This window comes from Myxine glutinosa, chromosome 10 (assembly GCF_964187855.1).
Source record: "Myxine glutinosa chromosome 10, kmMyxGlut1.1, whole genome shotgun sequence".
In the NCBI taxonomy this organism is placed as follows: Eukaryota; Metazoa; Chordata; class Myxini; order Myxiniformes; family Myxinidae; genus Myxine; species Myxine glutinosa.
The window spans coordinates 57,064,110-57,208,288 of NC_136270.1; the positions used below are offsets into that span (position 1 = coordinate 57,064,110).

General features: G+C 45.6%; 1 protein-coding gene across 2 annotated transcripts; it reads left to right on the forward strand.

Moving 5' to 3' along the window:
* Window positions 1-39,871: 39,871 nt before the first annotated feature.
* On the forward strand, window positions 39,872-98,307 carry MYG1 (MYG1 exonuclease). Of its 2 annotated transcripts, none has more exons than XM_068127780.2 (7): window positions 39,872-40,043; window positions 45,253-45,365; window positions 45,748-45,907; window positions 56,723-56,872; window positions 73,255-73,392; window positions 92,954-93,135; window positions 97,593-98,307. In XM_068127780.2, exons 1-7 carry the CDS (start codon window positions 39,918-39,920, stop codon window positions 97,792-97,794), a joined length of 1,071 nt encoding a protein of 356 aa, XP_067983881.1. In that variant the 5' UTR covers window positions 39,872-39,917; the 3' UTR covers window positions 97,795-98,307. The 2 variants fall into 2 exon arrangements, with proteins under 2 accessions (XP_067983881.1, XP_067983882.1); XM_068127781.2 differs by having other exon boundaries at window positions 73,255-73,377.
* The last annotated feature ends 45,872 nt before the right edge of the window (window positions 98,308-144,179 follow it).

Here is a 144,179-nt window from a genome sequence, read left to right on the forward strand (position 1 = left end):
AAGTGGTTTTTCAACACTAACACAAGTGCGAAATGTGGTTTTTCAACACTAACACAAGTGCGAAAAGTGGTTTTTCAACACTAACACAAGTGCGAAAAATGTTTTTCCACACTAATACAAGTGCAAAAGTGGTTTCCTGCACCAACACAAGTGAGAAAAGTGGTTTTTCAACACTAACACAAGTGCGAAAAGTGGTTTTTCAACACTAACACAAGTGCGAAAAGTGTTTTTTCCACACTAATACAAGTGCAAAAGTGGTTTCCTGCACCAACACAAGTGCGAAAAGTGGTTTTTCAACACTAACACAAGTGCGAAAAGTGGTTTTTCAACACTATCACAAGTGCGAAAAGTGGTTTTTCAACACTAACACAAGTGCGAAAAGTGGTTTATCCACACTAATACAAGTGCAAAAGTGGTTTCCTGCACCAACACAAGTGCGAAAAGTGGTTTTTCAACACTAACACAAGTGCGAAATGTGGTTTTTCAACACGATCACAAGTGCAAAAAGTGTTTTTTCCACACTAATACAAGTGCAAAAGTGGTTTCCTGCACCAACACAAGTGCGAAAAGTGGTTTTTCAACACTAACACAAGTGCGAAAAGTGGTTTTTCAACACTAACACAAGTGCGAAAAGTGGTTTTTCAACACTAACACATGTGCGAAAAGTGGTTTTTCCACACTAATACAAGTGCAAAAGTGGTTTCCTGCACCAACACAATTGCGAAAAGTGGTTTTTCAACGCGAACACAAGTGCGAAAAGTGGTTTTTCAACACTAACACAAGTGCGAAAAGTGGTTTTTCAACACTAACACAAGTGCGAAAAGTGGTTTTTCAACACTAACACAAGTGCGAAAAGTGGTTTTTCAACACTAACACAAGTGCGAAAAGTGTTTTTCCCACACTAATACAAGTGCAAAAGTGGTTTCCTGCACCAAAACAAGTGCGAAATGTGGTTTTTCAACACAAACACAAGTGCGAAAAGTGGTTTTTCAACACTAACACAAGTGCGAAAAGTGTTTTTTCCACACTAATACAAGTGCAAAAGTGGTTTCCTGCCCCAACACAAGTGCGAAAAGTGGTTTTTCAACACTAACACAAGTGCGAAAAGTGGTTTTTCAACACTAACACAAGTGCGAAAAGTGGTTTTTCAAAACTAACACAAGTGCGAAAAGTGGTGTTTCCACACTAATACAAGTGCAAAAGTGGTTTCCTGCACCAACACAAGTGCGAAAAGTGGTTTTTCAACACTAACACAAGTGCGAAAAGTGGTTTTTCAACACTAACACAAGTGCGAAAAGTGGTTTTTCAACACTACACAAGTGCGAAAAGTGTTTTTTCCACACTAATACAAGTGCAAAAGTGGTTTCCTGCACCAACACAAGTGCGAAATGTGGTTTTTCAACACTAACACAAGTGCGAAAAGTGGTTTTTCAACACAAACACAAGTGCGAAAAGTGGTTTTTCAACACTAACACAAGTGCGAAAAGTGGTTTTTCCACACTAATACAAGTGCAAATGTGGTTTCCTGCACCAACACAAGTGCGAAAAGTGGTTTTTCAACACTAACACAAGTGCGAAAAGTGGTTTTTCAACACGATCACAAGTGCAAAAAGTGTTTTTCCACACTAATACAAGTGCAAAAGTGGTTTCCTGCACCAACACAAGTGCGAAAAGTGGTTTTTCAACACTAACACAAGTGCGAAAAGTGGTTTTTCAACACTAACACAAGTGCGAAAAGTGGTTTTTCAACACTATCACAAGGGCAAAAAGTGTTTTTTCCACACTAATACAAGTGCAAAAGTGGTTTCCTGCACCAACACAAGTGCGAAAAGTGGTTTTTCAACACTAACACAAGTGCGAAAAGTGGTTTTTCAACACAAACACAAGTGCGAAAAGTGGTTTTTCAACACTAACACAAGTGCGAAAAGTGGTTTTTCCACACTAATACAGGTGCAAAAGTGGTTTCCTGCACCAACACAAGTGCGAAAAGTGGTTTTTCAACACTAACACAAGTGCGAAAAGTGGTTTTTCAACACGATCACAAGTGCAAAAAGTGTTTTTTCCACACTAATACAAGTGCAAAAGTGGTTTCCTGCACCAACACAAGTGCGAAAAGTGGTTTTTCAACACTAACACAAGTGCGAAAAGTGGTTTTTCAACACTAACACAAGTGTGAAAAGTGGTTTTTCAACACTATCACAAGTGCAAAAAGTGTTTTTTCAACACGAACACAAGTGCGAAAAGTGGTTTTTCCACACTAATACAAGTGCAAAAGTGGTTTCCTGCACCAACACAAGTGCGAAAAGTGGTTTTTCAACACTAACACAAGTGCGAAAAGTGGTTTTTCAACACTAACACAAGTGCGAAAAGTGGTTTTTCCACACTAATACAAGTGCAAAAGTGATTTCCTGCACCAACACAAGTGCGAAAAGTGGTTTTTCAACACTAACACAAGTGCAAAAAGTGGTTTTTCAACACTAACACAAGTGCGAAAAGTGGTTTTTCAACACTAACACAAGTGCGAAAAGTGTTTTTTCCACACTAATACAAGTGCAAAAGTGGTTTCCTGCACCAACACAAGTGCGAAAAGTGGTTTTTCAACACTAACACAAGTGCAAAAAGAGGTTTTTCAACACTAACACAAGTGCAAAAAGTGGTTTTCAACACTAATACAAGTGCGAAAAGTGGTTTTTCCACACTAATACAAGTGCAAAAGTGGTTTCCTGCACCAACACAAGTGCGAAAAGTGGTTTTTCAACACTAACACAAGTGCGAAAAGTGGTTTTTCAACACTATCACAAGTGCAAAAAGTGTTTTTTCCACACTAATACAAGTGCAAAAGTGGTTTCCTGCACCAACACAAGTGCGAAAAGTGGTTTTTCAACACTAACACAAGTGTGAAAAGTGGTTTTTCAACATGAACACAAGTGCGAAAAGTGGTTTTTCAACACTAACACAAGTGCGAAAAGTGGTTTTTCCACACTAATACAAGTGCAAAAGTGGTTTCCTGCACCAACACAAGTGCGAAAAGTGGTTTTTCAACACTAACACAAGTGCGAAAAGTGGTTTTTCAACACTAACACAAGTGCGAAAAGTGGTTTTTCAACACTAACACATGTGCGAAAAGTGGTTTTTCAACACTAACACAAGTGCGAAAAGTGTTTTTTCCACACTAATACAAGTGAAAAAGTGGTTTCCTGCACCAACACAAGTGCGAAAAAGTGGTTTTCAACACTAACACAAGTGCGAAAAGTGGTTTTTCAACACTAACACAAGTGCGAAAAGTGGTTTTTCAACAATAACACAAGTGCGAAAAGTGGTTTTTCAACACTAACACAAGTGCGAAAAGTGGTTTTTCCACACTAATACAAGTGCAAAAGTGGTTTCCTGCACCAACACAAGTGCGAAAAGTGGTTTTTCAACACTAACACAAGTGCGAAAAGTGGTTTTTCAACACTAACACAAGTGCGAAAAGTGGTTTTTCAACACTAACACAAGTGCGAAAAGTGTTTTTTCCACACTAATACAAGTGCAAAAGTGGTTTCCTGCACCAACACAAGTGCGAAAAGTGGTTTTTCAACACTAACACAAGTGCGAAAAGTAGTTTTTCAACACTAACACAAGTTCGAAAAGTGTTTTTTCCACACTAATACAAGTGCAAAAGTGGTTTCCTGCACCAACACAAGTGCGAAAAGTGGTTTTTCAACACTAACACAAGTGCGAAATGTGGTTTTTCAACACTAACACAAGTGCGAAAAGTGGTTTTTCAACACTAACACAAGTGCGAAAAATGTTTTTCCACACTAATACAAGTGCAAAAGTGGTTTCCTGCACCAACACAAGTGAGAAAAGTGGTTTTTCAACACTAACACAAGTGCGAAAAGTGGTTTTTCAACACTAACACAAGTGCGAAAAGTGTTTTTTCCACACTAATACAAGTGCAAAAGTGGTTTCCTGCACCAACACAAGTGCGAAAAGTGGTTTTTCAACACTAACACAAGTGCGAAAAGTGGTTTTTCAACACTATCACAAGTGCGAAAAGTGGTTTTTCAACACTAACACAAGTGCGAAAAGTGGTTTATCCACACTAATACAAGTGCAAAAGTGGTTTCCTGCACCAACACAAGTGCGAAAAGTGGTTTTTCAACACTAACACAAGTGCGAAAAGTGGTTTTTCAACACGATCACAAGTGCAAAAAGTGTTTTTTCCACACTAATACAAGTGCAAAAGTGGTTTCCTGCACCAACACAAGTGCGAAAAGTGGTTTTTCAACACTAACACAAGTGCGAAAAGTGGTTTTTCAACACTAACACAAGTGCGAAAAGTGGTTTTTCAACACTAACACATGTGCGAAAAGTGGTTTTTCCACACTAATACAAGTGCAAAAGTGGTTTCCTGCACCAACACAAGTGCGAAAAGTGGTTTTTCAACACGAACACAAGTGCGAAAAGTGGTTTTTCAACACTAACACAAGTGCGAAAAGTGGTTTTTCAACACTAACACAAGTGCGAAAAGTGGTTTTTCAACACTAACACAAGTGCGAAAAGTGGTTTTTCAACACTAACACAAGTGCGAAAAGTGTTTTTCCCACACTAATACAAGTGCAAAAGTGGTTTCCTGCACCAAAACAAGTGCGAAATGTGGTTTTTCAACACAAACACAAGTGCGAAAAGTGGTTTTTCAACACTAACACAAGTGCGAAAAGTGTTTTTTCCACACTAATACAAGTGCAAAAGTGGTTTCCTGCCCCAACACAAGTGCGAAAAGTGGTTTTTCAACACTAACACAAGTGCGAAAAGTGGTTTTTCAACACTAACACAAGTGCGAAAAGTGGTTTTTCAAAACTAACACAAGTGCGAAAAGTGGTGTTTCCACACTAATACAAGTGCAAAAGTGGTTTCCTGCACCAACACAAGTGCGAAAAGTGGTTTTTCAACACTAACACAAGTGCGAAAAGTGGTTTTTCAACACAAACACAAGTGCGAAAAGTGGTTTTTCAACACTACACAAGTGCGAAAAGTGTTTTTTCCACACTAATACAAGTGCAAAAGTGGTTTCCTGCACCAACACAAGTGCGAAATGTGGTTTTTCAACACTAACACAAGTGCAAAAAGAGGTTTTTCAACACTAACACAAGTGCAAAAAGTGGTTTTCAACACTAACACAAGTGCGAAAAGTGGTTTTTCCACACTAATACAAGTGCAAAAGTGGTTTCCTGCACCAACACAAGTGCGAAAAGTGGTTTTTCAACACTAACACAAGTGCGAAAAGTGGTTTTTCAACACTATCACAAGTGCAAAAAGTGTTTTTTCCACACTAATACAAGTGCAAAAGTGGTTTCCTGCACCAACACAAGTGCGAAAAGTGGTTTTTCAACACTAACACAAGTGTGAAAAGTGGTTTTTCAACATGAACACAAGTGCGAAAAGTGGTTTTTCAACACTAACACAAGTGCGAAAAGTGGTTTTTCCACACTAATACAAGTGCAAAAGTGGTTTCCTGCACCAACACAAGTGCGAAAAGTGGTTTTTCAACACTAACACAAGTGCGAAAAGTGGTTTTTCAACACGATCACAAGTGCAAAAAGTGTTTTTCCACACTAATACAAGTGCAAAAGTGGTTTGCTGCACCAACACAAGTGCGAAAAGTGGTTTTTCAACACTAACACAAGTGCGAAAAGTGGTTTTTCAACACTAACACAAGTGCGAAAAGTGGTTTTTCAACACTATCACAAGGGCAAAAAGTGTTTTTTCCACACTAATACAAGTGCAAAAGTGGTTTCCTGCACCAACACAAGTGCGAAAAGTGGTTTTTCAACACTAACACAAGTGCGAAAAGTGGTTTTTCAACACAAACACAAGTGCGAAAAGTGGTTTTTCAACACTAACACAAGTGCGAAAAGTGGTTTTTCCACACTAATACAGGTGCAAAAGTGGTTTCCTGCACCAACACAAGTGCGAAAAGTGGTTTTTCAACACTAACACAAGTGCGAAAAGTGGTTTTTCAACACGATCACAAGTGCAAAAAGTGTTTTTTCCACACTAATACAAGTGCAAAAGTGGTTTCCTGCACCAACACAAGTGCGAAAAGTGGTTTTTCAACACTAACACAAGTGCGAAAAGTGGTTTTTCAACACTAACACAAGTGCGAAAAGTGGTTTTTCAACACTATCACAAGTGCAAAAAGTGTTTTTTCCACACTAATACAAGTGCAAAAGTGGTTTCCTGCACCAACACAAGTGCGAAAAGTGGTTTTTCAACACGAACACAAGTGCGAAAAGTGGTTTTTCAACACTAACACAAGTGCGAAAAGTGGTTTTTCCACACTAATACAAGTGCAAAAGTGGTTTCCTGCACCAACACAAGTGCGAAAAGTGGTTTTTCAACACTAACACAAGTGCGAAAAGTGGTTTTTCAACACTAACACAAGTGCGAAAAGTGGTTTTTCAACACTAACACAAGTGCGAAAAGTGGTTTTTTCACACTAATACAAGTGCAAAAGTGGTTTCCTGCACCAACACAAGTGCGAAAAGTGGTTTTTCAACACTAACACAAGTGCGAAAAGTGGTTTTTCAACACTAACACAAGTGCGAAAAGTGGTTTTTCAACAATAACACAAGTGCGAAAAGTGTTTTTTCCACACTAATACAAGTGCAAAAGTGGTTTCCTGCACCAACACAAGTGCGAAAAGTGGTTTTTCAACACTAACACAAGTGCGAAAAGTGGTTTTTCAACACTTACACAAGTGCGAAAAGTGGTTTTTCCACACTAATACAAGTGCAAAAGTGGTTTCCTGCACCAACACAAGTGCGAAAAGTGGTTTTTCAACACTAACACAAGTGCAAAAAGTGGTTTTTCAACACTAACACAAGTGCGAAAAGTGGTTTTTCAACACTAACACAAGTGCGAAAAGTGTTTTTTCCACACTAATACAATTGCAAAAGTGGTTTCCTGCACCAACACAAGTGTGAAAAGTAGTTTTTCAACACTAACACAAGTGCGAAAAGTGTTTTTTCAACACTAACACAAGTGCGAAAAGTGTTTTTTCCACACTAATACAAGTGCAAAAGTGGTTTCCTGCACCAACACAAGTGTGAAAAGTGGTTTTTCAACACTAACACAAGTGCGAAAAGTGGTTTTTCAACACTAACACAAGTGCGAAAAGTGGTTTTTCAACACTAACACAAGTGCGAAAAGTGGTTTTTCAACACTAACACAAGTGCGAAAAGTGGTTTCCTGCACCAACACAAGTGCGAAAAGTGGTTTTTCAACACTAACACAAGTGCGAAAAGTGGTTTTTCAACACTTACACAAGTGCGAAAAGTGTTTTTTCCACACTAATACAAGTGCAAAAGTGGTTTCCTGCACCAACACAAGTGCGAAAAGTGGTTTTTCAACACTAACACAAGTGCAAAAAGTGGTTTTTCAACACTAACACAAGTGCGAAAAGTGGTTTTTCAACACTAACACAAGTGCGAAAAGTGTTTTTTCCACACTAATACAATTGCAAAAGTGGTTTCCTGCACCAACACAAGTGCGAAAAGTAGTTTTTCAACACTAACACAAGTGCGAAAAGTGTTTTTTCAACACTAACACAAGTGCAAAAAGTGTTTTTTCCACACTAATACAAGTGCAAAAGTGGTTTCCTGCACCAACACAAGTGTGAAAAGTGGTTTTTCAACACTAACACAAGTGCGAAAAGTGGTTTTTCAACACTAACACAAGTGCGAAAAGTGGTTTTTCAACACTAACACAAGTGCGAAAAGTGGTTTTTCAACACTAACACAAGTGCGAAAAGTGGTTTTTCAACACTAACACAAGTGCGAAAAGTGTTTTTTCCACACTAATACAAGTGCAAAAGTGGTTTCCTGCACCAACACAAGTGCGAAAAGTGGTTTTTCAACACTAACACAAGTGCGGAAAGTGGTTTTTCAACACTAACACAAGTGCGAAAAGTGGTTTTTCAACACTAACACAAGTGCGAAAAGTGTTTTTTCCACACTAGTACAAGTGCAAAAGTGGTTTCCTGCACCAACACAAGTACGAAAAGTGGTTTTTCAACACTAACACAAGTGCGAAAAGTGGTTTTTCAACACGAACACAAGTGCGAAAAGTGGTTTTTCAACACTAACACAAGTGCGAAAAGTGGTTTTTCCACACTAATACAAGTGCAAAAGTGGGTTCCTGCACCAACACAAGTGCGAAAAGTGGTTTTTCAACACTAACACAAGTGCGAAAAGTGGTTTTTCAACACTAACACAAGTGCGAAAAGTGGTTTTTCAACATTAACACAAGTGCGAAAAGTGTTTTTTCCACACTAATACAAGTGCAAAAGTGGTTTCCTGCACCAACACAAGTGCAAAAAGTGGTTTTTCAACACTAACACAAGTGCGAAAAGTGGTTTTTCAACACTAACACAAGTGCGAAAAGTGGTTTTTCCACACTAATACAAGTGCAAAAGTGATTTCCTGCACCAACACAAGTGCGAAAAGTGGTTTTTCAACACTAACACAAGTGCGAAAAGTGGTTTTTCAACACTAACACAAGTGCGAAAAGTGGTTTTTCAACACTAACACAAGTGCGAAAAGTGTTTTTTCCACACTAATACAAGTGCAAAAGTGGTTTCCTGCACCAACACAAGTGCAAAAAGTGGTTTTTCAACACTAACACAAGTGCAAAAAGAGGTTTTTCAACACTAACACAAGTGCAAAAAGTGGTTTTTCAACACTAACACAAGTGCGGAAAAGTGGTTTTTCCACACTAATACAAGTGCAAAAGTGGTTTCCTGCACCAACACAAGTGCGAAAAGTGGTTTTTCAACACTAACACAAGTGCGAAAAGTGGTTTTTCAACACTATCACAAGTGCAAAAAGTGTTTTTTCCACACTAATACAAGTGCAAAAGTGGTTTCCTGCACCAACACAAGTGCGAAAAGTGGTTTTTCAACACTAACACAAGTGTGAAAAGTGGTTTTTCAACATGAACACAAGTGCGAAAAGTGGTTTTTCAACACTAACACAAGTGCGAAAAGTGGTTTTTCCACACTAATACAAGTGCAAAAGTGGTTTCCTGCACCAACACAAGTGCGAAAAGTGGTTTTTCAACACTAACACAAGTGCGAAAAGTGGTTTTTCAACACTAACACAAGTGCGAAAAGTGGTTTTTCAACACTAACACATGTGCGAAAAGTGGTTTTTCAACACTAACACAAGTGCGAAAAGTGTTTTTTCCATACTAATACAAGTGCAAAAGTGGTTTCCTGCACCAACTCAAGTGTGAAAAGTGGTTTTCAACACTAACACAAGTGCGAAAAGTGGTTTTTCAACACTAACACAAGTGCGAAAAGTGGTTTTTCAACACTAACACAAGTGCGAAAAGTGGTTTTTCCACACTAATACAAGTGCAAAAGTGGTTGCCTGCACCAACACAAGTGCGAAAAGTGGTTTTTCAACACTATCACAAGTGCGAAAAGTGGTTTTCAACACTAACACAAGTGCGAAAAGTGGTTTTTCAACACTAACAAAAGTGCGAAAAGTGTTTTTTCCACACTAATACAAGTGCAAAAGTGGTTTCCTGCACCAACACAAGTGCGAAAAGTGGTTTTTCAACACTAACACAAGTGCGAAAAGTAGTTTTTCAACACTAACACAAGTGCGAAAAGTGTTTTTTCCACACTAATACAAGTGCAAAAGTGGTTTCCTGCACCAACACAAGTGCGAAAAGTGGTTTTTCAACACTAACACAAGTGCGAAAAGTGGTTTTTCAACACTAACACAAGTGCGAAAAGTGGTTTTTCAACACTAACACATGTGCGAAAAGTGGTTTTTCCACACTAATACAAGTGCAAAAGTGGTTTCCTGCACCAACACAAGTGCGAAAAGTGGTTTTTCAACACGAACACAAGTGCGAAAAGTGGTTTTTCAACACTAACACAAGTGCGAAAAGTGGTTTTTCAACACTAACACAAGTGCGAAAAGTGGTTTTTCAACACTAACACAAGTGCGAAAAGTGGTTTTTCAACACTAACACAAGTGCGAAAAGTGTTTTTCCCACACTAATACAAGTGCAAAAGTGGTTTCCTGCACCAAAACAAGTGCGAAATGTGGTTTTTCAACACAAACACAAGTGCGAAAAGTGGTTTTTCAACACTAACACAAGTGCGAAAAGTGTTTTTTCCACACTAATACAAGTGCAAAAGTGGTTTCCTGCCCCAACACAAGTGCGAAAAGTGGTTTTTCAACACTAACACAAGTGCGAAAAGTGGTTTTTCAACACTAACACAAGTGCGAAAAGTGGTTTTTCAACACTATCACAAGTGCAAAAAGTGTTTTTTCCACACTAATACAAATGCAAAAGTGGTTTCCTGCACCAACATAAGTGCGAAAAGTGGTCTTTCAACACTAACACAAGTGCGAAAAGTGGTTTTTCAACACTATCACAATTGCAAAAAGTGTTTTTTCCACACTAATACAAGTGCAAAAGTGGTTTCCTGCACCAACACAAGTGCGAAAAATGGTTTTTCAACACTAACACAAGTGCGAAACGTCGTTTTTCAACACTAACACAAGTGCGAAAAGTGGTTTTTCAACACTATCACAAGTGCAAAAAGTGTTTTTTCTACACTAATACAAGTGCAAAAGTGGTTTCCTGCACAAACACAAGTGCGAAATGTGGTTTTTCAACACTAACACAAGTGCGAAAAGTGGTTTTTCAACACTAACACAAGTGCGAAAAGTGGTTTTTCCACACTAATACAAGTGCGAAAAGTGGTTTTTCCACACTAATACAAGTGCGAAAAGTGGTTTTTCAACACTAATACAAGTGCGAAAAGTGGTTTTTCAACACTAACACAAGTGCGAAAAGTGGTTTTTCAACACTAACACAAGTGCGAAAAGTGGTTTTTCAACACTATCACAAGTGCAAAAAGTGTTTTTTCCACACTAATACAAGTGCAAAAGTGGTTTCCTGCACCAACACAGGTGCGAAAAGTGCTTTTTCGACACTAACACAAGTGCGAAAAGTGGTTTTTCAACACTATCACAAGTGCAAAAAGTGTTTTTCCACACTAATACAAGTGCAAACGTGGTCTTATATTATACCCCAGGACAAACACACAGACTTACACGAAAGGGGAATAGCAGGCAGGAATGACTGGAAATGGAGAAGGTCCAGGTGGGACAGCAGGGCTGGAAGGTTCGGGCAGAGGCACAGACAGCATTGAGGTCCGCTCCAGGTCCACACTCCGGGCTGGAAGCGAACAGCCAGCGGCAGCTTCTGGTCTCGTATCTTGCACGGTCGGACAATGTGAATCAAGCGCGGGATTGTCGCCGTCAAACGGACCCACTCTCCTCCTTTCAATGCTCTGTATCCTCGTCGGGTACCTCACTCATCTGCCAGATCACGTCTTCTTCCTCAACTGCTCATGAACCTTCTCACTCCACTCGCTCACTCCTCTCACTCAACTCCCTCAACCATCTGTTCAAGCAGTCTCTTGCAGCCGCTTTTATTGTTCGTGTTGGAATCAAGCCACCGGCTCCGATGACACGCCTAACGGCTGGCTCACCTCGGCGCTGGTTGGTCGGTAAGGGCTTGCTGACTCCACCTCTGATGATGCATCGACGTGCCACACCTTGTTCTTGCGGCCCCGCCCCTTCTTCCTCGGCTTGACCGCATGGCTTATGGCGGCGTGGTGCCAGTAAAACAGCCCAATGCAACAGCGGCGAACGCTGCTGGCAAATGAAGTACTGGGGCCTATCTTATTTGATTAATGCAACGCAGATTCAACTATTGGGAACAGATCCTTAACTGAAACACATAATAATGAAATAACTACGGAGAGGTCCTATGGTTTGCTACATGTTGTACATGGACTAACTAGGGTGCGATCTTTAACAAAGCCAATTGATGGGGATATTTACAGGGGATCATTCATAAGGGAAACATTTACTAAAATTTACTCGTGAAGGTTCTAAAAACCATAACACAGCACCCGTCTTTTCCTCCAGGGCCATCCCGGCCCGAAATAACTTTACTTAATGTGACACTCAGGTGTAGTAGCCCTCCACTATTAACCTTACGTACCCTTTTAAAACGTGCGACAGTTTTAAAACAACTACGTATGTCCCGCCTGCTACGTTGCATCCTACCTAGCAGACTCACACACACAGAATAACCGAATTGCGGAATGGTTCTCAAACTAGACATAAAGCCGGTGGGGAGCATTATTTACAAAACACTAATTTGTATTTACACTGCAAACCCAGGATCTGCCATTTTGGGAGACAAAAAGGAAAGATCTTTTGCAAGAGGAAGGAGCATGCACTGCACTGCACCGATACACCATACTTAAATGCCCGGGGATGCACAATTGATATTGCAGAGCACCCCCGAGCACAAAAGCATTACAAAGCACCAAAGCACCAATCAGCACCAAAGCACCATCCAGTGCTCATTTCACACACTTCAATAAAAAACACAAACTGTTGACCTGGTTGTCAGCTCCTGCTTCCCCTGCTCTGCTGGTCCGATGTTTCTTGCTGTTATTCTTGGTCTTGTGGCTTGCTGCTTTTTTGATGATAATAAAAAGGCGCACAATGCGTCCATTTTTATTTAGGGCCAACAGGGTCCAACTAAGGGTGGTCCACCTGTATGGCAAAAGGGGCCACCTCACCGTGGTCCGCAAGCAAGGACTCTCTCTGGCCATCATGGCCGGTCCCAGCAGAGGGGCCAGGACCCAACACGTGGGGTCCATCAGTGTGTGGTGCTTGGCCAGAGAAACGTGTGGTCCATAAAGTGGTGCTCGGCCGCAAGTCGTGCGGTCCATAAGGTGGTGTACCGGTCCAGGCAGGCTGTGCAGCGGCGGCTCGGGCACACAAGTGCGGCTATCTGCGCACTCCCCCCCCCCGGACCCAAAATAAACAAGCCGTGAGTGGGGAAGGAAAGGACAAAGCAAGCATCGGGGCAAGGTCGCAAGAGTACACATCAAAACAAGGTAATGCAGAGGTGAGTTGCGCATGGGAGCGAGCGGAGAAAGCTCGTCCCTACCGTACGTCACCCCCCCCTGTCACCTACCCTACCCTTGCCCTTACCCCGTATTTACAAAACTCTACACATTTACAAATTCCGTCTCTATTGTCCTGTCTTCCCCATATCTCCCCTAATCCCAAATTCGTCCATAATCCCAATTTCTCAATTTGCCATCAATTCCAATTCCTCATCAATCCCTCTATTCCGAATTTACCATCAATCCCTCAAAAGGAGGAAGAGATGGAACAACAAGCACAATGTCACCCCCACGTCATGATGCGTCTCACATACTCAAAACATTTGCAACAAAAAAACAAAACAACCATGGTGTGGAGTCATATCATCACCTCAGGTGAATGGCTGCATATGCTGTGAAGGGACTTACAATCCTAACTATACTTCTAAATGACTTTAACACTTTTACTCTTCCCGGGGTCTTTCCCTGCAAAACCATTGGCCACTTTACTCTATGCAGTTCTAAAAACCAATTCCCATTGACCAAACTGTGGTGCTCACCAAATTGGGGTCTCACTCCCCCAATTCAATTCCCTGTGCCCTTGCACAATTTCAGGGCTGGGTCGTGTGCCTCACCAGCAGGTCTACTCACCTGCACACCTCCGCCACTGCAGTTGCCTCCCGAGCTGCGTAGCTCCTCTCCCTAACCTATCTACCTGGGGAAGGCCCTCTGGCACTCTCACCCCACTACCGCCCCCTCTGGCGTCGGGCTACCCGGGTCCTTCCCTGGATCCTCGGGCCCCATTGAACACTCTACTGGCTCCCAGAGCCTACCTGCGGCCTCACCTGGCCGACAGACTAACAGTGGCGGAGTGCCCATTTAACCATACACACACTAACAGGCTACATGCCCAGCCATTTCACTCCACTAATGCACCCATCCAAACACCATTCTACCACACGCACCACAGATGCCAATATCCACCACAATTTACCTATACCCCCTACCTACTCTTAAACTACCCTCCCTGGGTATTCGTGAAAGGGGTCCATCTTCCCCATCCACTGCTTTCGCACCAACCACTCCACTCCACATATTCCACACTACTCACTCCACACCATCCATTCCATACTCCATTCATTCCATGCTCCATTCACCCGTGCTTCCCTGCACACCTGTGCCCACACACCTGGTGTCACCTGTACACCTGGTGGCACATGCACCCGTCTTTCCTCCCAGGCTCATTCATTCAATGCAATACACAATCACAATTACTCAATCATACACTGCATCATCTAAGCTGACTAACCCTTCTTAAACTCGCGCCCCCCGTCTTCCCTTATACTAAGCGCCCCCACGTCATTATAATCCACTAATCTGCTACGTCCCCTCTACAGGTACATGTCGCTACTTAACTCTACAGTTACCTATTGTCATTTCTCTAGATCCCTAATCATTTATACAAACCCTCCCTGCCTTGGTTTTCACCGCCATAACCCCATAAACTACTGCTCATGTGCCCGGGGGATGGGAGGGATGGCAGAGTTGCCATCCCTCCACATTGGGCATCTCTCACTATCACCCCCAGTCCTCTGGCACTATGAGCCCCCTTCACAAGAGGTACTGGGTCCTGCCTCGGCATCTAAAGCCGAGGCAATCCACGAGGGCACCTGCTCGCCGGTATTAGGTCTTATACAGTCGGCATGGACGATTCGAGGGAGGGCTCATGGCCCCATTTTGATCTTTACCACCACGTCACAGACTTGCGACAGGACGACCCCCGGCCCTTGCCAGGGAGAGGTGAGTTTTGGGCACCTACCCTTCCGCCTCCGGGGATTATAGAACCAAATCTTCATCCACGGAGCGTACTGGCAGCCCTGGCTCCGGTGGTCATACCTGCGCTTCATCTTGGCCCCCGCCAGATGGAGCTGGCGGCGGGCGAAGGCATGGACCCTCTCCATGCCTTCCTCCAGGTGACGTGCGTAACCCTCCCTGGGCGGTGTATCAGTGGTGTCTGGCACGGGACCGCATAGCAAGTCGGCGGGAGCCCGCAACTCCCGCCAATACATTAGCAACACTGCACTGCATGCGGTGGCCCCGTGCTGGCTAGTTTGGTAGGCCATCAACAAGTATGGGAGATGTTCGTCCCAGTCATCCTGACAGGTAGTGGTGAACAAAGCCAGTTGTTGGATCAGTGTTCGATTGAACCGTTCCACCATCCCGTCAGATTGTGGCCGCAAGGGCGTTGTCCGTGTTTTCCGAATTGACAGGAGTCTGCACACATCTTTTAGCAATTGGCTTTCAAAATTTCGTCCCTGATCGGTGTGCAGCTCTTGTGAAATCCCATGCCGACATACAAATCCTTCCACGAAGGCCTGCGCTACCACCGCGGCTTCTTGGTTGGGGTGGGCGTAGGCCTCCGGCCACTTGGTTAAGTAGTCCATTACAACGAGGATGTACTTATTACCTTGGTGGGTACGGGGTAGTGGTCCTAGAATATCCATAGCCACCTGCTCAAGGGAGGCCCCCACCTGGTGTAATTGAAGGGGGGCCCTCATCCTCCGTGCTGATCCCTTTTTAGCAGTACAGGCGTCGCATCTCTGACACCAGTCCTGTATATCGCGCCCCATATTAACCCAATAGAACCTCCGGCGGACCCGAGATGTTGTCTTTGTCCTGCCCAAATGGCCGCCGGAGCGGGTACTATGCACCTTTTTTTTTTTTTTTTTTTTTGTATACAAGATCGAGGCTCGTGAAAGAGCGAACATTAATCACACAGAAAGACAAACCGACACATAAAACATATAACATCGGGAGCGGTAGACAAGATGGGGAGAGAGGGGGAAGGACACAAACACAACATTTGAGAGCAGGGACCGAGAGACATGGAGACATCGAGAGATCTGAGAGAGGGCGAGGGCTTTGGGGGGGGGGCATGGGAAGGGGGCGGTGGGATAACATATGGACACTGCCAGGTATAAAACATATGGACACTGCCAGGACTTCCAGGAAAGAAGTTGGAATTTCAAACAAGATGGATCTGGGGTGAATTAGCGGGGGTAGAAAAGATCAAGGTTTTGGATGGGGGAAGATAAGAGATGGTGGTGAACAGCTGTTTTAAAGACCTGGAGGGAGGAGTGGGATTGAAGGGAGTGAGGGAGTTTGTTCCAGAGGCGGGAGAAAAGAGGAATGAAAGAGTGAAGGTGAGCAGAGAGCCGAGATTTCGGCAGTTTAACCATCAGAGGGTTGCTGGCAGATCTTGTGCGACCTGTAGGAATATTTGGGGGACAGAGCACAGAGAGAGCTGGGGGTGCAAGGCCGGAGAGGAGTCGGTAGAAGACAGAAAGACCACCTACCTGCCTGCGGTGAGTGAGTGAAAGGCCCTCAGAGATAGCTTCATCGCGGGAGATTCCAATAATTCTGAAAGCTTTGGTTTCAACAGCGTGAAGCCGAGCTAGGTGTGAGGCAGGAGCACCGGCCCATAGGGGAGAACAGTATTCCATTGAGCTGCGGATGAAAGCCTTGTATGTGGTGAGGAGCTCAGGTGTGCCGAGGAAGGACTTCGCACGACGGAGGATGCCCAGTCGGCGACTGGCTTTGGAGGCCAGCTTGGAAATGTGGTTTTCCCAAGAAAGATCATGGCAGATAGTGAGACCCAAAATCTTGAGCGACAGAACTTCTTGGAGAGGATTGTTGAGAAAGTAGATGGGAGGGTTGTCCAGTCGATCTTTTCGGAGAGACATAGTAAGAGTGTGAGATTTGTCAGGATTGAAAGACATGTTCCACTTGTTTGACCAGTCTGTGATTTTGTCCAGGTCTTCAGAGAGTGAGGAGGCAGCAGACTGCCGATCTGAGGGAAGAGGAATTGGAGCGGCAGAGAGTGGAGTCATCAGCAAAGAGATAGAGAGGATTTTCGAGAGAGTCAGAGAGATCATTGATGAAGACCAGAAAAAGCACGGGGCCCAGAACACTGCCTTGGGGAACTCCAGCCTGAACAGGAAGAGGAGATGAGAGAAACCCATTCAGGGCCACTCGTTGACGACGACTAGAGAGGAAGTCCGCCAGCCATGCGTGGAGATTTCCATGGATACCAAAGGAGGAGAGTTTGGTGAGCAGAGCGGGGTGCCAGACCGTGTCGAAGGCACGTGATATGTCGAGGGAGACAGCTCTAATTTCCTGTTTGGCATTGAGGACCTCCATCCATTGTTGAGACAGCAGAAGCAGCATGTCCAGAGTAGAGTGACCTGGTCTGAAACCAAATTGATGATCAGAGATCAAGCCATTGGAGAAGAGGAAAGATTTCATATCCGAAGCAATGATGGATTCCATGACTTTGCTGATAATTGGGAGAAGGCTGATTGGTCTGTAGTTGCTAGGATCTGTTTTTGCACCTTTTTTGTGAAAAGCGGTGATGTTGGCTGATTTCCAAGCAGATGGCAGTTGACCTTGAGCAAAAGAGAGGGTGAAGAGAACAGAGAGAGGGTGAGATAGAGCAGCAGAGCAGGATTTTAGGACCCGTGGGCTGATGCCGTCGGGTCCAGTTGCAGAATCAGAGTCGAGGGTTGACAGAAACTTTTCCACCTTGTCAGGAGGAAAGGACACGGAGTCCAGGAGCAGCAGGGTACGACTGGGTATGGTGGGTGCAGAGAGGGATGGGTTTGGGACACAAGATTTAGAGGCAAACACAGAGTTGAGGCATTCAGCTTTTTCACGTGCGGAGTCAGCTGTGTAGCCGTTTGAGGTAAGGGAGGGGATGGAGGGGGAACAAACACCAGAAACGGATTTGACCAGACGCCACCAGGATTTGGAAGAGGGAGACAGATAAGAGAGTTCGGTCTTGAGAACGGAGAGATATTGTTTCCTGGCTCTCCTGAGGGTGGACACACACTTGTTTCGGGCTTTGTGAAAGGAAATGAGATTTCCTTCCGTTGGATTTGCTTTCCAGGAGACGAAGGCAAGTTGTTTCTGGGCAACAGCCTCACCACAAGATTCCGTGTACCATGGACGGGAGGAAGGGTATGACAACTGAAGACGAGATGGGATAAATCTGTGCATGAGAGAGAGCAATTTACTTTGGAAGAATTCCCAGGATGAGTTGATGTCAGAGGTGGTAGAGATGGGAGACCAGTCCAGATGATTGATGGCTGCTTGAAGACCGTGCCAGTTGGCCTGAGTGAAAAGCCAGACTCGTCGACGCTGAGCAGGCTCCCTGAGGATGGTCAGAGAGATGTCCACTTTAACAAGGACATGATCAGATAATCCGATCGGAGCAGAAGAAGAGCAGCAGACATTTTCAGGGAAGTTAGTCATAACCAAGTCGAGAAGAGAAGATGTTCCGTTGACTGAGATCCGGGTCGGGAAATTGACAGATTGTGTCAGTCCAAGTGAGTCGCAGAAGTCCTTTGCTGAGGAGCCATGGCTGGTGAGAGAGGTACCCACACCCAGCCAACTGGCATGATGACAGTTGAAATCACCACATATGAGGAAGAGAGAGTTGGGATGAGTAGATAGAAGTTGGTCCATATCATCAGACAGCGAGATGTAGATGGAGTCATCACTGTTTGGTGGACGGTACAACACACATATGAACAAGAGGTGGGAGCGAAGGGGAAGCCGTAGCCAGAGGTATTCCTGGGGGTGAGGTGGAGAGAGTGCAGTGCAGGGCGAGTGAGGAAGAGAGTTTTTGATAAAGATAGCAACCCCGCCTCCAGGACGAGGCTCAGGTCTATCATACCGGAGGAGGGAGTAGCCCGGGAGAGATACTATGGAATCAGAGACATCATAAAGGAGGAAAGTTTCTGTTAAGCAGATCACGTCTGGTTTGACAGAAGCAACCTGTATGGAGAGATCAGTTAAGTTTGAACGAAGGCCCCGGATGTTTGAGGTCCATACCGTTAATGAAGAGGAAGGGGGAGCATCAGATACAGAACAGGGGGGAGGAGGGGTAGGGTAAGATGTGGAAGAGGTGGAAGAGATAGGGAGAGCTGTTGAAGGTGTGTCAGAGATTTCAGAATAGCTCGGAGAAAGGGAAGGATGGGGCGGACAAAAGGTTTGATGGTGATTGGGTGAGCCACAATGAGGTGTTATTTGAGGAGGGGGAAGAGCGAGGCAGAAGGTTGGGGGAGATGGAGGTGAGAGTTTGAAGGGGGAAGAAGCGGGGAGGACGCTTTGAGGAGGGGGAGTGAGAGGGGGGAAATTGAGAAGCAATGAGGGTGGGGAGATTTGAAGGGGAGGGGTGAGGGGGGAGTTTGGGAGGGAAGGGACAAGGGGAGGGATTTGAAAGGGATGGGATATGGGGGAGATTTGGAGGGGAGGGGCGAGGGGGCGTCTTGGCGGGGAGGGGTGAGGGGGTAGTTTAGGAGGGAGGGGGCAAGGGGGGAGATTTGAAAGGGATGGGTGATGGGGAAGATTTGGAGGGGAGGGGTGATGGGGAGGATTTGGAGGGGAGGGGTTATGGGGAAGATTTGGAGGGGAGGGGTGAGATTGGATTTTTGAAAGTGTACGATTTATGGGAAACGAACATTTATTGCAAAATGAGTTTCTTGTGACCTTCGAGTTAAAAATATGTTTAAGGACGCTGGATGGAGGATGGAGTGCAGGAGAGTTTAGGGAATGTAGAAAAAAGGCACTATAGGAGATGGATATTTTTTTTGGGATGAATTGATTTGGTGAGCAAGTCGAAAGCAGCCTTTTAAAGAAGAAGAAGAAAAAGGTGTTATAAAATATGACGGAATACATAACTTGAGGGGAAAGTGTAAACATTGAAGGTTAATGAGTGAAAACTATCTGGGGAAATGGGGGAGAAACACGTGGTCGAAGAACGAACGAACGAATAAGAATGAATAAACGAATGAGAACAGAGAAGGAAATGTTGTTTTTTTTGTTTGTTTTTTTTTTTAGTTGAGATTTACACAAGGAAGTAGGCTATGGGTGAAAAGCCTGGGAATACAGAGAACGAAAGTTATTGGATCACAAACGACGGACCGCTGAGAGAAAAACAAAGCCTCAAGGTTGTACAGTGCACACTGTACAAGGCCTCAAGACACGACACGGCAAACAGACGATCAATTTATGAAAGATAAACACCGAGAAACAACCAAAGTTGCACACAATAACTTCACACACCGAAAGATAAATACAGTTTCGACAAAATACAATTGTGAACAGACTTAACTTCGAAAAACGTGGAGACCGTGTGGAGCTTCGAAAAAGACCGTGTGCAATATGACATTCTTAAATTTGTCAGGGACTATCAACAGCCAGGAAGTTCTCTCAGAGGGAACCTCCACCCACTTGCGATACAAGATGTTATCCTTCAATTCCAGGGTCTGCCACTGAGCCCAATATGCCTTTGTTTGTGCCCTGAGGGGGGTGACCTCTTCCCCATTAGGTCTTTGCCCCAATCTGACCCATTTGTACACCGGTCCCAGGACGGGATCCTCCTGCTGGGCCGTGCTCCACGCCAAAGTTCCAAATTCGTCTGCAGTTAGTGGCAAAATTGGCCCTCTCACCCGGGTTGCACGGACGACGAGGATCGGGGCAGAATCGCCCAATTGCTCCCCCTCCTCGTGTCTCGCCCAAAATTTACAGTTTTCCCCCAGACAAGGACGCCGAGAGAGTGCGTCAGCATTCCCATGGGCCTTCTCGGCCCTATGGGTCACATTAAAATCGTACTGCTGCAACTTTTCCAACCACCTTGCAATTTGGCCCTCCGGTTCCTTGAACCGAAGGAGCCATTGCAAGGAGGAATGGTCAGTTCGAACCAAAAATTTCCGCCCATACAAGTACGGGTGGAAATGGTTCATGGCAGCCAGCATAGCCAATAGTTCCTTGCGGGTGATGCAATAATTTCGATCGGGCCTACTCAAGGCCCGACTATAATAAGCAATCACTCTCTCCACGCCCTCCTGTGTCTGCAACAAAACTGCGCCCAATCCTTCCTGGTTTGCATCCGTGTCCAGGGTAAAGGTCCCGTCACTAGTGGGGTAAGCTAGAATGGGTGCGGATGTCAAACACCCCTTCAATTTTATGAAGGCCTCTTGGCCCTCCCCTGTCCAATTAAATTGCTTCCCCTTCTCCGTAAGCCGGTGAAGGGGCCGGGCCAACTCCGCATATTTCGCCACAAAGCGCCGGTAGTAGGAGCAGAGTCCCAAAAATCCCCGCCCCTCCTTGATGGAACGTGGTGCGGGCCACTCCTCTACCGCTGTAATTTTGCCTGGGTCTGTTTTTACCCCCTCGCGACCGATAACGTGACCTAGATAGGCCACCTCTCTTGCAAACTAAGTGCACTTACTCGGACTCAGCTTCAACCCTGCCTGTCTGAGGCACCGAAACACCTGGTCCAAATTAGCTATAGCCTGGGGGAATGTTTTGGCATGTACTAGGACGTCATCCAGGTATACCAGGCAGGACTGCCATGGCATGCCGCCCAGTACATGTTCCATTAATCTCTCAAAGGTGGCGGGGCATTACACAAACCAAACGGCATCACAGTGAAATGATACAGCCCCTTACTTGTGGGAAATGCAGTTTTCTCCTTCCCTGCCCTATCCATCTCCACCTGTCAATACCCACTCTTGAGGTCCAAAGTTGAGAACCAATTTGAGCCCGCAACGGCATCGAGGGTATCGTCAATTCTTGGCAGGGGATTTGAGTCCTTGAGTGTCTCGTTGTTTAGCTGGCGATAGTCCACGCAGAAACGCGTGGTCCCATCCTTCTTTTTGACCAGCACAACGGGTGACATCCAGGGACTTCCCGAGGGCTCGATGACACCTGCATCGAGCATTTTTTCTACCTGCTCGTCAGCTTCCTCCCTCTTGCTCCAAGGGAGCCGTCGGGCGGGCTGACGAATAGGCCGGGCCTCACCGGTGTGGATCTGATGTTTCACCAGGCCCGTACGTCCAATATCCTCGGGGGACAAGGAGAAGATATCCAAATGGGATCCAATTAATTTGTGTAAGGCCTCCCTCTGGGTACCTTCCAACTCTACGCTACATCGATTTACCATCTCGCAAATGGGATCGGGCCAATTCCTACTAGTTATTGAAGGCTCCCCATGGGGCCAGCTCGGCTGGACGTTCTCGCCCCTCACTGACGCGACTTCCTTAACTGGGGTGCAGCCAGCTACCTTCGTGCCCCTCACTATAGTGCGTGGTTCTGTGCTGATGTTAATTACCCGGGACTGCCACCACCGGCCCGTCTGTTTTGACAAGGGTGTGGCCGACGATTAAACCAGGTATGGATCGCGCTGCCACCGGTTCGACCAGGCCGCAGGACTCCTGCCATGTTTGGCGAGCTGACCACCGGGCCGGCACTATGGCCTCGGCCCTCGGAGGGATGGTCACGGCCTCAGAAGCCTCCAGCTCCGTCCTCTCGGCCGTGCTCACCCCCTCCAATGGTAGCTCCTCTACTCCCATTTGCAGGGTCTCCCGGCACAAATCGATTTTACAACCGCTGGCAGTCAACAAATCCAACCCTATTAAGCATGGGTCGCACACCTCCGCCACACACCCTCTATCTCCCTCTTTACCGACCCCAACTTGAGGGTCACAAAACCATGCCCTATGATCGGAGCCGTTGCCCCGGTAGCCAGCTGCAAACTATGATTTTCCAGATGCTGGATTTTATCCCAGCCATCTGCACTCGAATTAAGGATCACAGGGCTGATGATCGTGGCGCTAGCTCCTGTGTCCACTACGGCGTCTACTCCCACGCCGGCAATTTTGCTTCGAATTGTCAAACTACCAGTACCAATTTGGCCACAATGAATGACCTGTCGCGTCAATGAGGGCTCTTCTCCATCCCCTATTGCCGAACACCACCCTGCATGCTCGGCACCTTCTAGTTTCCCGGGCTCTGGCGGGGGGGGGGGGGAGGGGGTGTCTGAGGTTGGCTAGGCCGATCTATACGGGGCGGAGTTGAGGGCATCGGCTGTCGGGGAGCGTCCTGGCGCGGAGCTCGACACTCCCACACACGGTGACCCAGCCAAGCACAATTATAGCACCTCACCTGGTAAGGTGCTTGCGCCCGGTATTCCAAATTTCCCCCCATAAATGTCCGAATTGGTGTACTTTGTCGTGGCCCACCAGGTGCCACCGCCGAGGACACCTGCCAGGGTCCAGGTCCCGCCAGACAGACTAGGATCAGCGGCTTTTTCAGGGGACGCCTGGCAGGATAGCCTGCTTGAACCAGTCGTTGGTTGACTAGCCTTCTGGATACAGGCACATTTGTCAGTTGCTGCCACCCAGCCCTCAGCCGATTAGCTGACTTGGTACGGCCATTGCGGACTAACCGGTGCAGCTGGCGATCATCCCTCCTTGTGGTTCTGCGGGGACGTCCTGGAACACCCTTGCTCACCAATACCTCTCGCCCTCACCATGGTCGGACATCCTTGCACGCATCCTCTTCCCACACACTCTGCACCAGTCGCACACCTCACCAGCGGCCTCTCACGAACACCCGGGTCTAGACCAACACCCAAGCTCGCTGAATCTCCCCTCACACCATATACATTTCCGAGCATATCGCCACTCACCTCGGCGCCTCTTCTCCTTCGCTCCTCCTCCGCCACCTCCAAACTCTTTATATGGTCAGTAAGCACATCATCATGCTGGGAGCACAGACCTTGCACGAATTCCATCACCTCCTCCTTGATCTCTTTCTTAGTCTCCCTCGGTCTCTTCTTAATTTCACTTACCCCCTCTTCCAACTCCTCTAACTTCTGTTTCACCTCCTTTATTTCCTGGTGTGCCCCTTCAATTTCTTCCTCTAAGGCCACCTTGTTCGTTTCTATGTGCGTCCTGACTTCCCGTTCTTTCGTCTCCATTGCCTCTACCACCTCCTCTAACCTCTTCGTCAGTCCCTCATGTACCATCTGACATTCCTTCTTTGTCGCTGTTAGTTCTTTCTTTATCTCTTTTTGTGTCGCTTTCAACCCCCCTATTACCGCCGTGTTCTTTTCCACCTGCTCCCCTAACTCCTTTTGTCCCACTGTCAGCTGCTCTACTCTCTGCGTCAGGTCTTGTATGCCCCCCTGTAACCTAGCCTGCTGTTCCTCACCTCTTTCTCCATGTGCTCCTCACCCCGCTTTACCTCCTCGCATACCCCCGCGACCTCTTCGCTCACTCCGCGCCTTATATCCTCCCCCATCTCTCCTATTTCCTTCGTAGATGCCGCCCTCATCTGTTCCAAATCCCCCTTGTGGGTGTCCAATTTGGTTTCTAGCCCGATTTTTACCTCCTCTATCTGCTCCCCCATCTGTTTAATTTCCGGGCGGATTGCTCCCCCATCTCCCTCAATTTGCCTCCCATCTTGTCTTCTAGCCCCGTTAACCCATTCTTCACCCCTTCCGTCTGGTTCTCCTGGGCGGCCATTCTATTTTCCAACCCTGTTAACCCTTCGTTCATTTGGCTACTCACGTCCTCCAATTGGGCCCCTAATCCTCCCAATTTACCTTCTAGCCCCCCAAATTTACTGTCTAACCCCTCAAATTTATTGTCTAACCCCTCAAATTTATTGTCTAACCCTCCAAATTATTGTCTAACCCCTCAAATTTATTGTCTAACCCCTTAAATTTGTTGTCTAACCCCTCTATTTTGCTTTCTAGGCCCCCAATTTGGTTTTCTAATCCTCCAATTTGGTTTCCCAATTGCTCACTGGTACCCCTTGCTTCGTCCCTCATTTCCTGACTGATTCGCTCACTCCGAGCGTTCATCCTTTGTTCTGACTCCATCATACAAGCCCTGAATTGTGCCATAAGGACTTGCAGATCCACAACCCCTACTTGCGCAGCGGGCGCGGCCCATGTCGACATGTGCGAGGCACCGCCATCTTGTGCACCTGCGACCACGTGCGAGGCGCCGCCATCTTGTGCGCCTGCAACCCCCGCTACCGCACCCTCATTGCTCTCCTCCTCCATTATTCCCACTGCCTCCATGGGGTCCTGGGTTGTCTCTACCTCCTCATTCTCCCCTACTGGCACCCGATCGCCTTGACTATCCATGGCACGATTTAAATTTTGGATCTTAATACTAGATTTTGGCCGCTCCAAATTTTTGACCAAATATTTAGATGTTTTAAAAATTTGGTTCGGGTCCAAATCCCAACTCCTCGACACCAATTGTTACGGATCCGGGGGACGGCACTCCCGTTAGCAAGGGGGGGTTAATCCCCTTGTTCTGTTAAGCTGGCCGTCCGACCGGTCCTGGAACTATCTCGCTCCTTTGTGGGATGAGATTGGCCAGGGTGATTGGTCAAGGGATTTCCGAAATACCTTCACCAATCTCTCCGCAAAGCAGGGAAATGAGTCCCCGCTCGAACCGCGGATGTGATGGTAGATTGCCGAGCGGTTTAGCAACCCGCAGCTCGAGCCGTTATCAAAGGACTAAACCCGACTATAGCGGTTGGCCAAATCGCGCCACAGGTACTCAATTGAAAGAAAGGATGGATGCGATCGGATTAGGGAAAACCAAGAAAGAACAAGGTAATTTATTTACAAACCAAAAAGAAGAGGAAAGGAAAGCATGTACAGGACGAAGAAGAAGAAGCAGGACACAGGGCAGCCTTAAGCAGTCTTATATTATACCCCAGGACAAAACAAACAGACTCACACGACAGGGAATGGCAGGAAGGAATGGCTGGAGGGAGGAGAATGGTCCAGGCAGATGGTAGGCATCGAAGGTCCGGGCCGGTGCGCAGCATCGAGGTTGGCTCCAGTCCACGCTCCGGGCTCGAGGCGAAACACGGCGGCAGCTGCACATATTCGTTTCACGCGGGCTGGCAACGTGAATGGATCGCGTAATGTCAGCGGACCCACTCTTCTGCCTCCCGATCCTTCGCACTCAGCTCGCCTCTCTTTGATCTCTTGATGCACTCATCCCTCTCACTCATCTCTACCTTCTCACTCGTCTCTTGAAGCAGTCCCTCACAGCCGCTTTTATTGTCTGTGTAGGAATCAAGCCGCCGGCTCCAATGACATGCCTACTGGTTGGCTCACCTCGGCGCTGGTTGGCCAATAAGGGCTCGCTGACTCCACCTCTGACAACCAGTCGACGTGCCACACCTTGTTCTTGTGGCTCCGCCCCCTTCTTCCTCGGCTTGAGACCGCGTGTGTAATGGCGGCTTGGTGCCAGCAAAACAGCCCAAGGCAACGGCAGCGAACGCTATCCTACTGTTACTGCAGAGAAGATTGGGGAAATTGAAAGGGGCCTATCTTATTTGATTAATGTAACGCAGATTCAACTATTGGGAACAGATCCTTAACTGAAACACATAATAATGAAATAACTACAGAGCGGTCCTATGGTTCGCTACGTGTTGTACATGGACTAACTAGGGTGTGATCTTCAAAGGAGAACGGACACGACCAAAACAACTTTGCAGATTGCGAAACATAAACATATCTTAAACACTTCTATTGAGTTCATTTCACAAATATCTTCGCGGTTTTATTAGAATTTGTCAAAATATCGCCGAACAAGCAAAATCAGTTTTGTCAAAACCGCAAACCGGAAATGACGTTTGCGAAGTAACCCGGTTTTTCGTTCTTAAAGCCTTGTTGGCTTCGTGATGATCAGAACATCGCTTTGTTTTCGTTACGATCAGTTGGAATCATGTCCAGTCATTGTGTGGCTGCTGGTTGTTTTAATTGTCCAAGTGAAACTGTCTCCGTTTTCAAATTCCCGAAAGATGTTAAGCTGAGAGATATTTGGACGAAACAAGTTCAGAGAACACGGGCGAAGTGGATGCCAACTTCATCGCCGGTGTTGTGCAGCGAACATTTTGAGCGCCACTGTTTCAATAAAATCCCACATCTTAAAGCAAGTTTGGGATTTGCTGTACAACATAAACGGGTGCTCATTCCCTCAGCTGTACCGTCTATTTTCGTTCATTCGGCAGACAAACCAGATAAAAAGACGCGCAAATCGAAAGCTGCAGAAAAACTAGCAACGAAAAGGGTGAGTTGTGTGGCTTCTGTTTGTTTACATTTGACATTTGGTGACCTATATTCGAAATTTATATCACTACATGCAGGTGAAATTGTGGTTTGTGATACATATTATTTATTTATTCACAGGAAGTTTCATCACTTCTCAAAGTAGCACAACCTGCTGCTACAACTTCTACATGTGATCAGAGCCAGGCACCTGCTTTCCATGATGGTCAATGTTGGCGTAGTTAGCTGTTCGCAGCACATATGTGTCCAAACAGCATGGTGCGAAACCAGGGTGGTTGATAATGCATGAAAGTACTCCAGCGTTTTCCATTTCCTCTCTAACTTTAGGTATCTCCCTGCAGCACTTGCACTCATTCACCTGTGGCATGGCCTCACAATTACCACAACTGCACCTGTCCAGAAACAATAAGTATTTGCATATGTATGTCTGTTCTTACTAAAGCCTGTACATGAACACTACAACTGATACACCTGCAGTGCTGCACTAAGTCAATAAAGTCGTATTTCGTTTCTGTGTTTCTATCCATTTCTTGCCTCACGGCACCGAACATTAATTAAATATTAGTTATGTATTCCATTGACCAGAAAAAGAAACTTTTTCAATTAAAAAAGAGACATAAAAATGAATACCATTCAGTATTGGACATGATTCCAACTGATCGTAACGAGGCGCCCGAGATCAAAATCAATCGCCATTGTGTCTGTGTCCGACGATTTCTCTTCTTCACTCTCTGGACGGTATGGTTCGAATCTGTATGGGAGAATCGAGTGTGATTCCCCAAGATTATTAACTTTCTCTTCATTTTCCGCATCAGATTGGTCAGAAATATCGCTGATATCCAGACTTACGCAACTATCGGAGTCGGTGTCTGCCATTGTTTACTATTGCGCAGTCACATCAGCTTCCTCCGATGACGTCACATCGTGGAGGGCAGATTATCGTGAGATGCTGGCCTGCGCGAGAGAAATCGTCTGCTATTGGCATTTTAAAACTCGGATATCTCACGATTCACGCATGCTAGAGCAACAATTTTTGCACCAAACTTAATCTTTTTTGTTGCTACAATTAATTAATCTTAAACATTTGATGTCTATACTCATGCCCGTTCCCCTTTAACAAAGCCAATTGATGGGGATATTTACAGAGGATCATTTATAAGGGAAACATTTACTAAAATTTACTAGTGAATGTTCTAAAAACCGTCACAATATTTTACCTAAAACATCTATAGGTATAAAAAAAACATGAAAGAAACATTTCTTAAACTGTTTAGATAGAAAAGAAAAGATTGTGGCAGGCACAGGGTCAATAATTCCGCGCACCAGTGGGTGGCGCGAGCGTCCAGGCGGGGAACTGAAATGCATGCCCCGCCTTTCGGCCGATCGGCCACGCCTGGGGGAAAGGCGTGGCCTCGGGACATATATGCGGGCTCTAAGCTCGAGCCCGCCCAGTGCTGATATGCGAGCTTGTAATAAAGACTCTTGTTTGTATCCACGTGTTGTGGCCTACCTCTCTGGCAATCGAGTCGTGTGTGCACAGCACCACACTGGTGACCCCGATTGGTTCAGCTGTTGCTGACCCCCGAACGCGCCATGGCTACCAACGCCGTCGCAATCAAACTCCCGGAGTTTTGGGAAGCGCAAGCCGACGTTTGGTTTGTGCAAGCCGAAGCTCAATTCCAACTCCGAGGCATCACGGTGGACGAGACCCAGTACTACCACGTGGTCGCCGCCCTCGGGCCCGGCACTGCCGCCCACGTCGTGTCCATCCTTCGGCACCCGCCAGGCGACCACAAGTACGAGGCACTCAAATGTCTCCTCCTCGCCACGTTCGGGCTCACGGAGGTCGAACGTGCCGACCGCCTCCTGGACCTTCCCGCCCTCGGCGACACACGACCATCCGTCCGGATGGATTTCATGCTGTCCCTGCTTGGAGACCGGCGCCCGGATTTCTTATTCCGAGCACTTTTCCTACGCCAGCTACCTGCACAGCTGCGCCTCACGCTGGCCGGTTCCAAAATAACGGAACCCGGCACCCTGGCTGGAGAGGCCGACAAGTATTTCGCGGCCTGCGACACGCGGTCGGTGTACGGTGCTGCAGTAGTGGATCCTGGCGCGGAGGGCTACAGCGCCCCCTGCTTCCCTCGTGGCCGCTGCTACGCCCCGCCCACTACCGCCACCGCCACCACCACCGCCACAAACCTGGTGCTACTACCATGCCAGGTTCGGCCGCAAGGCTAAAACATGCCGCCCGCCGTGTTCTTTTGACGGGTCGGGCCGGCGCTCACTTGCGGCCATGAGCGTCGGTCATTCCGGCAGCCTCCTGTTCATCACGGCCACCTTGTCCGGGCGCCGTTTTCTCTGCGACACGGGAGCGCAGGTAAGCGTCCGCCCTGCCTCCGCGTCCGACAAGCAAGCCGCGGGCCGGGGCCCCGCTTTGCTTGCCGCCAACGGTACACCCATCTGCACATTCGGAAAGCGTTGCCTCTCACTGTGGTTTGGAGGGCAGCGCTTTCAATGGTCGTTCGTCACCGCCAGCATGCCATTGGCCCTGCTCGGCGCAGACTTCCTATGTGCGCATGGGCTGTTGGTCGACGTTAAGCACAGACGTCTCGTCCAGGCCGAAACCTTCAGCTCGCTCGCTTGTTTGCTGAGCGGCTCATTGAGCAGCTCGCTGAGCGGCTCACCGAGTGGCTTGCCAAGCGGCTTGCTGAAAGGTTCCATCCCGGCAAGGTTAGTCTGTACGCTTCCGGCAGCGGACGAGTTTACCCGCCTCCTCGCCAGTTTCCCGGCCCTCACGCAGCCCACATTCTCAGCGGTGGCCGTCAGACATGGGGTGGAGCACCATATCCCCACGGTCGGGCCGCCGGTCTACGCCCGGGCACACCGCCTCGACCCCACAAAGCTCGCCGTGGCGAAAGCGGAGTTCGCCACGCTGGAACGGCTGGGTATCGTACGGCGCTCCAACAGCGCTTGGGCCTCACCTCTGCACATTGGGCCGAAGCCCGGCGGCGGATGGTGGCCGTGCGGTGACTACCGCTGGCTCAATGATGCCACCACCCCCGACCGCTACCCGGTCCCGTATATCCAAGACTTTTCCGCCCGGTTGGCAAACATGACCGTGTTCTCCAAGGTGTACCTCATCCGGGGCTACCACCAGGTCCCCGTACGACTGGACGATGTCCCAAAGACAGCCGTCCTCACCCCTTTCGGCCTCTTTGAGTTCCTGCGGATGCCTTTTGGGTTGAAGAATGCGGCCCAGGCATTCCAGCGGCTCATGGACACCGTCTTGCGTGACTTACCTTTCATCTATGTCTACCTGGACGACATCCGAGTCGCGAGCGCGTCCCGGGAGGAGCACCTGCACCACCTCCGCACGCTTTTTGAATGCCTGGGCCAGCATGGCCTGATCATCAACCCCGCAAAGTGCCGTTTCGGCATCGCCGCCATTGACTTCTTGGGGCACCGCATCACCAGGCACGGGGCCGTCCATTTACCGGCCAAGGTAGAGGCCGTCAAGAGTTTTCTGCACCCCCGCACGATCAAGGGGCTCCAGGAATTCCTGGGCATGGTCAATTTTTACCACCGCTTCGTGCCCCGCGTCGCCCAGCTCCTCCGCCCCCTGCACGAGGCCCTCCGGGGAAAGTCGGGCACAGGTGACATCGCCTGGTCGGAGCCGATGGCCGCAGCGTTTGCAGGCGCAAAGCTGGCCTAGGCCAACGCCACAATGCTGGCGCACCCGGCGCCCGATGCACCGATCGCCCTCACCACCGACGCGTCGGACTACGCGGTGGGCACGGTGCACGAGCAGTGGGTGCGTGGTGCTTGGCAGCCCCTGGCGTTTTTTAGCCGGCAGCTTCGCCCACATGAACGCCGCTACAGCACCTTCGACCGCGAGCTGCTCGGGCTCCACCTGGCGGTCTGACACTTCCGCCATCTGCTTGAGGGCCGCCCGTTCATGGCTTTCGTTGATCACAAGCCCCTTGGCCCGGCAGCAACGTCACCTCTCTGCCGTGTCCGAGTACACGGTGGACATCGGTCACGTTGCGGGTAAAGACAACCCGGTGGCGGATTGCCTTTCCCGGTCCGTCGCGTATGCGGTCCACCTCGGGATCGACTATGCCCGGATGGCGGAGGACCAGACCACCGAACCCGGCGTCCAGGCCTTGCGGACCGCCGTCACGGGCCTCCGCATCACCGAGGTTTGACGTCGCGGGCGCGGCCCTCCTGTGCGACGTCTCCCTCGGCCGGCCTCGCCCCATCGTGCCCGCTGGCTGGCAGCGCCCGGTTTTCGACGCCATCCATGGCCTGTCCTGCCCGGGCATGAAGGCCTCCCAGAGGCTCGTCGCGGCGAAGTTCGTCTGGCATGGCCTCAGGAAGGATGTCCGCGACTGGGCCAGGACGTGCCTTGCGTGCCAGCGCGCAAAGGTCCACCGCCACACCCGGGCCCCTGTTGGCCCCATTTACGGTGCCCGAGCGTCGGTTTGACCACGTCCACGTCGACTTGGTGGGACCTCTGCCCCCCTCGCGAGGGTTCATCCACCTCCTCACCATGGTGGACCGCACCACCCGGTGGCCGGAGGCTATGCCCTTGCCGGCGACGACTGCGGCTGACATCGCACACGCTTTCATCGCCACGTGGGTTGCCCGGTTTGGTGCCCCCTCGGACATCTCCGCCGATCGCGGCCCCCAGTTCACCTTGGAGCTCTGGGGCGTGGTGGCACAAGGGCTCGGCGTCAAACTGCACCGCACCACGGCGTACCACCCCCAGGCCAATGGCCTGTGCGAGCGTTTTCATCGCTCCATGAAGGCCGCACTCCGGGCCAGCCTCCATGACGGCAGCTGGGCCGACAGGCTCCCCTGGGTCCTGCTGGGCCTCAGGACGGCGCCCAAGGACGACCTGCGCGCGTCCTCGGCAGAGCTGGTCTTCGGACAACTGCTGCGGGTGCCAGGCGAGTTTATCCCCGACTCCACGGCTCCTTGGTCTGCGGCGCAACAACGCTCCACCCTGCAGGAGGCCGCCAGGAGGTTCGCCCCGGTGCCCACGGCACACCACTGTTGCCCGCCCTCGAACGTCGCCCTGGAGCTTCGCATGGCGGAGTACATTTTCATCCGACATGACGCCCACCGGGCACCGCTGCGGCCCCATACGACGGGCCTTTCCGCGTGCTGGAGACCGGGGACAAACATTTCACTGTGGACATCGGCGGTGCTCCGGAGTGTATCTCCGTGGACCGCCTCAAGCCGGCCCACCTCGATCTGGACCACCCCCCGCAAGCAGCTCTGCCTCTGCGTCGAGGCCGCCCCCCGGTGGTCAGACCCCCCGGCACCCCCCAGCCCCGCCGTCCCGCTACCCCCCAGCCCTGCACGCATCTCCAGGGGGCGTTTCGGCCGGGTCATCCGGCTTCCCCGCAAGCTCACCCTTCAGGTGCGCGGGAATTCTGGGGGGGCGCGTGTGGCGGGCACAAGGGTCAATAATTCCGTGCACCAGTGGGTGGCGCGAGCGTCCGGGCGGGGAACTGAAATGCATGCCCCGCCTTTCGGCCGATCGGCCATGCCCGGGGGCAAGGCGTGGCCTCGGGACATATATGCGGGCTCTAAGCTCGAGCCCACCCAGTGCTGATATGCGAGCTTATAATAAAGGCTCTTGTTTGTATCCACGCGTTGTGGCCTACCTCTCTGGCAATCGAGTCGTGTGTGCACAGCACCACAAGATAATGATTAAAAGTTAACACTTACTCTCATTCCAATTGATGTCTTGCAAACCTTGAAAGACCATACCTTGATATATCTCTCCGAGATGATGGGCCTGGTGTTGGAGAGGATGGACCTGGTGCTGGAGAGGATGGACCTGGTGCTGGAGAGGATGGACCTGGTGCTGGTCAATTTTCTTAAAGTAAACATCAGGGGTGGCTTGAACAGAGCTTTTCTCATATTTCTCGTCTACCGCTCCCCTTATTATATACGTTGTGTGTCTGTTTGATTTTTTTCTCTGTGTGATAAATGTTAGCTCTTTCACGAGCCTCGATTCTGTATACAACAACATTTTAAAAATCTTTCTTTTTTTTTACTAATTTTAAAATAATAGGCTTTACGGAAGTCGGTACGTAAGTACGGGCGTTCGTAAGTCGGGCGTTCGTAAGTCGGGCGTTGGTAACCTGGGGACTGCCTGTATACCAATTTTTATGCTTCCTGCCAGAGGTGAACATCTTTTTCACATATCCGCCCAACTACCCTGTTTAAAGTGTTTTATGTAATGTGTTTTCTTTTCGCAACGTATTCTCTCGCTTCATACCTCTGTTGATGTCTTAAATCTTGGCAAAAGTTTAAAGTTAGAGCAGAGTGAGGTAGCATGTGAGCGAAGTGACATGACAAGGCTGGTATGCCCTGAAGATCTAACTCACTTGTTTCTGGAATGCCGCCGATTTGATGGAGCCAGGTTGCTCCGATTTAAAATCATTGGAGAGGCGGGAGTTGATTGGTGTGTCTTGTCATGTATGCAGTGCAAATGTTCACAGTTGTATCCCTAAACCGGGACCGGGTTGTATCCCTACGCCAGAGCTCGGATGGCGCTGCTGTGAATCGGGCCTTGAATGGCAGAGTGAATAAACGCGTACGACAATTGATCGTAGTTTGTCGAGATACTTTACATGGCGACGAGGATAAACATCTAGACCATGACATCTTTCGGCCATATCGATGAATTCGACCCTCATGAGGGGGATTTTGACACGTATTCTGAGCGGTTGTCTTTCTACTTCGAGGTGAACGGCATCGTGACCGAAGGCCGGATGAAGGCCGTCTTCCTGTCCGTTTGCGGAGGTGAGACGTTCACACTCGTTAAAAACCTGATTCGGCCTCGGACAATCCAGGAGCTCACGTATGCAGAGCTCAAGGCCGCTTTGAAGGAGCATTGCAATCCATCTCCTTCAGTCATCCTGTGTCGGTTTAATTTTTACATGTGCAGACAGCAGCAAGGTCAGTCGATCGCAGACTTCATTGCACAACTCAAAAAACTGTCACATCTGTGTGAGTTTGGGGACACGATCGATGACATGCTTCGTGATTTGCTGGTGGTTGGCATGTCCGATGACCGCACTCGTAGACGCCTGCTTGCTGAGAGAAGACTGACGTTCCAAAATGCCAGAGACACCGCCATTTCCATGGAAAGTGCTGAACGCAATGCTACAAGCATCGGTGCCACTCGCTCATCTGGGACCAGCCCTGCTGTGAATCGTTTGGATCATGTTCAGCCAAAACGTTGGAACAAGGCTCCTCGTCAGAAGCCAGTGCAGTCTCAAACCCACAACAACTGTTTTCGGTGCAACGGAAAGCACCCTCCGGAGACGTGTCGTTTCAAAGATGCCACCTGCCATTTCTGTTCGAAAACTGGCCATATTGCTCCAGCTTGCATCACTCGCAAATCGGGAAAAGGAAAAGCTGCTGACAAGATTCATCAGTTTATCGGTTCAGAGGAACCCGAGCTTGACCAGGTGAGCTCTGTTTCCGACAACTCAGAATCGTATGACCTGCTTCATATTGATTCTCACCATAGGCGGGACCCTCTTCTTGCCAATGTTGTCGTCAACAATCGACCATTGCAAATGGAGGTCGACACTGGTGCAGCCGTCTCGCTCATCAGCCATGCTGTTTTCACAAACCTGTGGAGTGATGCTGACCGACCCCATCTGAAACCTACTACCTATGGACTCTCCACCTATACAGGTGAGAAGATTGTTCCCTGCGGTACATGTGACTTCACGGTGGGCTACGGTAACCGTGAGTTTCACCTACCCCTGATCGTCATTCCTGGAAAGGGCCCTTCCTTACTCGGCAGGAACTGGTTGAGCATAATTCGACTGAAGTGGGAAAGCATTCATCAACTCCGGGCAGCCAACGTTTCTCCTACCGCAGCATACACACTCAAAAATGTGCTGGATACGTACCCGGATGTCTTCAAGGATGAGCTTGGAACCTTGAAAGGACATACGGCTAAACTCAGGGTTGACCGGGATGCCAATCCTATATTTTGCAGGGCTCGCCCAGTCCCTTTCGCCCTGCGTGAGCGGATTGACAAGGAACTGGATCATCTTGAAAATCTGGGGATCATCGAGCAAATCCAGTATGCCGAATGGGCAGCGCCCATCGTTCCAGTCATAAAATCGGACCAGTCGATCCACATATGTGGAGATTATAAAATGACCGTGAACAGGTGTTCTTCATTGGATAAATATCCAATCCCGAGGATCGAAGACCTCTATGCTCGTCTCACGGGAGGCAAGACTTTTACGAAACTCGATCTCAAATCCGCCTATCTACAGCTCTGCTTGGACGAGATTTCTAAACAGTATCTTACCATCAACACGCATCGTGGGTTGTACAGGTACCACCGACTTAGTTTTGGAGTGAAATCTGCACCTGGAATTTATCAGCGTGTCATGGACAGTTTGTTTGCCGCCGAACGCAACGTCGTTTGTTACCTGGATGATATTCTGGTTACTGGTCGTACGGACGCGGTACATCTACAGAACCTGGAGAGAGTTCTGAAGAAGATTTCAGACTCCGGCCTACGTTTACGTCGAGACAAGTGCAAGTTTATGGTGCCATCAGTCACGTACCTTTTTTTTTTTTTTTTTTTTTTTTTTTGTATACAAGATCGAGGCTCGTGAAAGAGCGAACATTAATCACACAGAAAGACAAACAGACACATAAAACAAATAACATCGGGAGCGGTAGACAAGATGGGGAGAGAGGGGGAAGGACACAAACACAACATTTGAGAGCAGGGACCGAGAGACATGGAGACATCGAGAGATCTGTGGGAGGGAGAGGGCTTTGGGGGAGAGGCATGTGGAGGGGGGGAGGCATGTGAAGGGGGGGAGGCATGTGAAGGGGGGGGGGGGGAGAGGTATAAACATATGGACACTGCCAGGATTTCCAGGAAATAAGTTGGAATTTCAAACAAGGTGGATCTGGGGTGAATTAGTGGGGGTAGAAAAGATCAAGGTTATGGATGGGGGAAGATAAGAGATGGTGGTGAACAGCTGTTTTAAAGACCTGGAGGGAGGAGAGGGATTGAAGGGAGTGTGGGAGTTTGTTCCACAGGCGGGAGAAAAGAGGAATGAAAGAGTGAAGGTGAGCAGAGAGCCGAGATTTCGGCAGTTTAACCATCAGAGGGTTGCTGGCAGATCTTGTGCGACCTGTAGGAATATTTGGGGGACAGAGCACAGAGAGAGCTGGGGGAGCAAGGCCGGAGAGGAGTCGGTAGAAGACAGAAAGACCACCTACCTGCCTGCGGTGAGTGAGTGAAAGGCCCTCAGAGATAGCTTCATCGCGGGAGATTCCAATGATTTTGAAAGCTTTGGATTCAACAGCGTGAAGCCGAGCCAGGTGTGAGGCAGGAGCACCAGCCCATAGGGGAGAACAGTATTCCATTGAGCTGCGGATGAAAGCCTTGTAAGTGGTGAGGAGCTCAAGTGTGCCGAGGAAGGACTTCGCACGACGGAGGATGCCCAGTCGGCGACTGGCTTTGGAGGCCAGCTTGGAAATGTGGTTTTCCCAAGAAAGATCATGGCAGATAGTGAGACCCAAAAGCTTGAGTGACAGAACTTCTTGGAGAGGATTGTTGAGAAAGTAGATGGGAGGGTTGTCCAGTCGATCTTTTCGGAGAGACATAGTAAGAGAGTGAGATTTGGCAGGATTGAAAGACATGTTCCACTTGTTTGACCAGTCTGTGATTTTGTCCAGGTCTTCAGAGAGTGAGGAGGCTGCAGACTGCCGATCTGAGGGAAGAGGAATGGAGCGGCAGAGAGTGGAGTCATCAGCAAAGAGATAGAGAGGATTTTCCAGAGAGTCAGAGAGATCATTGATAAAGACCAGAAAAAGCACAGGGCCCAGCACACTTCCTTGGGGAACTCCAGCCTGAACAGGAAGGGGAGATGAGAGAAATCCATTCAGGGCCACACGTTGACTACAACCACACCTGGGTCATAAGATTGATGCCGAGGGTCTACACCCGACAGATGAGAAAGTCTGAGCTATCAAGGATGCTCCTTCTCCACGAGATGTGACTGAATTGAAGTCATACCTCGGTTTGCTTCAGTTCTATGGTCGTTACATCCAGAATGTGACCGACGTTTTGGGCCCCCTTTATCGGCCTTTGAGGAAAGGAGTCTCCTGGAGCTGGGGGTCTACTGAACAATCAGCATTCCAGACCTCTAAGGATCTGCTCAAATCGTCCAATGTTCTCGTTCATTTTGATCCAGAGAAGGATCTTGTGCTGACATGCGATGCCTGTCGGTATGGAGTGGGGAGTGTATTATCACACATGATGCCTGATGGTATGGAAAGACCGGTTGCATTTGCATCCAGAACGTTGTCCCCGGCAGAGAAAAACTATTCCCAACTTGACAAGGAAGGATTGGGAATCGTTTTCGGCGTCGGCATATTTCGCCAGTACCTTCTTGGACATCATTTCACAATTCGCACTGATCACAAGCCGCTGATCAGTCTGTTTGGTCCAACTAAGGCGACATCTGACACACTACCGCCCAGGATCATCCGCTGGTCCCTGTTTCTCGCTGCTTATGACTACACCATATGTTATAAGCCCGGTTCGTCTATCACAAATGCAGATGCCATGAGTCGGTTACCCCTTCCAGAATCCGTTGATGATTCGCCTACACCAGGATTCATTATTGCACTGATGGATCATCTGGAAGATTGTGCTGTCGATTCCGGCCAGATCCGCACTCATACTCGACGAGACCCCGTTCTGTCCAGAACTGTCCAGGCTGTACAGCTTGGATGGCATTTGCTACCTGAGGGTGACCCAGATTTTGCGGCTTTTAAAGCACGTAAAAACGAACTCAGCGTGGAAAATGGTTGCCTACTCTGGGGATGTCGTGTCGTGATCCCGAAAAATCTGCGTTCCATGGTCATGGATGAAATCCATGACTGTCACCCCGGGATTGTGAAGATGAAGTCACTCGCCAGAAACTATGTGTGGTGGCCGAATCTTGATGCTGATATCGAACATCATGTTCGACATTGTTACCCCTGCCAGAGCACCCGGAATACACCTGCGAAAGCGCCACTGCATCCCTGGGAATGGCCCAGCGAACCGTGGCATCGCCGACATCTCGATTATGCCGGGCCTATTAACGGCAGCATGATTCTAATAATTACGGACGCGCACACAAAATGGATTGATGCCTATGTGACGCGTGGTACTACGTCAGCCATTGTCATCGAAAGACTCAGACGCTGTTTCGCCACTCATGGTCTGCCCAGGATGATCGTGAGTGATAACGGTTCGTGTTTTTCCAGTACCGAGTTTGCCGAGTTCACACGTCGGAACGGCATCAAACATAAGTTTGTCAGCCCACATCACCAGGCTTCAAATGGCTTGGCCGAACGATCCGTGGGAATCATCAAATCCGGATTGCAGAAACTTCAGGAGAGAACCCTGGAAACAAAGCTGTCTCGTCTCCTGTTCAAATACCGCATCACGCCACAATCAACAACCAGTGCAGCTCCGTCTGAGTTATTGATGAAACGACACTTGAGATCGACACTTGACAATCTCAAACCGGACATATCATCAAATGTTTATCAGAGCCAGCTTAATCAAAAGTTGGTGCACGATAAGACGTCCAACAGTCGATGTATCAACATTGGAGATCCAGTGTTTGCCCGAAATTTTGGTGCAGGCGCGACGTGGCTACCGGGGGACATCATCGAGAAGTCAGGTCCACTGTCCTGCGTGATTGGCCTGCAGGACGGCCGTGAAATTCGTCGACATCAGGACCACATAACCTACCGTCACTGTGAGTCGATGGAGCCTGTAGCATCGTCACAGTCAGGACAACAGTTCGACCCGCCACTGCCGGAGATCGTCGTGGCCGCTCCAGCCGGCTCGGATGCCCCAAAAACCTCTGCGAACGCTACACCCTTCGTGGAGACCAAAGGAATCACCTCGGACTCTGTATCCACTGGTACACCGCGACCCAAAGGAATCACCTCGGACTCTGTATCCACTGGTACACCGCGACGCTCAATGCGTGAGAGAAAAGCACCCGACCGGTTGAATCTTTGAAGATGTTTTTTTTTCACGGTGACACATGTTCTATTTTCACGTATTTTCATTATTCTCATAACCATTTGCACACATATTTTCACATGTTTTGGAAATGTTGCTTTTGAAATGTCAATTCTGGAAATCTAGCACGTATTGCTCTTGGTAATTTTGGACTTAAAGGGGAGGATGTCATGTATGCAGTGCAAATATTCACCGTTGTATCCCTACACCGGGACCGGGTTGTATCCCTACGCCAGAGCTCGGATGGCGCTGCTGTGAATCGGGCCTTGAACGGCAGAGTGAATAAACGCGTACGACAATTGATCGTAGTTTGTCGAGATACTTTACATGTCTGATCTGCAGCATTACATCGGGTAATTTTTCGTCATTTAAACCAGAAGCATCCTCGACTGTGCAAGGCGGTCCTAATTGTTTTAAAAGCGAGCGGGAGATCCATGTAGTTTTATGGATCTCACATCGGCTCCTTTTTTATTTTATGGTTTCTTTTCACTACAGTGGTGTGTGGATACAGCCTTGCGGCTCTAAAAACGCCATAAAACGTAGAAATATAAGAAGAAGAAGAAAAGTGGAAGAGGCAGAAGAAGAGCAAGAAGAAGGCCATAAAACCTAAAAAGAAGAAAAATTAGGCCAAATAACTTAAAAAGAAGAAGAATTCGCCCAAACAACTTAAAAGACGAAGAAGAAGAAGTATAAGGCCAAATAACTTAAGAGACGAAGAAGAAGTATAAGTCCATAAAACTTAAAAATAATAAGTATAAGTCCATAAAACTTAAAAATAATAAGTATAAGGCCATAAAACATAAAAAGAAGTATAAGGCGTAAGCCGTAAGGCCATAAAACGTAAAAGATTGAGAAGGAGCAGAAGGCTGGTTTCCGGTTGAATGCGCGCACGTGTTTCCCGGCACGTAATGGCCATGGCTCGTGCTCGCATTGGGACGCACAACGGTACTTTCCACTGTGATGAAGTGCTTGCGTGCTCATTACTGCGACACCTGCCGCGCTATAAGGTGAGCACGACGGCACGCAGTTTGCATGTACAAGATTAGTCCAACGCAACACTTAGAGAACCTTTGACCCCGGTGATGATAAATATTAATTATATTTTCATTGTTTTCCTACTCGGTTAATAATAATAATTGTACTAAGCCGCAAAGAGCATCCTGTGCTCGTGTTAATGCTTCTTCATTTGTCGTTATCCATTTCATTTTGTTCGAGCTCTGATTTAGAAATGGCGGCGTTTTCATCGTATCCACACCCAGTGTGTGTTCATGACCAAGCAGCTTGCCAAGCCAGCCGTTCCTTATGAACCGTTTGATTGGAATGCTTGCTTGAGTGCTCAAACCGCTTAGCGAGCGAGCGTTCTCCAAGCTCACAGGTAATGGATCACAGCCCAGGTACGGATCGTAGTTATCCCGATCTGCTCATCGAGGTGGAGTGAGACGTCACTTTTAAACTTGTTCTGCATATTCATCAAAGACTCGACTGCTGTTGCTCAGGAACCTTTGGCTCCACCAATGGCGAATCGATCTCATTTTTGAACGCTCACATTCTTAGCCTTGTACACTTTCCTGTGTAATCCTGTGTTCCAATCATTAACATCCTTCTGGATGAAAGCTTTATGTATATTTACCATGAAATGATACCCCAATGGGCCCCATGAAATGATACCCCAATGGGCCCCATGAAATGATACCCCAATGGGCCCCATGAAATGATATCCCAATGGGCCCCATGAAATGATACCCCAATGGGCCCCATGAAATGATACCCCAATGGGCCCCATGAAATGATATCCCAATGGGCCCCATGAAATGATATCCCAATGGGCCCCATGAAATGATATCCCAATGGGCCCCATGAAATGATATCCCAATGGGCCCCATGAAATGGTACCCCAATGGGCCCCATGAAATGGTACCCCAATGGGCCCCATGAAATGATACCCCAATGGGCCCCATGAAATGATATCCCAATGGGCCTCATGAAATGATACCCCAATGGGCCCCATGAAATGATACCCCAATGGGCCCCATGAAATGATACCCCAATGGGCCCCATGAAATGATACCCCAATGGGCCCCATGAAATGATATCCCAATGGGCCCCATGAAATGATACCCCAATGGGCCCCATGAAATGATACCCCAATGGGCCCCATGAAATGATACCCCAATGGGCCCCATGAAATGATACCCCAATGGGCCCCATGAAATGATATCCCAATGGGCCCCATGAAATGATATCCCAATGGGCCCCATGAAATGATACCCCAATGGGCCCCATGAAATGATATCCCAATGGGCCCCATGAAATGATATCCCAATGGGCCCCATGAAATGGTATCCCAATGGGCCCCATGAAATGATACCCCAATGGGCCCCATGAAATGATACCCCAATGGGCCCCATGAAATGATATCCCAATGGGCCCCATGAAATGATACCCCAATGGGCCACATGAAATGATACCCCAATGGGCCCCATGAAATGATACCCCAATGGGCCCCATGAAATGATATCCCAATGGGCCCCATGAAATGATATCCCAATGGGCCCCATGAAATGATACCCCAATGGGCCCCATGAAATGATATCCCAATGGGCCCCATGAAATGATATCCCAATGGGCCCCATAAAATGATATCCCAATGGGCCCCTATGAAGCGCGCGCACATTTTTCCCAGGAGGTTGAACCAACGCTTATATTTCTGCATACAGTATGGAATTCGCTATTTGATGCAAGACTGAAACCCACACAAGAAATGTGCTAAAGGCCATCTTTTACAGTCTAAATGTAATTTTAATGGTAAGAATTACAACATACATTAGCCTCTTCAATTAAAATAAATTAACATTATGATCTATAGAATGATATAACAAACAAAACTAGAACGGGCACTCGGTAGAGCGCATACCTTCGCCGCAGCTACTGTTCTGTACTTGGCATGGGAGTGTAGGGAACAGAACAGTGAACAGTTTGGTGCTGATTTCATGCAAATCGGATAAGAATTGACCGAGTTATGACAAAAAACGCACATTTTGCAAGGTCGTGACCCCCCTGACCTTTGACCCCCAACCGCTAACAAGGGTAATGTCTTCACTGGGTCATGTCGTATATCACAAGATCGGGCATTGAATTCTGAACATTTTGGCATTAGTTGCATGCCAATTGGATAAAAATTGACCGCGCTATGGTAAAAATACGATTTTGACCTTTTCGTGACCTTGACCTTTGACCCGATTGCTCCCAAAATCTAATCAAATGTGTCCCGTATAATAACCAATCATCCCACCAAATTTCATGCAATTCGGTTGAATACTTTTTGAGTTATGCGAATAACATACACACACACACACACACAGACATACAAATAAATACACAGCGATCAAAACATAACCTGCCGCTTTTGCGAAGGTAATAATACAATCAGCAGCAGAGTATAGATACAAGTATACATACCAAGTGTGGTGATCCAATATCCATCGCCACGCCATTTAGTTATCACTGGTCCTTGCTCAGCCTCGCACACCAAGAGCCCAGCGCCGAGCCTTGTTGCCAGCAAAGTCACTGATCAAGGCTTCGAAGTCCAGCTTTCTAGCCGACTGACTTTCAATGGACAGCAGGGCAAGACTGCAAAGCCTGGTTAATAATTTAATATTGAGAATTTTTACCTAATGTTCTAATAATTTTTCGGGCCCGTGTCAGTGCAGCGCCCTTGGAATCATCCTAACTTTCCCCCCCCCCTTACAACGCCCCTGGGTAGAGGTATAATATGTGTAACTAGAACGGGCACTCGGGAGAGCGCATACCTTCGCCGCAGCTACTGTTCTGTACTTGACCTTGACCTTTGACCCGATTGCTCCCAAAATCTAATCAAATGTGTCCCGTATAATAACCAATCATCCCACCAAATTTCATGCAATTCGGTTGAATACTTTTTGAGTTATGCGAATAACATACACACACACACACACACACACACACACACAGACATACAAATCATAACTTTGAGTGAAATACGATCGAGTTAAAAATAGTCAGAATTTGAGCAAATCTGTTTCATTCGTTTGTTAATATGCCTCATCTATTGTCAAATCTGCAATTATAATTTTTTTTGAGGTTGAAATGATCGCGGGAGATTGCGTTATAGTGATGACGTCCTGGATGGACATCTTCTTCTTCAGTCGCTCATAACTTTGAGTGAAATACGATCGAGTTAAAAATAGTCAGAATTTGAGCAAATCTGTTTCCCAAAATCTAATCAAATGTGTCCCGTATAATAACCAATCATCCCACCAAATTTCATGCAATTCGGTTGAATACTTTTTGAGTTATGCGATTAACATACACACACACAGACATACAAATAAATACACAGCGATCAAAACATAACCTTCCGCTTTTGCGAAGGTAAATATAACAGATAAATATAACAAGTGAATCCACTTGGATTCCGCCCAGGTTGGCACATGGAAATTATGATGTAGCATAATTATCATCTCGGGTCAAGATTTGAAATTATGCCATGGTTTTTGTAAAATTGCTACTAGTATTCACATTATGTACTTTTCTTTTGATTTAAACATCCATAAATACAAAACAAATAGTTTTGTAATCTTAAAAATTTATTAAATGTACAAAATTCCTATCCTATAACATATATATCCTATAACCTATCCTATATATATCCTATATCATATAACATATATCCTATATATCCTATAACATAACATATAACAAATATATCCTATATTATGTACTAGCGAGCGGCCGCGTACCAGCCAAAGGAGTAGCCCATGGTTAGCCTAAATATAGATTTGATGACGTCATGTTTACACATCTGAGCGACAGAAACTGTCTACACATCTGAGCGACAGAAACGTCTACACTGTTGGAGCTTCACTTTTGGAGAGACAGAAATTCTGGGTCATTTGGGTCCTCTGGGTCATTTGGGTCCTCTGGGTCATTTGGGTCCTCTGGGTCATTTGGGTCCCCTGGGTCATTTGGGTCCTCTGGGTCATTTGGGTCCTCTGGGTCATTTGGGTCCTCTGGGTCATTTGGGTCCTCTGGGTCCTCTGGGTCATTTGGGTCATTTGGGTCCTCTGGGTCATTTGGGTCCTCTGGGTCATTTGGGTCCTCTGGGTCATTTGGGTCATTTGGGTCCTCTGGGTCATTTGGGTCCTCTGGGTCATTTGGGTCCTCTGGGTCATTTGGGTCCTCTGGGTCATTTGGGTCCTCTGGGTCATTTGGGTCCTCTGGGTCATTTGGGTCCTCTGGGTCATTTGGGTCCTATATTCCTATCCTATAACATATATATCCTATAACCTATCCTATATATATCCTATATCATATAACATATATCCTATATATCCTATAACATAACATATAACAAATATATCCTATATTATGTACTAGCGAGCGGCCGCGTACCAGCCAAAGGGGTAGCCCATGGTTAGCCTAAATAAAGATTTGATGACGTCATGTTTACACATCTGAGCGACAGAAACTGTCTACACATCTGAGCGACAGAAACGTCTACACTGTTGGAGCTTCACTTTTGGAGAGACAGAAATTCCCAGGCAAACGCTATAACGCACCAGGTTTACAACCTGTGCGTTAATAAACCCACAAATACAATCCTCTACTGGGGTAGAGCATGAGTGAGAGTGCGCCACACACATGAGGCTGACATCGCCAGGAATGTCGACGGTGGGGTTCCTTAGGATTTTCCAGAGCAGAATGTCTCACAAGATCAATGTTCTCTTGGTAACACTTGGTGGGTGGTCACTGCTGCCTGTATTTTGATTTTTCAAACTTCCATGTGCTTGGAAGTGCTCCACAGACCGCTGAATGCTCCCATTGGAAGGTCTATTACAGGTGTGAACATTGTAATATTGACGGTATTTTCAGCACACCTGCACATAGGATTTTGTCTCTTAAATTTTTTTTGTTTCACTGTGAACACAATAGTTGATGTAGGGGCCTACTGACTACTAGTTAGAAATGGCATACCACCACCACCTTAACCTGTAAGATAGAAGGGTATATCATTAGAAATGATCAGGCTGTTCAAATAGTCAACTTCTTTTGAAGCACCCTGTATGTGAACACCGAGCGTTTATCATGCATGGAATGGGCATGTAAAGGGCAAAAGGGATTATATTGTAATGGAAGAAAATATTCGAACTTCCTTTCGCACATTCTTGCCATTGTCAGGATGCAGCGATAGTGAGGACACGAGATCCTGAGCTGCTGGCTGCCTGTGATGTGGTTGTGGATGTGGGTGCCGAATACGATCCTTCAAGGCACCGCTACGATCACCACCAGAGGTGTTTTATGGCTTTAGGAAATCTGGTACTTTGAATGAAACAATATCCAAGCTGTGAAAAAGTAAAGCTAATTGCAAATGGATGACTAAAGGTGTTGGGGGTAATTTAGAGATGTAAAAAGCTTGATCAGTTTGTGTGTCTGTTTGTAAATGTATATTTTCTGAGAAAAGATCGACTTCGTTTTGCTTGAAGCTACAGGTTACAACTTGTTTAGCAATACTTATCCATGAATTTGGTTGGTTTCATTTCTCTACTCTCATTGTTGCTCAGGGTCTTTTACCACATACCTGTGATAATTACTATGTTATTGCATGGTATCTGCTTGAAAACAAGTATGCAACAATGTGTACATGATTGTTACTTGATCTTTGTGGTGTGGCAGGGACTTTTCAGAGTGTATGAACAGTTTGTGGCCAAGCAAGCCATGGAAGACCAAACTTAGCAGTGCAGGTTTAATATTTCTACACTTTGGTGAGCAAGTGCTGGCCAGCATCCTTGAGGTATCTCCGAAAGACCTTCGCCTTCCTACTTTGTACAACAAGGTAACATGCATCACATTAGTACTATAAAGGATTCGGTTTTACTCTCTCGCGATTGCAACACTGAGCATTTGAGATGAGGTTTATTTGAATGAGGTGCTTTCATGAAATGATTGACCTGCAGGACAAAAGTACCATTTTTTCATGAAATATCGTACGGGATCATATTTTCTAAAAATCCTTGACTCCCAAAAAAGTGTTCAAATTGTAGGTCATAATGACTTGATGAATCATTACCTGTGCACGTGAAGCGAAAAGTGGCGTTAAACAATTGGGTCAGTCCTTCCGTCCGTCCATCTGTCTTATCAGTTTATCATCGTCATCCCGGTTTATCATCCCGGTGTGTACCCCGGTTTAGAATAGGTACACCGTATCCCTGCGCATCATAAGAGGCGACCAAGGGTTGGCGCCGGGAAGGGCATCCGGCCAAAAAACATTGCCTCAAACAGGGAACCATGATTGTCATGGGGCCCGCAAGGCTAACCCCTGCTCTGGCGGGGAAAATGGCCTTAAAACGATCATTCATATTCATTCATTCATTCGTCGTCAGTTTATGATGGAGGAATAGTTTATTTAAATGAAATGTTATGCAGGTATCCCACACTTAACGAATGTTCAAACACCAAAAGTTCACTACAACAAATGGTTTCATTTAGGGCTAACCCTAAACCTCACTTCCGTTTCCGGTCTTGCTGGCGAGGGTTCGTTTATTCTCAGCTCTCCATGCTCTCCATGCTATCCATCGAAATCGAAGTTAAGTAATTGTTCCCTTTTGTATTTTCGTTATAACTATTTATTTTATGGTGTATATATTGTCTCCCGACGAAGATTTTCGGTGCAAATCTTTCATACCTGTATTGAAAATCGTGTTAATTCGGGTCGTGTTTTGAGGCCTTGTAGTTGTACAGTGAACACTGTACAACCTTGAGGCTTTGTTTTTCTCTCAGCGGTCCGTGTTTTTGTGATCCAATAACTTTCGTTCTCTGTTTTCCCAATCTTTTCACCCCATAGCCCTCTTCCTTGTGTAAATCACAACTCAAAAAAATCCAAAAAAAAAACATTTCCTTCTCTGTTCTCATTCGTTTATTCATTCTTATTCGTTCGGTCGTTCGTTCTTCGACCACGTGTTTCTCCCCCATTTCCCCAGATAGATTGTCAAATTTCAACTCGTTATTTTATCGTCCATGCATTATTGTTTTGATTATAGTTACTTTTGGTTTGAATTTCCTGTAACTTGTAATTATTTAATCGTGTTCTGCTCCTCGTGTGCGGCCTTGTAGTTGTACCCCCGTCGGTGTTTGTTATCTTAATCGTGTTTTGCTTGGCTCTTAGTTTTTTTCCCTTCTACCCCGAACATAATACTCTAACGTTCTAAATCCCCACCTCCCCCCCCCCCCCACCTCCAAAAACCAAACAAATAAAAAAAAAACCAAAAACATTTATTTTCCTTTCTCCACGTGTACTGTTGACTCATCCTGTATTTTCTGTCCAGGTGTGCTGTGCGCCCCGCCCCCATTAACTCCTTGCCATCCACCGTTTGCCCTTCACGTGACTCGTGGTGGTCCCTCTCGGCTCTCCCCCCGTTGGTATTTTTGTGCACATAAGATTGTTCACGGTTCTGTTTAAATATTATTTAAATATGTATAACCTTTCCCCTTCAGTGTTTTACTCAGTGATATTTTACAACACGCTGTTTTTCTTCCTATTTAAAAGGCTTTTCTCAATTTCCTCTCCAACTCATTCCACCTCAAAAAAAAGAAATTCAATATCTTATACGTCTCCCTCACTACATGGTCTAAATTCACATTCATTCCATCCCTCCTCCATCATTCTGAACCGGATTGCTAACTTGAAAATCACAACAAACCCAATTTGTTTTCAATGTTCGTCTTTCATGAATCATCCACTTTCTAAACTCCCCTCTTGCCCCTCCCATCCAAATCCCTCCCCTTGCACCTACACTTCTAAACTCCCCCCTTGCCCCGCCACTCTTAAACTCCCCTCCACTCCTGAACTCCCCCCTTGCCCTTCCACTCCTGAACTCCCCCCTTGCCCTTCCCCTCCTAAACTCCCCCCTCACTCCTCCCCTTCAAAACTCCCCCCCAACCCCTCCCATTCAAATCTCCCCCCATACCATTCCTCTCCAATTCTCCCTCCTCCCCCCTCCTCCTCAAAGCTGCCTCCTCCCCACTTCGTCTCCCTTCTATCTCATACCTCCACCCCCCCCAACCTTCTTCTTTCCTCTGCCCCTCCTCAAACAACCCCTCTCTGTGCCTCATCCCTTCACCTTCAAACCTTTCATCCTCCTCATCCTTCCCTTTCTTGGAACTCTTCTGCAATCGCTGACACACTAACAACTGCTCTCCCTACCTCCCCCTCTCATCCTTCATCTTACCCTACTCCTCCCCTCCCCTGTCCTGTACCCGATGCTCCCCCTCTCTCTTCATTAACGGTATGGACCTCAAACATCCGGGGCCTTCGCTCAAACCTGACTGATCTCTCCATACAGGTTGCTTCTGACAATCCAGACTTGATCTGCTTAACAGAGACTTTCCTCCTTCAAGATGTCTCTGATTCCTTAATATCTCTTCCTGGTTACTCCCTCCTCCGGTATGATAGACCTGAGCCTCGGCCTGGTGGTGGGGTGGCTATCTTTATCAAAAACTCTCTTCCTCACTCTCCTTGCACTGCCCTCTCTCCTCACCCCCAGGAGTACCTCTGGCTACGGCTTCCTCTCCGCTCCCACCTTTTGTTCATATGTGTTCTGTACCGTCCCCCAAACAGTGATGACTCCATCTACATTTCACTGTCTGACAACATGGACCAACTTCTATCCACTCATCCCAACTCTCTCTTCCTCATATGTGGTGACTTCAATTGTCATCATGCCACCTGGTTGGGTGTGGGTTCCTCTCTGACCAGTCATGGCACCTCAGCAAAGGACTTCTGTGACTCACTGGGATTGACACAATCTGTCAATTTCCCGACCCGGATCTCAGCCAATGGAGTATCTTCTCTTCTAGACTTGGTTATGACTAACTTCCCTGCTAATGTCTGCTGCTCTTCTTCTGCTCCAATCGGTTCTACTGATCATGTGCTTGTCAAAGTGGACATCTCTCTGGCCATTCTCAGAGAGCCTCCTCAGCGGCGACGAGTCTGGCATTTCACTCAGGCCGACTGGGACGGTCTTCAAGCAGCCATCAATCGTCTGGATTGGTCTCCCATCTCCACTGCCTCTGACATCAATTCTTCCTGGGAATTCTTCCAAAGCAAACTGCTCTCTCTCATGCACAGATTTATCCCATCTCGCCTTCAGTTGTCTTACCCTTCCTCCCGTCCATGGTACACTGAATCTTGTGGTGAGGCAGTTGCCCTGAAACAACTTGCCTTTGCCTCTTGGAAGGCTAATCCAACTGAAGGAAATCTCAGTTCCTTCCACCAAGCTCGGAACAAGTGTGTGTCTACCCTCAGGAGTGCCAGGAAGCACTATCTCTCCTCACTCAAGAATGAACTCTCAAACCTGTCTCCTTCCTCCAAATCCTGGTGGCGTCTGGTCAAATCCGTTTCTGGTGTTTGTTCCCCCTCCATCCCCTCCCTTACCTCAAATGGCCACACAGTTGACATCGCACGTGACAAAGCCGAATGCCTCAACTCTGTGTTTGCCTCAAAATCCTTAGTCCCAAACCCATCTCTCTCTGTTCCCACCTTTCCCAGTCGAACCAAACTGCTCCTGGACTCTGTGACCTTCTCTCCTGACAAGGTGGAGGAGTTTTTGTCAAACCTCGACTGATTCTGCAACTGGACCAGATGGCATCAGCCCACGGGTCCTAAAATCCTGCTCTGCCGCTCTATCTCACCCTCTCTCTGTTCTTTTCACCCTATCTTTTGCTCAAGGTCATCTGCCAGCATCCTGGAAATCAGCAAACATTACCGCTTTACACAAAAAAGGTGCAAAAACAGATCCTTGCAACTACAGACCAAGCAGCCTGCTCCCAATTATCAGCAAAGTCATGGAATCCATCATTGCTTCGGATATGAAATCTTTCCTCTTCTCCAATGGCTTGATCTCTGATCATCAATTTGGTTTCAGACCTGGTCACTCTACTCTGGACATGCTGCTTCTGCTGTCTCAACAATGGATGGAGGTCCTCAATGCCAAACAGGAAATCAGAGCTGTCTCCCTTGACATATCACGTGCCTTCGATACGGTCTGGCACCCAGCTCTGCTCACCAAACTCTCCTCCTATGGTATCCATGGAAATCTCCATGCATGGCTTGTGGACTTCCTCTCTGGTCGTAGTCAACGTGTGGCCCTGAATGGATTTCTCTCATCTCCCCTTCCCGTTCAGGCTGGAGTTCCCCAAGGCAGTGTGCTGGGCCCTGTGCTTTTTCTGGTCTTTATCAATGATCTCTCCGACTCTCTGGAAAATCCTCTGTATCTCTTTGCTGATGACTCCACTCTCTGCCGCTCCATTCCTCTTCCCTCAGATCGGCAGTCTGCAGCCTCCTCACTCTCTGAAGACCTGGATAAAATCACAGACTGGTCAAACATGTGGAACATGTCTTTCAATCCTGACAAATCTCACACTCTTACTATGTCTCTCCGAAAAGATCGACTGGACAACCCTCCCATCTACTTTCTCAACAATCCTCTCCAATAAGTTCTGTCGCTCAAGCTTTTGGGTCTCACCATCTGCCATGATATTTCTTGGGAAAACCACATTTCCAAGCTGGCCTCCAAAGCCAGTCGCCGACTGGGCATCCTCCGTCGTGCGAAGTCCTTCCTAGGCACACCTGAGCTCCTCACCACATACAAGGCTTTCATCCGCAGCTCAATGGAATACTGTTCTCCCCTATGGGCTGGTGCTCCTGCCTCACACCTGGCTCGGCTTCACGCTGTTGAATCCAAAGCTTTCAGAATCATTGGAATCTCCCGCGATGAAGCTATCTCTGAGGGCCTTTCACTCACTCACCGCAGGCAGGTAGGTGGTCTTTCTGTCTTCTACCGACTCCTCTCCGGCCTTGCTCCCCCAGCTCTCTCTGTGCTCTGTCCCCCAAATATTCCTACAGGCCGCACAAGATCTGCCAGCCACCCTCTGATGGTTAAACTGCCGAAATCTCGGCTCTCTGCTCACCTTCACTCTTTCATTCCTCTTTTCTCCCGCCTCTGGAACAAACTCCCACACTCACTTCAATCCCACTCCTCCCTCCAGGTCTTCAAAACAGCTGTTCACCACCATCTCTTATCTTCCCCCATCCAAAACCTTGATCTTTTCTACCCCCACTAATTCACCCCAGATCCACCTTGTTTGAAATTCCAACTTCTTTCCTGGAAGTCTTGGCAGTGTCCATATGTTTTATACCTCTCCCACCCCCCCCCCCCCTTCCCATGCCTCCCCCCCAAAGCCCTCTCCCTCCCACAGTTCTCTCGATGTCTCCATGTCTCTAGGTCCCTGCGCTCAAATGTTGTGTTTGTGTCCTTCCGCCTCTCTCCCCATCTTGTCTACCGCTCCCGATGTTATTTGTTTTGTGTGTCTGTTTGTCTTTCTGTGTGATTAATGTTCGCTCTTTCACGAGCCTCGATCTTGTATACAAAAACAAAACAAAAAATAAAAATAAAAAAAATAAAAAAACCCCCCCCACGTAACGAAGCTCTTCATTCGCAACAACTAAGGAGCCGAACCCACAACACAGTGTCTGGTGATTGCGCAATGTCTGTCACTGATACGTTTTTCCTGCCAATTAACTATTCAATGGGGTGATTCACTTTTCAGAATGAAGTGGTTAACGATAACAATCCTCCACTGCCTCCCACCATGATGCCTTCTCATAATTTGGACTCAAGATTGTTACACTGTGCACGCAATTGGATCAATGGATCATGTCCGTCCGTCTGTCTCTTCAGTTTATGATAGTCTGTTTCTGATTGAGGATAAGCTTCTTGAAATTAAATGTATTTTGAAACGTGAATAGAAAGACCATTTTCTCGTTTTACCGTACTTTGGCTCTGAATTTGTTCTGATTGCACGTGCGTAGAGAGGAGCAAGGTAATGTTTTTACTCTCTGCCTGCTTGGCAATCAAACAAAATTGAAAATCATTCCATACAGGAAACTTCCTGTTTTTTAAGGACGTCATAATGGACACGTACAACATGAATTACATGAATTACACGTACAACAGGCATGAATAACTAATGTACCGTACTAGATAGGGTGATGTAGTCAATGCTCCGTGATAAAACCCATCATGGTTTTATTGATATTCCTTCAAACCATCATTTAAATTTTATTTGAACACTTAAAATACTTCCAAGAACCTCCAGTTTTGCAGGGGTTTGTTCAGTTACCAAGTTTCTTGAAGAGCACTGGCCAAGTGGCTTCAGCACTCAAGCTAGCATTCTGTTTGAAACCGTTGATAAGGAACGGCTGGCTTGGCAAGAGCAAAGTTTACAGATTGGACCACTTCACGACAAGCAGTCAAAGTCAAGACCTAGCCAATGGTAGAGTCGTGATATCATGTCGAACATCACTACTTCCTGAAAGCACAGACGCGTTGCTCTCCTCCACACGAAGGTAACGCCGTCACAGTGAGCACACGATCTAATCTATGAATGTCTGTTTTAGTTGTCTGCCACTGTCCACAGCTTTCAATAACTATTTTCTTGTCAGACCTTGTTGATTACCTCTCAGGCATTCCACCTAAAACAATTCCAACTGTTGTCATTGGAGACTTCAATGATTTATCTGCTATCAGCCACTATCCAATAAAGATTGCTCAGGTTCAGGTCTTCAAAAGGATTCTCACAGCTTGTTCACATCTACTACAACAGCTCGAACACCAATACGTTTGTTGATGCTGTGGATGTCTTCTACTCAGATCATTGTGCTAACATTGTATCCTTCCTGTATTAAGCTGCCTTGTCTCTGATGCAGTCACTTGTTTATCTTCCATTTAGTCTCACCCCAAATGGTGTGTGTGTGTGTGTGTGTGTGTGTGTGTGTGTGTGTGTGTGTGTGTGTGTGTGTGTGTGTGTGTGTGTGTGTGTGTGTCATGTATGTGTCATGTATGTGTCATGTATGTGTCATGTATGTGTCATGTATCATATCATATCTCTCTACTCTCAAGCCTGAACTCTCAAACTTGTCTCCCTCCTCCAAATACTGGTGGCGTCTGGTCAAATTTGTTTCTGGTGTTTTTTTAACCCCCTCCATCCCCTCCCTTACCTGAAACGGCTACACAGCTGACTCCGCACGTGAAAAATCCGAACACCTCAACTCTATGTTTGCCTCAAAATCTTGTGTCCAAAACCAATCTCTCTCTACCCACCTTTCCCAGTCGAACCCAACTGCTCCTGGACTCTGTGTCCTTCTCTCCTGACAAGGTGGAGGAGTTTATGTCAAACCTCAACTCTGATTCGGAAACTGGACCAGGCGGCATCAGCCCACCGGTCCTAAAATCCTGCTCTGCCGCTCTATCTCACCCTCTCTCTGTTCTCTTCACCCTCTCTTATGCTCAAGATCATCTGCCATCAGCTTGGAAATCAGCCAACATCACCGCTTTGCACAAAAAGGTGCAAAAACAGATCCTTGCAACTACAGACCAATCATTGCTCCCAATAATCAGCAAGGTCATGGAATCAATCATCACTTCTGACATCAAATCCTTCCTCTTCTCCAATGGCTTGATCTCTGATCATCAATGTGGTTTCAGACCAGGTCACTCGACTCTGGACATGTTGCTTCTGCTGTCTCAACAATGGATGGAGGTCGTCAATTCCAAACAGGAAATTAGAGCTGTCTCCCTTGACATATCACTTGCCTTTGATATGGTCTGACACCCCGCTCTGCGCTCCAAACTCTCCTCCTATGGTATCCATGAAAATCTGAGATGCATGGAATGCTTCAAAGAACTTGAAGACTTCCTCTCTGGTCGTAGTCAATGTGTGGCCCTGAATGGATTTCTCTCATCGCCCCTTCCTGTTCTGACTGGAGTTCCCCAAGGTAGTGTTCTTGGCCCTGTGCTTTTTCTGATCTTCATTAATGATCTCTCCGACTCTGGAAAATCCTCTCTGTCTCTTTGCTGATGACTCCACTATCTGCCTCTCCATTCCTCATCCCTCAGATCGGCAGTCGGCAGCCTCCTCACTCTCTGCAGACCTGGACAAAATCACAGACTGGTCAAACAAGTGGAACATGTCTTTCAAACCTGACAAATGTCACTATGTCTCTCCAAAAAGATCGTCTGGAAAACCCTCCGATCCACTTTCTGAATAATCCTCTCCAAGAAGTTCTGTCACTCAAGCTTTTGGGTCTCACTATCTGCCATGATCTTTCCTGGGAAAACCACATTTCCAAGCTGGCTCCAAATCCAGTCGCCGATAATCTTGCGCCTTCTAGTTCCAAAAGTGATAGTGGACGGTTGTGCTTTGCTCTCTGCACGGGGAGGCTTCATCGCGAGCAGCCATGTTCCGGCATCAGGCTGGTGGTTGTGAGGCGGAAGAGCCGTGGACGGATAGCTGCGGTTTTCCCCAAGCAAGAACGACGAGCTGCGCGACAACTCCTGACAACTCCAATTTTGAGTGCGAGGCCCGGAGTGAAGGGACTCACAGTGATGCCTTTTTCCCACCAAGACCAGAGCCGCGTCCGGATTGCACGCTTGGGTGGGTGGGGGGGGGGCAGGGGGCCTGGATGATTCTTGACGAGACACCCCGGCCAAGTTGAGCTAAGTGTCCACTAAATAATCATACATATTTATTTTTAGTTCTGTTATCCTTCGTCTGTTTTCGAGTCTGTTTGTGGGAGGCTCCAAATGAGGAATTTAGTTATGGTGCATTTCTTTGTTACCAGCATTTCTTTTAATAAAGCCTGCATTTATTTTTGTACAGCAAATCCTGAGTCGGCTGGCATTAATTATTACAGGGTGGGATCCGGTTTCTACCCCCCACTTGCCCCCCACCACCTCCACACGCGTATTCTCTGCTATATTTTGAACTGAACCCCTCTCAGTAACAGCTTGTTCGGCAATCTGTTTTCTTGGAAAGATTTTAATCGCAAGGAACACGACAATATGTTTGGGTTGTCTGTCCAGCCCATCTGTGTGTAGCAGTTTTGTTACCGTGGTTAATTGTGAACTGCTGAAGGGATTCTTTTTACCAAACTTGGTATAGACCGATCCGACGGAGGGTTCAATGGGCGGGCGCCCTCTATAGATGCCGCCATAGCTGGGGGGCGTCCGCTTCATTCGGCTTGCTCTCCAGCGTTCAGATTACATGCAGTTACCGGTCTCAGTTCACTTTGCCAAAAGAATATCGATACAAAATATATTTGTTTGTTAGATTCATCGGAGAAGATGGAATCGTGGACGATACGACCGGTCCACCGAGCTATACGCGGAGGTGGACTCAGAGGGAAGAATCCATGCGGTGCGGCAGTGATACATCCACCGTGACCTGGCCATATGGAAGAGTCGATGAAGCAATAAGGAGCCGGTGAGGCGGCCCGCGCGAAGGGACGGAGGCCCAGTGGGGTCTGCCAGACGAGTCGGGCCCCTTGTGATCAAGGAACTTGGGGCTCGGCAGCGGTCACTCGGGGCCTTGCCAGAGGTGGCCGACCCGGGCGGAGGTGGACTCTGAGGGAAGAATCCATGCGGGGCGGCTGTGGTACGGCCGCCAAGACCTGGCCGTATGGAGGAGTCGATGAAGGGACGGGTACCTAGTCGGGTCGGTCAGAGGAGTCGTTATCGTAGTTGTCAAGAAACTCGGGGCTAAGGCAGAAGGGGGCTAGGCATGGCATAGCATAGGGTACGCGGTTGCTAACAAAATAGGTTTGGTGCAGGTGGAAGTGGAAACCGGGTATTCCCAGGTGCCAGGTGTCCTCAGGGAGAAATTGCCGGGCGCCTAAGGCGCCCGGCGATATCGCCGAAAACGGGGTTTGTATCGCGCGCCTTCAGGTGCCAGGTGTCCACGACCTCTCCACACGTATAGAGAAACACCTGAGAACGATTATCATGGACACTTTTCATGTACGATCGCGAGGATAGTTGTGCTGGTGCAGCCAGCTGGAGTTAAGTTTGTATCTGGATGCCTCCCAGTTATGGCGGATGCAAGAGCGCCGCCTATCGGCGAGGTGGCCCGATCCTCCTTATCGGATCAGTCTATAGGTATGGACTGTGATTAAAAAAACAAAAAATGATTACATTTTGGCTCCTTCAGATCATGTGGCAATTGAAAATAATTTTGCAGATCACAACTCAAGTTAGAAAACATCTGATGTTTTCTGTTTGTCTGTCTCTGTCTGGCTCTGTATTTGAGATGAAACGTAATAGTGGGTGGACATCTAATGTGGGCATAGGCATATCTTTTGATGCATTTGCATCAAATTCTATATTTTCTGATTACCTCAGCCACTGATGGTGGATTATTTAGTTTTCACTCTTTTAAGCAGACAGATTTATTTAAACATTTATAGTTCTAAATCCCACTCAAGATTTCTGAAACCCCACTTGCCACGCTGGCATTTCACCCCCATAGCATTTATTTAATTCAATTTTTACCCACAATAAGCAATAACATTCAAGTTATTTATTGTAGTTTGCCTTACTTTCACATAATATTGCTGGTACCCTTCCATTCTGATACATATTTGGCTACCCCTACTAAGGCAATGGTAAAACCCAGTGTGATTTTGGTTCTATACATCAAGTGTAAAATTAAATATCAATCAGAAATTTACATTGAGAAAATATACATCCTGAGTTTGCTGCATCCAAGATCTACAATGTAGATTTGTTTTCATTTTCTTCCCAATACCTTTTCCTAGATGTATGAGGGTTTTGTGCAAGAGATCGATGCAATAGACAATGGCATTTCACAGCACGATTCTGAGCCTCGCTACATCATCACAACACATCTGAGTGCACGTGTATCTCGACTCAACACACCCTGGAATGACTCCCATGCTGATACAAAGGTGTGTGTGTGTGTGTGTGTGTGTGTGTGTGTGTGTGTGTGTGTGTGTGTGTGTGTGTGTGTGTGTGTGTGTGTGTGTGTGTGTGTGTGTATTTGTGTGTGTGTATTTGTGTGTGTGTATTTGTGTGTGTGTATTTGTGTGTGTGTATTTGTGTGTGTGTATTTGTGTGTGTGTATTTGTGTGTGTGTATTTGTGTGTGTGTATTTGTGTGTGTGTCTTAAGAAATTCTGTTTCATTGATAATTTCAAACCTGCAATTGACAGTATCCACAACATTGATAACAATGGTAAGGCTAAATGTTTATCATCATTTGATTTTTCCACATGATAAGCTTGTAAGTGCATTGGACAGAGTGGTTGATAAAGCTTTTGCAAGAGTTAATAAAGTATACATTAAAGTCTACTAAAAAAGAGCACACTGGTCTGTAAAAGAAAGTCAATATTAATGGAGGTTTTCAAAAGGTAAAAAAAAATTTGCATACGAAGTTGAGGCTCGTATTAGAGCTAACACATGGGACATATAATAATGGGAGCGGGTGACAAGAAGGAGGAGCACAAAAACAGTAGGGAACAGGGACATCAGAATATCTGTGGAAGAGAGGGGGCTGGGGCAGGGTACACTGGATGAACAAGATAGATACTACAAGGGGCTTTCGGGAAAGAAGTCAGAGTTTGAAAAAGGTGGTTTTGAGATGTACCAATGGGGGTAGAAAAGATCAAGGTTTTGGATGAATGAATGATCGTTTTTTAAGGCCATTTTCCCCGCTAGAGCAGGGGTTAGCCTTGCGGGCCCCATGACAATCATGGTTCCCTGTTTTGAGGCAATGTTTTTATGGCCGGATGCCATTCCTGGCGCCAACCCTTAGTCGCCTCCTGCGATGCGCAGGGACACGGTGTACCTATTCTAAACCGGGGTACACACCGTGAATGGTGTTGGTGTCCTGTTTTCTGAGGAGTTTGTAGACGGTGTGGTGAGTGTGACTAGAGTGAGCGATAGGTTGATGATGGCGAAAATGATGATTGGAAAGCTCTTCGTGAACGTCATCTCGGGATATGCTCCGCAGGTTGGTCGGAGCGATGAGAAGGACAAGTTCTGGTGTGCGATAGAGAAGCTGATGGAAAACGTGAAAGATGAGGAAGTTGTTGTGGTAGGAGGAGACCTAAATGGACATGTGGGAAGGAGTATGGATGGTTTTGAGGGAGTTCATGGGGGTTACGGATACGGTGTGAGAAATGGAGAAGGTGAAAGGATTTTGGAGTTTGCTGATGGAGCTGATTTGTTGATTTGTAATACTCAGTTCCAGAAAGAGGATAATAAGCTTGTTACATACACGTCAGGTGGGACGACGACAACCGTTGACTACCTGATGGTGCGTAGGCGAGATAGGGGGCACCTCCGGGACACAAAGGTGATCCCGGGGGAGGAGGCTGTTTCACAGCACCACTTGGTTGTCTGTGACATAAAGGTGAAAGGTGAGAGGAGAGCTCGGCGGGTGAAGTACCAACCGAGAATGAAGGTGTGGAGGCTGAAAGAGGTGACAGTGAGGGAGGCATTAAAAGAGAGGCTGAGTAGGGTAGAGGATGATATGGTTGAGCTTGAAAGTGGTTGGATGTCAATGAAAGCTAGTCTGTTGGGAGCCGTTGGTGAGGTATGTGGATGGACAAAAGGACCACCGAGGCACTCGGAAACATGGTGGTGGGATGATGAAGTTGGAAAGAGGATTGACGAGAAGAGGAAGAAGGTCAAGGAGTGGCAGAAGTTGAAGGGTACGGGAGCAGAAACAGCAGAGTATGAAAGTTATAAGGCAGCCAGGAAGGCTGCAAAGAAAGAGGTAGCAAAGGCGCAGGAGGCATGTAGGAAAATGTTCGGAGAAAGCTTGGATTCGGAAGAGGGTCAGAGAGCGGTATTCAGGATTGCAAAGCAGATAGCAAAAGAGAGGTGTGATGTGATGGGGGTGAGTTGCTTGAAGGATGAAGTGGGACAAATCGTTGTGGACCCAGATGGAATTAAAGGAAGATGGAAAAGATATATGGAAATGCTGTTGAATACAGAGAAAGAATGGGATGGCAACATAGAGAGTAACCCAGTTTTAGGACCGGCAGAGAAGATAACTGAGAAGGAAGTTGAGGAAGCGATAAAAGCAATGAAGAGTAAAAAAGCGGGAGGGCCGACGGGAGTTGTGGGAGATATGTTGAAGGCAGCAGGAAGTTGGGGTGTGAAGAGAATGACAGAGATCTGCAATCTGGCGGTGAAAGAAGGCCGCATTCCAGTGGATTGGGAACTGAATACCCTCGTCCCTCTATACAAGTGGAAAGGTGACCCTCTAGAGTGTGGCTCGTACCGAGCGATAAAGTTATTGGAGCATGGAATGAAGGTATTGGAAAGGGTGTTGGAGAGGAGGATAAGGAAGAAAGTGAAGATCGATGAAATGCAGTTTGGATTTATGCCAGGAAGAGGAACGACAGACGCGCTTTTTATTGTGAGGCAGTTGCAGGAGAAGTACATGGAGAAGAGGAAGAAGTTGTTTCTTGGGTTTGTTGATCTGGAGAAAGCATTCGATAGGGTTCCACGCAAAGTATTGACATGGGCAATGAGGAAGTTAGGAGTGGAGGAATGGTTGATCAGAGTAGTGATGGCAATGTACAAAAGAGCGCGCACAGCTGTAAGGATGAAGGACGGGAGCAGTGTTGATTTTGAGGTGAAGGTGGGAGTGCATCAGGGGTCGGTACTAAGTCCACTACTATTTGTAGTTGTGATGGAGGTGCTGGCTCAGAACGTAAAGGAGGGTTTACCGTGGGAGTTGTTGTATGCAGATGATCTGGTGTTGATTGCGGAAAGTATGGATGGACTGAAGGAAAAGATGAACAAGTGGAAGGAATGTATGGAGACAAAAGGTCTGAAGGTGAATATCGGAAAGACGAAGGTGATGGCAAGTGGTAAAGCATGTGGTGAGGTGGAAGGAACTGGGAAGTGGCCCTGTGCTGTGTGCAGGAAGGGTATCGGAGTGAACTCCATTCAATGTACAATGTGCGCTGAGTGGGTTCATCAAAAATGTAGTGGTCTGAGAGGGTCATTAACCAGTGTGGCAGCTACATTCAAATGTAAGGTGTGCACAGAGGGAGCTGCAGATGGAGGAAATGTTGAGTTGGATCTTGGAGACGGCGTGAAGCTGGAAGGTGTGAAAACATTTTGCTACCTCGGAGACATGCTGAATGGAGAAGGTGGATCAGACTCGGCAACGGTTGCTCGAGTGAGATGTGCATGGAAGAAGTTTCGGGAACTGAGTGGCGTGCTGATGAGGAGGGGAGTGTCGTTGAAGCTGAAGGTAAAGGTGTATGCTGCATGTGTGAGAAGTGTTTTGATTTATGGGAGCGAGACATGGGTAATGAACGTAGAGCAGCAACGAAGGTTGGAAAGGGTGGAAATGCGAATGGTTCAATGGATGTGCGGAGTATCGTTGAGAGAGAGGAAGACAAATGATGAATTGCGAAAAATGATGGGAATAGAGCCTGTGATTGATGCTGTGAAGAGGAACAGGTTGAGATGGTTTGGTCATGTGTTGAGGAAGGATGAAAGTGACTGGTTGAGAAGAGTGATGGAAATGAATGTAGAAGGAAGTAGAGGACGGGGAAGACCGAGAAAGACTTGGCTAAAGATGGTGGAAGAAGAAATGCGGGCAAGGGGGTTAACAAGGAGAGATGCAGAAAATAGGGCAAGATGGAGAAGATTGTCATGGGGACCGCAAGGCTAATCCCCGCTCTAGCAGGGAAAATGGCCTTAAAATGCATGTTGTTGTGTTGTGTTGTACACACCGGGATCATGGATGGATGGATGGGGGAAGATAAGAGATGGAGTGAACAGCTGTTTTGAAGACCTGTCCGAGGGAGGAGTGGGATTGAAGAGAGTGAGGGAGTTTGTTCCAGAGGTGGGGAAAAAAGAGGAGTGAAGGTTAGCAGAGAGCCTAGATTTTGGCAGTTTCAGCAGAAGAGGGTTCCTGGCAGATCTTGTGCATCCTGAAGGAATATTTGGGGGACAGAGCACAGACAGAACAGGGGGATTTAGGCCGGAGAGGAGTCGGTAGAAGACAGACCATCAACCTGCCTGCGGTGAGCGAGTGAAAGGCCCTTAGAATCTGCTTAATCACTGGAGATACCAATGATTCGAAAAGCCTTGGTTTCTACAGCGTGAAGCCGAGCTAAGTGTGAGGCAGGAGCACCATTCCAGAGGAGAGCGAGCAGAACTCCAGGCTGTGGATGAAAGCTTTGTATGTGGTGAGAGGCTCAGTTTTTCTCAGGAAGGACTGCACGATGAAGGATGCCCATACGGAGACTGGCTTTGGAATCCAGATTGGAAATGTAATTTTCCCAGGAAAGATCATAGCAGATAGTGAGATCCAAAAGCTTGAGTGACAGAACTTCTTCAAGAGGAATGTTGAGAAAGTAGATGGGAGGATTTTCCAGACGGTATTTTCAGAGAGACAGAGAGCTGCGGTTGTCTGCTGCGATGATGCAAGATAGGCCAGTGATGAGAGATTCATTAGGATTGAAATACATGTTCCACTTGTTTGACCAGTTTGCGATTTTATCCAGGTCTGCAGAGAGTGAAGAGGCTGCTTCCTGCTGATCTGAGGGTTGAGATATGGAGCGGCAGAGAGTGGAGTCATCAGCCAAGAGACAGAGAGGATATTCAAGAGAGTCAGAGAGATCATCAATGAAGATTGATGCACAGGGCCCAGAACACTGCCTTGGGGAACTTCAGCCTGAGCAGGAAGGGGAGACGAGAGAATTCTTCCATTCAGGGCCACATGTTGACTACGACCGAAGAAGTCCATGAGCGATGCTTGGAGATTTCCATGGATACCAACAGAAGAGAGTTTGGTGAGCAGGGCAGGTGCCAAACTGTATGGAAGGCATGAGATATGTCAAGGGAGACCTCTCTGATTTCCTGTTTGGCATTGAGGACCTCCATCCATTGTTGAGACAGCAGAAGCAGCATGTCTGTGTCCGAGTAGAGTGACCTGGTCTGAATCCAAATTTATGATCAGAGATCAAGCCATTGGAGGAGAGGAAGGATTTAATATCAGAAGCGATGATGGATTCCATGACCTTGCTGATTGTTGAGAGCAGTCTTATTGGACTGTAGCTGCAAGGATCTGGTTTTTGCACCTTTTTGTGTAAAGTGGTAATGTGGGCTGATTTCCAAGTGGATGGTAGATGACCTTGAGCAAAAGAGAAGGTGAAAGAACAGAGAGAGGGTGTGATAGAGCGGCAGACCAGGAGTTTAGGACCCGTTGGCTGATGCAGTCTGGTCCAGTTGCTGAATCAGAGTCGAGCTTTGACAGAAACTTATCCAGCTTCTCAGGAGAGAAGGACACAGAGTCTTGGAGCAGCATGGTCCGACTGGGTAAGGTGGGTACAGAGAGCGATGGGTTTGGGACACAAGATCTTGAGGCAAACGCAGAGTTGAGGCATTCAGCTTTTTCATGTGGGGTGTCAACTGTGTAGCCAGTTGAGGTAAGGTGTGGGGTTTTGAAGGGGAGTTGCAAGGAAGGTTGGAGGGGAACAAACACCAGAAACAGATTTGACCATACGCCACCAGGTTTTGGAGGAGGGGACAGGTTTGAGAGTTCATTATTGAGAGTAGAGAGTTATTGTTTCTTGTTCTGAGATTTGTGAAAGGAACTGAGATTACCATCAGTTGGATTAGCCTTCCATGAGGTGAAGGCAAATTGTTTCAGGGCAACTGCCTCACCACAAGATTCAGTGTACCATGGAAGGGAGGAAGGGTACGACAACTGACGACGAGATGGGAATAATCTGTGCATGAGAGAGAGAGAGCCGTTTACTTTGGAATAATTCCCAGGAAGAATTGATGTCAGAGGCAGTGGAGATGGGAGACCAGTCCAGATGATTGATGGATCCTAGAAGACCTTGCTAGTCAGCCTGAGTGAAATGCCAGACTCGTCGGCGCTGAGGAGGCTCTCTGAGAATGGCCAGAGAGATGTCCACTTTAACAAGCACATGGTCAGATGAACCGATTGGAGCAGAAGAAGAGCAGCAGACATTTGTAGGGAAGTTAGTCATAACCAATTCAAGAAGAGAAGATGCTCCGTTGACTGAGATCCGGGTCGGGAAATTGACAGATTGTGTCAGTCCCCATGAGTCGCAGAAGTCCTTTACCGAGGTGCCACGGCAGGTGCGAGAGGAACCCACATCCAGCCAGCGGGCATGATGACGGTTGAAGTCGCTACATATGAGGAAGAGAGTTGGGATGAGTGGGTAGAAGTTTGTCCATGTTGTCAGACAGCGAGATGTAAATTGAGTCATCGCTGTTTGGAGGACGGTACAACACACATCTGAACAAAAGGTGGGAGCGGAGAGGAAGCCGTAGCCAGAGGTACTACTGGGGGTGGGTTGGAGAGAGGGCAGAGCAAGGAGAGTGAGGAGGAGAGTTTTTGATAACAATAGCAACCCCACCACCAGGATGAGGCTCAGGTCTATCATACCAGAGGAGGGAGTAACCAGGGAGAGATATTAAGGAATCATAGACATCTTGAAGGAGGAACGTTTCTGTTAAGCACATTAAGTCTGGTTTGTCAGAAGCAACCTGTATGGGGGAGATCAGTCAGGTTTGACCGAAGGCCCCGGATGTTTGAGGTCCATATCTTTAAGGAAGAGGGAGGGGGAGCATTGGACACAGAGCGGGGGAGGAGAGGGGCAGAGTAAGATGAAGGGGAAGAGAGGGGAGGTAGGGAGAGCTGTTGATCGTGTGTCCGAGGGGGAGGTTTGAAGTGGAGTGGCGAGGGGGAGGTTTGAAGTGGAGGGGCGAGGAGGAGGTTTGAAGTGGAGGGGCGAGGAGGAGGTTTGAAGTGGAGGGGGGAGGTTTGAAGTGGAGGGGCAAGAGGGAGGTTTGAAGTGGAGGCTTGAAGTGGAGGGCGAGGGGGAGGCTTGAAGTGGAGGGGCGAGGGGAGGCTTAAAGTGGAGGGGGGAGGGGTGAGGGGAGGCTTAAAGTGGAGGGGCGAGGGGAGGCTTAAAGTGGATGGGCGAGGGGAGGCTTAAAGTGAAGGGGCGAGGGGGAGGCTTAAAGTGGATGGGCGAGGGGAGGCTTAAAGTGGATGGGCGAGGGGGAGGCTTAAACTGGAGGGGCGATGGGAGGCTTAAAGTGGAGGGACGAGGGGGAGGCTTAAAGTGGAGGGGCGAGGGGGAGGCTTAAAGTGGAGGGGCGAGGGGAGGCTTAAAGTGGAGGGGCGAGGAGGAGGCTTAAAGTGGAGGGGCGAGGGGAGGCTTAAAGTGGAGGGGCGAGGGGGAGGTTTAAAGTGGCGGGGCGAGAGGAGGCTTAAAGTGGAGGGGCGAGGGGAGGTTTAAAGTGGCGGGGCGAGAGGAGGCTTAAAGTGGAGGGGCGAGTGGGAGGATTGAAGTGGAGGGGCGAGGGGGAGGCTTGAAGTGGAGGGGTGAGGGGGAGGCTTGAAGTGGAGGGGCGAGGGGGAGGCTTGAAGTGGAGGGGCGAGGGGGAGGTTTAAAGTGGCGGGGCGAGAGGAGGCTTAAAGTGGAGGGGCGAGAGGAGGCTTAAAGTGGAGGGGCGAGGGGGAGGTTTAAAGTGGCGGGGCGAGAGGGAGGATTGAAGTGGAGGGGCGAGGGGGAGGCTTGAAGTGGAGGGGCGAGGGGGAGGTTTAAAGTGGCGGGGCGAGAGGAGGCTTAAAGTGGAGGGGCGAGTGGGAGGATTGAAGTGGAGGGGCGAGGGGGAGGCTTGAAGTGGAGGGGCGAGGGGGAGGCTTGAAGTGGAGGGGCGAGGGGGAGGCTTAAAGTGAAGGGGCGAGGGGGAGGCTTAAAGTGGATGGGCGAGGGGAGGCTTAAAGTGGATGGGCGAGGGGGAGGCTTAAAGTGGAGGGGTGATGGGAGGCTTAAAGTGGAGGGACGAGGGGGAGGCTTAAAGTGGAGGGGCGAGGAGGAGGCTTAAAGTGGAGGGGCGAGGGGAGGCTTAAAGTGGAGGGGCGAGGAGGAGGCTTAAAGTGGAGGGGAGAGGGGAGGCTTAAAGTGGAGGGGCGAGGGGGAGGTTTAAAGTGGAGGGGCGAGTGGGAGGATTGAAGTGGAGGGGCGAGGGGGAGGCTTGAAGTGGAGGGGTGAGGGGGAGGCTTGAAGTGGAGGGGCGAGGGGGAGGCTTGAAGTGGAGGGGCGAGGGGGAGGTTTAAAGTGGCGGGGCGAGAGGAGGCTTAAAGTGGAGGGGCGAGGGGGAGGTTTAAAGTGGCGGGGCGAGAGGAGGCTTAAAGTGGAGGGGCGAGTGGGAGGATTGAAGTGGAGGGGCGAGGGGGAGGCTTGAAGTGGAGGGGCGAGGGGGAGGCTTGAAGTGGAGGGGCGAGGGGGAGGCTTAAAGTGAAGGGGCGAGGGGGAGGCTTAAAGTGGATGGGCGAGGGGAGGCTTAAAGTGGATGGGCGAGGGGGAGGCTTAAAGTGGAGGGGTGATGGGAGGCTTAAAGTGGAGGGACGAGGGGGAGGCTTAAAGTGGAGGGGCGAGGAGGAGGCTTAAAGTGGAGGGGCGAGGGGAGGCTTAAAGTGGAGGGGCGAGGAGGAGGCTTAAAGTGGAGGGGAGAGGGGAGGCTTAAAGTGGAGGGGCGAGGGGGAGGTTTAAAGTGGCGGGGCGAGAGGAGGCTTAAAGTGGAGGGGCGAGGGGGAGGTTTAAAGTGGCGGGGCGAGAGGAGGCTTAAAGTGGAGGGGCGAGTGGGAGGATTGAAGTGGAGGGGCGAGGGGGAGGCTTGAAGTGGAGGGGCGAGGGGGAGGCTTGAAGTGGAGGGGCGAGGGGGAGGCTTGAAGTGGAGGGGCGAGGGGAGGCTTGAAGTGGAGGGGCGAGGGGGAGGCTTGAAGTGGAGGGGCGAGGGGGAGGCTTGAAGTGGAGGGGCGAGGGGGAGGCTTGAAGTGGAGGGGCGAGGGGGAGGCTTGAAGTGGAGGGGCGAGGGGGAGGCTTGAAGTGGAGGGGCGAGGGGGAGGCTTGAAGTGGAGGGGCGAGGGGGAGGCTTGAAGTGGAGGGGCGAGGGGGAGGCTTGAAGTGGAGGGGCGAGGGGGAGGCTTGAAGTGGAGGGGCGAGGGGAGGCTTGAGGGGGAGGCTTGAAGTGGAGGAGCGAGGGGGAGGCTTGAAGTGGAGGGGCGAGGGGGAGGCTTGAAGTGGAGGGGCGAGGGGGAGGCTTGAAGTGGAGGGGCGAGGGGGAGGCTTGAAGTGGAGGGGCGAGGGGGAGGCTTGAAGTGGAGGGGCGAGGGGGAGGCTTGAAGTGGAGGGGCGAGGGGGAGGCTTGAAGTGGAGGGGCGAGGGGGAGGCTTGAAGTGGAGGGGCGAGGGGGAGGCTTGAAGTGGAGGGGCGAGGGGGAGGCTTGAAGTGGAGGGGCAAGGGGAGGCTTGAAGTGGAGGGGCGAGGGGGAGGCTTAAAGTGAAGGGGCGAGGGGAGGCTTAAAGTGGAGGGGCGAGGGGGAGGTTTAAAGTGGCGGGGCGAGAGGAGGCTTAAAGTGGAGGGGCGAGTGGGAGGATTGAAGTGGAGGGGCGAGGGGGAGGCTTGAAGTGGAGGGGTGAGGGGGAGGCTTGAAGTGGAGGGGCGAGGGGAGGTTTAAAGTGGAGGGGCGAGGGGAGGTTTAAAGTGGCGGGGCGAGAGGAGGCTTAAAGTGGAGGGGCGAGGGGGAGGTTTAAAGTGGCGGGGCGAGAGGAGGCTTAAAGTGGAGGGGCGAGTGGGAGGATTGAAGTGGAGGGGCGAGGGGAGGCTTGAAGTGGAGGGGCGAGGGGAGGCTTGAAGTGGAGGGGCGAGGGGGAGGCTTGAAGTGGAGGGGCGAGGGGAGGTTTAAAGTGGCGGGGCGAGAGGAGGCTTAAAGTGGAGGGGCGAGGGGGAGGTTTAAAGTGGCGGGGCGAGAGGAGGCTTAAAGTGGAGGGGCGAGTGGGAGGATTGAAGTGGAGGGGCGAGGGGGAGGCTTGAAGTGGAGGGGCGAGGGGGAGGCTTGAAGTGGAGGGGCGAGGGGGAGGCTTAAAGTGGAGGGGCGAGGGGGAGGCTTAAAGTGAAGGGGCGAGGGGGAGGCTTAAAGTGGATGGGCGAGGGGAGGCTTAAAGTGGATGGGCGAGGGGGAGGCTTAAAGTGGAGGGGCGATGGGAGGCTTAAAGTGGAGGGACGAGGGGGAGGCTTAAAGTGGAGGGGCGAGGGGGAGGCTTAAAGTGGAGGGGCGAGGGGAGGCTTAAAGTGGAGGGGCGAGGAGGAGGCTTAAAGTGGAGGGGCGAGGGGAGGCTTAAAGTGGAGGGGCGAGGGGGAGGTTTAAAGTGGCGGGGCGAGAGGAGGCTTAAAGTGGAGGGGCGAGGGGGAGGTTTAAAGTGGCGGGGCGAGAGGAGGCTTAAAGTGGAGGGGCGAGTGGGAGGATTGAAGTGGAGGGGCGAGTGGGAGGATTGAAGTGGAGGGGCGAGCGGGAGGCTTGAAGTGGAGGGGCGAGGGGGAGGCTTGAAGTGGAGGGGCGAGGGGGAGGCTTGAAGTGGAGGGGCGAGGGGGAGGCTTGAAGTGGAGGGGCGAGGGGGAGGCTTGAAGTGGAGGGGCGAGGGGAGGCTTGAAGTGGAGGGGCGAGGGGGAGGCTTGAAGTGGAGGGGCGAGGGGGAGGCTTGAAGTGGAGGGGCGAGGGGGAGGCTTGAAGTGGAGGGGGAGGCTTGAAGTGGAGGGGCGAGGGGGAGGCTTGAAGTGGAGGGGCGAGGGGGAGGCTTGAGGGGGAGGCTTGAAGTGGAGGCTTGAGGGGGAGGCTTGAAGTGGAGGGGCGAGGGGGAGGCTTGAAGTGGAGGGGCGAGGGGGAGGCTTGAGGGGGAGGCTTGAAGTGGAGGGGCGAGGGGGAGGCTTGAAGTGGAGGGGCGAGGGGGAGGCTTGAAGTGGAGGGGCGAGGGGGAGGCTTGAAGTGGAGGGGCGAGGGGGAGGCTTGAAGTGGAGGGGCGAGGGGGAGGCTTGAAGTGGAGGGGCGAGGGGGAGGCTTGAAGTGGAGGGGCGAGGGGGAGGCTTGAAGTGGAGGGGCGAGGGGGAGGCTTGAAGTGGAGGGGCGAGGGGGAGGCTTGAAGTGGAGGGGCGAGGGGAGGCTTGAAGTGGAGGGGCGAGGGGGAGGCGTTTGGGGGGAGGCGTTGAAGTGGAGGGGCGAGGGGGAGGCGTTGAAGGGGAGGTGTTTGGGGGGGAGGCATTGAAGGGGAGGTGTTTGGGGGGGAGGTGTTTGGGGGGGAGGTGTTTGTGGGGGAGGTGTTGAAGTGGAGGGGCGAGGGGGAGGCGTTGAAGGGGAGGTGTTTGGGGGGGAGGTGTTTGGGGGGGAGGTGTTTGGGGGGGAGGTGTTTGGGGGGGAGGTGTTTGTGGGGAGGTGTTGAAGGGGAGGTGTTGAAGGGGACGTGTTGAAGGGGAGGTGTTTGGGGGGGAGGTTTGAAGGGGAGGTGTTGGGGTGGGGGGAGGTTTGAAGGGGAGGTGTTGGGGTGGGGGGAGGTTTGAAGTGGAGGTGTTGGGGGGGGGGAGGTTTGAAGGGGAGGTGTTGGGGTGGGGAGAGGGTTGAAGGGGAGGTGTTGGGGTGGGGGGAGGTTTGAAGGGGTGGTGTTGGGGGTGGGGGGGGATGTTTGAAGGGGAGGGGTTGGGGGAAGGTGGTGACGGAATTGGTGGAGGGAGGGACATGGAGTGGGACCCTGGTGTGATGTACAAAATGAACGATTCATTTAAAACAAACATCCATTTAAAGCTGGGGCTCTTTAAATTTTGAAGCCGGATAAACGTTTGAAAATGTTACGTGAGGGGTGATGTAAAGGCGACTTTAGAGAATGTAGAAAGGAAGATCTGTATCCATGTGTTGGTATGGTTGAAGGATATATATTTGAAAATTGAGTTTTGAAGAGGAAAACGAAGAGTGAATTATAATAGAATAGAGAATTCAATACGGGAGACAAAGGAAATTGAAACATTTAAACTGGCACCGTGAAGACCATCAGTGTAAGACGTGGAGGTGTATATAAGCATTTGGTCGGTACAGTGGGAGCAGTTGCCTTTTTACTTGCGAAAATCGAAGATTTTTCAAGTATATTGGTTGGTGTTGTTAGTTTTGTTTGTCTGTCTGTTTGTCTGTATGTGTCTGTGTATGTCTGTTTGTATGTGTGTGTGTCTGTTTGTATGTGTGTTTCTGTATGTCTGTGTATGTTTGTAATTGTCTGTATGTTACTTGACAAAAAAATATTTTTTGGACAAGTAATATTTTGACATTTTGGTAAGTGTTTGACGATTTTGACAAGTTTGATCACTGCAGTTTGTGTTTGTTACTTGGCAAAAAAAAAAAAAAAAGGTTTTTTGCAAGTATGTTGATCACTCCGGTTTGTGTGTTTGTCTGTCCGCTCACTTATACTTGCCTGCAGGTCACAATTTTAAACCGATCTTCACGAAACTTGACCAAATGTTAGATTTCGTAGTCCAACAAAGTCCTTTATATTTTTGAGGTCAAAAGGTCAACATAGGCCAAAGGTCAACCACTTTTTTCAAATTTCTAAAATCCTCATTTTTTATCCGATTGACTTGAAATTTGAATAGGATTTTCATTTCAGCAAACTATAGAAAAGAAGGGACATTCCGTAGCTTGTATAAAATGCCAAACAATGGGAAATAAGGGAGATTCAAAAAAATATTGTGTGCATGCTGGTCTACCCTTGTGTTCTTTGGAGGAACCAAGTAATGTTCTAGAAAAGTTCATATAAAGGGGTGTCAATTTGATTCATACACCTGCATGAAGAAGTAAATGTATTTTATTTGCCAGATGTAGGGTGCCCTGAGAATGTCTTTCATTTTCTATGGCCACTACAAGTGGTCATCACAACGATGGATGAAAAAATATATGGAGACAACATGCATCATTTAAATTACACTAATTAATAACCAACCTTTTTCCTGCGGTCTGTATGGGGGTCCTGCCTGATACTGTAAACCATCTCTCCCATAGCTCGTCATGAAATGCAGTATCAATCCAATCCTGGACAAAGAAAAACTTTTGCCGCCATTCTTTTTGTGCCTTTTCATCCTCTCGGTGCGCAACTTCATTCCATATTGATTATTACAAGTCAAAGGTTTTCCATGTCCAACTTTTTGGGGTTTGCCCCTATGTGCCAAACAAATACCTATTTTTGGGGGGAGGGGGGAGAGGTCAAACTCCCCCTTCCCCGTAGGCCCCCTCAATGAGCACATATTTTGATGTGGTCAATACACCTTCGTTAGGCATCAGATATGAAGCTTGTGGCCGTTTTCTCAAAATCGTGTGTGTAGTTTTGGAGAAGAGAGCAAATACCGATTTTGCATGGGGTCAAACTCCCCACAAACCACCTTAGACCTTGATTCCCCCCTGTAAACTCCCCAAAAATACAGATTTTGAATTTGTTTTAAAAGCCATTAACCAGACCTATTGATCGATGTATAGTCCAAGTTTAAGCTAGTTTAAATGTATCGCCTTTGAGATATGAGCGTCCCCACATTTTGGGCAGACGGGCGGATGGACAAACCCCAACGTGAATTCAGGGGTGTTCTTAATAAAACTCAAGAATGCGGAAACAGACGTTGCGGAAATTTGGAACATATTACCTCGATGTGCAAAGTATTTACTTCTGAAATTTGGAACATATTACCTCGACGTACAAAGCATTTACTTCTGAAATTTGGAACATAATACCTCGACGTGTAAAGTATTTACTTCTGAGATTTGGAACTGAGAGATCTGAGATTCTTCTGAGATCTTCTGAGATTTATCCCTGGTGTTGGGCTAGCGGCTAGGGTGCCGGCTTAGGATCCAAGGATCCTGGGTTCGAATCCCGGTCGATCGCTGAATTAACGCCAGGGGGGTTGACTCAGCCTGTCATCCTTCCGAGGTCGGCTAATTGAGTACCAGTTCACTGGTAATTCCCTGTTTGTCGTTAAAGGCGGCAAAAAGGGTTGGCGTCAGGAAGGGCATCCGGCCGTAAAACATTGTTTCAAATAGGGGACCGAAAAACAACAACAACCATGGTTCCCGAAAAAGGCCAACCCCCGCTTTGCGGGGAAAAATGGCCTCTAAAGGTGGTTATATTTTTATTTAGAACATAATACCTCGACGTGGAAAGTATTTACTTCTGAAATTTGGAACATATTACCTCGACGTGTAAAGTATTTACTTCTGAAATTTGGAACATATTACCTCGACGTGTAAAGTATTTACTTCTGAAATTTGGAACATATTACCTCGACGTGTAAAGTATTTACTTCTGAAATTTGGAACATATTACCTCGACGTGTAAAGTATTTACTTCTGAAATTTGGAACATATTACCTCGACGTGTGAAGTATTTACTTCTGAAATTTGGAACATATTACCTCGACGTGTGAAGTATTTACTTCTGAAATTTGGAACATATTACCTCGACGTGTGAAGTATTTACTTCTGAAATTTGGAACATAATACCTCGACGTGTGAAGTATTTACTTCTGAAATTTGGAACATAATACCTCGACGTGTGAAGTATTTACTTCTGAAATTTGGAACATATTACCTCGACGTGTAAAGTATTTACTTCTGAAATTTGGAACATATTACCTCGACGTACAAAGCATTTACTTCTGAAATTTGGAACATATTACCTCGACGTGTAAAGTATTTACTTCTGAAATTTGGAACATATTACCTCGACGTGTAAAGTATTTACTTCTGAAATTTGGAACATATTACCTCGACGTGTAAAGTATTTACTTCTGAAATTTGGAACATATTACCTCGACGTACAAAGCATTTACTTCTGAAATTTGGAACATATTACCTCGACGTGTAAAGTATTTACTTCTGAAATTTGGAACATATTACCTCGACGTACAAAGCATTTACTTCTGAAATTTGGAACATATTACCTCGACGTGTAAAGTATTTACTTCTGAAATTTGGAACATATTACCTCGACGTGTGAAGTATTTACTTCTGAAATTTGGAACATATTACCTCGACGTGTGAAGTATTTACTTCTGAAATTTGGAACATAATACCTCGACGTGTGAAGTATTTACTTCTGAAATTTGGAACATAATACCTCGACGTGTGAAGTATTTACTTCTGAAATTTGGAACATATTACCTCGACGTGTAAAGTATTTACTTCTGAAATTTGGAACATATTACCTCGACGTACAAAGCATTTACTTCTGAAATTTGGAACATATTACCTCGACGTGTAAAGTATTTACTTCTGAAATTTGGAACATATTACCTCGACGTGTAAAGTATTTACTTCTGAAATTTGGAACATATTACCTCGACGTGTAAAGTATTTACTTCTGAAATTTGGAACATATTACCTCGACGTACAAAGCATTTACTTCTGAAATTTGGAACATATTACCTCGACGTGTAAAGTATTTACTTCTGAAATTTGGAACATATTACCTCAACATACAAAGTATTTACTTCTGAAATTTGGAACATATTACCTCGACGTACAAAGCATTTACTTCTGAAATTTGGAACATATTACCTCGACGTACAAAGCATTTACTTCTGAAATTTGCATCCGATTTCGTCCAGTAGAAGCCAAGAAACAAATTTTCAGTCCCCACGTTAAAGCTGCATCCAGAGAAACTATCTTTGTGTAAAGGGAGCGGCACCTTTGCGCTTCCTTTGATAGGATGTATTTTGGTTGTGTTTATCAGAGTGACAGTGCAAACCACCTACGGGTACTTTTGCTGGTGAATTAACATTGTACGTAACTTATCACTGTACGTAGCACGGAGAACTGAACTGCGTACGTAATACCTCGTCGTCCACCTCACTGCTCACTCAGCACCACCACATTGTAAAAAGACGTGTGTGAACATCGTGGTGGAGGGGTGGAGTGGGGTGGGGGGGGGGGGGAGGGTTGTTTGTGGATTATTTTGGATTGCCCATCTACTTGCCCATCCATCGGGAAGGATGGGCAAGTGAGGAGGGGAGGGTTATTGGGAGAATAGGGTATTCTCAACTTGTGTTTGGTAGAGGGACTTGAGTGGGAAAGGGTGGGATAGGGGTGATCTGAACTTTTTATTTCACATCTGACAGACATCAGCAGCTATCACCTATTTCACACTAATTACAGGGATCTTGGTCGACTTAGGACAAAACCTTTTGCATATGTGATATGAACTTGGGTTTCCTCCAACAATAGGTGGAGGTTCAGTTGGGAACACTCATATTTCAAGTGAGTTTCCTTGTCCACTTCATTGTCCTTGTGACCGATTCTGTGCTCAAACTCTGAGATGTGTAATTGAACTTGACTTCTACTTCTTTATAAGTCTTCATAGTCATGGTTCTGTTGAATAATTGACATACTGAACTTTGCACTCTGTGAGAACTGTGTCCATTTTGTACCGACCCTTAAACCTCCCACCTTAGGCACGCTTTGAGCAGGCCTTGCGGATTGTTGGGGAAGAATTTCATGAGCGTTTGATGCACTATTGGAGCGTATGGCTGCCTGCACGCAGTCTTGTCTCACAAGCATTGCAAGAGCGAATGGAGGTCCTATTGCTCATGGTCATGAGTCACCAGTTTTCTTGTTTATTTATTTATACAAAGTCGAGGCTTGTGGAAGAGTTATACCATAGAATGGATGAGGCCTTAACAGAAATAAAGGAACAGTAGAAAGAGGGGAGAGTTGGGGGAGATGAGGGGGGGGGGGGGGGGAATACACCAATACTGGAGCATGGTTGACTGGTTGAGGGACAAAACAGAGGGAGATGTGGACAAAGGAGGAATGAGGGTAGGGGAGGACGCATGGGGTGGACAAGATGGAGCTTTCTGACCTGGAATATGATGCACGCAAATGATCGTTATGATCTGCTGAGTTAATTAGGCTAATTAACTGCAGATAATCCAGAAGAATTCCCATGTTCCTAAACACGTTCCATGTTGAGGTGTACAGTGTAGTTTCGTAAGTCCTTCATGGCATGTCATTCTAATTACAAAGTAAACTAGATGGTATTCATAGAATACTTGCCCTGCACAGTCAACTTGGTGCGAGCCAACTCTTCTGTTTTCGAACATTTTTTTTCTTCTTTGATCCAATATGGCTGCCAGACCACGTGAGCGATGACATCTAACATTTATATTCTCTAATATAATTGTTGCATAGATCATGCTCTCAATACATTTCAAACTGATCAGACTAAGCGTTGTCTCTGTCAAATTATGACGTCATAATTATGGCACCAATGCCGTCATTGTTAACAACACCTATTCCCCATATGGAGATATTTACAATGAGCCATCTTTCAATTTTTTCCATGCAGCGGTTTTCGGGATATAGAGGTGCAACATTTTTCGATTTTTCCAAAATGGCACCTGTACCACATGACCTATGACGTCATGGTTATCATTAAAATATTCTAAAGGAGGAGGTGCTGCTCTGGTGAAAATTTAGTGTCCATCAGACCAACAGTTGCTGAATTTTTTTTTAATAATGATCGGATGGTTAAGTGTTTTATTTGTTGAATTATGACGTCATAACGAAGGTACCGATGACATCATCATTAACATATCTTATTCCCCATGGGGAGTAGTTGACAATGAGCCAGGTCTCAATTTTTTCCATGAAGCGGTTTGGGAGATATAGAGGCCCAAGACGGATCGGGCAGATAGATTGGATTTTGCGCGTATGCGCCAAACGAGGGATGACACCATTCTGGACGAGACCCCATCATCCAATTGAGCTAAGTGCCCATTAAATCACACATCTTTATTTTCAAGTTCTTTTCATATTTCCCTTTGTCTGTGTACTGAGTCGGTGGTCCCTCAACTCAGGCATTTTAGTGTCGTGCCTTTTATTTTGTATCATTGGCATTTTGGAATAAAGCCGGAATTTTTTTTTGTACATTATAAACCCGTTTTCGTTCGAGTTATTTTTCGCGGGTTCGGTAACTGCCGGCGATCTCGACAGGTAAGACCCTTCATCGCTTCCTTTCCCTTTCTTCCCCCACATCTATAAAATCCGCTGTTTGATCATCGCCTCGGAGTTAAAGCTCGCATTGGCTATCCGTTCCTTGGAGAGATTTTTATCGCCAGAAACACAACAATACATACTGTTGCGGATCTCCCGAAGCCCGTTCCCGTTACAAAGGGGGGAGTAAACCCCTTTTTCCCCCCTGGGTCTTCGGGTCCGCGAGACCGAGTCGCCACTTTCGGGCAAACGTGAAAAAGGGTATCGGGACAAATTCGCACGTACCTTTGGGACCCACGCTGCCACGAAAGTGGGGATCGAGGCCACGCTTAATCGAGTACGCCCGAGCAGTATGCGTATCATGTGACTCGTGCTGTTACTTTTATTGGAACCCGATTCGAGTGGTTTTATTCGTACCATGCGAAGCCAATGGATGGAAGGGACAGGACGGTCAAATCAAAGGAAGAACACTATTTATTTACACTATTATGTACAATGATTCAGGATAAAGGAGGAAAGGGGACACAGTGCAGAAGCTTAACCAGTTTAACTTATCCCCAGACAAATGGGCCCACTCACACACACGGGGAGATGGAGGAAGAGAAGTTCGCGCACCAGGCGCGCTTCGCCGTCAGTCACCCCGGGGCAGCTTGCCCGGCGTGGCTCTCAGATGTTCACGGCACGTATCCAGGCGAAGGCAGGCAGGAGGAAATCGCGCGTCTGTGGCCCGGCGCGGTCGTCCTCTCGAGTGCGCGATTAATACAGCGCAGGGCACGGGGAAAGTTCGTGTACAATCAGCAATTCCATTCGTTCGTCCTACAGCTCCACACGCGTTCTCAAGCTCAATCCAACTCACTCTCACGGGGAACTGTAAATTGTCTCACAGGGAACTGTAACTTGCACACGACTCTGACCGACCTCAACGGGAACATCTCACTCAACCGAGCTCATGGGCTGCGCGACTCATCTGACCCGAACCTGCTTCTCGACTCGGAACTCATCTGGGGGGCTCGGAGCCGGGTTATATGGCCCTGCCCTGGCCCGACTCGAATGTTCCAAACCCCGCCTCTGGTCGTCGTGGTTAGCCACTCCCCTCGAGCCCTGATTGGCGGCTCTTTGCTTAGCGGCCACTCCCCCTGCAGCTCGTCCCTTCGGCCTCGGTAGACTTGCCCAGGCCTGCCGCGTGGCATCCCAGCGCCAAACCAAAAGCACCAAAGAACACCGAAGCTCACTGGCCTACTCAACGCAAAACTAAACATAGGAAAGGACTACGCTTACATTCACTAAGAAATAACTGAACTATCGCGAGGCTTCATGTTGTGGTGCAACTAACTAAGAGGGGGAATTGACCTTTATTCCAAAACCGCAACACTACACCCCTCTCTCGTCAGACTCGTCCCGAGTCGAAACCACCAATGGAACGACCGGTAGAGCCGGACATGCAAAATTAACCTTACTTTTAAATGTGACACATAGGTGTCGTTCCCCCTACCATTTACTTTGACCCGTGTGTGAGACAGTTTTAACACTAAATATGTCCCTCCAATTGCGTTGAGCAGCTACCTAACTGTTTCACGCCCACAACTACCCGAGTATTTCCGGAATTTTCAAACTAAACACATAGTTTAGTTTGCCCGGTGGGCAGCATTCTTATATTTACAAGCACAAAACTTAACTTTATTTACAATGCTATGACCCAGGACCTGTTCTTTTTGGAACAGAAGATTGGAGGGGAGAGAAAACACAGCAAACACACACTCATAAATGGCACTTGCTGCTTGCTTCTTGCTTCTTCCGTGTGCGTCTATCAAACCGGCTGGCTCCCTGACGGCATGCAGGCCATTTGAAGCATTGGGGCCAACTACACTTACAGAACTTCGTTATCCCTAGCACACATAATAAACAAAAATGCTTTTATTTGGCCAGCAGGGCCGTTCTCATGTGGTCCAACTGCGTGGCATCAGCGCCACTCAAACAAGTGGTCCGAAGGTGCAAGATGATTTTGCAGCAGCATGCTGCACAGCAGAGGTGCAAGGCCACAAGGTTTGTGGTCCATTAGTGTGATGAGGTGCAGCAAAAGGTTTGGCAGCAAAGTGCTGCACAGGTGCAACAAATATGCAGCAAAAAAAGGACATGGCAGCAAGGTGCAGCACAGTTCGGCTGCACAGGTAGACAATGACATGGCAGCAAGGTGCAGAGGGGATGCTGCACAGGTCGATGGTGCTGCACAGTTCGGCCTCCAAAATGGTCCTGGGGCGGGGGAAGAGACAAGGCAAAACAAGCAAGCGGAAAGCACACAGTGGCACAAATAAAACAAGGGGGTGCGGCGCGAGGGACGCGGAAGAGTGAGCAGAGCAGGTCCGTCCCTAGCCGTCCGTACCTCCGACCTCCGACCGTCGGCTACACTACCCGAGCCCCCCTTGTATTTACTATATGTCACTAGGTCTTGTCTCCCATAATCCCCTTCGAATTCCAAATTCGTCTCCCAATCCCTCCCAAGAAGGAAGGAATTATTTTTTTATTTTTTTTGTATACCGAATCGAGGCTCGTGAAAGAGCTAACATTTATTTCACAAACAAATCAAACAGACAATCAAAATATATAAAAAGAGGGAGCGGTAGACAAGATGGGGAGGGAAGGGGAAGCACACAAACACAACATTTGAGAGCAGGGACATCGGGAGATGTGTGGGAGGGAGAGGGCTTGGGGGGAGGAGGCGTGGGAAGGGGGGGGGGGGGTGGGAGAAGTATAAAACACAAGGACACCAAGGACTTCCAGGACAGAAGTTGGTATTTCAAAAAAGTGGATTTGGGGTGAAATTAGCGGGGGTAGAAAAGATCAAGGTTTTTGATGGGGGAGGATAAGAGATGGTGGTGAACAGCTGTTTTAAAGACCTGGAGGGTGGAGTGGGATTGAAGAGAGTGAGGGAGTTTGTTCCAGAGGCGGGAGAAAAGAGGAGTGAAGGGGAGCAGAAAGTCTTGATTTTGGCAGTTTAACCATAAGAGGGTTGCAGGCAGATCTTGTGCGACCTGTAGGAATATTTGGGGGACAGAGCCCAGAGAGAGCTGGGGGGGCAAGGCCAGAGAGGAGTCGGTAGAAGACGGAAAGACCACCAACCTGCCTGCGGTGAGTGAGTGAAAGGCCCTTGGAGTTAGCTTCATCGCGGGAGATTCCAATGATTCTGAATGCTTTGGTTTCAACAGCGTGAAGACGAGCTAGGTGTGAGGCAGGGGCACCAGACCAGAGGGGAGAGCAGTATTCCAGAGAGCTGCGGATGAAAGCCTTGTATGTGGTGAGGAGCTCAGGTGTGCCAAGGAAGGACTTCGCCCGACGGAGGATGCCCGGTCGGCGACTGGCTTTGGAGGCCAGATTTGAAATGTGGTTTTCCCAGGAAAGATCATGGCAAATAGTGAGACCCAAAAGCTTGAGTGACAGAACTTCATGGAGAGGATTATTCAGAAAGTGGATGGGAGGGTTGTCCAGTCGGTCCTTTCGGAGAGACATCGTAAGAGTGTGAGATTTATCAGGATTGAAAGACATGTTCCATTTGTTTGCCCAGTCTGTGATTTTGTCCAGGTCTGCAGAGAGTGAGGAGGCTGCAGACTGCCGATCTGAGGGATGAGGAATGGAGCGACAGAGAGTAGAGTCGTCAGCAAAGAGATAGAGAGGATTTTCAAGAGAGTCAGAGAGATCATTGATGAAGACCAGAAAAAGCACAGGGCCCAGAACACTACCTTGGGGAACTCCAGCCTGAACAGGAAGAGGAGATGAGAGAAACCCATTCAGGGCCACACGTTGACTACGACCAGAGAGGAAGTCCGCTAGCCATGCGTGGAGATTTCCATGGATACCAAAGGAGGAGAGTTTGGTGAGCAGAGCAGGGTGCCAGACCGTATCGAAGGCACGTGAAATGTCAAGGGAGACAGCTCTAATTTCCTGTTTGGCGTTGAGGACCTCCATCCATTGTTGAGAAAGCAGAAGCAGCATGTCCAGAGTTGAGTGACCAGGTCTGAAACCAAATTGATGATCAGAGATCAAGCCATTGGAGAAGAGGAAAGATTTCATATCTGAAGCAATGATGGATTCCATGACTTTGCTGATAATTGGGAGAAGGCTGATTGGTCTGTAGTTGCTAGGATCTGTTTTTGCACCTTTTTTGTGCAAAGCGGTGATGTTGGCTGATTTCCAAGCAGATGGCAGATGACCTTGAGCAAAAGAGAGGGTTCACCCAGAGAACAGAAAGAGGGAGTGAAAGAGCGGAAGAACATGATTTTAGGACCCGTGGGCTGATGCCGTCAGGACCAGTTGCAGAATCAGAGTCGAGGGTTGACAGAAACTTTTCCACCTTGTCAGGAGGAAAGGACACAGAGTCCAGGAGCAGCTGGGTACGACTGGGTACGGTGGGTACAGAGAGGGATGGGTTTGGGACACAAGATTTAGAGGCAAACACAGAGTTGAGGCATTCAGCTTTTTCACGTGCGGAGTCAGCCGTTAAGCCATTTGAGGTGAGGGAGGGGATGGAGGGGGAACAAACACCAGAAACAGATTTGACCAGACGCCACCAGGATTTGGAAGAGGGAGACAGATAAGAGAGTTCGGTCTTGAACGGTGAGATATTGTTTCCTGGCTCTCCTGAGGGTGGACACACACTTGTTTCGGGCTTTGTGAAAGGAAATGAGATTTCCTTCCGTTGGATTTGCTTTCCAGGAGACGAAAGCAAGTTGTTTCAGGGCAACAGCCTCACCACAAGATTCCGTGTACCATGGACGGGAGGAAGGGTATGACAACTGAAGACGAGATGGGATAAATCTGTGCATGAGAGAGAGCAATTTACTTTGGAAGAATTCCCAGGATGAGTTGATGTCAGAGGCGGTAGAGATGGGAGACCAGTCCAGATGATTGATGGCTGCTTGAAGACCGTGCCAGTTGGCCTGAGTGAAATGCCAGACTCGTCGACGCTGAGGAGGCTCTCTGAGAATGGTCAGAGAGATGTCCACTTTGACAAGCACATGATCAGATGAGCCGATTGGAGCAGAAGAAGAGCAGCAGACATTTTCAGGGAAGTTAGTCATAACCAAGTCCAGAAGAGAAGATGCTCCATTGACTGAGATCCGGGTCGGGAAATTGACAGATTGTGTCAGTCCCAGTGAGTCGCAGAAGTCCTTTGCTGAAGAGCCATGGCTGGTGAGAGAGGTACCCACACCCAGCCAACTGGCACGGTGACAATTGAAATCACCACATATGAGGAAGAGAGAGTTGGGATGGGTAGATAGAAGTTGGTCCATATTATCAGACAGCGAGATGTAGAAGGAGTCATCACTGTTTGGTGGACGGTACAACACACATATGAACAAAAGGTGGGAGCGAAGGGGAAGCCGTAGCCAAAGGTATTCCTGGGGGTGAGGTGGAGAGAGGGCAGTGGAGGGCGAGTGAGGAAGAGAGTTTTTTATAAAGATAGCAACCCCACCTCCAGGACGAGGCTCAGGTCTATCATACCGGAGGAGGGAGTAACCTGGGAGAGATACCAAGGCATCAGAGACATCATGAAGGAGGAAAGTTTCTGTTAAGCAGATCACATCTGGTTTGTCAGAAGCAACCTGTATGGAGAGATCAGTCAAGTTTGAGCAAAGGCCCCGGATGTTTGAGGTCCATACCGTTAATAAAGAGGAAGGGGGAGCATCGGATACAGAACAGGGGGGGGGAGGGGTAGGGTAAGATGTGGAAGAGGAGGAAGAGGTAGGGCGAGCTGTTGAAGGTGTGTCAGAGATTTCAGAATAGCTTGGAGAAAGGGAAGAATGGGGCGGACAAAAGGTTTGATGGAGATTGGGTGAGGCACAGTGAGGTGTTATTTGAGGAGGGGGAAGAGCGAGGCAGAAGGTTGGGGGAGATGAAGGTGAAAGTTGGAAGGGGGAAGAAGCAGGGAGGATGCTTTGAGGAGGAGGAGCGAGGGAGAGTCTCGGAGGGGAGGGGTGTGGGGGGAGTTTAGGAGGGAGGGGAGGGAAGGGTCAAGGGGGGAGATTTGAAAGGGATGGGTGATGGGGAGGATTTGGAGGGGAGGGGTGATGGGGAAGTTTTGGAGGGGAGGGGGGATGGGGAAGTTTTGGAGGGAAGGGGGGATGGGAAAGATTTGGAGGGGAGGGGTGAGATTGGATTTTGAAAAGTGTACGATTCATGGGAAACGAACATTTTTTGCAAAATGAGTTTGAGACCTTCGAGTCAAAAATACGTTTGAGGACACTGAAGGAGGGGTGGAGTTCTGGAGAGTTTAGGGAATGAAGAAAAAGAGGAACTGTAATAGCTGGTTTTTTTTTTTTTTTTTGGAATGAATAGATTTGGTGAGCAAGACGAAAGCATCCTTTTGTAGGAGAAGAAGAAAAAGGTGTTATAATATATGAGAGAAAATAGTTATTCAATGGAGAGATTATACATTTCTAACCACGTGATCGTCGCGTGATCGCGAACAACGTGAACGAAGAACGAATGAACAAATAAGAACAACAATTAAACGAATAAGACCTGAGAAGGAAATATTTTTTGGGTTTTTTTTTTTTTTTTGAGTAGAGATATTAAACAAGGAGGTATGGGGTGAACGACTGGGACGAAACAGAGAACGAAAATAATTGCAGCGCATTCGACGAACCGCTGAGAGAAAAACAAAACCACAAGGTCGGAGACGGTACGGTAGCCTAAGCCTACGAGTACTAGGCCTCAGAATACTCGATATGCATTAACCGACGATTGTGTATACATGTACGAAAAATTAGCACCGAAAACTTTCCTAAGGACATGCTATAGGTACACACACCGAAAGATAGATACTGTCTCGACAAAAACACAATTGTGAAAGATTACTTTGCTTCGAAAGCGTGAGCGCATGGAACAGCTTCGAAAAGACGTGACCTCGCCGTGATCTCGCGAGATCTCCAAGATCTTTTGTTTCCTCTTCCTGTACATTTGTTAATAAACCCATCTTTGTTCTTCCTACCTTCTGGTTTCCTCTCCATCCGATCGCATCCGTCCTTTCCATCATTGGGTAAATGTGGAACGATTGAAACCGCTTAGAATCGGGTCTAGTCATTTGTTAATAGCTCGGATCGCGGATTGCTATCCGCTCGGCATTTTTCCATCATATCCGTGGTTCGAGCGGGTGTTATTTCCTCGTTTCCGGCCAGCGTTGGTACTTAGGTATTTGTGAACCCCTAAGTGAACCCCGATGCCTAACAAACCCTACCTACCTAACGCCGCGCCGGGAAGGACATTATAACCCCCAGGACTTGGGTCGGCCAGATAACAAGACAAGGAGATTAACCCCCCCCTTGATAAGGGGAGCGCCGACGTCTGAGATCCATAACAATATATTTCAAACCTCTATAACTCTAAAAAAGTACAAGAGATATGCATACACTTACTGTTACTGACATATAGGAAGTCACGTACGACATTTCATTTGGCACCATGACCTTTGACCTTGAGTGACCTTGAAAGGTCAAACAAGGTCAAAAATTATTTTTTTTACTAATAACTCTGTCAAACATTATCGGATTCCCTTCTAACCAACACCCCTGAAACAAAAAGTACATTCCGGCAAGTCCTCGGTCTCTGTCCGATTTCTAGTTTGTTTGTCTGTTTGTCCGCACAGAATAAATATGATTTTCTCTGCAACCGTTGGTGCGATTGACAGGAAATTTTCACCATAGGTGCAACTCCACCTGTAGAATTTTTAAATTCTAATTATGACGTCATAGGACACAAGGTTCGGCCGCCATCTTGGAAAAACTTTGCACCTCTATCTACGAAAGCGTTGCATAGAAAAAATTGTGACATGGCTCATTGTAAAGAACTCTCCATGTGGAATAAAATATGTTGATGATTGTCATATGTGCCTCTATTATGACATCATAATTCAACAAGTACAAAACTTCATCCGATCAAGATGAAATTTATTGAGCATCTTCTGGGGAATAAGTTGGTGGAGAAAAAAAAATGTCATTGGTCATGTGGTTTGGCCGCCATCCTGAAAAACCGAAAATTTTTGCACCTTTATCTGAAAGCGCTGCATAGAAAAAATTGACATGGCTCATTGTAAAGAGCTCTCCTTGTGGAATAACGTGTCAATGATGATGTCATAGGTGCCTCCATTATGACGTCATAATTCAACAAGTACAAAACTTCGTCCGATCAAGATGAAATTCCCAGAGCATCATCTAGGGATAAATTGCTGGAGAAAAAAAAATAACGATGATGTCATTGGTCACGTGGTTCGGCCGCCATATTTGTTTTATCACAAAAGCCTTAAAAACCACTGTAAGCACGTCCTGGGGAGGGTCTGCCATCTCTGATTGCTCTTGTTATATATTACGATGCAAAGATAAAGTAATTCAATTTTGGGGTCAAGAGGTCAAAGATCAGAGGTCATGTAAAGTTGTAATTATTTCGTTACTGCAATAACAAGAACGGCTGAAGGGATGTTAGTCAAACTTGCTGCAGGTATGTATAATGAGGTAAAGAACTGATGAGATTTTGGGGTAATGAGGTCCAAGGTCAGAAGTCATGTTAAGTAAAAATTACGTTGCTGTGCCAACTCATAAACTGAATGAATGAATGATCGTTTTAAGGCCATTTTCCCCGCTAGAGCAGGGGTTAGCCTTGCGGGCCCCATGACAATCATGGTTCCCTGTTTGAGGCAATGTTTTTACGGCCGGATGCCCTTCCTGACGCCAACCCTTAGTCGCCTCTTACGATGCGCAGGGATACGGTGTACCTATTCTAAACCGGGATACACACCGGGGTCATTCATCCCAGCAAGCTGGTACTCAATTTGCCGACCTCGGAAGGATGACAGGCTGAGTCAACCTCCCTGGCGTTAATTCAGCAATCGACCGGGATTCGAACCCAGGATCCTAGGATCCCAAGCCGGCACGCTAACCGCTAAGCCAACACCAGGCCTAAACTAGTGATGGGATTTTGAACAAACTTGGTATATAATTATATGTGATGCAAAGATGAACTGATTGGATTATGCTATCAAGAGGTCAAAGATCAGAGGTCATGTCAGGTAAAAATGTGATAACTTGAGAACAGCTGAAGGGATTTAAATCAAACTTGGTACCAGTATGTATAATGATGTAAACCTGAACTGATTACATTTTTGGGTGAAGAAGTCAAAGGTCATGTTCAGTGAAAATCCTTTTACCGTGATAATTTGTGAACTGGTGATGTGATTTTGCCCAAACTTGGTATAAATGTATATTGTCATGCAAATATGAACCTGATTATATTTTGGCATAAAATGTGTGGAGTGAGGTGATTTTGGTGAGGTCAGAGGTCATGTCAGGTAAAAATGTGATACTTGGGAACAGCTGAATAGATTTAATTCAAACTTGGTTCAAGTCTTATTGCAATAGAGCAAACATATATGGTTATGTTTGTTTGTATTATTATGTTTGGGGGTAGTGATATGTAGAGTCAGGTAGATTTGTATAGGTAGGTGCTCCAATGATCGTGATAACCATCACCATGTAATTTTTGTTTAGCCGAATGTCGGATAAGTGTATGTTTGTCCCCGTCACGAGGGGGCGAGGCATGTTATTTAGCTCGGGGATTAGGTTAAGTAATTCCCTGTTGGTCGTTACCCTATGTGATTTAGCCTTTGTCCCTTATGGCACCGCACCATAGACAGTAGTGCAGGAAATGCCCGTTAATTAAACCACACTAAATAATAAAATTAACCGGAACCCAGGTGATGCACTTGGGCCGATTACCTCGACTAGAAAGGACGCATCGGATGAAAGATCCGTGAAGATGCGCCCCGAAGAGCCGTGATTGGCCAGGGCTTCTGTTTGGCAGAGAGAATGGTGAGCAAGAAGCGGCGCGCTGATTGGTGGAGAGCTGGACGAGGTGGTGGTGGCCTGCGGGCATTGGTGGAGAAGCGCCGATGAAGTCACGACCCGACGTTATAAGAACTCTCGGACGGACATTTTATCTCTCTCTCCCCTCGCTTTCGCCTTCATCTTGGTCCTGATGGTCATGCTCGCCCTGTTCCGGCCTATCGCGCTCTTCTCCTTCCCGCCTCTCGCTCACCTCTGGCCCTCGACTCTTGCTGACGGTGGTCCTTTGACGAACGATGAGCTGGCTTTTACCGACTCGGCTGAGAGGCAAGCTGCATGCCTGCCATTTGAGACGGACCGTGAGGCCTGCTTCGCGCCGGCACGCGCGGCCTGGTGAACCAAGCGGACTGCGGCCTTCCTTCCCGCCAAGCACAGAGCTGCGTCCTGATGGCGTGGTTGGAGCCGACACCATTCCTCACGAGATACACCAGCCAATCTAAGCTAAGTGCACTAAATAATCACACCATTATTTTCCAACGTTATTTTATCCCTCGTCTGTGTGTAAGTCTGGTGTGCTGGACGTCCCGTTTTGGACTTTAGTTTTACCGTCGTGTTTTTCTTTGTCCCGGCATTCCATTTTAATAAACCTGTTATTTTTGTGCATTTTTAATCCGTGTTTGTTTGAGTTTATTTTCTTTGCAGGCTTTGGGACTGCTGGTGGACAACAGGTAAGCACTTCATCTTCGGACGAGATGTCTGAGGGGACGCCGAACCGGGCGACCCAGGTGGCGATGAAAGCCTGCGCGACGTCCGCCGCCGCGTCGACGCCAAGGGCACGGCCTCCGGCCACCGGGTGGTGCGGTCCACCATGGTGAGGAAGTGGGTGAAACCCCGCGAGGGGGGCAGAGGTCCCACCAGGTCCACGTCCACGTGGACGTGGTCAAACTGGCGTTCCGGCACCGTAAACGGGGCCAACGGGGCCTGGGTGTGCCGGTGCACCTTGGCGCGCTGGCACGCGAGGCATGTCCTGGCCCAGCCGCGGACGGCCTTCCGGAGGCCATGCCAGACGAATTTGTCAGCGATCAACCTTTGGGAGGCCCTCGCGCCCGGGTGGGACAGGCCGTGGGCACGATGGGGCGAGGGAGACGTCGCACAAGAGGGCCGCGCCCGCGCCGTCGAACGGCACCTCGGTGACGCGGAGGCCCGTGACGGCGGTCCGCAAGGCCTGGACGTCGGGGTCAGCGGCCTGGTCCGCTGCCATCCGGGCATAGTCGATGCCGAGGTGGACTGCGTGGGCGACGGCCTGGGAAAGGCAATCCGCCACCGGGTTGTCCTTCCCCGCGACGTGCCGGATGTCCGTCGTGTACTCGGACACGGCCGAGAGGTGACGCTGCTGCCCGGCCGACCACGGCTCGGTGACCTTGCCCATCGCGAAGATCAGCGGCTTGTGGTCGACGAAGGCCGTGAGCGCACGGCCCTCAAGCAGATGGCGGAAGTGCCTGACCGCCAAGTGAAGCCCGAGCAACTCGCGGTCGAAGGTACTGTAACGGCGTTCGGGCAGGCGAAGCTGCCGGCTTAAGAACGCCAGCGGTTGCCAAGCTCCACGCACCCATTGCTCGTGCACCGCGCCCACCGCGTAGTCCGAGGCGTCGGTGGTGAGGGCGATCGGTGCATCGGGCGCCGGGTGCGCGAGCATGGTGGCGTTAGCCAAGGCGAGCTTCGCGCCCGTGAACGCCGCGTCCATCTGCTCGGTCCAGGTAACGTCGCCTTTGCCCGGCTTACCTCGGAGAGCTTCGTGCAGGGGGCGCAGGAGCTGGGCGATACGGGGCAGGAACCGATGTTAAAAGTTCACCATGCCCAGGAACTCCTGCAGCCCCCTGATCGTGCGGGGGCGCGGAAACCCCTTCACCGCCTCCACCTTGGCCGGCAGGGGGACGGCTCCGTGCCTGGTGACGCGGTGCCCCAGAAAATCGAGTTCGGCGATGCCGAACCGGCACTTTGCGGGGTTCACAATCAGGCCATGCTGGCCCAGGCGTTCGAAGAGCGTGCGGAGGTGGTGTAGGTACTCTTCGCGGGACGCGCTGGCGACGAGGATATCGTCCAGGTAGACGTATACAAAATCCAAGTCTCGCAGGACGCTGTCCATCAGCCGCTGGAACGCCTGAGCCGCATTCTTCAGACCGAAAGGCATCCGCAGGAATTCGAACGGCGTGATGACCGCCATCTTCGGGACGTCCTCCGGCCTGACGGGGACCTGATGGTAGCCGCGTATGAGGTCCACCTTCGAGAAGGAGGACATGCCCGCCAAACGGGCGGAAAAGTCCTGAATGTGGGGGACGGGGTAGCGGTCGGGAGTGGTGGCGTCATTGAGACGGCGATAGTCCCCGCACGGTCGCCATCCCCCCGCCGAGCTTCGGCACGATGTGCAGCGGCGACGCCCAAGCACTCTCCGAGCGCCGAACGATGCCGAGTCGCTCCAGGGTAGCGAACTCCGCTTTTGCTACCGCCAGCTTCGTCGGCTCGAGGCGGCGTGCCCGGGCGTAGACCGGTGGCCCGACGGTGGGGATGTGATGGGCCACCCCGTGCTTGACGGCCCCCGCCGAGAAGGTGGGCCGCGTGATGGCCGGGAAGCCGGCGAGGAGGCGGGTGAATTCGTCCGCTGCCGGAAGCGTACAGATCAACGTGGCCGGAACCGAACCGTTCGGCAAGCTGCTTGGCAAGCCGCTCGGTGAGCCGCTCAGTGAGCTGCTCGACGGGCTGGGCAGCGCACAAGCGAGCGAGCTGAACGTCTCGGCCTGGACAAGACGTCTGTGCTTTACGTCGACCAGGAGCCCATTGGCGCACAGGAAGTCCGCGCCAAGCAATGCCATGGGCACGTCGGCGGTGACGAACGACCATCGGAAAACCTGCCCTCCGAACCGCACAACGTCCTCGTGATGCGCCCAAAGGAGAAGTTCGTATTTTCGATGGGGCTGCCTTAGTCCATCATTTGGAGCCTAAGAAGTGCAACAGTGTGATCAGGACATTTGGTGACTATGCACAGAAACAGGTCCTTCCGTACATTGCCCGAAAGTTAAATGAGGGGACTGTGATGCGTGTTGATGTGGTGTGGGACACCTACAGAACGGACAGTCTCAAAGAAGGCACCAGGCTTGGTCGTGGCACTGGCATACCACTCCATGTGACTGAACAGACATCCGTGCCACGAAACTGGAGCAGCTTCCTTCGTGTAGATTCCAACAAAAAGACATTATTCAGTTTCCTTGCTGATTCCCTGCAAACGATGCCTATTCCAGAGGGAAAAACACTTCTTACAACCTTAGAAGAAGAGATTAAATCAAAGCCCCCTTCTGATGTTTCTCAAATTCAACCATGTACGCATGAAGAGGCTGATTCACGAATGATGCTACATGCTTGGCATGCATATCAGCAGGGGTACAGAAGTATCGTCATTCATGCAACAGACACGGATGTGGTTGTGTTGGCTATCGCAATGGCAAGCATTATGGACGGTTGTGCAATGTGGTTGGCATTTGGACATGGAAACTATTTCAGGCACATTGCTGCTCACACTATTGCGACTCACATTGGCCCTGAACGCTCATGGGGGCTTCTATTCCTGCATACTGTTTCCGGATGCGATACTGTTTCTGCCATATGTGGGATTGGCAAAAAGACTGTGTGGAGCATATGGAATTCCATGCCAAACTTGGGGGAGGTCTTCAATCATCTCTCACATGCACCAGCGGAAGTAACAGATGATGACATGGACAACATAGAGAGGTTCTTCGTTGTTCTGTACAGAAGAACTTCCTCTCTGAAGAAAGTGAACGAAGCACGCAAGCAGCTGTTTGCTCAGGGAAATCGGCAATCGGAAAATATTCCACCGACAAAAGAGGCACTGCGTCAACATGTGAAGAGGGCAGTCTTTCAGGCCGGTCACATCTGGGGACAGTCCCAAATTGCTAATCCAGAGCTGCCTTCACCTGCAGATTGGGGATGGGCTAAAAATGCAGATGATGTCTGGCATCCATTTTGGACAGTAATGCCAGAGGCGTCAAAAGGGTGCCGAGAGCTGATCAAGTGCAAGTGTAAAAAACGGTGTTCTGTAAATTGCAAATGTTCTGCTGCTAATCTACCATGCACAGAACTATGTTTCTGCTCTGGACAATGCTTCTGAGATGAGCAGTAGGAGAAGTAAAACGGATGGAAAAAAGCTTGCAGCATGTTACGGCTGCCAACTGGTACGAAATATACTTTGAAATGAGCTCTTTGACTTGTTATATGATTTGTCAACTAGGGATCCATTGAATTGGTATTGCTTTTGCAAAGAACCCGGGATTTTCAACATTTCGTCTTGGCGGCCATATTGGAATTTAAAATGGCGGCCATACCGTTTGTCAGACATTTCAAATTATTGCATTATTGAACTCAGCATGTCAACATACCCTTGTGTACCAAATTTCAGCGCCACAGGTCATTTAGAACCCAAGATAGGGAATTTCAACATTTCGTCTTGGCGGCCATATTGGAATTCAAGATGGCGGCCGGTCCATTGGTTAGATCTCTTGGATCCGCCAATTTTTGAAATCAGCGCCCCAAAATACCCCTGTATGCGAAATTTCACACTTTCTGCCGGAAATGAACATCTTTTTCACATATCTGCCCCACTATATGGTCCATTCGGACCGACGGGCGCGTGTCGCCGAGCTCGGGGAGATCCAGGAGGCGGTCGGCCCGTACATCCTCCGTGAGGCCGAACGTGGCTAGGAGCAGCCGCTTGAGTGCCTCGTACTTGTGGCCGTCCGGTGGGTGGCGAAGGACGGACACAACTCGAGCGGCCGTGCCGGGCCCGAGGGAGGCGACGACGTGGCAGTAGCGCGTGTCGTCGCCGGAAGAGGCGCCGAAGCTGAAACTGGGCTTCGGCTTGGACGAACCAAACTTCGGCCTGGGCCTCCCAAAATTCGGGAAGTTTAACCGACATCGCGTTGTTGGCCATGGCAATGGCGTCGTGTTTAGAAGGATCGCTACGGCAGATCCAACGTCGAGGTCACCAGTGAAGCACGGTGTTACGCGTGCTGCTTGTAAGCAAGGAGGAAGCGGACAACGCGGTAATTTGTAAGAGTCTTTATTCAAGAGCTCACTGTAACACTGAGCTGCTCAGGGCTGCGCGCCCCGTGTATATCGTGAGGCCACGCCTCTCTCCCGGGCGTGGCCCACCCCCACTTGGTGTGCGGGATGATGTCACCACGTCAGTGCTTTCGTGTCCGCCACACCCTCCCCTTTCTTCCCCCGCATTGATAAAGTCTGCAATTTGGGCATCACCTCCGAGTAACGCTCAATTTACCTTCCGTGACTCTCCCGGTGTGAGCTGAGGGAGTCACACGACAGTATGTTTGTATATTGTGACTAAAACGTATTCTTCTTCTTCAAATAAAAATAACACCAAAAACACAGTCCGTGAACTCTTAATTGCATACTGTTGGAATATACCTTTTGACACTTTAGAATGCTGAGACCCCTCAGAACATTGATGACCCTTAAAGTCCCCCAAGACCATTAAGTCCCCCAAGACTAAAGACCCAAAACACCCTGAATACCAAAAATACCCTGAAGATCCAAAAGACCCTAAAAGGGGGTCTACAAGGTCTTAAGGATATTTGGGGGTTTTCAAGGTCCTTGGAGGTCTTCTGGACATCTTGGATTATCGGGGTCTTTTGGGTCCTCTGGGTCTTTTGGGTTTTTGGGGCCTCGGGATGTTTTGGGTCCTCGAGGGGTTTTTGGGTATTGTGAAGCCTCTGGTTTTTGGGGTCCTCTGGGCCATTTGGATATTTTGGGTCGTCGGGGGGGGGGGGGGGGGGATGGTTTGGGTCCCTTGGGTGAAGTATTTCCAGTTACTATTGTGAGTGGCATTAGGTCACCTGTCCAACCAATGGGTGAGCAAACACTTGCTCCATCATATATAGATTATTAACGCACAGGTTGTAAACCTGGTGCGTTATAGCGTTTGCCTGGGAATTTCTGTCTCTCCAAAAGTGAAGCTCCGTTTCTGTCGCTCAGATGTGTAGCCAGTTTCTGTCGCTCAGATGTGTAAACATGACGTCATCAAATCTATATTTAGGCTAACCATGGGCTACCCCTTTGGCTGGTACGCGGCCGCTCGCTAGTACATAATATAGGATATATTTGTTATATGTTATGTTATAGGATATATAGGATATATGTTATATGATATAGGATATATATAGGATAGGTTATAGGATATATATGTTATAGGATAGGAATATAGGACCCAAATGACCCAGAGGACCCAAATGACCCAGAGGACCCAAATGACCCAGAGGACCCAAATGACCCAGAGGACCCAAATGAACCAGAGGACCCAAATGACCCAGAGGACCCAAATGACCCAGAGGACCCAAATGACCCAGAGGACCCAAATGACCCAGAGGACCCAAATGACCCAGAGGACCCAAATGACCCAGAGGACCCAAATGACCCAGAGGACCCAAATGACCCAGAGGACCCAAATGACCCAGAGGACCCAAATGACCCAGAGGACCCAAATGACCCAGAGGACCCAAATGACCCAGAGGACCCAAATGACCCAGAGGACCCAAATGACCCAGAGGACCCAAATGACCCAGTTGTAAACCTGGTGCGTTATAGCGTTTGCCTGGGAATTTCTGTCTCTCCAAAAGTGAAGCTCCGTTTCTGTCGCTCAGATGTGTAGCCAGTTTCTGTTGCTCAGATGTGTAAACATGACGTCATCAAATCTATATTTAGGCTAACCATGGGCTACCCCTTTGGCTGGTACGCGGCCGCTCGCTAGTACATAATATAGGATATATTTGTTATATGTTATGTTATAGGATATATGTTATATGATATAGGATATATATAGGATAGGTTATAGGATATATATGTTATAGGATAGGAATATAGGACCCAAATGACCCAGAGGACCCAGAGGACCCAAATGACCCAGAGGACCCAAATGACCCAGAGGACCCAAATGACCCAGAGGACCCAAATGACCCAGAGGACCCAAATGACCCAGAGGACCCAAATGACCCAGAGGACCCAAATGACCCAGAGGACCCAAATGACCCAGAGGACCCAAATGACCCAGAGGACCCAAATGACCCAGAGGACCCAGAGGACCCAGAGGACCCAAATGACCCAGAGGACCCAAATGACCCAGAGGACCCAAATGACCCAGAGGACCCAAATGACCCAGAGGACCCAGAGGACCCAAATGACCCAGAGGACCCAAATGACCCAGAGGCCCCAAATGACCCAGAGGACCCAAATGACCCAGAGGACCCAAATGACCCAGAGGACCCAAATGACCCAGAGGACCCAAATGACCCAGAGGACCCAAATGACCCAGAGGACCCAAATGACCCAGAGGACCCAAATGACCCAGAGGACCCAAATGACCCAGAGGACCCAAATGACCCAGAGGACCCAAATGACCCAGAGGACCCAAATGACCCAGAGGACCCAAATGACCCAGAGGACCCAAATGACCCAGAGGACCCAGAGGACCCAAATGACCCAGAGGACCCAAATGACCCAGAGGACCCAAATGACCCAAATGACCCAAATGACCCAAATGACCCAAATGACCCAGAGGACCCAAATGACCCAAATGACCCAGAGGACCCAGAGGACCCAAATGACCCAGAGGACCCAAATGACCCAGAGGACCCAAATGACCCAAATGACCCAGAGGACCCAAATGACCCAGAGGACCCAAATGACCCAGAGGACCCAGAGGACCCAAATGACCCAGAGGACCCAAATGACCCAGAGGACCCAAATGACCCAGAGGACCCAAATTATATGTATGTTTCTATGATGATGTATGTTTTGGTGAAAGTACATAATGTGAATACTAGTAGCAATTTTACAAAAACCATGGCATAATTTCAAATCTTGACCCGAGATGATAATTATGCTACATCATAATTTCCATGTGCCAACCTGGGCGGAATCCAAGTGGATTCACTTGACTTGTTTTATTAAAATTCGAGTATTATACTTGAACACTGTGTGGGGTATCATGTTTTATGAACTCTGTAGCTGTAGAATAGCAAAAATAATATCATGTTTTCTTTTTAAAAATGCATTTTATCTTTTTCTTTTTTTAAATACATAGCTCCAACTTTATGAAAAAATTTAAATTTCGATTTTCACAAACAAAAATGTATTATGAATGGCTTGCAACCATTTTCATTTGTGCTTGGATGTGTAAGCCAGGTGGTTTACTGTACATGATTATGGTGATGGTTGTTGTAACTGAAGAATTAAACATTGTGTTGCCCAGGTACACAACAGTGGGGAGATTGTGTGCTTGACAAGTGGTGGCTGCCCTTGGAAGGAGCACCTCTTTGATTTGGAGGTGGAGCTTGGTTTGAGTACGCCCATAAAATTTGTGCTCTATCTGGACCAGAACGGTGGATGGCGTGTGCAATGTGTTCCCATTCTGATGCACTCCTTTCAAAACAGGTCTGGTATTTGAGTAATTTGTATCTACTAGGGCGTGCCCGTACTATATATATATCTAAAATTATATCCCCCCCCTCTATTTACATGAAATGGTTTGGTCCATTCGCAAAGCCAAAGCGAACGGCTTGCGAGTACGGTGACAATCCCCCCCTCTATTTACATGAAATGGTTTGGTCCATTCGCAAAGCCAAAGCGAACGGCTTGCGAGTACGGTGACAATCCCCCCCCCCCCCCTCTATTTACATGAAATGGTTTGGTCCATTCGCAAAGCCAAAGCGAACGGCTTGCGGAGTTTGGTAAATAAATCGCCATAGCTCGGTAACTACTTCTCCGATTAATATGAAACCTTGAAAAGGCACATCCTCAGGTCCCCAGCAATATACCTGGCAAGTTTCAAGTATATCGGACCCGTGGTTGTCGAGAAACAGCGGTCACAGACAAACAAACAAACACACAGACACACACACAGAGATTACTGGAATTATAGATAGATAAACATAGGGGCAATACCCCTGGGCACTCACCTGGTAGAATAAAGTCGTATACTACACTGGCTAAAGGTATTTTAAACTGTATCATGACATTTTGAAGCAATTTCAATGGTTTCCAGAAGACAAGGTAGCATGTACAATCAAACTAATGTAATAATAAGACTTTTGAACAAAAATACCTATTTTGCCCTGCTGCCCTGCTGCCCTGCTGCCCTGCTGCCCTGCTGCCCTGCTGCCACGCCCCTAGTCTAAATCTGATGTGCCCATGTTTTTTGTCGTGAAAAGTTACCTCCCATGGAACCCCTCTTCCCTCTATAAGTCACTTCTTTAGGCTGTCCATGATTCACAACTGAACAAACATGTTCACAAATAGGGATATAATAATATACATACATGGATGATGCATGGCTTAAGAATAATGTTTTATGACTTTGAATTTGTGACCTCTGGTAAGACGGGGTTTTTTCTTCAAACACCCTCATGGGCTTATTTTAACTCGCATTCGCTTTCTGTTTTCGTTTTTGGTAGTCGCTTCGATGGTTGAACAACAACAACAAATTTGGTGAAAATGTGATAAATTTTGACTAACAAATTTTAAGGATTTAATGTGGGAAATTATGACCATTACAACAAAGTACAACCTTCTCCCCTCTCATTCTCTTCTCCCCCACCCTCACCTCCCTTCCTCCCCTCGTCCTCCACCTACCTTCCTCCCCTCCTCCTCCCCACCTTCTCCCAATCCCTCCACCTTGCTCCTCTTCCCTTCCCTCCCATCCCACCTACTTTACTTTCATTACCACTCCCCCTTTCTCCCTTACCCCACCCTCACACCTCCCCTTCTCTCAACCCCCCCCCCCCCCACCTCGCATCTTTTTTTTTTCTTTCTTTTTTTTTGTATACAAAGTTGAGGCTCGTGTACCAAAAAAGCATAAACATAATTCCACGATAAATAATTCCACTCTAAAAGACATGAGTTTAAAGAAATTCTCTCTCAGTGAGTTTGTGGCTGGATGGAAAACCTGTGGCTGGATGACTTTGACACCATAAACAGTGCGTCAGCTTGTCAGGATAATTCATTGGATTGAATCGGGAATCGATTTTCCATCTACCAGGAGTGAGTACAGGATCCCCTCTCTGCGCCGCCCGCTGCTCACAGTCTTCAGGCTGCATCTGTGGTCACCTACCATAAAAGTAGTCTCAGTGCCATCATCCACAAACTCCCCTGTAGTTTCCATCTTTTGTCCATTGCACCAAATTTCCATGGTATCTTTTTCAAGCACCACTCTCATGTCCACAGCGTCCAAGTGCAAGCGTCCAAGCGTCCTCCCCTCTCTTCATATTCCCAGACGAAGCGACTCTGTGTTGCCCAGCAATGCCATGTACTTTTGCTAGTTATCCAATAAAATGGCCTTTATTGAACCACAAGCAAAACTAGCCAGTGTTGCCGAGCAACGCAGTTACTTCGTGCCAGGGATATGAAGAGAAGAGAGGAGAGTAGAGAGAGGGGGGGTTGCAGCGGGAGGGAAGGGGAGAGGGGGAGGGTGACGAAGAGAGTGGATGGGAGGACAAAGGGGGGGGGGAGAGGAGGAGAAAGGGGGCTGGAGAGGAGAGGGAGGAGAGAGAAATGGGGGAGAGGGAGGGGAACGGAAGGGGAGAGAAATGAGGGTAGGGAGGGGAGAGGAATGGGGGAGGAGAGGGAGGGAAGACGAATGGGAGGGGGAGGGGAGAAGAGGAAAGGGGTGGGGAGAGGGAAGGGGGGTGGAGGGAGAAAGGAGGGAATGGAGAGGGAAGGGAATGGAGAGGGTGTGAGAGGGTTGTACGTAACATTTGTGATGGTCATCATTTCCCACTTTATATCCATAAATGTTGTGAGAGGAAGTTAAAATTTATAGGATTTCCAACAAAGTTGTTGTTGTGGAGTGTTCAACCACTCCAATGACCACCAAAACTGAAAACAAATCAAATCGGAGTTATAATAAACTCACGAGGTCCTGAAGAGCATTTGAGAAGATCATCTGACCCATCATGATCAATCACCACATTGTCTTTAAAGGCTGGAAGTTGTTCAAAATTCATCAGATTTTCACCAATTTGTTTTACCAGGGCCTTCATCGACTTTAACTTGCTACTAAAACAGAAAACGAAACCGAGTTAAAATGACCTCTTGGGGTCGCCTGCTTTCACTGTACCACCCTATAATAACTGACACCATGAGGTAAATTAGTTGAAATATATCGGATTTTCGCCGAATTTGTTTTACCACGGCCTTTGTCAACCCTAAAACCGAAAAGCCCACTACAAAAGTCAACCTGCTCTTAAAACCGAAAACAGAAATCGAATCCGAGTTAAAATAAAGCCGTGAGGCCGCTCAAAGCATAGAAGGAAGAATGACTGATCCCCTTCATTCCCTTCATCCCCCTTCCCCATGTTAAATCCTTAAATGCTGCAAGTTGGTCAAAATTATAGGAGTTGCACCAAATTTGTTGTAGTCGAGCTTTCAACCATTTCGGTGACTACCAAAACTGAAAGCATGAATCAAATCAGAGTTGAAATGAGCCCGTGAGGGTGTTTTAAGCAAAAACCCTGTTTTTATCAGGGGAAATTCATTTCAAAGTCATAAAACATGATACTTCAGCCATCCGTCGTCCATCCTAACATAAAGCAAAAGCTTCGGCACATGATGATGTTCATAACATTCACCAAAACCTTCATTTAGACAACTTTATTTGCCCAAAACCGCATCGAGCCAAGATCAAGCCGAGACCAACATTCTTGCACTTTCTTTGAGGTCGTATGTCAAGTTTGGGGCCACTTGGTTTCATGGTTTTGGAGTTATGGAGGACCCACACACACACACATTGCCGTTTATTATTATTATTGGGGGAAATGCCAGGGAGATAGAAAAGGCCCCTTTCTATGGTTTGTTCCATGTGGCAAACTATGGAAAAAAGGGACATTCCTTCGCTTGTAGAAAATGTCAAACAATAGAGAAGAAGCGACATTCAAAAAAACTCGTGTGCCTGCTGGACTACCCTTGTGTTCTTAGGAGGAACCAAGGAATGCTCTCGAAAAGTTCATATAAAGGGGCGCCCGACATCTGGCAAATAAAATACATTTACTTCTTCATGCAGCTGCATGAATCAAATTGACGCCTCTTTATATGAATATTTATAGTTACTTGGTTCCTCATAAGAACACAAGGGTAGTGCAGCATTCACACAATAATTTTTTTGAATGTCCCTTCTTTTCTATTGTTTGGCATTTCCCACAAGTTACGGAATGTCCCTTCTTTTCCATAGTTTGCCACATGGCGCATACCATATACAGGGGCCTTTTCTATGGCCCTGGCATTTTTTCCCCAAGATACATTTTAAATACGAACAAAATGCATTTGTTCAGCGTACAAGACTTTATTCAAGACGATATAAAAGACTTGAAAAAGTAAGGGGAAAAAAATATTCAACCCAGATGGGACTCCAACCCACAATCCCCAGCTTTTGGGGTCTGATGCCTTATCCATTAGGCCATTGCACAAGACAGACCCCGCAAACACCCCAAATCAACCTGCTCAACAGTTTTGCCCTTGTTGTGGGTGGCATCATCCGTTCCAGTGCAGATCGAAACACTTGCAATGCCAAAGGTGCGTGTAGTGGTGCCTTGAACAATCCTCTATTCTATCAACTTTCTGCCAGTTGAAGTGTGACAATGATAGGCAGAACAACCTGTGGTGTTTTTGTTTTTGAGTTTTAATATCTATATATATATTGTATACAGAGTCGAGGCTCGTGTAAGAGTTATCTTGTTTTTGGATTCTACTTCAAAATCTCATCAGATTGTACATATTCAGCCAACTGAATTGTGTTTTGATTTTGGCATCAGCTACAATGAACATTGAATAATATAATGATCGTGGTTTTAAAACCCCATGTGGGCTAAGCAGGTGTGTGCCTCTGTTCCTCGTGCCAGGTTGTCACTGCCAGAACCTTGGAGGGGTTTGCGTGGTGAGTCTTTGAGCCAGATCACGGGAATTCCGGATTGCATCTTTGTTCATGCAAATGGATTCATTGGAGGAAATGCGAAAAAAGAGGGTGCACTCGCCATGGCTCGTGCTGCACTTCGACTGGAACTTTGTGCAGATAACGAAGGAAATGCCGACAAGCAATCGTAATTATTTCATCCATGTGCATCATGTGACTGTCGGTCTACATCATCACTGGGAGGGCTGCTTTGCTCATGCAGTGTTTCTGTAGGTAAGGAAGTGATAACCTAACCACTCTTCATGAGGTCATGAACATCCACCAACTAATACTAGCAGATGGGAACACAGCTTGAGATCGATCTGAGGGTATTGCACACTTGTTTATGCAACACCCTTCCCATTAAGGAGTATCAAACCCAGACTGGCTCAAGGGCTAGTGCACATGCCCTCTGCACAATTCTCCCAGAAAACTATTAATGGGGATTGGGCACCATGGATGGCAGTACCCATGTGACTAATAAATTAGTGGAGTAATGAAAGCGCAAGTATTTTATGGAAAATACCGTGTGATATATGGGGTGGTGTAGAGGGCAAAATAAATTGTAGAACAGCAAGCAGATGCAAATGGGATTGTCAATAAATCTGGATCTGTTCTTTTCTTTCTCTTTTCCTGAATCAAACAAATAAAATGCATGGAACTTCCTCTCCCCGATTATTGTGGTTGTAAAAACTCCTTTTACTTGATGTCTAGATGTCTTGAATCAATGACTGACTAAATGCACCATTGGAGTATCAAAGATGGAGTCATCAGGAGGAACCTGGAGAGGATTTGGGTTTCGGCTACGACTCCTCTACCCCCAAACCCATCCAGCTGCAGCCAGGTTAACCCTACAAAACCTACTTGCAAGATTCACCCTTCTGTAGACAAAGAAAAGAAAGGAGAGATGGAGGACGAGAAGAAATCACGGACATTAACAGAGCACGCACGCACGCACACACACACACACACGTTTTGCCCCAACCCTAACTGAGATCATTTTTGTCCCCCGTCGCACCGCGGAGCGAAAGGGGGACTATGGTTTTCCCCTCCGTCCGTCCGGGCGTGCGTGCATGCATAAGCGAACGACCGCATTCGAATTTGGTGTGGATGTGCAACCCATGTCAAAATCCAAGATGGCCACCGCCATGTATGTCTGATGCCTTGTATGGCTGAACCTTGTGAGATGAATATCTTGAAAAACAAGCATTCTGAGTATTGCGCTGCAATACATGTCCCCTACCAAAGTTCAAAGTGCCATAACTTTGTCAAAAATGATCGAATATGCAAATTTATGCACGGTTGATGCTGGTTTTCAAACTTGATCTGAGTTATGCTGAGACACGTGTGTCACGCCTCACCTCGTTGATAAGCCCGCAAGGTCGCTCCGTGGAGCGGCCTGCACGTATTGCACTGTGTGAATTATATAAATTATTACCAACTCACGGTCTGAGGTACTAGCGATTCAAGAGATATCCATTTTTTTATGGCACATTGGAGAAGCCAATGCGAGGTTTCTTCTTCCTCAGCTTGTCACAACTCTGTCAAATGCGATTGATTTTAAAAAAGTCAGAATTTGACCAAATCTGCTTTATTCGTTTGTTAATATACCTCAGCTGTTGACAAATCTTAAATTAGAATTTTGTTTGAGGTTAAAATGACCGCGACAGGTCGTGTCCAACGATGCTTTCAGTCTGTACATGTGATAAATAATTAAATCCGCACACTTGACGCCTCTTCTTCTTCTTCTTCACGCAATAACAACTTCTAGCTTCCAGATCGTACATCCAATCATCTTGAAATTTTGCACACTTGTTACTCATCACGACTTCTACTATAGTATGAAGTTTCACGTCGATCAATAAAGCGATTCAAGATATCCATTTTTTTAAATATTTTCGTTTAATTAACGATATCTGCCAAACCACGTGAGCTATCGCAAATTCCAAAAGGACATTTTAGTAGACTGACATGCGGAACAGATCTGTGAAGTTTCCCCTCGATTGGATCAAAAATGAGGGAGGGGCTCGGTTTTAAAGGTTAATGCTTAAAAACGTCATAACTCTGAAACCATGTGACGCATGACGTCATGCTCGCTGACTTTTTTGTTCGTCATGGGTATGCGGTTCTACCTGCAAAGATTGGCCTCGATCTGTTCAGCCGTTGCAGAGAAAAAGGGGTTTTCGTGTTTTCACGAAAAACAATATGGCGCCCGAACCACGTGACCTGTGACGTCATAATTACCATTAAAATATTCTACAGACAGAGTCCCTCCTATGGTAAAAATTTGATCTCAATCGGTCCTATTATTGCAGAGAAAATCTTTTTTAAAGGAAATTAAAACTTAAAATGGCACTGAGTTAAGGGTCATCAGAATTATCAGAATTCCCAAAGTTCAAAGTGCCATAACTTTGTCAAAAATGATCGAAACGTCGTGAAGTTCGAACTTGATCTGTAACTTATCATGAGGAAACGATGTGCCAAGTTTGAAATCATCAGCATTACGAGTTTAGAAAAAAAGTCCGGAAAACTGTTCTTTGCGTGACGGACTGACAGACTAACGGACTGACAGACTGACAGACGGAGGGACGGCGTGCAAACCTATAGTCCCCTCCGGTGTACACCGGTAGGGGACTAATAAGCGAAGTGCCAACTTCTAATCTGGTGTGTGGGTGTATCTCGGCATAAGGAAGAACGCTATTGAAAATTGTGTCGCCACGTCAAAATCCAAGATGGCCGCCTTGCGTCTTCCACTTTGTCAACTCGCATCACTTCACTGACGGGGGACCTAGGCATAACGCTTGTTATTTCTCATGTCCTTGCAATTTCTGCAAACAAAATTAACATTTCTGCTTTGCTTATCTTATGTTTACTGGAATTGCGATTCTCCGTTAACAATTTGAAAAGCACAACATTCATTCGGCTTGCATGATATCCCATTGGTATGTGCATTCGCGTCTAAGCTGTTTAGCCTGGATTCTAATCTCGATGGAGCTCTAAGCTCTACTCCCGGTGTTTTGCAGGCAGGCCGATTCATCAGTGGTTGTCGTTCGTGTCCCTCGGATGGTCGTTAAACCCAATCGCTAAATGTTTGTCCCAGTGGATGTTAAAATCCCACGGTGTGCTTTGTGAAGACTACACCTGCAGGCGACACCATGAATGAATTCCAAATTTCCTTTTCTAACCTATATGGGGAACTGCATCAGTGGCACAGCTGTGTCCCCAGCAAATTATGCTACCTGCGACCAAATGCTGCATACGAAAGCAGTATTATTCATTAAAATATTCAGAAAATGGAATGGCCAAACTAACCCTCATGTTTGCCATTTTCTTTTGACAAACTAAAAAACGTTTCAAATATTTTTCCAGCACCTTCCATATCATTACCTTATTGTACTTCCCTACATATTTAGTCATGACGAAATCACCATTCCCCACTGGGTGAGATGCTTGTACTCCCGCTTCCAACCACCGAGATTCTGACTATGCCATATTTGAAAGATCAGTAGTAGGGCATGGATGCCTAAGCAATGCTTTGTTTTTCTGTGTTCATGCTGGATGAGATCATCAGATCGTACGTGAGCATTATGTATGTCCTTGTTTTCAATGATTGCTTTTGGTTCATGTTTCCATGAGTTTTGTGGAACTGGGATATGGACATTTCTGCAGATGTGCCAGTGGACTACTCGACATACCTTGTTGTGCCTTTGGGTGTACAGCTGCTCTGGCATGAGTTTTTTTTACATCCCGATAGGATGTGACTCGTGCGTCCTGTTTCTACCTTGCAGAAACTACACTTGTCCGATTGACTCAGTCCCTCCATTTTTATAAATCCATTGGTGTAGTGTCCTTGGTCTTGGGCATTAATAATGATTTGTTCTCCGTCCCAGTTGAGCTGACCTCTTCTGAGCCATTCCAGTGATCCTTCTTTGTCTATCCACAATCTGTCCAATTTATTTTTTTCTCTGCTCTTTTGTCTTTCTCCCAGTTATCACTTTGTATCTGCTGGTATTTCATATTGTATTTATCTTTTTTGCAATCGTTGGGGCTGTATTTGTTGCTGTTTCGGTTTGGTGCATGCCATTTTCCAATTGCACCTGCTTTTGGAAGTTTTTTTTGCAATCTTTCCTGGCTTGTGTTCAAGCTTGAACACAAATTGTATTCGGCAGTCTTGAACTTTTCACATGCTCTGCTGATGCTAGAGTCGGCACTCTGTACACTTCATTGAGTTGCAACAGGCCACCACCTCCTTTCCTCGGCAGGTACATTCTTGGGATGCACTGATTTTTGGTTCACGAGTTATCAAGTGACCACTATATTCGTCATGTGTGTGCGTCTGTCTGTGTGTGTCTGTCTGTCCGCAGCATAACTACCCGATGATATCATCCGATCTTGATGAAACTTGGGTTGGAAGTTGATATCATGATCTAGTTGTGTCCTGCCTAGAGTGGGCGTATTGCACCCATTGTGGGTGGAGCCACGCCCGAAAAATGTCTTTTTAGGGGGTAATCGATTTCAAGCTACGTCTTCTCCGAGGGGTTTGGTGGAATCTGACAGGGGTTTGTTTTTTTTTGTTTGTTTGTTTGTTTTTTGGTGTACAGGGTCGAGGCTCATGAAAGAGCTAACATTTATCAAACAAACAAATCAAACAAACAAGCAAACAAAGTATATAAAAAGGGGAGCGGTCGAAAAGATGGGGAGAGAATGGGAGGAAGCACACAAACACATCATTTGAGAGCAGGGACATCGGGAGATGTTTTTGGAGGGAGAGGGCCTGGGGGGAGGCAGGATAGGTATAAAACGCAAGGACACCGAGGACTTCCAGGAAAGAAGTCAAAAGTCACCTCAAAAAAGTGGATTTGGGATGAAATTAGCGGGGGTAGAAAAGATCAAGGTTTTGGATTGGGGAAGATAAGAGATGGTGGTGAACAGCCGTTTTAAAGACCTGGAGGGAGGAGTGGGATTGAAGAGAGTGAGGGAGTTTGTTCCAGAGGCGGGAGAAAAGAGGAGTGAAGGTGAGCAGCGAGTCTTGATTTTGGCAGTTTAACCATAAGAGGGTTGCAGGCAGATCTTGTGCGACCTGCAGGAATATTTGGGGGACAGAGCCCAGAGAGAGCTGGGGGAGCAAGGCCGGAGAGGAGTCGGTAGAAGACGGAAAGACCACCAACCTGCCTGCGGTGATTAAGTGAAAGGCCCTCGGAGATAGCGTCATCGCGGGAGATTCCAATGATTCTGAACGCTTTGGTTTCAACAGCATGAAGACGAGCTAGGTGTGAGGCAGGAGCACCAGCCCAGAGAGGAGAGCAGTACTCCATTGAGCTGCGGATGAAAGCCTTGTATGTGGTGAGGAGCTCAGGTGTGCCAAGGAAGGACTTCGCACGACGGAGGATGCCCAGTCGGCGACTGGCTTTGGAGGCCAGCTTGGAAATGTGGTTTTCCCAAGAAAGATCATGGCAGATAGTGAGACCCAAAAGCTTGAGTGACAGAACTTCTTGGAGAGGATTATTCAGAAAGTAGATGGGAGGGTTGTCCAGTCGGTCTTTTCGGAGAGACATCGTAAGAGTGTGAGATTTGTCAGGATTGAAAGACATCTTCCACTTGTTTGCCCAGTCTGTGATTTTGTCCAGGTCTGCAGAGAGTGAGGAGGCTGCAGACTGCCGATCTGAGGGATGAGGAATGGAGCGGCAGAGAGTGGAGTCATCAGCAAAGAGAAAGAGAGGATTTTCAAGAGAGTCAGAGAGATCATTGATGAAGACCAGAAAAAGCACAGGGCCCAGAACACTGCCTTGGGGACCTCCAGCCTGAACAGGAAGAGGAAATGAGAGAAACCCATTCAGGGCCACACGTTGACGACGACTAGAGAGGAAGTCCGCCAGCCATGCGTGGAGATTTCCATGGATACCAAAGGAGGAGAGTTTGGTGAGCAGAGCGGGGTGCCAGACCGTATCGAAGGCACGTGATATGTCGAGGGAGACAGCTCTAATTTCCTGTTTGGCATTTAGGACCTCCATCCATTGTTGAGACAGCAGAAGCAGCATGTCCAGAGTAGAGTGACCTGGTCTGAAACCAAATTGATGATCAGAGATCAAGCCATTGGAGAAGAGGAAAGATTTCATATCCGCAGCAATGATGAATTCCATGACTTTGCTGATAATTGGGAGAAGGCTGATTGGTCTGTAGTTGCTAGGATCTGTTTTTGCACCTTTTTTGTGCAAAGCGGTGATGTTGGCTGATTTCCAAGCAGATGGCAGTTGACCTTGAGCAAAAGAGAGGGTGAAGAGAATGGAGAGAGGGAGTGAAAGAGCGGAAGAACAGGATTTTAGGACCCGTGGGCTGATGCCGTCAGGTCCAGTTGCAGAATCAGAGTCGAAGGTTGACAGAAACTTTTCCATCTTGTCAGGAGGAAAGGACACGGAGTCCAGGAGCAGCTGGGTACGACTGGGTATGGTGGGTACAGAGAGGGATGGGTTTGGGACACAAGATTTAGAGGCAAACACAGAGTTGAGGCATTCAGCTTTTTCACGTGTAGAGTCAGCTGTGTAGCTGTTTGAGGTAAGGGAGGGGATGGAGGGGGAACAAACACCAGAAACAGATTTGACGACGCCACCAGGATTTGGAAGAGGGAGACAGATAAGAGAGTTCGGTTTTGAGAACGGAGAGATATTGTTTCCTGGCTCTCCTGAGGGTGGACACACACTTGTTTCTGGCTTTGTGAAAGGAAATGAGATTTCCTTCCGTTGGATTTGCTTTCCAGGAGACGAAGGCAAGTTGTTTCTGGGCAACAGCCTCACCACAAGATTCCGTGTACCATGGACGGGAGGAAGGGTATGACAACTGAAGGCGAGATGGGATAAATCTGTGCATGAGAGAGAGCAATTTACTTTGGAAGAATTCCCAGGATGGGTTGATGTCAGAGGTGGTAGAGATGGGAGACCAGTCCAGATGATTGATGGCTGCTTGAAGACCGTGCCAGTTGGCCTGAGTGAAATGCCAGACTCGTCGACGCTGAGGAGGCTCCCTGAGAATGGTCAGAGAGATGTCCACTTTAACAAGGACATGATCAGATGATCCGATTGGAGCAGAAGAAGAGCAGCAGACATTTTCAGGGAAGTTAGACATAACCAAGTCCAGAGGAGAAGATGCTCCATTGATTGAGATCCGGGTCGGGAAATTGACAGATTGTGTCAGTCCCAGTGAGTCGCAGAAGTCCTTTGCTGAGGAGCCATGGCTGGTGAGAGAGGTACCCACACCCAGCCAACTGGCATGGTGACAATTGAAATCACCACATATGAGGAAGAGAGAGTTGGGATGAGTAGATAGAAGTTGGTCCATATTATCAGACAGCGAGACGTAGATGGAGTCATCACTGTTTGGTGGGCGGTACAACACACATATGAACAAGAGGTGGGAGCGAAGGGGAAGCCGTCGCCAGAGGTATTCCTGGGGGTGAGGTGGAGAGAGTGCAGGGCGAGTGAGGAAGAGAATTTTTGATAAAGATAGCAACCCCACCTCCAGGACGAGGCTCAGGTCTATCATACCGGAGGAGGGAGTAACCCGGGAGAGATACTAAGGAATCAGAGACATCATGAAGGAGGAAAGTTTCTGTTAAGCAGATCACGTCTGGTTTGACAGAAGCAACCTGTATGGAGAGATCAGTTAAATTTGAACGAAGGCCCCGGATGTTTGAGGTCCATACCGTTAATGAGGACGAAGGGGGAGCATCGGATACAGAACAGGGGGGAGGAGGGGTAGGGTAAGAGGTGGAAGAGGTAGGGAGAGCTGTTGAAGGTGTGTCAGATATTTCAGAATAGCTCGGAGAAAGGGAAGGATGGGGTGGACAAAAGGTTTGATGGTGATTGGGTGAGGCACAATGAGGTGTTATTTGAGGAGGGGGAAGAGCGAGGCAGAAGGTTGGGGGAGATGGAGGTGAGAGTTGGAAGGGGGAAGAAGCGGGGAGGACGCTTTGAGGAGGGGAGTGAGAGGGGGGAAATTGAGAAGAAATGAGGGTGGGGAGATTTGAAGGGGAGGGGCGAGGGGGGAGTTTGGGAGGGAAGGGACAAGGGGAGGGATTTGAAAGGGATGGGATATGGGGGAGATTTGGAGGGGTGAGGGAGGAGTCTAGGAGGGGAGGGGCGAGGGGGAGTCTTGGAGGGGAGGGGTGAGGGGGTAGTTTAGGAGGGAGGGGGCAAGGGGGGAGATTTGAAAGGGATGGGTGATGGGGAGGATTAGGAGGGGAAAGGGGGAAGATTTGAAAGGGATGGGTGATGGGGAAGATTTGGAGGGGTGATGGGGAAGATTTGGAGGGGAGGGGTTATGGGCAAGATTTGGAGGGGAGGGGTGAGATTGGATTTTTGAAAGTGTACGATTAATGGGAAACGAACATAAATTGCAAAATGAGTCTCTTGTGACCTTCGAGTTAAAAATACGTTTAAGGATGCTGGAGGGAGGATGGAGTGCAGGAGAGTTTAGTGAATGTAGAAAAAAGGCACTATAGGAGATGGATTTTTTTTTTGGGATGAATAGATTTGGTGAGCAAGTCGAAAGAAGCCTTTTAAAGAAGAAGAAGAAAAGGGTGTTATAATATATGACGGAATACAGATCTTGAGGGGAAAGTCTAAACATTGAAGGTTAATAACAGGGAAAACTATCTGGGGAAATGGGGGAGAAACACGTGGTCGAAGAACGAACGAACGAATAAGAATGAATAAACGAATGAGAACAAGGAATAAGAACGGAGAAGGAAATGTTTTTTTTTTGTTTTTTTTTTAGTTGAGATTTACACAAGGAAGTCGGCTATGGGGTGAAAAGACTGGGAAAACAGAGAACGAAAGTTATTGGAGCACAAACGACGGACCGCTGAGAGAAAAACAAAGCCTCAAGGTTGTACACTGTACAAGGCCTCAAGACACGACACGAATTAACACGATTTTCCATACAGGTATGAAAGATTTGCACCGAAAATCTTCCTCGGGACAAAATATACGTGTACACACCATAAAATAAATACAGTTATAACGAAAATACAAATGGGAACAATTACTTAACTTCGATTTCAAATCGCTCGCAACGCGGCAAAGGCCTTGCTCGCGACGCGGCAAACAGACGATTAATTTATGAAAGATAAACACCGAGAAACTTCCAAGGTGCACACTATAACTTCACACCGAAAGATAAATACAGTTTCGACAAAATACAATTGTGAACAGACTTAACTTTGAAAACGTGAAGACCGTGTGGAGCTTCGAAAATCCCTGCCGCCGTCTCCAAGATCTCGCGAGATCTCCAAGATCCTAATTGTATCAAAAAATTTTTTTTAGATATTTGGGTTTCGAAATTTGGTTAGGCCAATGTCATGTGTCTAGCCCCACGGAGCTCAATTTTTCATTTTCGCCCCAAGGTCAAGGTCACAAGGTCACAAAATTTAGAAAAGTTGATTTTTGATGGTTTTATTACATTGTTCGCTTCCTGATAGGGTGAAATGTCGTACATGATCTTATATTATCACATACACCATGTAATACAAGTTTTCCAACAAATTTCAGAATATTTGACCTTTGAAGGTCACAAAGGTCAAATTTTCAAAGTTGTCGGAATCGAACCGAATTTTCAGTATTGTGTACCTAACTAACCTCATAACTATAATTTTCTATCTCATTTCAAGGTCAGTAACCTTCGTTTTGACATTTCAAGGTCACAAAGGTCAAATTTTCAAAGTTGTCGGAATCGAACCAAATTTTCGAAATCGAACCGAAGAATCCGCTCGCTCGTGAACCATCGTCTCCTGACTTGTGTATCATTTTGTGGATAGTGAGGCGTTTCCTTGTTTTATATCTAATTTATTGATATCTGCTTGTGACCACTTTACTATTCCACAGGTATACTGGAACACTGGTACTGCTAGTTGGTTTATAGCTTTCATTTTGTTTCTTGGGGTGAGATATGTTTTCAGGATTAGCCTCGTTCTACACAGGTATTCTTTGGTCATTGTTTGGCGCATTTTTATGTCAAATTCGGTGGCCCTCTTCTACTCCAAGGTATTCGTAAGATGCTTCGTTGTCTAGCTCCTGTATTGTTGTATTTAGGTCGATTTTTATGTTGTCCTTTTTTGTCGGTCTACCTTGCACGAATGTGCACTTGGCACACTTATTTATGCCAAATTCCATTTGGATGTTGTCGGAGAACCGTTTCACCAATTTCAGTTCTGACAATTTTTCATCGTTCGGTGCAAAGAGTTTTAAATCATTCATATACAGTAGATGTGTCGCATTTCTTGATTCTTTGGACGTTGTTTTATTTGATGTTAGGGTGTATCTGTGTCCTTGTTCACTGATGAGGTTACTTAATGGGTCCAGGGCCAGGCAAAACAGGAGAGGAGAAAGGCTGTCTCCTTGGAAGATCCCGTGTCGTATCTTTACTCCTGGTATTTCAATCTTTCCTTCCGAGTGCTGCAGGATTAGTGTGGTATTCCATAGATCCATGGCTTTCTCAATCAGCTTGATCTTTTTGGGGATTTATCTTGTCCATTTACATGAACTTTATCATCCATGAATGTGGACACTGTCAAAAACGTTTCTTATAGTCTATGTGGACAATTTGTTTTTTCTCGTATTGCAATTTTTGAGTATGGCCTTTTTAGTCCCCTACCAGTATACACCGGAGGGGACTATAGGTTTGCACTCCGTCCCTCAGTCTGTCCGTCTGTCAGTCCGTCACGCAAAGAACAGTTTTCCGGACTTTTTTTCTAAACTCTTAAAGCTAATGATTTCAAACTTGGTACATCGTTTCCTCATGATAAGTTACAGGTCAAGTTCGAACTTCACGACGTTTCCATCATTTTTGACAAAGTTATGGCACTTTGAACTTTGGTAATTTCCCCAACAGTTTTCCGGACGACAGACTGCCGGTAGGGGACATGTATTGCAGCGCAATACTCAGAATGCTTGTTACTGTGGACATTTCCTCAAGATGGTTGCTTCTCCTCCAGGTTTCAGATCCATTCTGCCTCCTTTTTGTTTTCTTTTCAATCTTCATAAATTCCTTTCCAGAATCGTTCAAGTTCATTTTTTTCAGGAGGGGATGACTCATTCTCCTTTCATTTCCCTAGTTTTTGGTGGAATATTTTTGGGTTGTTTTCAAACATCTGGCCTTGTTTTTCTCCTGTTATCCTCGCCAGTTTTTTGTTACCTCCACCACTGAAGGAGGATGGAGGTTATGTTTTCACCCATCTGTCTTTCTGTTTGTTACCGAGTTAAAAATAATAATAATTGACAAGTAGGTTGATTGCTCCGTTTGTGTGTTTGTTTGTAACATGTCAAAAAAAAAATTGCAAGTATGTTGATCACTCCGGTTTGTTTGTGTGTGTTTGTTTGTCTGTCCGCTCACTTATACTTGCCTACAGGTCACGATTTGAAACTGATCTTCACGAAACTTCACCAAATGGTGGAGTTTGTGGTCCGACAAAATCCTATATATTTTGAGGTCAAAAGATCAACATAGGCCAAAGGTCAACAACCATTTAAAATTTCTAAAATCTTCAATTTTCATCAGATTGCTTGAAAATTGAATGCGATTTACAAATCAGGTAAATTAATTCAACCAACAACTATTTTTGAGATCAACATAGGCCAAAAGGTCAACATAGGCCAAAGGTCAACTACTTTTTTCAAATTTCTAAAATCCTCAATTTTCATCCGATTTACTTGAAATTTGAATAGGATTTTCATATCAGCTAACTGAATTCAACCACCAACTATTTTTGAGATCAGCTTCGGCCAAAAGGTCAACATAGGCGAAAAGTCAACCACTTTTTTTGAATCTCTAAAATCCTCAATTTTCATCCAATTGACTTGAAATGTGAATAATATTTACTTATCAGCGAACTGAATTTAACCACCAACTTTTTTTGAGGTCAACATAGGCCAAAGGTCAACCAGTTTTTTCGAATTTCTAAAATCCTTAATTTTCATCCGATTGACTTGAAATTTGAATGGGATTTACATATCGGCGAACTGAATTCAAGGACCAACTATTTTTGAGATCAGCGTAGTCCAAAAGGTCAAGATAGGCCAAAGGTCAACCACTTTTGTTTGAATTTCTATACATACACACTTGTTATATTGACACATACGCACTTGTTATATTGACACATACACACTTGTTATATTGACAAGTACAGATACATTCAAAGTACACCGCCCCATGCCAAATAATTAAATATCCTACCGCGTGGCCTCCGGCGCCCGGCAATACCGCAGTGCAGCCCATAGACAGTGCATTGGGAGGGAGAGATTTTTTTTTTTTTTTTTTTGTATACAAGATCGAGGCTCGTGAAAGAGCGAAATGTACGAAAGAGCGAAAGAGCTCGATGTACAATAAATTGATTGATGAATTGCAGAATTAAAATAAATAAAAGATTATCATAAAATATTTTCTTAATCAATTGGCTGATATCATAACTAAACCACTAGTGCTTCATCTGAAGATGTATCTTTTAGAAATTTAATTAAATAAGTCATTGATAAAAAAATTAATTTATTAATCAATAAATAATTAATAGATTAAATGATTAATCAATAAATCAATAATACCCTTTATAGTCAGATCACTTGGTCATTGTCATGTCCAAATATCAGCTTCCTAGCTCAAAAGGTGCCTGAGATATTGCCCAGATATGAAAGAAAATAAATAAATGATTAATAATGAAAATAAAAAAATAATAATCATAAATATTTTTTAATAGTTAATTGGCTAATAGAATACATAAACCACCACCATTTCATCCGAATCTGTAACTTAAAAAAATAAAATTAATTAAGTCATTCATCGAATAATTAAATAATTAATCGATTAATTAATTAATCAATGAATAAAAATACCCTTTGCAGACAAATCACTTGGTCATTGTCATGTCCAAATATCAGCTTCCGAGCTCAAAAGGTGCTTGAGATATTGGCCAAATGAGAAAGAAAATAAATAAATGATTAATAATGAAAATAAATAAATAATAATCATAAAAAAATTAAATTATTAATCAATTCGGTCAGAGAACACATAAACCACCACCATTTCATCAGAATGTGTAACACTAAAAAAAAAAAAATTGTAGTCATTAATCGAATAATTAAATAATTAATCGATTAATTGATTAATTAATAAATCAAAAATAGCCTTTGCAGCCAAATCACCTGGTCATTGGCATGTCCAAATATCAGCTTCCTAACTCAAAAGGTGCCTGAGTTAATGGTCAGAAGAGAAAGGAAATTTGATTAACTAAATAAGTACTTAATTAATCGCTAATAATTAAATAACTCCTCAATTAATTGATTAATCAAAAAACAAAAAATACAGTTTTTGACAAAGGACTTGCTCACGACTGCGCCGAAATTTCAGCTTCCTAGCTCAAAGGATGGCTGAGGTATCGTCCGGACAAACAAACAAGAAAGAAAACAAGTACAGATACATTCAAAGTACACCGCCCCATGCCAAATAATTAAATATGCTGCAGCGCGGCATTGCCGGGGTGCCTCCGGCGCCCGGCAATACCGCAGTGCAGCTCATTGAGGCTGCATTGGGAGGGAGAGGTGTACACTAATTGATTGATTAATTGTATAATTAAAATCGATAAAAGATTATCACAAAATATTTTCATAATCAATTGGCTAATCGCATAACTAAACCACTAGTGCTTCATCCGAAGATGTATCTTTTAGAAATTTAATTAAATAAGTCATTTATAAAAAATTAAATAATTAATTGATTACTCAATAAATAATTAATCGATTAATCAATAAATAATTAATAGATGAAATGATTAATCAATAAATCAAAAATATCCTTGATAGCCACATCACTTGGTCACTCATGTCCAAATATTAGCTTCCCAGCTCAAAAGGTGCCTGACATATTGGCCAAATGAGAAAGAAAATAAATAAATGATTAATAATGAAAATAAATAAATAATAATCATAAAAAATTAAATTATTAATCAATTTGGTCAGAGAACACATAAACTACCACTATTTCATCAGAATCTGTAACTTAAAAAAAAAAAATTTTTTTGTCATTAATCGAATAATTAAATAATTAATCGATTAATTGATTAATTAATAAATCAAAAATATCCTTTGCAGCCAAATCACCTGGTCATTGGCATGTCCAAATATCAGCTTCCTAACTCAAAAGGTGCCTGAGTTAATGGTCAGAAGAGAAAGGAAATTTGATTAATTAAATAAGTACTTAATTAATCGCTAATAATTAAATAACTCCTCAATTTATTGATTAATCAAAAAAAAAAATACCGTTTTTGACAAAGGACTTGCTCACTATTGTGCCGAAATTTCAGCTTCCTAGCTCAAAGGATGGCTGAGATATCGCCCGGACAAACAAACAAGAAAGATGAAAACAAACAAACAACCAGAGTGAAAACTGAGTACTCTCTTTCAGCGCGCGTCACTGCCGAGCCCCCTTCGGTGCCCAGCAATGACGATTTGCAATGCCTGGAGATGGCATAGGAAAGGAGCGGTGTACAACAAGTACAGATACATTCAAAGTACACCGCCCCCATGCCAAATAATTATCCCACAGCGCGGCATTGCCGGGGCGCCTCAGGCGCCCGGCAATACCGCAGTGCGGCTCATTGAGGCTGCATTGGAAGGGAGAGGTGTACGCTAATTGATTGATTAATTGTATAATTAAAATCAATAAAAGATTATCACAAAATATTTTCATAATCAATTGGCTTATAGCATAACTAAACCACTAGTACTTCATCCGAAGATGTATCTTTTAGAAATTTAATTAAATGTCATTAATAAAAAATTAAATAATTAATTGATTAATAAATAAATAATTAATCGATTAATCAATAAATAATTAATCGATTAAATGATTAATCAATAAATCAAAAATATCCTTTGGAGCCACATCACTTGGTCACTGTCATGTCCAAATATTAGCTTCCCAGCTCAAAAGGTGCCTGAGATATTGGCCAAATGAGAAAGAAAATAAATAAATGATTAATAATGAAAATAAATAAATAATAATCATTAAAAAATTAAATTATTAATCAATTCGGTCACAGAACACATAAACCACAACCTTTTCATCAGAATCTGTAACTGATTTTTTTTTTTTTTTTTTTTAGTAATTAATCGAATAATTAATCGATTAATTGATTCATCAATAAATCAAAAATATCCTTGATAGCCACATCACTTGGTCACTCATGTCCAAATATTAGCTTCTGAGCTCAAAAGGTGCCTGAGATATTGGCCAAATGAGAAAGAAAATAAATAAATGATTAATAATGAAAATAAATAAATAATAATCATTAAAAAATTAAATTATTAATCAATTCGGTCAGAGAACACATAAACCACCACCATTTCATCAGAATCTGTAACTTAAAAAAAAAACATTTTTTTGTCATTAATCAAATAATTAAATAATTAATCGATTAATTGATTAATTAATAAATCAAAAATAGCCTTTGCAGCCAAATCACCTGGTCATTGGCATGTCCAAATATCAGCTTCCTAACTCAAAATGTGCCTGAGTTAATGGTCAGAAGAGAAAGGAAATTTGATTAATTAAATAAGTACTTAATTAATCGCTAATAATGAAATAACTCCTCAATTAATTGATTAATCAAAAAACAAAAAATAGCGTTTTTGACAAAGGACTTGCTCACTGTTGTCCCGAAATTTCAGCTTCCTATCTCAAAGGATGGCTGAGATATCGCCCGGACAAACAAACAAACAAGAAAGCAAGAAAACAAACAACCAGAGTGAAAACTGAGTACTCTCTTTCAGCGTGCGTCACTGCCGAGCCCCCTTCGGTGCCCAGCAATGACGATTTGCAATGCCTGGAGATGGCATAGGAAAGGAGCGGTGTACAAAAAGAGGGAGCGGAAGACAAGATGGGGAGAGAAGGGGAAGCACTCAAACATAACATTTGAGAGCAGGGAGATGTGTGGGAGGGAGAGGGCTTGGGGGGAGGAGGCGTGGGAATGGGGGGGGGGGGGGGAGGGAGAAGTATAAAACACAAGGACTTCCAGGACAGAAGTTGGTATTTCAAAAAAGTGTATTTGGGGTGAAATTAGCGGGGGTAGAAAAGATCAAGGTTTTGGATGGGGGAAGATAAGAGATGGTGGTGAACAGCTGTTTTAAAGACCTGGAGGGTGGAGTGGGATTGAAGAGGGTGAGGGAGTTTGTTCCAGAGGCGGGAGAAAAGAGGAATGAAAGAGTGAAGGTGAGCAGAGAGTATTGATTTTGGCAGTTTAACCATAAGAGGGTTGCAGGCAGATCTTGTGCGACCTGTAGGAATATTTGGGGGACAGAGCCCAGAGAGAACTGGGGGAGCAAGGCCGGAGAGGAGTCGGTAGAAGACGGAAAGACCACCAACCTGCCTGCGGTGAGTGAGTGAAAGGCCCTTGGAGTTAGCTTCATCGCGGGAGATTCCAATGATTCTGAACCCTTTGGTTTCAACAGCGTGAAGACGAGCTAGATGTGAGGCAGGAGCACCAGCCCAGAGGGGAGAGCAGTATTCCATTGAGCTGCGGATGACAGCCTTGTATGTGGTGAGAAGCTCAGGTGTGCCAAGGAAGGACTTCGCACGACGGAGGATGCCCAGTCGGCGACTGGCTTTGGAGGCCAGATTTGAAATGTGGTTTTCCCAGGAAAGATCATGGCAGATAGTGAGACCCAAAAGCTTGAGTGACAGAACTTATTGGAGAGGATTATTCAGAAAATGGATGGGAGGGTTGTCCAGTCGGTCTTTTCGGGGAGACATCGTAAGAGTGTGAGATTTGTCAGGATTGAAAGACATGTTCCACTTGTTTGCCCAGTCTGTGATTTTGTCCAGGTCTGCAGAGAGTGAGGAGGCTGCAGACAGCCGATCTGAGGGATGAGGAATGGAGCGACAGAGAGTAGAGTCATCAGCAAAGAGATAGAGAGGATTTTCAAGAGAGTCAGAGAGATCATTGATGAAGACCAGAAAAAGCACAGGGCCCAGAACACTGCCTTGGGGAACTCCAGCCTGAACAGGAAGAGGAAATGAGAGAAACCCATTCAGGGCCACATGTTGACGACGACTAGAGAGGAAGTCCGCCAGCCATGCGTGGAGATCTCCATGGATACCAAAGGAGGAGAGTTTGGTGAGCAGAGCGGGGTGCCAGACCGTATCGAAGGCACATGATATGTCAATGGAGACAGCTCTAATTTCCTGTTTGGCATTGAGGTCCTCCATCCATTGTTGAGAAAGCAGAAGCAGCATGTCCAGAATAGAGTGACCAGGTCTGAAACTGAATGGATGATCAGAGATCAAGCCATTGGAGAAGAAGGAAAGATTTCATATCTGAAGCAATGATGGATTCCATGACTTTGCTGATAAAATTGGGAGAAGGCTGATTGGTCTGTAGTTGCTAGGATCTGTTTTTGCACCTTTTTTGTGCAAAGCGGTGATGTTGGCTGATTTCCAAGCAGATGGCAGATGACCTTGAGCAAAAGAGAGGGTGAAGAGAACAGAGAGAGGGAGTGAAAGAGCGGAAGAACAGGATTTTAGGACCCGTGGGCTGATGCCGTCAGGTCCAGTTGCAGAATCAGAGTCGAGGGTTGACAGAAACTTTTCCACCTTGTCAGGAGGAAAGGACACAGAGTCCAGGAGCAGCTGGGTACGGTGGGTACAGAGAGGGATGGGTTTGGGACACAAGATTTAGAGGCAAACACAGAGTTGAGGCATTCAGCTTTTTCACGTGCGGAGTCAGCCGTGTAGCCGTTTGAGGTGAGGGAGGGGATGGAGAGGATGGAGGGGGAACAAACACCAGAAACAGATTTAACCAGACGCCACCAGGATTTGGAAGAGGGAGACAGATAAGAGTGTTCAGTCTTGAGAACGGAGAGATATTGTTTCCTGGCTCTCCTGGGGGTGGAAACACACTTGTTTCAGGCTTTGTGAAAGGAAATGAGATTTCCTTCCGTTGGATTTGCTTTCCAGGAGACGAAAGCAAGTTGTTTCTGGGCCGTGTACCATGGACGGGAGGAAGGGTATGATAACTGAAGACGGGATGGGATAAATCTGTGCATGAGAGAGAGCAATTTACTTTGGAAGAATTCCCAGGATGAGTTGATGTCAGAGGCGGTAGAGATGGGAGACCCGTCCAGATGATTGATGGCTGCCAGTTGGCCTGAGTGAAATGCCAGACTCGTCGATGCTGAGGAGGCTCTCTGAGAATGGTCAGAGAGATGTCCACTTTAACAAGCACATGATCAGATGAGCCGATTGGAGCAGAAGAAGAGCAGCAGACATTTTCAGGGAAGTTAGTCATAACCAAGTCCAGAAGAGAAGATGCTCCGTTGACTGAGATCCGGGTCAGGAAATTGACAGATTGAAATTTACAAATTGACTTTAAAAACTTAATTAAATAAAACATTTATAAAAAAACTGGAATAACTAGAACTGCCCCTTTATAACTGCTGGCAGTGATGAACGGTTTACTCCGCCTTTCCGCTTTCATACAACCCCACTTTTGATACAACCCCACTTTCATTGGACATGCTTTTACACAACCCCCTTGGATACAACCCCGACACACACACACACACACACACACACACACACACACACACACACACACACACACACACACACACACACACACATATCCACACAAATGCACATCCCCCACTCCCCCAATACACACACACTCACACACATCCCCCCCCCGTCCCCCACACACATCCCCACACACACAAATCCACACACACGCACACCACCCCCCCCCTCCCCCCCTCAACACACACACACACGCACACCATATCCTTTTTTCTTTTTCTTTTTTCCGTTTAATTAACGATATCTGCCACCCATGGAAGAACGTCGTACCGTTGGAATGACGTCATCCGTGGAGCATGCGGTATGTCAGCGTGAGAACGAAGGTTAGCGTCGATCGAACTTGGTCAAATTTTTCCCCATTGTCACCAAATTTGTGGTGGTGTTTTGCTCGCTCATCCGAGGCAAGACTACAATCGAAATCTGATTTTAAATCGGAGCCAAATTGATGCCGTAAGGTCTGCCTGCACACATGGATCTTTTACTTGAGGAAGAATTCACTTTGAAAATGCGATCAATTTAAAATGTCAGATTTTGAATAACTTCGTCATTTTTCATGGGATTTCCACCAAATAAAAGTTACCATTGCTTGCAGATACCTCTCTTTCTCTCTAAAAGTGAAGACAGGATGAACTTCAGAGGTAGAATTAAGCCTCGGCGGCGGAGAGTTTTACAATGTTATTTTCCAATGTAAATGACAACATAGCGTAGTTTTACGAAAATTCATCAGAATTTGCCCAGATCTGTTGCAGTGGAATGTTAACGCCCTCTCGCGACTGCCAAATCCGAAGACAGAATTTAATTCCGAGCTACCCTTAACTCGTGTGGTGGTTATGTCACATGGCCTGATAAGAAAAAGTGTTGCGGTTCTTCTTCTTCATGCAATAACAACTTCTAGCTTCCAGACTGTACGTCCAATCATCTTGAGATTGTGCACACTTGTTACTCATGACTTCTGCTATAGTATGAAGTTTCACGTCGATCAATGAAGCGATTTAAGAGATATAAATGTTTTTAATATTTTTGTTTGATTAACCATATCTGCCAAACCACGTGATATATCGCAAATTCCAAAAGGATATTATAGTAGACTGATATGCTGAACACATCTGCCAAATTTCCCCTCGATTGAATCAAAAATGAGGGACGAGCTAGGTTTTAAAGGTTTATGCTTAAAAACGTCACAACTCTGAAACCATCTGATGTATGATGTCATGCTTGTTGACCTTTTTGTTCGTCATGGGTATGCAATTGTGCCTGCAAAGTTTGGCCGCGATCTGTTCAGCCGTTGCAGAGAAAAAGGGGTTTTCATTTTTCACGAAAAACAATATGGCGGCCGAACCACGTGACCTGTGACGTCATAATTACCATTATAATATTCTACAGACAGAGTCCCTCCTATGGTGAAAATTTGATCTCAATTGGTCCAATTATTGCAGAGAAAATTGTTTTTAAAGGAAATTAAAACTTAAAATGGCACTAGCACTGAGTGACATGGCCTGGTAGGACAAAATGGTGCGTTTCTTCTTCTTTCAACAATAAAGACTTCGCTTCGAGATCGTACAACCAATCATATTGAAATTTTACACACTTGTTCCACTTAATGAGAGCTACATTGCATTAAAATTTCAAGTCCATCAATGCAGTGGTTCGAGTTAGAAGCTTTTTCGGATTTTCCTTCCATTATTTATTGCGGCCAAACCATGTGACTTATCAAAATGTCTCAAGTAACATTGAAACATCCCCCCATGAGGAACATTTTTGTGAGGTTTCCACTCGATATCTTCACAAATTATGGAGGAGATACCATTTCTAGTTTATGCTTAAAAACGTCATAACTCTGAAACCATGTGATGGATGACATCGTGCTCGAAGGCTTTTTTGTTCGCCATGGGTATGCGATTATGCATGCCAAGTTTGGGCTCGATCTGTTCAGGCGTTTTGGAGAAAATGTCATTTTAGTGTTTTTTCAGACTTTTCACTCAAAACAATATGGCGGCCGAACCATGTTACGTATGACTTCGAAATTTGTTGCATTCTGAGTTTTTTTTAACTAAGCATCTGGGAAAAAAATATCATTTTCAGGGGAGAAAAAATTGTGTTTGATGAATTCTAACCCTCATAACGTTAGCATTTTTAATATACACAATAAATATCTTTTTTGTTCCCACTGCAGAGTTCTTTAGAATGAGCCATTATTCAAATGTTTCCATTCAGCCGTTCCGGAGATATAGAGGGGCAAAGTTGAAGGTGTTTTACAAGATGGCGCCCATACCACGTGACCTATGATGTCATAATTTAGCATTAAAAATGTATTCGAGCCGAGCTGATAATTTCATGAAAATTTCCTGTCAATCCGACCAAGGGTTGCTGAGAACATTAATTATGAAGTTTTCGGAGGTGCAAAATAGGGTGGAAGAATAATAATAAGAAAAACTTTGGGAATAATAATAGGTTACTCTTCATTTCATGGAGAGTAAACCTAATTAATTGATTAATCAATAAATAATGAATTGATTCAGTGATTAATCAATAAATCAAAAATATCCTTTGGAGCCACATCACTTGGTCACTGTCATGTCCAAATATTAGCTTCCTAGCTCAAAAGGTGCCTTGAGATATTACCCAGATGAGAAAGAAAATAAATAAATGATCAATAATGAAAATAAATAAATAATAATCATTAAAAAAATTAAATAGTTAATCAATTGACTAATAGAATACACAAACCACCACCATTTCATCCGAATCTAACTTTAAAAAAATTAATTAATTAAGTCATTCATCGAATAATTAAATAATTAATTGATTAATTAATTAATCAATACATCAAAAACACCCTTTACAACCAAATCACTTGGTCATTGTCATGTCCAAATATCAGCTCCCCAGCTCAAAATGTGCCTGAGATATTGCGGAGATGAGAAAAAGAATAAAGAAATAATGAAAATAAATAAATAATAATCATTAAAAAATTAAATTATTAATCAATGCGGTCACAGAACACATAAACCACCACCATTTCATCAGAATCTGAAACGTTTAAAAAAAAAAATTTGGTCATTAATCAAATAAATAAATAATTAATCTATTAATTGATTAATTGATTAATCAATAAATCAAAAATATCTTACAGCCAAATCACTTGGTCATTGGCATGTCCAAATATCATCTTCCTAACTCAAAAGGTGCCTGTGATCATGGCCAGAAGAGAAAGGAAATAAATAAGTACTTAATTAATCGCTAATAATTAAATAACTCATCAATTAATTGAATAATCAAAAAACCAAAAATACTCTTTTTGACAATGTACTCGCTCACGATTGTGCTGAAATTTCAGCTTCCTAGCTCAAAGGATATCACCCGGTCAACCAAGAAAACAAGAAAGCAAGAAAGAAAACAAGTACAGATACATTCAAAGTACACCGCCCTCATGCCAAATAATTAAATATCCCATAGCGCGGCATTGCCGGGGCGCCTCAGGCCTCAGGCGCCCGGCAATACCGCAATGCAGCTCATAGAGGCTGCATTGGGAGGGAGAGGTGTACACTAATTGATTCATTAATTGTATAATTAAAATCAATAAAAGATTATCACAAAATATTTTCTTAATCAATTGGCTAATAGCATAACTAAACCACTGGTGCTTCATCCGAAGATGTATCTTTTTGAAATCTAATTAAATAAGTAATTTATAAAAAATTAAATAATTAATTGATTAATCAATAAATAATTAATCGATTAATCAATAAATAATTAATCGATTAAATGATTAATCAATAAATCAAAAATATCCTTGATAGCCACATCACTTGGTCACTGTCATGTCCAAATATTAGATTCCCAACTCAAAAGGTGCCTGAGATATTGGCCAAATGAGAAAGAAAATAAATAAATGATTAATAATGAAAATAAATCAATAATAATCATTCAAAAATTAAATTATTAATCAATTCGGTCACAGAACACATAAACCACCACCATTTCATCAGAATCTGTAACTGAATTTATTTATTTTTTACTAATTAATCGAATAATTAAATAATTAACCGATTAATTGATTAATCAATAAATCAAAAATATCCTTGATAGCCACATCACTTGGTCACTCATGTCCAAATATTAGCTTCCGAGCTCAAAAGGTGCCTGAGATATTGGCCAAATGATAAATAAAATAAATAAATGATTAATAATGAAAATAAATAAATAATCATCATTAAAAAATTAAATTATTAATCAATTCGGTCACAGAACACATAAACCACCACCATTTCATCAGAATCTGTAACTGAATTTATTTATTTTTTACTAATTAATCGAATAATTAAATAATTAACCGATTAATTGATTAATCAATAAATCAAAAATATCCTTGATAGCCACATCACTTGGTCACTCATGTCCAAATATTAGCTTCCGAGCTCAAAAGGTGCCTGAGATATTGGCCAAATGATAAATAAAATAAATAAATGATTAATAATGAAAATAAATAAATAATCATCATTAAAAAATTAAATTATTAATCAATTCGGTCACAGAACACATAAACCACCACCATTTCATCAGAATCTGCAACTAAAAAAAAAAAGAAATTTTTTTTAGTCATTAATCGAATAATTAAATAATTAATTGATTAATTAATAAATCAAAAATAGCCTTTGCAGCCAAATCACCTGGTCATTGGCATGTCCAAATATCAGCTTCCTAACTCAAAAGGTGCCTGAGTTAATGGTCAGAAGAGAAAGGAAATTTGATTAATTAAATAAGTACTTAATAAATCGCTAATAATTAAATAACTCCTCAATTAATTGATTAATCAAAAAACAAAAAATACCATTTTTGAAAAAGGACTTGCTCACTATTGTGCCGAAATTTCAGCTTCCTAGCTCAAAGGATGGCTGAGATATCGCCCGGACAAACAAACAAACAACCAAGAAAGCAAACAAGAAAACAAACAACCAAGAAAACAAACAACCAGAGTGAAAACTGAGTACTCCCTTAAAGCGTGCGTCACTGCCGAGCCCCCTTCGGTGCCCAGCAATGACGATTTGCAATGCCTGGAGATGGCACAGGAAAGGTGCGGTGTACAACAACCAGAGTGAAAACTGACTACTCCATTTCAGCTTGGGTCATTGCCGAGCCTCCTTCCGTGCCCGGCAATGACGTTATGTAGCGCCTGGAGAAGGCATAGGAAAAGAGCGGTGTAAGTAGATGAGTATGGCTGATCTTGGGAACCATACCAAAATCCCCCCCCCCCCCCCCCCCCCATGCCTCTAAAACCGAAACGATCTCAACCCAAAATAGGAACTGACTCGCCACAAACTGGAAGTGACCAATTTATTATTTAATTTTCAGATTTCACGATTTTCAAAAAAATTGATGTTCAAAATTTCCATTTTACCATTTTTCCCCAATTTTCATGATTTTCTCGATTTTCTCGAAATAGTAAATTTTTAACCCATATAGTTACAATTTTTGTAAACAACATTGTAATATACCATAGGCAATGCAATCCATCGCTATATAAGAACTCTCATCGCTTACATATTACGAACCATTCGTTTACGTGTTTTTTCAAATATTTGTTTCACAACAACATCATTAACTTGCAGTCAAATGAACAACCTATGCCTTCCAATCAGGATCTGAGAAACCTCGATTGCACAAATAACTTTACAGTTTACCCCTACCAAATCTTGAGGGGTGATACAACAATCAACAATATTATCTCCAGAATCGTTATGCTTATAAAACATCGTTTAATCCCTATCAGAGAATTTTCCTTTCTATCTTCTTTGTGACTTACCAAAAGATTAGGGTACATGGTGATTGAACGACTCCCGGTAGATGCTCCCTCATCACACTTACGCCAAAATATATTTACTATGTTAAGAGGATAGTTAAATTTAGTTTCTCTTACTACGTATGACTTAACCGATGAAAGAATCGCTTCAAATATTTTAATAGTTTCCCTTTCCTCGGATAGTGTAGATGATTGGAAATTGAGCATAGTAAGCGGGAAAGTAAATGACCCGATGATTTTATTATTATCCATACTATTGAGGTAGTTTGGTTTAATACCCCAAGAAAATATCTCTGGCGTTTCAATATATAGTTTTGAAATGTTTTCATCCGAATATTTAATTGAGATCTTGCAAGCTTCTCAGCTCCACTGCGATTGTAGTATTTGGGTGTTCCAAAAATTATATTTTTAATGTCAAAATTAACATAACTCAGTGTCATTTTGTATATATAATATAGTTTTTAACTAAAAATCAAATTACATATAACAAAAAAAATAGTTAATTGGTATCATATAAAATAAATGAACTTTAAAAATAATTGATTTTTAAAAACTTTCCCTATATAAAATTAGAAGTATGAACTCGCATAAAAAGAATAATAGTCACAACACATTGTGATGCTTGTGACCATGATTATAAAACTAATTATTATTACAAAAACCACCTTCAATCCAACAAACACACACACAATCTATGTGTTTTACATATTGTTATGAATTTGGTTAGAGGAATATCTGGAGCCAGATAGATCTGAATAGGTATCATGCTTCATCTGTCTGGATAGGGAATCTATATGTAATAAGTTCTGTGTTTAGCCCGGTTTGTCGGATCAAGTGTATACCTGTGAACATACAAGGACGTTTGTGTGTTAAATAGTTGTAGGGATTAAGTTAAGACCCCTATGTGTTCGACCTGGTGATCATACCTGTGTCCCTTATGGCAACGCATTCTCATATAAATGCTTAGATAGGTCCTTAGTGCACAACAGTAATTAAATTCCCTCCCCTTACAATGACTGACCGGAACAACCAGCAGGCAGCGGCCACGTACAACACCACCATGGCACCAAACATCAAGCGAGGCTGGGAGCCACGCCCAGGAGGACTGTTGATTGGCCAGGGGGAGGGGCGAGCAACACCACAGGGTGCCGATTGACAGAGTAGGGGAGGAAGGGTGATTGGTCAATAGGAGGTACAGAGAACTGCCCCATGATTGGAGGGAAAAGAAGGACTTGTGGTTGGCCACGCGGATGCCATGACATGGGGGGCGGGGAGCACTCGGCCAATGAGAGGACCCCAGTGTGGTGAGAAGATTCTGGAAGACTGGGGTCACCGCACTGGTTGGAAAGAGAAGGAGCTGACCTCACAGGGCGAGTAATAAAACTGCTGGCTCGCCGGCATTTTGGCGCTCTTCCATTTTCCCTCTCTGTGCTTTCCTGGGGTTCTTCATACTCTCGTTCTCTCTGCGCTGGACTCTTGGAGATCTCTTGGCTTCTCTTCCCTGAATCTCCGTGGTGCTTGTGGTTCTTTGCGGTGCTCGGTGCTTGGAGCTAGGCTCGGTGCTTTGAGCGAACGGGACCTCGTGTGTGACCGACGAGGGGTGAGCGAGCCGTGCCGCTGAGCAGACGAGGCCGCCGAGCAGGTCGCTCAGGGCCTAGCAGGGCATGGGCGAGGCGGACGGAGCCGCATTGGACGACGGACACACCACTGCAGACAGATAAGCTCGCATCCACAAGTACACGACGGGACAATTATTATTTTATTCACTCTCCCTTTGTCTCGTTTCTGAAGTGAGTTGTGGGGACTTCCCGATTTAGGACATTTATTTATCATCGCGTTTCCCTGTCCCGATCTTTATTTCGAATAAACCCTTGTATTATTTTCCATTTCTTTTTAAACCCGTTCTCGTTTGAGTTAATCACTTTCCAGGTTGAAGACGCTGGCGCACACGAGCCGAGAGGTAAGCGCTCCGCCTCTTTCTCTTCATTCTTCCGCACGTGCTTTTATAGCCGAATCCGAGTTGATTGTCGCCTCAAGTAAAGCTGTTCGGTCATCCGCGAGCCCCGGTATTAACCGAGGGATTCGCGCGACAATATGATGGTTCCACTTGAACCAAATACAACATATTGTGATGCTTGTAAACATGATTATAAACAGCATTATAAAAAACACCTCAACAGCAACAAACACAAGAAGGCCTACCTTTTATATTTGATAAACGTGTTGGAACGATAAACAAAATATTGTGCTGTTTGTGGTGAGTTCGTCTGGAGGAGCACCTTTCCCGCTCATCTTAAATCACCCAACCACGTGGGGATGCTTGGGTGCACTATCAAGGACTCTGATAATGCATTTAGGAACCATATTAGAATAAGGATTTTTAATTTAACACCCCCAGAACCAACATCAATTGCTGAGGCGCTTGAAAAAGTCAAACCCGCCGTTGAAGCATATGTAAAGAGTACGTTGGTTGAGATTAATCCCCTTAAATTTTATATGGGTGTAAAAATGGAATTGAAAAAACCGATTAATGGAAAAGAGGACCTTGTTATAAAACGCTATATGAGAACAAAACATTTAGTCAGGTTCCTTGCGTCCATAATCTGACGCTCGCTGGAATATTTTGGAGAGTTGCCAACCCTCACATTTTTGGAAAGTTTAAACAATGCCAAAACATAAAATCCATGTTTCAGATTTTTTTTAATGTACATAATATGGTCAAATAGGTCGTTTTGGTGCAAAAAGCCGAATTTTAGCTCTGAAAATTCAAAATTACTCGCAAGGAAGTAACTGATTTTTTTTTTTTTACTGAATCGAGGCTCGTCAAAGAGCTGACAACCGCGAGGGAAAGACAGTACAGGGTGACCACGAGGGAAAGACAGCACAGAGGGACCGCGAGAGAAAGACAGTACAGTGGGACCACGAGGGAAAGACAGCACAGAGGGACTGCGAGGGAAAGACAGCACAGAGGGACTGCGAGGGAAAGACAGCACAGAGAGACCGTGAGGGAAAGACAGCACAGAGAGACCGCGAGGGAAAGACAGCACAGAGGGACCACGAGGGAAAGACAGCACAAGGGGAACCACGAGGGAAAGACAGCACAGAGGGACCGCGAGGGAAAGACAGCACAGAGGGACCGCGAGGGAAAGACAGCACAGAGGGACCGCGAGGGAAAGACAGTACAGTGGGACCGCGAGGGAAAGACAGCACAGAGGGACCACGAGGGAAAGACAGCACAGAGGGACCGCAAGGGAAAGACAGCACAGTGGGACCGCGAGGGAAAGACAGCACAGAGGGACCACGAGGGAAAGACAGCACAGAGGGACCGCGAGGGAAAGACAGCACAGAGGGACCACGAGGGAAAGACAGCACACAGGGACCACGAGGGAAAGACAGCACAGTGGGACCGCGAGGGAAAGACAGCACAGAGGGACCGCGAGGGAAAGACAGCACAGTGGGACCGCGAGGGAAAGACAGCACAGTGGGACCGCGAGGGAAAGACAGCACAGTGGGAACGCGAGGGAAAGACAGCACAGTGGGACCACGAGGGAAAGACTGCACAGTGGGACCACGAGGGAAAGACAGCACAGTGGGACCACGAGGGAAAGACAGTACAGGGCGACCGCGAGGGAAAGACAGCACAGAGGGACCGCGAAGGAAAGATAGTACAGTGGGACCGCGAGGGAAAGACAGCACAGAGGGACCGCGAGGGAAAGACAGCACAGTGGGACCACGAGGGAAAGACAGTACAGTGGGACCGCGAGGGAAAGACAGTACAGTGGGACCGCGAGGGAAAGACAGCACAGAGGGACCGCGAGGGAAAGACAGCACAGTGGGATCGTGAGGGAAAGACAGCACAGAGGGACCATGATGATGCATAACTGTTAACTAGAGGACTGTTCTTGATACAGATTATATATATCTGCACTTTGAGTAATGGTTGCCATGGAAACTCCTTTACATTTGTTCAAATTAACGTTTTTAATGCATTGCTTTCAGTACTTGAATCAAGTAACGCATGATAGAATATAGTGATCAGTGACAGTCCGAATATGAATTGAGTGCAACTTGGCTTAAAGGTTGTCATGCCAAAAGCTATGTTTGGGATAAATCTCTTATTATATGTATTGAAATAATAGTAGTAACATGATTATTGCATGATGCCGAGAACGTTCCGATAAGCCGATAGGCCGGAGCAGTTGCATTATTCGTAAAACAAACAACACTCAATCATTGAGCCAGACTGTTGTCCAATGCTGGTTTAGAGTTTCAACTATCTACTCGATGCTACGTATTCTACTTTAGAAGAACGACTCTATTGTCATCGTTAAAACAGCTGCCAAGTAATTATGCTAATTTGCCAAAAGCAGGTATGGCATCACTGACTCCAATGTCACTCATCATTGCCATCGTCATCACCGTTCAGATAGCACTGGAACCACTTTGCCTTTCCAAGTCTAGCGAACCGCCCAGTATTATCGGCACCTGTGAAAGCGTGGAAGGCTGGCAATGCCTGGGCTCTCTCCTCACTAAGGGCCTTCCAGATTGGCTCAATTTGGATAACACTAGATGCCATTGAGATAGATGTGTGTCTTGGCAGCAGATGATAGTTTGCTATTGCAAGAACTAGGACATCTGTATCAGGTGAGAATATCGTCAGCTCAACATCTCCCTTATGTTGCTGTGATGCGGCTATTGCAGTTAATACTGATCTGTCCACAACTGATGTCCGTGCTTCTGATTGGCATCGCTTCCACTGGACCAAGCATTATCCAACGTACCATTGCCCTAAGTTCGCTGGGAATGTCCTGTTCACTGCTAGAAACTAGTATATATTCATCCTGCTGATCTTTGCTTGAGAAATTCTCAATACTCTTGCGAACCAGCAAAGCTGCTTTGTATATGGCATCCATATGGTCCATAGTATCGTCATTTGTAATGCTAGCATTGACCATATCCTCCTCGCATGTCTCCAGTGAATAGAGAATAGCAGACTTCCGTCTGTTCTTTGGGAGCACTGACCTCAAATTTGGTAATGCCTGTAAGATTCTATACTTCAGCCATTTCCTGCTGAATGTGGGCACGTGATGTACTAAGGCATCTATACCACCTAGAAGGTTAACATAAGTTGTCTCGATGTCCTCCATACATAGTTGAGTTTGCTGCTTGGTTAGGATGTCTACCAAGTTGATCAGTTCAATTAAACTCGCAACTTGTGTCATTGATGCTCTTTCCTTCCCTCCTTTGGCATCGTGATCTCGTAGGACATGGAAGACATTTTTCGTCCAGCAAGATCTGTGGTACATAACGTCTATTGCATGTGCATCACTTGGTGCTATAGCAGTGTTCAATCGAGTCATAAACACAGGGTTCTGAGCAACCTCAACAGCGTCTCTCAGAGATTTGCCCGCACTGTCACTCCGAACAACGTAAATAGGTTTACCATCGTTCCTCTGGCAAAAGAAACACAAAGCCTTGTCATAGGGTTCTGTGGAAGACCGAGTGAATGGTGTGGAGGAGCTTGATGACTCCACAAATACATCGGACCTTTTCCTCTGGCGACCTGGCCCTTTGTCGATATGTGATCCTGATGAAAGTGCCTGATCATAACGAACCCTGGCCCAATGAATTTGATCCTTGTTAGTTAAGTTAGAATAGCATTTTCGGTGCCAGACAGCATTCTTCATTTGCAACAGTTCAGCTGACGTTCCGTCTGGTCGTTTATGAATCTGTACATAATCAGCGTCCTGTAAAGTGGATCGCTCCTGTATTGTGTCTATCAAACGGCGGAATGACTCGACTTTTGGTTGCAACACCAAGGTTCCTTTCTGGGAAGAATCATCTTGGCACAGAATGCATTTTGACCAGTTCGTTGATTCTTTCACCTGGCAGGGATCTGCGCCACTCAGTGGTACCTCATCCATCCTGTCGTTGGTCCTGCAAATATAATAAAAATTCATTTGCTCAAAACAGAAAATCCATCTCCATGTTTCAGATTTTTACCCCAAAAGCGTTTTTACCCCAAAACTACTGTTACCATGGCAACCAACAGTTAAAATGCAACATTTCATTATCTTATAAAATCCATTGTTAGCTATTTAAGTGTAGTCCATCATCAGTTGATTATCTTGTATTGTTTAAGAATTCTTTAAATTTAAATTTCGAAAAAAGTGATTTTCACCCCAAATCTGCTGTTTCCATGGCAACCAACAGATTGAAAAAATCTGAAACATCATTTTTTTATTTAAATAGATCCTAAACTTCTCAAAAATCTATAGGTTTGCTACTCTCCAAGAAATTCCGGCGAAATTACACAAGGAACCTGACTACTTACTTTATCGCATGACACCGGGGGTTCTTATTAACGGATGTTTGTGATAAACTTATAGAACAGGAAGAACAGGTGGAACATTCGCTTGTAGGTAGTGGATTTTGTATTACTAAAGTACTTTTCTTTGATATACACGTTTTAAAATCAAACCCCCTAAACGCTTCTTCTTACATTGATTTACCGAAAAATATAAAGCTTAAAAAGGCGATTATTAATATTCAAAACAAAGATCATAAATGTTTTCTATGATCTGTTCTTGCACACTTACATCCTCCATATTCAAAACCTGAGAAAGTATGGCGTTATAAGAAATATGAGGATACGGTAAATGTTGAAGGTCCGACATTTCCAATGTCCTTGAATAACATTCGTAAATTTTAAAAAATGAATCATTTATCAATTAATGTGTATGGGCTTTTCTGGCTGAAACTGGCTGAAAATTGGCTAACGGATAAAAACCAAGTTCAGGTTTTACAGGTTTCTGATGACGATAAAAATGAGGAAACACATATTGACCTTCTATTATATAATTCAAGAGAAAATTCACATTATGCTTCCATCAAAAATTTATCAAAATTAGTTTCTTCACAAATAAAAAAAACACGGTGCTAAAAATTACATCTGTAGGTGGTGTCTCAACTTCTTTAATAGTAAAGAAAGATTAGAGAAACACTTAAAATACTGTGCCAAACATGAAGTCACCGTAACTAATCCGATGCCAGAGGGTTCATTCATAGAATTCGAAGATTTCACGAAAACAATAAAACACCCGTTTGTGATATATGCCGACTTAGAATGTATTCTTGAAAAGATAGTTGACGTTTCTTCAAAATCCAAAACAAAATCATCCACAAATAAATATCAAAAGCATACTCCTTGTGGGTCCAGTTATTATATCAAATCATCCATTGGTGACAAATACAACAAACAAGAACTTTTTAGAGGAGAAAATGCGACTTCTGAGTTTATAAAACAATTATAAAAGGATTGTCTTCGCTTAAGAAAGATAATGAGAGGTGCCAGTAAACCGATGAACCCCCTAACAAAGAAGAAAAAATAGAATTTGAGCGACTAAATACCATCTATATAATAATACCGTAAGGACTCGACTTTGTTATCCCTTTTACGCCGCACCCAGTGACCCCATGCCCACGGCACTAATGCATTTTCCATCTACGAACCGCGCTCTTTGTTTATCACGTACAGCCATACTCGAAAAATCTGAATTCGCCGACTTTGGGACCCAAAAGCATCCGATTATCGGCCGATACGACGCCATCTTACGACACCATCGTATTGGCGTCTGCTGGGCGAAGGCGATGGTCAAATGGTCTTTATCGTCATTTTAATAAAGTTAAATGGAGTGACGTTTTGGAAACGTTTTTTGAAGTTTGAAATTTTTTCGAATCGAAGTGAAGAAGTTTTTGAAGTTTTTATTTTGGAAACGTTAAATGGAGAAACAGTTTCACAGGAAGAGAATGCGATGCGATGAAGAAGAATCCATCTATATTTTATTTTTTTGAACCACAAAAGATTGAAGCTCCACGAAGTCAAGAATGTGAAACTACGTGAATGTAATAAAATAACAAGTACAAAAAGTTTTAATTAAAACAAAAGCCGCGTCGATGTTACACAATGCCTAGATGCAGCTGTGCCTATAACGTCGATGTTATAAGCACAGGACATTCCTATTGATTTGATTACTTGATGTTATTTTTGTGCAAAGTGAAAATATATCTCGGCAATTTCCCGTGTGTGGCGACGAATTTTTAATATATCTCGGCATTTTCTCGTCTGTTATTTCAGGCGGTGTATGACTGACCATGCCGCGATTGAAAAAAATATATATCTCGGCAATTTCTCGTGTGTGGCGACACGTGAACGAAGCTATGCTCCTCTCTCCACATTATTGTGACGACGTATAAATTAAATATTTCATCGTGACGATTGTCATCAAATGGACGAATTTTTAATATATCTCGGCATTTTCCCGTCTGTTATTTCAGGCGGTGTATGACTGACCATGCCGCGATGTAAAAAAATATATATCTCGGCAATTTCCCGTGTGTGGCGACACGTGAACGAAGCTATGCTCCTCTCTCCACATTATTGTGACGACGTATAAATTAAATATTTCATCGTGGTGACGATTGTCATCAAATGGACGAATTTTTAATATATCTCGGCATTTTCCCGTCTGTTATTTCAGGCGGTGTATGACTGACCATGCCGCGATGTAAAAAAATATATATCTCGGCAATTTCCCGTATGTGGCGACACGTGAACGAAGCTATGCTCCTCTCTCCACATTATTGTGACGACGTATAAATTAAATATTTCATCGTGACGATTGTCATCAAATGGACGAATTTTTAATATATCTCGGCATTTTCCCGTCTGTTATTTCGGGCGGTGTATGACTGAGCATGCCGCGATTTAAACAAAATATATATATACAGTGGGGAGAACAAGTATTTGATACACTGCCGATTTTGCAGGTTTTCCCACTTACAAAGCACGACAAGGTCTGTAATTTTTATCATAGGTACACTTCAACTCTGGAAGACGGAATCTAAAACAAAAATCCTGAAAATCACATTGTATGATTTTTAAGTAATTAATTTGCATTTTATTGCATGAAATAAGTATTTGATACATCAGAAAAACAGAACTTAATATTTGGTACAGAAACCTTTGTTTGCAATTACAGAGATCAGACGTTTCCTGTAGTTCTTAACCAGGTTTGCACACACTGCAGCAGGGATTTTGGCCCACTCCTCCATACAGATCTTCACCAGATCCTTCAGGTTTCGGGGCTGTCGCTGCGCAACACAGACTTTCAGCTCCCTCCAAAGATTTTCTATTGGGTTCAGGTCTGGAGACTGGCTAGGCCACTCCAGGACCTTGAGATGCTTCGTACGGAGCCACTCCTTAGTTGCCCTGGCTGTGTGTTTCGGGTCGTTGTCATGCTGGAAGACCCAGCCACGCCCCATCTTCAATGCTCTTATTGAGGGAAGGAGATTGTTGGCCAAGATCTCGCGATACATGGCCCCATCCATCCTCCCCTCAATACGGTGCAGTCGTCCTGTCCCCTTTGCAGAAAAGCATCCCCAAAGAATGATGTTTCCACCTCCATGCTTCACGGTTGGGATGGTGTTCTTGGGGTTGTACTCATCCTTCTTCTTCCTCCAAACACGGCGAGTGGAGTTTAAACCAAAAAGCTCTATTTTGGTCTCATCAGACCACATGACCTTCTCCCATTCCTCCTCTGGATCATCCAGATGGTCATTGGCAAACTTCAGACGGGCCTGGACATGCGCTGGCTTGAGCAGAGGGACCTTGCGTGCGCTGCAGGATTTTAATCCATGACGGCGTAGTGTGTTACTTATGGTTTTCTTTGATACTGTGGTCCCAGCTCTCTTCAGGTCATTGACCAGGTCCTGCCGTGTAGTTCTGGGCTGATCCCTCACCTTTCTCATGATCATTGAGGCTCCACGAGGTGAGATCTTGCATGGAGCCCCAGACCGAGGGAGATTGACTGTCATCTTGAACTTCTTCCATTTTCTAATAATTGCGCCAACAGTTGTTGCCTTCTCACCAAGCTGCTTGCCTATTGTCCTGTAGCCCATCCCAGCCTTGTGCAAGTCTACAAATTTGTCCCTGATGTCCTTAGACAGCTCTCTGGTCTTGCCCATTGTGGAGAGGTTGGAGTCTGATTGAGTGTGGACAGGTCTGGAGACGGCTTTGCGGTCGGTCTTTGCGGTCTTTGTGGTCGGAGACGGTCTGGAGATGTCTTTTATGCAGATAACGAGTTCAAACAGGTGCAGTTAATACAGGTAATGAGTGGAGAATGGGAGGGCTTCTTAAAGAAAAAACTAACAGGTCTGTGAGAGCCGGAATTCTTACTGGTTGGTAGGTGATCAAATACTTATTTCATGCAATAAAATGCAAATTAATTACTTAAAAATCATACAATGTGATTTTCAGGATTTTTGTTTTAGATTCCGTCTTCCACAGTTGAAGTGTACCTATGATAAAAATTACAGACCTTTACGTGCTTTGTAAGTGGGAAAACCTGCAAAATCGGCAGTGTATCAAATACTTGTTCTCCCCACTGTATCTCGGCATTTTCCCGTCTCTTATTTCGGGCGGTGTATGACTAAGCATGCCGCGATTAAAAAAAAATATATGTCAATGGACTTGAAGTTACAGGCCTTTGAGAATTCATTTCGTTCTATAAAGGGCAACTTTCATCGCATTTTCTTCCCGTTTTTTTTCAACCGAGTCTAAAACTATGTTGGCGACTGTGAAAAATGAAATGATACATCGAATTTGATTTGAAAGAAAACTGTGTGAGAGGAAGACACCACGGGCCTACAAAACAGGCCTCAAAGCTATGCGAGTTAATAAAATGGTGGATATTTGTTTATATGAAGGCTCTCCCAGAATGGGTGGAGCTATGGTTCCCAGAATGGGTGGAGCTTTGAGGTTTTGTCTTCTCTGCAAGAACAAGAAGAAGAAGAAGAAGAAGAAGAAGAAGAAGAAGACGTGGTAACAACAACAACAGCAGAGTGCACTCTATGAGCAGCGTCTGCGACGCGGCTAAAAATGTACATAAACGACACAGTTCTATGAAACAGTTTCACAGGAAGAGAATGCGATGCAATGCGATGAAGAAGAATCCATCTGTTCCGCCATTTGTGCCAGTGTCATCGATGGCGGTGTACGCTAACCTCATCAGGTGGGTTTACCATAATTTCTTCCATATACTGTGATAACAACGAAGTGAAACCGATCAGCAGCCCATCAGTATCTGCTCTATTCACGGTGCTTAAGTTAATCCTTCAAATCATTTAAAAACAACCCAACGTTGACGAAGCATGGCATACGAGGCCCGTTCAAAAAGTTCACGGAACGACGTAATCTCAAAGGTCTGAGGCCAAAATGTTTGTTTTTTTCCCCCCTTACACAACGGAAACAACAACTGGATAGGTAGGGCCGAGGCCTACGCTTACGTTTCGCTCTTGCATCTGCTACCGTTCATGATTATCAAAGTAGGCTTTACCCTGTTCACGATAAGGTAGAAATCAGTGAGGTGTATACGAAGAGATAAAAGGATGGCATTGACTTCGAGACGGTACGTGATAGTTGGCTGTGGCTGGCTGATGCCACGTTTTTTTTTTTTCCTAAGTGCCATGGATGCTGATGGACATAATAAAGGTATCGGCTGATCTCTCATCGTAATATTACCCGATGGAAATGAACTGTTTCTTTGTTTGTCATTTCCTGTGCAATAATGTCAAATTGATAAGTCAGACATCCTTTTCTATTGACAGCTGTGCTCCTTTTCAATGGCATCGTCTATTGATATGCATGTTCTTCTTTCATATAATTTTACACATGCACAATCAGTATTTCAACTCTTGCAGACATTGGAAAGGAAGTTGACTCACAGGCCAACTCTCTGGCTCAATCACAGGCCGACGCACAGGCGATGTAATTGTGAGTAGCATTTTTGCACAAGTGAAAATTGAAAATACACGTTTTTGGTATGTGGCTATGTTATTTAGTGTTTGTTTTGTCTCTAACAATATAAAATACAAAGGCAGGAGGTGACACTTTATACACAGTGTAAGTTGGATTCTACAAAGTGTCGCCTTTTTCTTGATTTTGTTCACACAAATCCAACCCACACCATATAGTCTCATAAAAAATGGCCAGAGTGGTGCTATGCCGATTCCTATTACGAATCCATTCATTTTTCAAAAGTATATCGTAGCGTTGTCATTTAAGTAGATTGCAATAAATACGTTGTTCATATACGCACTCTTCATTCTCATCTTTCTTCCTAACTCTTACTCGGACAAGCAAATCCCCTATGCCATCCATAATGGTACACTCTATCCATACACCACATCCTCCCTTCCGTGGATGTTCCACGGGTTTCGGCTAGTCTATATAATAATAGCGTAAGGACTCCACTTTGTTATCCCTTTTACGCCGCACCCAGTGACCCGATGCCCACGGCACTAATGGATTTACGATCTATGAACCGCGCTCTTTGTTTATCACGTACAGCCATACTCGAGAAATCTGAATTAGCCGACGTTGGGGCCCAAAAGCATCCGATTAACGGCCGATACGACGCCATCTTACGACGCCATCGTATTGGCGTCTGCTGGGCGAAGGCGAAGCAAGCCGTCCGCTGATTGGACAGTCGAAGGCGACAGCAAGCCGTCCACTGAGTGGACAATCCTGAGCATGCATTTGTGGCGGTGTCATTGATCGCGGTGTATGCTAACCTCATCAGGTGGGTTTACCATAATTTCTTCCATATACTGTGATTACAACGAAGTGAAACCGATCAGCAGCCCATCAGTATCATATAAAACAATAAATACCAAGGCTTCAGCTTCTGAAAGCTTAAAATAAAGTGTACTTCGCCGAGTGACGAAAAGTAGGCGTAGGCCTAGGCCCTACCTATCCAGTTGTTGTGTTTCCGTTGTCGCCATGATCTCAACAAATGGCGTAGGCCATGTGGCGTAGGGTAGGTCATGATCAGCCCCCCCCCCCTCCCACCCCCCTTCTTTCGTTTCACCAACTCCTGCATCTGCCACCGTTCATGATTATCAAAGTAGGCTTTACCCTGTTCACGATAAGGTAGAAATCAGTGAGTTGCATACGAAGAGATAAAAGGATGGCATTGACTTCGAGACGGTACGTGATATTTTCAAAAGTATATCGTAGCGTTGTCATTTAAGTAGATTGCAATAAATACGTTGTTCATATAAGCACTCTTCATTCTCATCTTTCTTCCTAACTCTTACTCGGACAAGCAAATCCCCTATGCCATCCATAATGGTACACTCTATCCATACACCACATCCTCCCTTCCGTGGATGTTCCACGGGTTTCGGCTAGTCTATATAATAATAGCGTAAGGACTCGACTTTGTTATCCCTTTTACGCCGCACCCAGTGACCCGATGCCCACGGCACTAATGGATTTACGATATACGAACCGCGCTCTTTGTTTATCACATACAGCCATACTCCAAAAATCTGAATTAGCCGACGTTGGGGCCCAAAAGCATCCGATTAACTGCCGATACGACGCCATCTTACGACGCCATCGTATTGGCGTCTGCTGGGCAAAGGCGAAGCAAGCCGTCCGCTGATTGGACAGGCGAAGGCGAAAGCAAGCCGTCCACTGAGTGGACAATCCAGAGCATGCATTTGTGCCGGTGTCGGCGATCGTTGTTCATATACGCACTCTTCATTCTCATCTTTCTTCCTAACTCTTACTCGGACAAGCAAATCCCCTATGCCATCCATAATGGTACACTCTATCCATACACCACATCCTCCCTTCCGTGGATGTTCCACGGGTTTCGGCTAGTCTGTAATATTTGTGGTGAAGAAATTGATGGGGGTGGGGGTGGGGGGGAGGGGGAGGGTAAAGGTTAGAGATCATTGTCATCTCACCGGGAAATATAGGGGTCTGGCTCATCGAGATTGTAATCTTAATTATAAACCCCCCAATTTCATTCTGGTCTTTTTTCTCAACAACGCTAATTTATGATACACATCTATTTATTAATGAACTGGCAAAGACATATGGGAACATTTCAGCAATTCCTAAAACGGAGCAGAACTACATCTCCTTCACAAAAACAATCCGTACAAAAATAGGATATGACTATAAAAACGATAAAGATATATATGATATGACTCACATCAGGTTTCTTGACTCATTTAAATTTTTGGCAAGCCCATTATCTAATATGGCATCTAATATTAAAAACTTTCCGTGTCTTTCAGAGTATATATCGGATCAAAAAGAACTTGAACTCTTATCACAAAAGGGAATATATCCGTATGATTACATGGATTCATTTGAAAGGTTTAAAGAAACACAACTCCCTCTAAAGAATGTTTCTACAACAAGTTAAATTAACGTTAGTAGTGTATATATGTTGCTTCTGGGACACTCTCATTTTCCCATTGACTTACATGTTAATTTTTCCCCTCCCTCATTGCCCCTAAACACCTCTATTTCTCTCACCCTGTTCTTTACGAACCTTCTAACCTTTTGACATGTTATCCTTATTCATTAGACCACTTAAACAATGGTCCTTCTGTGTGAACCTGTGATCCTTCTGACCTTATGGACCTTTTAACCTTTTACTCTTAATATCATCTGGTGAATCATCTTTGACCCACTCAAACAACGACCCTACAAATATTTGTTTATGTGTGGGAAATAATTTAATTCTCCTACAACTCTCCTCACCGTCTAATACATTAACAAAAAATATGTTTGAGTTTGGTTCTTTATTAAGACATTTTAACTGAGCTAAGATAAAATGGTAAACCTCCCTCAATGTTCTTGTTTGAGCGCCTCCAGTGCCACACACTTTTTGGTAGGCTCTGCCCACCTTTTGTTAAGCTCCGTCCACTTTTTGGTAAACCCCGCCCACTTTTGGTAAGCCACGCCCACCTTTTACTAAGCCCCGCCCACTTTTTGTTAGACCACGCCCACTTTTTGCTATGTCCCGCCCACTTTTGCTAAGCTCCGCCCACTTTTGCTAAGTCCCACCCACTTTATAAACTCTTCAGCATTGTATCATTTCCAGGTAATACATTACATCATTTTCAGGGAATTTCCATCACATCATTTCCAGTTAAGACACGCCCAGGGAATTTCCACAGGAAATGACACACACCCAGCCCTTCTTATAAAAGGCACCGACCACACAGGCTTTTTCAAACACGCTTTCTGCTTCACTTGAGAATGGACTCCTATGCCGAAATGGAATGGGATAACTTTGCTATTCCTTGGAGTCCTACTACCTGTGTAGAACTCAACCTTCAGATTGATGAACTGGACTCGAACCTCTTATCAATGGAGGTAAGTTTGTTTATTTATTTATTTATTTATTTAATTTTTTTTTTTTTTTTTTTTTTTAGATGAGACTCATGTAAGAGTTAACAAAGTTTATTTTAATATTCATAGAGCTTGATTTATACAAATAAAAATATTGTATTAAATTAATACATTGTTATTTTCTTTCACAGGAAATTGTATCTGAGATACGAAATGAAAATTCTGCTTTTAACACAACTTGGGATGAAGTTATTTTTTTGTTTGAAGACATTTTGAACAACCAAGACCCCCAGAACGAGTTCTACCTTGATGACCCAGCCAAAGAGTTATACCTTGGAGATCCACAAAATCCTGAAAAAGAGTTTTACCATGATGATACTTGTTGTGAGTTATCAAAACAAAACCCACTGAACAAGTTCTACCTTGATGAGCCAGAATACAAGTCATACATTGGAGACCCACAAATTTCTGAAAATTGGGAAACGGGAATTCTCCCTGATGGTCCGCAGTTATACTATGTGAGACACATCATAGAAACCCTAAAAAATTGGGCAAGGAGAGTTCTCCCTGATGGTCCGCAGTTATACTATGTGAGACACATCATAGAAACCCTAAAAAATTGGGAAAGGGAAGTTTTCCCTGATGGTCCGCAGTTATACTATGTGAGACTTATCACGGAAACCCCAAATATTTCTGAAAATTGTGGTTCTACCTTGGGGACTTGGAAAGATGGTTATATTTTTGGAGACTCGGAATGGGGGTTTTGTTTTGATGACTCGGAATGTGATACCTATCTTGGAGGCTCAACAGGAATGTGGTTATACCTTGGGAACTTGGAAAGTTGGTTTTATTTTGGAGACTCTACCTGTGGGGTCCATCTTGGAGACTCTTTGGATTCTAAAGCAATGAACAATGTTCTTTGTTTAATGACGCTTGATTTAAGCAATATCAAGAAAGTTCGAGGAAGAAAATGCTGGAAAATTCTTTCTTCCCATTTCTACTTCTTCAAACTTGAAAGCCTTGAAAGACAGAATTGGAAGAAGAGGAAAAAACAAAAATGAAATACATATTTTTTAAAAAGAAGAAAAAAAAGATTATGTTAGGGTTTGGGTGGGATTTTGAATGTGAGGGTTAGGGATGGGGTTGGGTTAGGGATGGGGTTGGGTTAGGGTTGGGATTTTGAATGTGAGGGTTGGGGTTGGGTTAGGGATGGGATTGGGTTAGGGTTGGGATTTTGAATGTGAGGGTTAGGGATGGGTTGGGGTTGGGTTAGGGATGGGGTTGGGTTAGGGTTGGGATTTTGAATGTGAGGGTTAGGGATGGGGTTGGGTTAGGGATGGGGTTGGGTTAGGGATGGGGTTGGGTTAGGGATGGGGTTGGGTTAGGGATTGGGTTGGGTTAGGGATGGGGTTGGGTTAGGAATGGGTTGGGTTAGGGATGGGGTTGGGTTAGGGATGGGTTTGGGTTAGGGATGGGTTTGGGTTAGGGATGGGTTTGGGTTAGGGATGGGGTTGGGTTAGGGTTTGTATATTATTATGACTCACTCACACATACACAAAAGTTAAGCCCCAACTGGAAAGTTGAGGGATTCTGTGTTTGGGGTTCACAGATTTAAAAACGTATCCCCATTATACACACACAAAAGTTAAGCCCCAACTGAAAAGTTGTGGGATTCTGTGTTTGGGGTTCACAGATTTAAAAACGTATCCCCATTATACACACTCAAAAGTTAAGCCCCAACTGAAAAGTTGTGGGATTCTGTGTTTGGGGTTCACAGATTTAAAAACGTATCCCCATTATACACACACAAAAGTCAAGCCCCAACTGAAAAGTTGTGGGATTCTGTGTTTGGGGTTCACAGATTTAAAAACGTATCCCCATTATACACACACAAAAGTCAAGCCCCAACTGAAAAGTTGTGGGATTCTGTGTTTGGGGTTCACAGATTTAAAAACGTATCCCCATTATACACACACAAAAGTTAAGCCCCAACTAAAAAGTTGTGGGATTCTGTGTTTGGGGTTCACAGATTTAAAAACGTATCCCCATTATACACACACAAAAGTTAAGCCCCAACTAAAAAGTTGTGGGATTCTGTGTTTGGGGTTCACAGATTTAAAAACGTATCCCCATTACATTTTATTTATTTATTTATTATTTTCAAGGGTATTATCTGCTTACTTGTGTTTTTTGTAATTCTTGTGAGTAAAATGAACCCAAGATTTCTTCTCCATTTAAATCATATAATTTGTAGGTCCAAGGGACTGTATCCATTACATCAACGATTTTAAATAATTCATTAGTCCATCTCTTTGTATAACCTTTCTCAAAATGGCTTTTCCATTTGTATATTCTTACAATATCACCAACTTTAAACTTGGGCTTTCTCAAATTAATCTCCTTTTCATATTCTAATTTTGTAAATGTTTCTGATGGTTTTGATTTTGTTGATGAATGAACTGTATTATTGTAATTATCTACAATATCCTGAATTAAATACACCCATTTTTGAGAACCGAGTTGTGTGAATTTTTTATATAATTTCTCTTTTAAAGTACGATTAAAACGCTCAATAACAACTGCCTTTCCTTCATTAAAGGTGCTGTATAATTTAATACCCTTCCCCTTAAGAAATTTCATGAATATTTTGTTATAGAACTCTGTTCCCTCATCAGTCCATAACTTCTTTGGTTTCCTTTTATCCCGATCAAATATTCGCTTAAAGGCTAACATTAAAGTATCACCCCTTTTATTTTTTAAAGGGACAACCCAGGCAAATCTACTCCTCAAATCAATAACGGTTAAAGCATACCTGTATCCCCTGTCATTATTCAATTCAATTAAATCAGCGGACCATATGTGGTCGGTGTATTTAGAATAAACCTTCCTTCTTTTAAACTTTGTGATTATAGGTTTGTGTAATTCTTCAGCCAAAAGCTCCTCAGTCTTGATGACATCATTAGAGCCTAATAGTTTTTTGAGGAATAACCAAGACCAAGTTTCAATTTAGCATTTATCAAATTTCTCACAATAAACCTATCAACTTTCTCTCTCAACGTTGGATTTTGTATCAAAGACAAATTATACAACATTTCGCTGTCGGCTTTATGTTTTTCAGTCAACGTAGTGGTATTTCCATAAGCAATATCATGCTTCATACACACTTCGTCAACCCTATTTGTAGGTTTAGACCAAGGTTTAGGATTGTCAGCCTTATCTAATCTTTTATCCAAGTTTGTTCCTGGACCACAGAAAGAATACCCTGGAAGGTGTAATTCCCCTGGAATTCCAGTTGTTGTAAATTTACTTCCTGACAGAAACTTTTGTATGTCTCCTCCACTTTTAGGAGATATGAATTGGCACTTTTTAGAGCCACACACTTGACATATTCCTTTTTGATAAACTCTATTATTTTTAGCTTTAACATAAGAGATATTTTTAGATTTAGTTTTCTTTTTACATTTGAGACAATAACTCATATTTATTTATCAGAAAAATTCCGACAGAGTATCAAAACCTTTTTGGTTTTCAACATATACATTTCAATCTTTATTTTTAAAACATAAAGAATCCTAAGGAATGCCTTCACTCTCTCCTCCATTTATTTACAAATAAAAACTAACTAAAGTCAATGACACCAACATCATCAATCACATAATCTTTTCCTTCTTCTTCTTCTTCTTCACCACTTTCTCGTTTAAATCTCCTCCCTGAAATTGAAGACATTGACGTTGTTATTTTTGAAACCATTATCTTCATAAGAGTTGTTAATTCTTTAATTTCCTCTTCTGTGCGTTGAGATTGATTTATTTGCTGTAATACACTCAATCTTTTACGAATCTCACTGATTTCCATCTTTTTATATTTTTCCTCCCTCTCTCTTTGCTCCCTTTCCTCCCTCTCCTCCTTCTCCTTTTTCTCCCTCTCCTCCTCCTTTTTCTCCCTCTCCTCCTCCTTTTTCTCCCTCTCCTCCTTCTCCTCCCTCTCCCTTTCCTCCTTCTCCTTTTTCTCTCTTTCCTCCTTCTCTTCTTCAACTCCTTCCTCATCCCTTGCTACCCTTGAGTTTGAACCCCAAAGAATATTATACATATACTCATCTGGATTTTGAGATATTCTTGTATCTATAATTATTTTTCTCATAATAGGATACCAATAAGATTTGTTGACGATTTCTAAAAGAGTTTTATATTTCATAACTTTGAGAAGTTCATTTTTATTTAATATTTTAAACAAGTCTCTATTTGTGGGTTTAACAATATCAGTATAAGGCCAGTTTTTTATGACAAAATTCCCATGTATATGCTCCAAATCATAAGGTATGTAATACCGAGCACCCTTTTCTTGTAGGTATCCTTGAATACAAAAATTATAATTCTCTTGTAGTCTTCTTCCTGCCATTTATGTATCAGAAATATATGTGAGATTAATATTATGACAGGTAATACCACCCCATCTTCCCACTACCAAATCGGTTTGTATTCCTCGGCTTTCTATCCTTATCTCATTACCTTCCTTCTTTGTCATGCGAACCATCGCTATACTATCATATATTTTTATTTTCTTAAAATCACGTATTTGTTGTTTACTAATTGTACTTCCACATAAATCCTTATCTTCACCAAGTGGATAATATTCTTCTTTACGAGACTGATTTAAATCATGTAGGTCTTCTATGTTTATTGAAAAAGACCAATTATACCCTAAATCAGGCATATCATACCCCCATTTATTAATTCGCATATTAACTAAATGTCCTTCTTTATAAAATTTAATTGTAAGCAGGTAGTTAAATTCAATGAGGAAAGGTGTATGGTCAGTATAACCAGGTGTTGTGGTTGTAAATTTTACTTGTTTCACAAAACGTGCTGTTTTCTTTAAAGATATATATTGTGATAAATCACTGAATCTAATCAAGTCATTCGCATCTGTAGGGTTTGGATAATTGATTAATTTATAAGTATTCTTCATATTAATATTTTTACTTACACTATATTTTTGTCGTTCAGCCTGTGCCTTTGTATAATAATTTGATAAATCAATATCCTGAGAGGATTTTCCAAAGATAGAACCATCTTTTCCAACATAGGTCATTTATATTAGATAAAAAATGATATCATAAAAATTTTCATTATTGTTGAGTTGAAATAATACATATAAACATAATTGGCCACAACATTTAGAATTATTTTCTTGAACTTGGAATGTTTGATAAACACCATTCTGTAAGAATTGTATTACTTCAACAGGTGGTGGCATACCATAACTATCAAAATAATATTTATCCTGACTATTATGAATACAAACCCAATGAGAACCATTCTGTGTGTCTAAATTCATAATAATATTCTTTGTATTCTTATTTATATGTATTAATTCATCTCTCATACAAATAACCACATTATCAATTTTTAGTGTTTTACAATACTTAGCTAGTTCTATATTTGACGTTGTATTCTTTCCAAATTGTTTAAACCATTTATCCATTTATTTATGAGAAAGATACAATCCATTACCCCGTTTAGTTAGTTTAACACCCGCTTGAGCGATAGAGGAAAGCATATCTCCAACCAACAATCTAGCTTTATCAGGTAGACTTTCAAGTTTTTGAGCAAAATCTACAATTACACCACTTCCACTAATTTGTTTCTCCAACTCCTTGTTATGTCTTTCCAATTCTTTTTGAGCTTTTAGTTGTGCCTTCCTTTCGTTAGCAGTTTTTACCGCTGCTGAAATACCACCAGTCAATGCTCCCGCCGCACTTAAACCAGCAAATAAAGGAATTAGAAACGGGAGAAATCCTCCTCTTGACTCATCTATTGAATATTTCTTTAACATAGGTTTCGTCATTTTAATTTTAAGTGATCCAACATCATTTAGTGTTTTTACTTGTGTGTGTGTGAGTAAAACATCAATTCTTACAGCTCCTTTTCTTTGAATTGTATTAACATTAATAATACAAGGCTTTTGATTTTGAATACAAGATGTTAATTTATTAAGATTGATTTGATTAACATATACCCCAACCATTTATTTATGAGAAAAAACCTATGTGATATTAATCATAACACCATTATCTGTATTAATCTGTAATTCTGTTTCCTCCAAAAGCAAACAATATGCATTAACCTCTTCACTCTCCCCTCTTTCAATGTATAGAGAAGTATCCACTCGATTAGACTTTATAGTTTCCTTTTGAGAACTCAGGTCAATTGCGTAGATTGTATAAAGTTTTTGAAACGCAACCATATCCAAAATAGGATCATTATTACCATTACTTTCACACACCTTTTGGTAGGACTTGTAGGCTTCCGCATAATCATTTTTTTCCCAATCAATTTCCAATCTATCTCGTGGATAAAATGTGCCATCAAGAGAAACCCGAAGTTGTTTCACCTTAGCATTATCACTCAGCGCATTATTCTTATTAGTACCGTCCTCTCCATCTGGTTTTTTAAAAATGAGCCAGAGGTATCGTGGCTTTCCTTGAAGAACACCCAAATTCCAAGTGTAGGTAGTGTGTTCCAGTTTAACGTGTTGACATCTTCTTTTAAGGTATGATACATTTAGCGGTTTCTTTGAGTTAAGTCTTCTATTTAACATCTCTTCCGTTTTAAGATTAGGAGTATATTCACTGATATACCAACACAAATCATTAATAACAAATTTATTGTTGTCTCCAAAAGCATTTTCATCCCCAAAAAGCAACCTATTTACATTATCATTCCTTTGTAGTTGAAATCTAATTTTAAGACCATACAAAACTTTATCATAATCGCAAAATCCAAATATACCTTTAAGAGGTACTGCTACGGTAAAACTATTCACTGCTTTTGTTTCATCATTATACATTGACTTCCTTTGACTATAACCAGGGTCTGCGTTTGTACCCGTTGACATATCAGGAATAAAAC

Excerpts from the sequence above, each read along its gene's own strand:
- MYG1 (XM_068127780.2), top strand. The coding sequence starts at position 39,918 with ATGCGCGCACGTGTTTCCCGGCACGTAATGGCCATGGCTCGTGCTCGC. Across the intron at positions 40,044-45,252 it reads GACACCTGCCGCGCTATAAG|GATGCAGCGATAGTGAGGAC; the intron begins GTGAGCACGACG and ends TGCCATTGTCAG. Across the intron at positions 93,136-97,592 it reads ATGCACTCCTTTCAAAACAG|GTTGTCACTGCCAGAACCTT; the intron begins GTCTGGTATTTG and ends TCCTCGTGCCAG.